The following is a 144,179-nucleotide window of genomic DNA, read 5'->3' as shown; positions in this document are numbered from 1 at the left end:
TATTTATGAATATTTGTGATGTTGAATTGTTTAATTTAATTAATATGGCTTGAATTTAATTCGTGTTAGGTTGATTGCATTTCGTCTACTTGAGTTATTAAAATTGTGTTTATGTTGTTATAGGCCTTGGTAAGATGTTTGATTAAGTGAAACCATGACTAAGTTATTCTTGCATTACAATTGTAAAGTAACTAATGAATTAATTATTTAAACGGATTGAAATTGTAATTAACTGACACGATACATAATCAGTGTATGTTTAATCATCTAAGGTAGCTGAGGGTTGAAATAGCAACAGTATCTAACGATACATTAGCCTTGCATAACTTGCAAGTGTAACACCCCGAATTTGGGCCTAGAAGTATTGGGCCTTGAGTGCGGGTCCGTAAGGAGGTTGTATATAGGTATTTAATTGTGCAATGAAATAACACAATTAAATGTTTTCTTTAGTGGTTAATGACTTTGAGAAGTGTTGGAGAAATCTTGGGTTCAAACTTGGGCTTTAGCAAAAATTTTGGTATTAAGTGAAAAAAAACCTGGATGCTTGGATGAGGGTTTTTAAATTATTGTGTTAAATAAATGACACAAGGAAGCTTGTAGTCTAGTGGTTGTTGCGTCATTAAGGTTGTATGGGAGCCTGGGTTCAAGCCTTGGCTCTTGCAATTTATTTTGGTTTTTTTTTAAGGGAACCTGGACTTTGGCCTTTAGACCTTATAATTAATTGGGGATAAAATATGACACAAAAAGCCTTGTGGTCTAGTGGCAAAGTAGCGCCACATAAGAGGCAGGAAGGTGGCGTCATAGAGTTGCCAAGGAGGTCCAGGGCACCCCTAATAGGTAAAAAGACCGTAAAGCCCCTGTAGGGTAAAGTGACCGTAATACCCTTGTATGGTAAAATGACGAATATGCCCTTATGTTCCGTATGATTGATGTGCTTAGGATTTACATATATTGATATTGGATTAGTTAAGTTTGAGTGACAGGTGGTGGTTATTGTAGGTGATTGATTATGGAAACGTTTCAACTTCAACCCATAATAGGTGTGTACTAACCCTCGTAGTAGCTTAGATTAATATCTGCTGAGAAGCTGAAATGCTAAAATACCGGCATTTCGGGAACTTGTAATGTTGCGTGTGGGTATAGATGCGATAAATACGATAAGATCGGTGTTTGGATCGATGGAACGGGTAAGAACTCAATTTTGTGCACGATGGTAAGTTGGGCCTCAATGGGCAGGAATTGGGCCAAATGGGCTTTTGGGCCCATTTGGGTAAAATTTATAGAAAATGGAATTTGGAAAAGTTGCATGTTAACACGGTTAGTAATGTTGTAAAATTTGGGTTAAGCAGGCTTAGTGGGCTAAATCAGCATTCGTAAGGCCCATTAGGGATTTTGCGCCCAAAAGCCCGAATTTGATAAGTGGGTTAAAGTTCATTGATTAAACACTCGGAAATATTGACAATTGTAATGAACATGGAAAACCCTAATTTTTGGTAAAATTACGAAAATACCCTTGTAATATGAAAAATGACTATTTTGCCCTTGTGGGCAAGTGACTGACTTGGACAGTGTGGTTGACGGATTTGATTGTGAATATATGTTGGTGATATGAATGACTTGACTGTAATTGTTTGATTCAAATATGAGCATGACATTCTGCATACATGACATATTGCATGGGATATGGGTTATATTGATGGAGGAAGTGCTAAAAGGGCTCGCCTTGGTTTACAAAAAGGGCTTTGCCCGGTTTATCGAAAGGGCTTTGCCTAGTTATTAAAAGAGGCTAGGCCTCCAGTTATATGATAAAGCGACTATCTTGCCGGTGGAGAGTTTGGTTGGATGGGTTGAGTTATTCCCCACATGGTGTGTTGGTTGGTACGGGTGGAGAGTAGCGGATGGTGGGTTGAGTAGTCTCCCCAAATGGGCTCGCATACATTCATTGATATTACATGTGATATTGAAATGGGCCTATGGGCCATACCACTTCTGATAAAGGCTTGCCGATGATATGATTTATGAAAAGGCTTCGGCCCAGTATATGTCAAGACTGAATTAGGGCTTAGGCCCATATTGCTACTATTTAAAGGCTAAGGCCCAGACTGTACTGTTATTGAATAGGGCTTTGGCCCGATTGTCTTGACAATCGTGTTATTCTTTGTTTGTTTGTTGTTGGGGATTACACATCGAGTTTTCGTAAACTCACCCGCTTCTAACTGCAAGGTAATCCCTAAGCTTAGATGGTTTGGAGCTGCGAGGGACTCGGAGATGGCCACACTATTGTTTCTGTTTATTTTAATTGCAATAAGTAGCTGATTTATTTCTTTATAAGTTTTATCTTATTAATATTATTATTTGGTTTTGAGTTGTAATAAGGCCATTTTAATTATTTTTCTGGGATTATTTTATTTTATACCCTATATTTTACTGATAACAATCCAAAATGGGTTAGACTTAGGGCGCGTTTCCAAAATGATAATTGTTTTCAAAATAACGCAACAATACAATTAATCGGTTTATCAAAAATATCTACTTAAATGAATTCCAACTCGTTTTTTCTCAAAACCTAACCTCGCACCAAAGTGTGGCAACGGTTGTGGGCATGTCTAGGATTGGATCCAATCAAGAGCTTGGTACTTAAGCAGCCTTCATGGCTCACCTCCTCTGTTACGGATTCCTACCTGGTGCCCAGCTTCCATTCACTTTGTTAGCTTAACAAGACGGTTTATAAAACACTAAAACGAGACATGGATTTTTAACTTCAATGTGGCACGTCAGATTCGGCCATAATGTCTGGGCCGGGTTTGGGGTGTTTTAGCAAGATTATTGTGATTAAACTATTTCAAGGTAGAAATACATTGTTACCTCACGTAATCATTTATGTGCTTATGAGATTGAATTAATTGTTTGAATTGACATAGAGATATGTATAAGAGATTATTTTAATTTCATAAGTATGTATGTGCATTAACACATTTGCTTATTAAAATTTGTTTAATTGGTTGAATTGATGTAGAGATATAGTCAAGAGATAAATGGACTTTGGTAGGTAAGTATGTTCATAAGTTAGCAAATTACCGAGTTGCTGTAAATTTATTCGTAACAACATGAACATGAGTTTAATAATTCTAAGTTCAGAAATGTAATTAATCTAACACAATTATGTCATCTTTATTAAAATAATCTTTTGAAATCGTGCATTGGAACATTTATTTTATTTTTATTTATTTTACTTCATTAAAATCTTAGTTTTTAATCACTTCTTCAAATCAAATTAATTTTTCTTCACCAAAGTGTTTTTAAAATTGCATTCATAAATAGTTCTTTTCACAATCCCTGTGGGTACGATAACTCGACATTTACTTGTCACTTTATTACTTGTTGCGATTGTGTACCCTTGCACATTTTTGTCGGTCCAAGTTTTTAGCGCTATTATCGGGGACTGTTTTAAAAATTCATTATTTGTGAATTTGTTAATTTTGCATTTTGGTTTATTTTCCTATTCAATTTTAACTTAATTTTTCTATGTTTATTTCAGGTGTTTATGAGTATTGACTGAATCATCGATTTACTCCCCATAGACCTTGAGATTGAAAGAACTTTTCGATAGCAAAGAAGAAAGCAAGTCAGAGAAGGATCGAAGAGATGAACTTTGAAAATTCAAATCAAGGAAATGGAGCAAACCCTGCTCAAAATTCTATCCTCATTGCTGATGATAGGGATAGAGCTCTAAGACAGTATGCCATGCCAGTGTTTCATGACCTGAATCCTGGTATTAGGAGACCCGAAATCAAAGCATAATAGTTCGAGCTAAAGCTAGTCATGTTCCAGATGCTTCAGACAGTGGGCCAATTCAATAGAATTCCTACCAAAGATCTTCACCTGCACTTAAGACTGCTTATAGAGGTGAGCGATTCTTTCAAGTCAGCTGGAGTACCTAAAGATGCACTATGATTGAAACTGTTCCTATATTCACTAAGGGACAGAGCTCGAGCCTGGTTGAATTCATTGCCACCAAATTCAATTTTCACATGGTAAGAGTTAGCATGAGGCATGTACAAAGAATTATTACGAAAGTTCCCTCATCATAGAATCCCTCATTGCATCCAACTTGAGACGTTCTATAATGGTCTAAATGCTCACACGAGGATGTTAGTGGATGCTTCTGCTAATGTTGATCTACTTTCTAAGTCTTACAATGAGGCTTATGAAATCATCGAGAGGTTTACCAGCAATAATTATCAATGGCCAACCAATTGAGCAGCGTTAAGAAGACGAGTCACTGGAATACATGAAGTAGATACTATAACCTCACTTGCATCTTAGGTATCTTCGATTTTCTCAATGCTTAAAAATTTTACCACTAATGGGTTTAATAGTTTTGTAGCACAGCCATCGAATCAATTTGAAAATGTAGTCTATGTCTATCATGGGGTGTAACACCCCGAACCCGAGACCGTCGCCGGAGTCGAACGCGAGGTGTTAACAGACTTCAACCCACTTATTGACAATTTTCAGACAAGCTGCCAATCTGAGTACTAGTCGCTCCAAAATTCATAACTTGAGTTTTACAACTCGAAAATCAGTTCCGTAAATTTTTCCTGAAACTAGACTCATATGTCCATCTACATATTTTTTCTAGAATTTTGGTCGAGCCAATTAGTACAGTTTATTAGTTAAAGTCTCGCCTGTTGTAGGGATTGACTACACTGACCTTTGTGCGTTACGAATTGGATATCTCCTTGTACAGGGCTTCAATACTAATGCCGTTTGTTTCTGTAGAAACTAGACTCAGAGAGGAATCTACACATATATGGAATGACTCCTAATTATCTCTGGTTAATTTACAATGATTTTCCAAAGTTGGAACAGGGGATCCAGAAACCGTTCTGGCCCTATTCCACAAGAACTTTAAAATCTGTTAACTTATAACTCATATGACCATTTCGTTTCTTCCATATGAAAGTAGATTCATCAAGGTACACTTACATAATTTATTTGCTATTTAATACCATTCCTACTATTTTTAGTGATTTTTCACATCCACGTCACTGCTGCTGTCAGCATCTGCCTTTAGTAGGCTTTACCTATTTCATACTTTCCATGATTCAATTGGCCCTTTTTACATACATAGCACAAAGTGTGATCATGATTAACCATTCCAATGGCTAATCGTTTCAAAATAATTCCATACCTCATAAGGGTCAACATACAAACGATTATAGTTCTATGCTAAAACGTATATAAGCCATTTTCGCATGGCTATCCAAGTTTACACAAACCGGAAGGTACATGACCTTCAACAAAGGATGGTCCTATACATGCCATTTCAAAGTTCAACCAAAATTTGTACCAAAATGGGGCTTCAATAGTGTGGATGACTTGATCGCTTTGATCCCGAATCCGATAGCTAACGAGCGAAACCTATAAAACAGAGAGCCAAAGCAACGGGTAAGCATTTTAATGCTTAGTAAGTCTCAAGCAATGAAATCAGCTTTGACTAAGGTATTTTATTCACATGGCTAATTAAACCACTTTACTAATTCACATTCCCATACTCATACTTATTTCACATCACCGACCCTTAGGTTCATACACAAAAGAACAACTTAGCCCAAGGCCGGTAGCTCGTTTATCAACCTAGCGATACTTACTTGTAAGAATTCAATTAGTACAAGCACATACAAACATACCTCATTGCTGGAATTTTCACAAGTGTATAAGCTGAAATTTTCACAGCAAGATTGCTCACTTCCGAATCACATACTTTGGATTTAACCGGATATAGCGACTCAGACGATTGCCTTGGTCATAACCCGGATTTGGTGACTTGCACAAAGGCCTTGGTCTTAGCCCGGATATATCAACTCGCACGAATGCCTTCGGTCTTAGCCCGGATATATCAACTCGCACGAATGCCTTGGTCTTAGCCGGATATATCAACTCATACGAATGCCTTGGTCTTAGCCCGGATATATCAACTCGCACGAATGCCTTTGGTCTTAGCCCGGATATATTTCCAATGTTCACTTACACATATATCAATATTCAAGACACGTCCATAGTTCATTTTCAGTTACTAAAGCTCTAACACAAAATATTTATCAACCTTTACTATTTCGGCTCAATGGCCACACAAACAAGGAGCATAATTTTGATATAATTCAAGTAGGGTCATCACTCGAAGACTTACCTCGGATGTTGTCGAGCGATTTCGACGGCTATTCAACTACTTTTTCCTTCCCTTTATCGGATTTAGCTCCCCTTTGCTCTTGAGCTTAATCTTGATGCAAGTTTAGCCAAATCTCCTTCTAGATCTCTTCTAAACAAAGAAAATGAAGCAAAAATCTCTTCTTCCTCTTAGGAATTTCGCCAAAGGAAGGAGGGAAAAGATGAACAATTTTTTGTTTTTCTTTCTTAGTCTTTGCTCAAAGAAAGGATGAATGACAACTTTTTTTTTCTTTCTTTCTCTCTAGCTACGGCACCAAGGGGGCATCCATGCTCATTTTTTTTTTCATTTCTTAATTCTTTCTACATAATGCACTAACTAAACATGTTGGAAACATGTCCCTTGCCCATAATCTAGACATGGTAGGCCACTCATTCAAAATAAATGGAGTATTTGACATGCAACTCCATTTATTTTGCTTCATTCCTTTATTAACCTCTTGAAATTAGCTACATATTTTAAATCCTTTCACATGAGTCCTTTTCTTTCAATTCACAATCAAATTAACTAAATCAAAGAATTCAAAATTCACACACGAGCACACACATATTATAGGCATCAAAATAAATTTTAAATTATTTTTATGCCTCGGTTTTGTGGTACCGAAACCACATTCCGACTAGGGTCAATTTTGGGTGTCACAACTCTCCCTACTTAAGAAATTTTCGTCCCGAAAATCTTACCGTAAATAGGGTTGGGTATCGCTCTTTCATAGAGTTCTCGGTTTCCCAAGTAGCTTCTTCTATCCCGTGTTTGAGCCATAACACTTTCACTAGCGAACCCGCTTGTTTCGCAACTCTTTCACTTCACGTGCGTGATACGAATCGGTTCTTCCTCATAACTCATATTGGCTTGAATTTCAACCTCGATGGACTAATCACGTGCGATGGATCAGATCTATAGCGTCGAAGCATCGAAACATGAAAGACATCGTGAATCTTTTCGAGTTCGGGGCAAAATCGACGATATGCGATCGACCGACTCGCGCCGGATATCTCATATGGCCCGATGAACCTCGGCTCAACTTGCCCTTACTACCGAATCGAGTATCTTTTTCCACGCGAAACTTTAAGAAACACTTTATCTCCCACCGATACTCAATGTCCTTTCGTTTCAAATCCGCATACGATTTCGACGATCGGAGGCTATCTTGATTTTCACGGATTACTTTTACTTTCTGCTCAAGCATCTTTAATCAAATCCACTCCAAAAATTTTGTTCTCACCGAGCTCGGTCCAAAACAATGGTGTACGGCATTTACGCCCGTACAAAGCCTCGTAAAGCGCCATCTTAATACTTGATTGAAAACTATTGTTGTAAGCGAATTCAATCAAAGGTAGGTACCGCTTCCATGAACCATCGAACTCGAGGATGCAACATCTTAACATATCCTCAAGTATCCGAATTATACGCTTCGGATTGACCATCGGTTTGGGGTGAAAGGCGGTCTGAAATGCAACTTGGTGCCCAATGCTTCTTGTAATTTCTTCCAAAATCGCGAGGTAAACCTCGGATCTCTATCCCACACAATGTAAATCGGTACCCGTGTAATCTCACAACTGAGAAACGCGTACAATTCAGCTAGTTTATCCAATGAAAATCCATACGCACAGGATAAAGTGAGCCGACTTAGTCGATCTATCAATAATAACCCAAATTGCATCCTTCTTACTTGTCGACAACGGCGGTCCGGACACAAAGTCCATTGTGACTCGATCCCATTTCCACTCGGGTATTGTGATCGGTCAAGTAACCTGAAGGCACTTGATGCTCCGCTTTCACTTGTTGACATATTAAACATCTTGCAACAAAATCGGAGATGTCTCGCTTCATACCATGCCACCAAAACCGACGTTTCAACTCATTGTACATCTTCGTACTCCGGGTGGATTGCCATTCGGCTACCATGAGCTTCGCTCGAATTATCGAAATAAGTTCAATTCTTTGGAACACACAAACGACTTCGAACCTCAAACAATCGTCATCATCAATTTGAAACTCCGATTCCTTGTTCGAACACACTCAACCCGTTTTGCACGCAACTCCTCATCAACTTTTCGAGCTTCACGAATTTGATGAGTCAACAATGGTTTGGCCTTTAATTCGCTACTAACACATTGTCGGGTAGGATAGACAAGTGTACATTCATCGTCAGAAGCAAACAAGTGATTTCGGCTTAAGGCATCCGCAACCACATTAGCCTTTCCGGGTGATAGTCAATGACCAGCTCATAATCCTTTAATATTTCGAGCCAACGTCTTTGTCGCAGATTTAAGTCTCTTTGAGTCATCAAATATTTGAGACTTTTGTGATCCGAATACACATGGCACTTCTCACCAAATAAGTAATGTCGCCATATCTTTAAGGCGAATACGATGGCGACCAATTCGAGATCATGGGTCGGATAATTTTTCTCATGTGGCTTTAATTGTCTCGACGATAGGCCACAACTCGACCTTCTTGCATCAATACGCAACCTAACCCAAGTAGGGAGGCGTCACTATAGATGACAAACTCTTTGCCGATTAATTTGTACTAGTCTTGGAGCTTCCGTCAAATGAGTTTTCAATTGGTCAAAACTTTTTCGACACTTTTCCGTCCATTCAAACTTGACATCTTTACGAAGCGGCAAGCCGTCATGGGTGTGGCTATCATCGAGAATCCTTTTACAAACCGTCGGTAGTAACCGCAAGTCCCAAAAAGCTCGAACCTCAAGTAATATTTCTTGGAGGTTTCAGATTAAGTATGGCTGAAATTTTGCTTGGGTCGACTCGAATACCCGATCAGATACCACGTGACCCAAGAAGCTAACCTCTCTTAACCGAACTCACACTTGCTAAACTTAGCATATAACCGCTTATCCCGTAAAATTTGCAACATTAATCTCGTGTGCTCCGCATGTTTGGTCTCATCTCTTGAATAGACCAAGATGTCGCCGATGAACACAACTACGAACCGATCCAAATATGATCCAAGATCCGATTCATCAAATCCATAAATACCGCAGGGCATTAGTGAGCCCAACGGCATCACTAAGAACTCGTAGTGACCATATCTCGCTCAAGGCGGTTTTGGGTATGTCCGAATCTCGGATTCAAGAATCGATAATAGCCCGATCTCAAATCTATTTTGAGAACACCGAGGCTCCTTCATTGATCGAACAAATCATCGATACGTGGTAACGGATACTTGTTCTTTATTGTCACTTTATTAAGTCGACGATAGTCGATGCACAACCTCATGGTTCCGTCCTTCTTTTCACAAACAACACCGGTGCACCCAAGGTGAAAAACTCGGCGAGCAAAACCTCTATCCATCAACTCTTGCAACCGAGCTTTCAACTCCTTTAATTCCGTTGGTGCCATACGATATGGAGCTATCGAAATCGGTGTGGTCCTGTACAAGCTCAATGCCAAACTCTATCTCCGAACAGTGGCAAACCCGCAATTCTTGGGAAAACGTCCGGTATTCACAAACCACCGCACATGATTTGGGTTCTATTCCTAACTCCTTATCATCAAGTACATACGCAAGGTATGCTTCACACCCTTTTCTTACATATTTCGGGCCAACATTGATGATATTACGGTGGCAACCCTTCAAGTTCGTAGACTCAACTCGGATCATCTCGTTGTTTATGCATCTCAAATCAATAGTCTTGCTTTTGCAATTCACAACCGCATCATGCACGGTCAACCAATCCAACCCAAGAATAACATCAAATTCATCGAACGGCAAAAGCATCAAGTCCGCGGAAAAGCAGTACCTCAATTACTAGGGGCATTTCTTACACACTCGTCGACAAAGACATAACGACCCAAAGGATTTGACACCGAATTACGAACTCAAGAGACTCAATAGATAAAGTCTTCTTGGATGCTAATGTTTCAGATATATAAGAATGAGTAGAACCAGGTCAATCAAAGCAATCACATTAGTATCAAAGAGAGTGAAAGTACCAGTAATAACATCCGGCGAGGAGGCATCCTCGCTGCAGATAGCATAAGTCCTAGCTGGAGCGCGAGCCTCGGATCTGGTCGCAAGATCTCTAGATCCTCTCTGACCACCACTAGCCTTGCCCGTATTTCCAGATGGTCTACCTCGAGCAGTGGTAGTACCCGGTTTCCCACTCCGATCTACATTCTGTTCAGACAACCTCGGGCAATCTTTAATGAAGTGGTCAACTGATCCACACTTGTAACAGGAGCGGTCACGGAATCTACGACTTCAAAATGCCATTTGCCACAATACGGCACTCCGTCCTCTCTCGTCGATCATTCCCACTCATGGCGATCAAGTGATTCGTGTGGTCACAGGGGTCGATCGCGATCTCGTCTAGAAAAGCCCGAAGTGTCTCTAGATCGGCCTAAGCCATCTCTAAGTTTCTTTGATGACTGTTGGAAGGGCTTCCCCGAATACCTCTTACGAAACTCCCTTGCTCCCGCTTCCGCTTTCCTTTTCTCCATACTAAGCTCCTCGGCTTTGCACGCTCGCTCGACGAGAGTCACAAACTCTCGGATTTCCAAAATGCCAACATACAGACTTTATCTCATCATTCACCCATCTTGAGCGTTTACACATCACGACTTCGAAGAAATGCATTCTCAGCGTCTGGCTAAGCCTCACGAATTTTCGTTCATAGTCGGTAACCGACATGGAACCTTGTTTAAGTTCGAGAAATTCCTTTCGCTTTTGGTCCATAAATCTCGATCGATATACTTTTTCCAAATTCGGTTTGAAAGAACTCCCAAGTTACTTGTTCATGCGGGCACAACAAGTCGAGTACTCCACCAATAGTAGGCGTAATCACGTAGCAAGGAGATGGTACACTTTAGGCATTCATCGGTGTACAAGATAGCTCATCGAAAATGCGGATCGTGTTGTCCAACCAAAATTCGACTTGCTCGGCATCATCACTATCCGTAGCTTTAAATTCAGTAGCCCCATGTTTTTGGATTCTATCAACTGGGGCTTATTCGACCTTATTTGGTCAATTACCGGGGCATTGTAGGTGCGGGGTGTGTTTGTTGGGAATGGAGGTTGTGGAACAGTAGTATTAGTTCGAATGTATTGGTTGAACCAATCATTCATCACGCTATAAAAGGCTTGTCTAGCCTCGTCATTCGGATTGCTAGCAACAGGTTGAGAGTCCCGGCGCTGTCCCTTGTCTTGGGGCAGGCGCCACACTCTCCACATCATCACTATCGCTCGGTTGGGATCGGGATCCATTACTATAAATAAACACAAGTTCAAACGTCGTAAATCACCACACTATCATATAATCACATAAAATGGCATGTATAGCTAGACCCAAACGCATTACGGTAGTCCTAGAATCGACTAAACCGTAGCTCTGATACCAATAAAATTGTAACACCCGAACCCGAGACCGTCACGAGTCGAACGCGAGGTGTTAATGAACTTCAACCCACTTATTGACAATTTTCAGACAAGCTGCCAATCTGAGTACTAGTCGCTCCAAAATTCATAACTTGAGTTTTACAACTCGAAAATCAGTTCCGTAAATTTTTCCTGAAACTAGACTCATATGTCCATCTACATATTTTTTCTAGAATTTTGGTCGAGCCAATTAGTACAGTTTATTAGTTAAAGTCTCGCCTGTTGTAGGGATTGACTACACTGACCTTTGTGCGTTACGAATTGGATATCTCCTTGTACAGGGCTTCAATACTAATGCCGTTTGTTTCTGTAGAAACTAGACTCAGAGAGGAATCTACACATATATGGAATGACTCCTAATTATCTCTGGTTAATTTACAATGATTTTCCAAAGTTGGAACAGGGGATCCAGAAACCGTTCTGGCCCTATTCCACAAGAACTTTAAAATCTGTTAACTTATAACTCATATGACCATTTCGTTTCTTCCATATGAAAGTAGATTCATCAAGGTACACTTACATAATTTATTTGCTATTTAATACCATTCCTACTATTTTTAGTGATTTTTCACATCCACGTCACTGCTGCTGTCAGCATCTGCCTTTAGTAGGCTTTACCTATTTCATACTTTCCATGATTCAATTGGCCCTTTTTACATACATAGCACAAAGTGTGATCATGATTAACCATTCCAATGGCTAATCGTTTCAAAATAATTCCATACCTCATAAGGGTCAACATACAAACGATTATAGTTCTATGCTAAAACGATATAAGCCATTTTCGCATGGCTATCCAAGTTTACACAAACCGAAGGTACATGACCTTCAACAAAGGATGGTCCTATACATGCCATTTCAAAGTTCAACCAAAATTTGTACCAAAATGGGGCTTCAATAGTGTGGATGACTTCGATCGCTTTGATCCCGAATCCGATAGCTAACGAGCGAAACCTATAAAACAGAGAGCCAAAGCAACGGGTAAGCATTTTAATGCTTAGTAAGTCTCAAGCAATGAAATCAGCTTTGACTAAGGTATTTTATTCACATGGCTAATTAAACCACTTTACTAATTCACATTCCCATACTCATACTTATTTCACATCACCGACCCTTAGGTTCATACACAAAAGAACAACTTAGCCCAAGGCGGTAGCTCGTTTATCAACCTAGCGATACTTACTTGTAAGAATTCAATTAGTACAAGCACATACAAACATACCTCATTGCTGGAATTTTCACAAGTGTATAAGCTGAAATTTTCACAGCAAGATTGCTCACTTCGAATCACATACTTTCGGATTTAACCGGATATAGCGATCAAGACGATTGCCTTGGTCATAACCGGATTTGGTGACTTGCACAAAGGCCTTGGTCTTAGCCCGGATATATCAACTCGCATACGAATGCCTTGGTCTTAGCCGGATATATCAACTCGCACGAATGCCTTGGTCTTAGCCGGATATATCAACTCGCACGAATGCCTTGGTCTTAGCCGGATATATCAACTTCAGACGAATGCCTTGGTCTTAGCCCGGATATATTTCCAATGTTCACTTACACATATATCAATATTCAAGACACGTCCATAGTTCATTTTCGTTACTAAAGCTCTAACACAAAATATTTATCAACCTTTACTATTTCGCTCAATGGCCACACAAACAAGGAGCATAATTTTGATATAATTCAAGTAGGGTCATCACTCAAGACTTACCTCGGATGTTGTCGAGCGATTTCGACGGCTATTCAACTACTTTTTCCTTCCCTTTATCGGATTTAGCTCCCCTTTGCTCTTGAGCTTAATCTTGATGCAAGTTTAGCCAAATCTCCTTCTAGATCTCTTCTAAACAAAGAAAATGAAGCAAAAATCTCTTCTTCCTCTTAGGAATTTCGGCCAAAGGAAGGAGGGGAAAAGATGAACAATTTTTTGTTTTTCTTTCTTAGTCTTTGCTCAAAGAAAGGATGAATGACAACTTTTTTTTTCTTTCTTTCTCTCTAGCTACGGCACCAAGGGGGCATCCATGCTCATTTTTTTTTTTCATTTCTTAATTCTTTCTACATAATGCACTAACTAAACATGTTGGAAACATGTCCCCTTGCCCATAATCTAGACATGGCCGGCCACTCATTCAAAATAAATGGAGTATTTGACATGCAACTCCATTTATTTTGCTTCATTCCTTTATTAACCTCTTGAAATTAGCTACATATTTTTAAATCCTTTCACATGAGTCCTTTTTCTTTCAATTCACAATCAAATTAACTAAATCAAAGAATTCAAAATTCACACACGAGCACACACATATTATAGGCATCAAAATAAATTTTAAATTATTTTTATGCCTCGGTTTTGTGGTACCGAAACCACATTCCGACTAGGGTCAATTTTGGGCTGTCACATGGGGAAGGACATTTGTTCGAAGAATGTCCATCAAACCCAGAATCCGTTTATTACATGGGTAACCAGAACCAAAACTGAGGAAGACAAGGACTACAATCCAATTCCTATAACCCATCGTGGCGAAACCACCCTAATTTCTCCTAGAGTAGCCAAGAGGCTGGACCCAGTAACACATACGCCCAACTTAGATCGACCCAACCACCTATTTTTACCCAACAAGTTTAGAAACAACCTCAAGCTGAACCATCCAATGGCTTAGAAAACTTGTTTCAGGCATACACAACCAAGAATGATGCCTTAATCCAAAGCCAAGCAACTACATTGAAAAACCTAGAAAACCAAATGGGCTAGCTTGCAACTGAACTCAAAATCTGAGGAATCCAGGGAAAGAGCATTATAAAGCACTGGCATTGAGGAGCGGAAAGACATTAGAGCCCAACACCGTCAAAGTTGAAAAGGAGCCAGCTGATGCTTAAGACTTAAAGGAAGTTCAATCGAGTGTTGAAATTTTAGTTTCATCGGAACCTGAATCTGCAAAATCTAATAAGGTAACTTCTAAACCAGCTAATTCTGATAAACTAACAACTTCGTTAGATGAAGAATTGCCACAGAAGATGAATCAACCAGTTCCAGTAAAGAAGCCTCTACCACCCTACCCTGAAAACTTCAGAAGTAGAAGTAGGAAGTTCAATTCAAGAAGTTCCTAGACATACTCAAGCAACTTCATATCAACATCCTGTTGGTTGAAACACTTGAAAAAATGACGAACTACGTCAAATTCATGAAGGATACCTTGTCATAAAAAACAAAGACTTGGAGAATTTGATACGGTTGCCCTAACAAAGGAATGTAGCGCATATCTTCAAGACAAACTACCCCCAACGTTGAAGGATCTTGGATATTTTACCATACCTTGCAACATTGGAGAAACATATTGTGGTAAGGCACAATGCGAGTATCAACCTGATGCCTATGTCAATATTTAGGAAGTTGGGGTTAGGTAAAGTTAGACCTACTACTATTACACTTCAATTAGTAGATCGATCTTTAGCACATCCAGAAGGAAAAATCATAGATGTATTGGTACGTATAGACAAATTTATTTTTCCTGCTGAATTTGTTATTCTAGACTTTAAAGTAGACAAAGAAGTACCAATCATCTTAGGAAGGCCTTTCCTAGCAACTGAAAAAACCCTTATTGATGTGCAGAAGGGCGAGATTACTATGCGTGTTCAGTACGACCAAGTAACATTTAATGTTTTTAAGTGTATGCGATTTCTTGACACAATTGATGATTATTCTGCAGTGTCTGATTTAGAGGAATTAATCATGGAAAAGGAACTCAATTGTGTTAAGGACCCATTGGAACAAATTTTGACATCAGATCCTCTAAATGATGAAGAGGAGGATGAATACTTATCTTTGCTAGAAGCTAATCAAAGGGGATTTAATCCACAATCCCGTTTTGAATCTTTGGAATTAGAGAACAGGGATTATGCCCAACCAAAAGCATCAATCGAAGAGCCACCTAAATTAGAACTGAAGGTACTTACCTCACATTTAAAATATGTTTATTTAGGTAATGCTTCTACTTTGCCTGTGATTGTTTCAGTGAAACTAACCGTTGAGCAAGAAGAGAAACTCATCCTAGTATTGAAACAATTTAAGAAGGCTATAGGATGGACCATAGCTGATATTTGTGGCATTAGTCTATCTGTATGAATGCACAAGATCATCTTGGAAGATGGAGAGAAATAGACGATTGATGGACAACAAAGACTGAACCCCATCATGAAGGACGTGGTAAAGAAAGAAATTATCAAGTGGTTAGATGCGGGTATAATTTACTCTATCTTAGACAGTTCATGGGTAAGTCCAATCCAGTGCGTGCCAAAGAAAGGAGGTATTACTGTAGTTGAGAATGAGAATAACAAGTTGATACCGACTAGAATGATTACGAGAAGGAGAATTTGGATCGATTACCAGAAGTTGAACAAGGCGACTAGGAAAGATCAGTTTCCTTTGCTGTTTTTGGACTAAATGCTGGATAGACTCGCAGGGTGAGACTATTAACGTTTTCTTGATGGATACTCTGTAACACCCCTAACCTGTAACCGTCGTTAGAATAGGTTAAGAGGCATTATTGGACTTGTAACTCAATTCTGAATAATCATTTATCAAATGTCATCTCATTTCTCTAGGTATCGTTCATTCACATTCAATATGTACTTAAATCGGGCATACAAAGTTTAAATCATGCATTTAGGACTAAATCGGTAACATATAAAAATTTTGGAAACATAGAAAAATTTCAACATTTCAAGTGTCACATGCCTGTGTGAGCAGGTCGTGTGCCTCACACGGCTAATAGACACGCCTGTGTCTTAGACCGTGTGGAAACAGGGCATACATACTGACTTGTGTCACATGGCTGAGGACACGCCTATGTGCCACACACCGTGTGAAAATTGGAAAGGATACTGACTTGGGTCACACGGCCAACCACACGCCTGTGTGTCTAGCCCGTGTGCCCTTCGAAATGGCCACACACGCTCGTGTATCAAGCCGTGCCAAAACTGTAGGGTATACTGACTTAATTCGAAAGGGTACCTCAGGAGACACACGGCCGTACAGCATGACCGTATGTCACACACGCCTGAGACACACGCTCGTGTCTCTGCCTGTGTGGACAAAAATAGGCCATTTGTAAAGCCATTTTGGCACCCTATAAACACAAACATTCACAAGCATAAATGACCACATTTTTACAACTCAATAGGCAGCCAAGATAACCATTTCAATACACATTATTAGCCATATCAAAACCCAAAAATTACATACCCAAGTACCTATTTAATATTATACATAATCCATCTATTTAACAACTACATATCAAGTCTTCACTTGCATAATTTCATTCCATCATTACCTTGCCAAAACATACCATAACTGAACATTTAACTCAACCAAAACATAGTACCAAAATAAGCCAAATCACATGGCTTAGCATATACACAAAAAACATACCAAAATCATGATATCAAGTAATATAACTAACATCTTTTAAACTAGCCTATACATGCCATATTTACAAATTTTCACAAGATCAAAAGTACCAATGAGAAATTGGATAGTGTGATGTGCAACTCTGACTTGTTTGAAACGAGCGAGCTAATTAGCCTCTATAAAACATAGAAAAAGAAATAGAGTAAGGTTTATAGCTTAGTAAGCCTATATAATTCAGAATTAAACTTACCATTTATACAAAATCAAAGCAATACTTAAAGTCCAACCAATTCAATTAACAAACACCTAATCACAAGTATTCATCACATATTGTAAAATTACATGAAACCATCCATTAATGCAATGCTTTGAATCATTCCGAAATTCATATATCATATATAACATTAACAACATTTATAAACCGTAACTCATCCGTATAACATTATTTGTGCCGTTGAACCTATTAGAAATTCAAAGGATACTGGGGTAAATAATATCAGTAATCCGTCAATTAACTCATCCCTATAACATTATTTGTGCCCGTTGAACCTATTAGAAATTCAAAGGATACTTGGGTGAATAATATCAGTAATTCGTCAATTCATTATCGTTTATACACTTTCGAGCCATGATCGGTAAGCTCCTCTCAAGCTAATGAATAGTAAGCTCTATTGAGCTGAAGCGGTAAGCTCTATTGAGCTGAACAGTAAGCTCATACGAGTTGAAACGGTAAGCTCCAATGAGTTGATAATAGTAAGCTCTTATGAGCTGATATATCAGTAAGCTCATACGAGCTATGGTGAGTCCGTAACAAATGCAGGAGCTCGACCAAAACGGTAACCCCAGTAACATGTCACCTGTATCCTATGAATTCATACAATTCAAACAGGGCTTAGTAACAAATAAATTACATCAATAAGGCATTCATACTTCAAGTATTTCCATTATATACATTCATTTCAATAATTACAAGTATATAAAAGTTCGATTCTTATTATACGAACTTACCTCGTATCCTCAGTGTAACACCCTGAATTTGGGCCCAGAAGTTTTGGGCCTTGAGCATGGGAGCAGTTGAAGGTAGCTTATAATATTCTGTTGTTCGTGAAAATTTCGTAGTTGAAGGCTTGTTTTAGTGGTTAAGTGTGTTGAGAAGTGTTGGAGAAGTCCTGGGTTCAAACCTGGACTCTAGCAAAAATTTTGGTTTAAGGTGAATCAAACCCTGGGTGTAGTAGGTAGGCCTTAAGAATATTGTTGGAGAAATTGTGACACAAAAAGCCTTGTAGCTTAGTGGCAAGTAGCGTATGGAGCATTTAAGGGGAGGCATGGGTTTGAATCCCATGGCAAGCAAAGAGCATTTATTTTGCTAACAGGGGGCGGCAAGAGTTGGTGTTGAATTTAAACTCTGATGATGAAGGGATCCCACATCGGGAAGCTAATATAAGAGTGGATGCGAAGCTGGCTTTAAATAGAGAGAACCATGAGGAGAGTAAAGGTACCCTTCTTGGTGATCCTTTCGCTTTGTGGCGTGCTCGGTTGGGTTGGGTGCGGCTAAGAGTGCTCGAGCGTGGATTAACTCCGATCTCCAATCGTGTGTATTTCTCACTACTCTAGTTGTAGGATGGCTACTTGGGCGCGATGGGCGAAAAAGAGGTTATGTGGTCCCAATGGGCCTACGGGCCCAATTGGATAAGTTGTTTGATTGTGTAGTAAATATTGGGCTAGGCTAGGTGAATCTCATATCTGTGGCTAGATTTGGGCTAAAAAGGGCTACACAAGCGTGTGGGCCCATTTGGGCCAAGAAGGGCTTTAGGCCCATTCGTATTGTTATCCCTGTTTAGAATACTTTAGTTTACCAAATTACTGAAATACCCTCGACTTGTAAAATTACCAAAGTACCCCCGATTTATAAAATTACCCAAATATCCTCGATTTGTAAAATTACCGAAATAAGATAGAATTACCATTTTACCCTCGATTTACAGAATTACCATTTTACCATCGATTTATAAAATTACTGAAATACCCTTGGTTTACAAAATTACCAAAATACCCTCGATCAATAAAATTACCAAAATACCCCTGGTTTGTAAAATTACCAAAATACCCCTGATTTGTGAAATTATCGAAATACCCCTGTAGGGTAGAATTACCAAAATACCCTTGTAGGGTAGAGTTACTAAAATACGCCTGTAGGGTAGAATTACCGAAATACCCCTGTAGGGTAGAATTACCGAGATACCCTTGTGGGGTAAAATTACCATTTTGCCCCTAGGTGTTAATTGACTGTTTTGCCCTTGTGGGCAAGTGATTGACTTGGACTGTGTGGTTGACGGATTTGATTGCGAATAAATGTTGGTGATATGAATGACTTGACTGTGATTGTTTGATTCAAATATGAACATGATATTCTGATTCTGTATGTTGTATGCCATGACATTTATATCTGTTGCATGGGTTATGGGTTATATTGATGGAGGAAGTACTGAAAGTGGCTTGCCCACATACTGGAGGCTTTGCCTCAACTTATCGATAATCGAGCGACAATCTTTGCAAGCTGTGGAGTGTAAATTTGGGTGGGTTCAAATTATTCCCACATGGAGTGTAGGGTTGGTACAGGGGTGTATACTATTTGGATTGGGTTGGGATTGCATTCACATTTTGATTTTGATTACGTTAAGCGACATCGATTCGATTCGATTCGATTCTAGTTCGATAATGTTTCTTATTCGTAATGGGTTAAAGCCCATCTGTATCTGTTATAGTGGGCTAAGGCCCAATTGATCTAAATCGTAAGTAAGGTGGGGCGGACTTTTAATTCTTTTATATGACCGATTGTTCCTTTTTATAGTAGGGGATTTCACATCGAGTTTTCGTAAACTCACCTCGTGTATTAACCTTTCGTAATTTCCACCTTAGACGGATCGGAGCTGCGAGGGGCTCGGAGGAAGCCACACACCTTGTTTATTTTATAGTTTTGATTATTACTTTTAAATGTTTTATGTGGGTTGTAGTAAAGTTGTTGTAATTTTCTAGATTTCAAATTTGAAATTTTACTTATTGTTCTTATAATTGCTAGTCTTAGAACACGGTTTTCCAAAGCAACTACTGTTGTTCAAAACATCACGTATCCGCAATTATTTTTAAATCAAAGCCCGAATCGCCAAGATTTTCACAAAGTTGTTAAGAATGTTATTCAGCTGAGGTTTCTAACAAGGTTTAAAAAGGGTATAAGTTTTTAATTATTAAGAAGGGTTTTTAGTAGAAACATGGTTTTTGAAAAACACTTCAATGTGACATGCCAGATTCGAGCCAAACTTCCAGGTTGGGTTTGCGGTGTTACACTCAGATAAAACTATCGACTATTTGTCCCCTTTTCGTTTTCCTCAATCTAGTTCCGGTATTTGCTTATCTTGATCTATGTAATATCAAATTAACTCATTCAAACTTTCATTCAATTCAAATTAGCCTAAAATGTTCATTTTGGCTAATTTACAATATTTTCCCTAGACTTTTGACTATTTTGCAATTTAGTCCTTAACACATAAAAATGAAAAATTGCATAATTAGACCACAACCCATGATAGCCAAATTTTAATGAAACTCCTACCAGCCCATAGCTTTCATTATTTCACACTTTTAACCACAACATTTCGCATTATCTCAATTTAATCCCTAATTGACATTTTTGTCAAAAATCACTTAACAAAACTTATATATCTATCATTAAACCTTCATAATCTATTAGTAAACATTTAATTACTCAATCATTCAATGATGGAATCATTTAAAATCTATAACAGTTTCAAAAACAAGGGTACGGGCTAGCTAGATTAAGCTACAACGAGCTCAAAAACGTAGAAATCATTAAAAATGGATCAAAAACCGTACCTTAATTGCTCACTATACCTTGGCCGAATGAAGAAAGCAAAAATGGTGTTTTGTTCACCCTAATTTCGGTTGATTATGATGAATGGAGAAGGAAATATTGTTTTGTTTTATTATAATTAACCTTAATTAACCATTTACCATTTTAACCTTAAAATTAATTCAAAATTACACCAATTGCCATGCTATCATCTTCCACCATAAATGGTCTATTTATCACTTAAGGACCTTTAATTTAATGTTCTATAGCTATTTGACACTTTTAACTAATAGAACACAAGTTTTATGCTTTACGTGATTTAATCCTTTTTACCGAATTAAGCATTTAAACAGTAAAATTTCTTAACGAAACTTTCACATAATTAATCTATCATGATGTAGACCTTATTAAAATAATAAAATAAATATTTTGACTTTGGATTTGTGGTCCCAAAAGCATTTGACCTAAAAACGGGCTATTACAACTCTCCCCCCTTAGGGATTTTCGTCCCCGAAAATCTTACCGGTGAAAAAGTTTGGGTATTGTTTTCACATAGCTTCCTCAGGTTCCCACGTAGCATTCTTCAATCCCGTGTTTTTGCGAAAGAACCTTCACTAGAGTTATATGTTTATTTCTCAATTCTTCGATCTCACGGACCAAATTCTTAATTGATTATTCGCTATATGACATATCGGGTTAAATTTCAACACCTATCGAAGAGATCACATGTGACGGATCAGATCTGTAATGACGTAGCATAGAAACATGAAAAAAATTATGGATCTTTTCAAATTTTGATGGTAAAGCAAGTCGATATGCTACTGGTCCTATTCTTTCAACGATCTTATATGGCCCTATGAATCGCGAACTTAACTTTCCTTTACGTCCGAAACGGAGAATCTTTTTCCACGGTGACACTTTTAGAAACACTCTGTCTCCGACTTGAAATTCAATCTCTCTACGTTTCAAATCTGTATAGGATTTCTATAGATTTGAAGCTACTTTTAAATTGTTACGAACCGTTTTCACTTTTTCTTTAGTTTCTCTGATTAATTCAACCCATTGAATCTTTTTCTCACTCAATTCAGTCCAAGATAGAGGAGTTCAACATTTGCGACCATACAAAGCTTCATACAGTGCTATCTTTATACTCGTTTAGAAACTGTTATTGTATGTGAATTCAATCAATGGTAAGTATTTTTCCCAACTGCCCTCAAACTTTAAAATACAACATCTCAACATGTCTTCGAGAATCTGAATAACTCTCTCAGCCTAACCGTCTGTCTGAGAATGAAAAGCAGTACTGAAATTCAACTTTCTTTCTAGATCCTCTTGTAGTTTCTTCCAAAACCGTGACGTAAATCTCGGATCTCTATCAGAAATAATAGATAACGGCACCTGTGTAACCAAACAACTTCAGAAATGTACAATTCAACTAATCTGCCAAGTGAGTAATCTGTACATATCGGTATGAAATGAGTAGACTTAGTTAGTTGATCAATAACAACCCAGATAGCGTCTCTATTTTTTAGAGTTAGAGGCAATCTCGATACAAAATCCATTGAAATTTTGTCCCATTTCAACTGAGGAATCATTACAGGCTGTAGTAAACCCGATGGTATTTGATGTTCAGCTTTGACTTGCTGACATATTAAACATTTTGATACAAACTTTGAGATATCCCATGTAATACCTGACTACCAATACATTTTTTTCAAATCATTATACATCTTGGTACTACCCGGATGAACAGAAAAATGACTACTGTGTGCTTCATGCAGGATTTTCTGAATAAGCTTTGTATTTTTCAGTATACAAATTCTATCTCGGAACATTAAACAGTCATCAGTTCCAACATGAAATTTTGAATCAGAAATAGACTCACATTGGATTCGTTTAGCTTGTAAATCACTGTCATCTTTCTGAGCTTCACAGATTTGCTGAAGAAATATCGGTTTAGCTTTTAATTCGGCTAAAATAGACCTGTCATCACAAATCATCAACTGGGTGTTCATTGCTCGTAATGCAAATAAAGATTTTCGACTTAGAGCATCAGCAACAACATTAGCTTTTCTCGGATGATAATCAATCACAAAGTCATAATCTTTCAATAACTCGAGCCATCTTTGTTGTCACAAATTCAAATCTTTCTGTGTCATCAGATATTTCAAGCTCGTGTGATCTGTATAAATGTTGCATTTTTCATCGTATAAATAGTGTTGCCAAATCTTCAATGCAAATACTATTGCAGCCAACTCTAAATCATACGTCGGATAGTTCTTTTCGTGCGGTTTCAACTATCAAGAAGCATAAGCTATAACTTTTCCATTTTGCATCAAAACACATCCTAGACCATTTAATTACGCGTAGCTATAAATCACAAATTCTTTCCCCGATTCCGGTTGAACCAATACTGGTGCTTCAGTTAATAGTACTTTCAATTATTTAAAACTCTGTTGACATTTTTCTAACCAATCAAACTTCATGTCTTTTTGTAACAGTCATGTCATCGGTGTCGCAATCATCGAGAATCCTTTCACAAATCTTCAACAATAGCCCACTAAGCCCAGGAAACTACAGACTTCAGATACACTTCTCGGAGGTTTCCAATCAACAATAGCAAAAATCTTGCTCGGATCAACTCTAATACCGTCAGCTGAAACAATGTGCCCCAGAAATCCAACCTCTTTGAGGCAAAACTCACATTTACTGAACTTTGCAAATAACTATTTATCACATAGAGTTTGTAACACAATGCTCAAGTGCTTAGCATGTTCAGATTCATTTAGTGAATAGATCAGAATGTTGTCTATGAATACAACAACAAATCTACCTAAATACGGTCTGAATATCCGGTTCATCAAGTCCATAAAAATGGCAGGAGCATTAGTTAAACTGAAGGGCATAACAAGGAATTCATAATGTCCATACCTTGTTCTGAATACGGTTTTCAACACATCTGACTCTTTGACTCGCAACTGATAGTAACCTAATCTCAAATCAATCTTTGAAAACGCTGTAGCCCCTTTCAACTAATCAAATAAATCATTAATCCACTATAGAAGGTATTTGTTCTTTATAGTCACTTTATTCAATTGTCTTTAGTCGATACACATTCTCATCGTTCCATCTTTCTTTTTCACAAACAATACCGGTGCACCCCAGGGAGAATAACTCAGTTGTACAAAACCTCTATCTGACAACTCTTGTAGTTGACCTTTCAACTCTTTTAATTTCGTTGGAGCCGTTCTGTATAGAACTATGATATCGGCATTGTTTCGGTACTAATTCAATACCAAATTCAACTTCTCTAATTGGAGGCAAACTTGGTAATTCTTTTGGAAATACATCCGAAAACTCACAAACAATAGATACTGATTCAATCTTTGATTCAGACACTTTTGTATCCAATACATATGCAAGATATGCATTATAACCCTTTTTCAAATATTTCTGAGCTAACACTGATGATATCACGATAGGTAATTCATTCGAATCATCAGACTTAATCCAAAGAATCTCACCATTTTGACATTTCAATTCGATAGTCTTCTATCTACAATTCACAACTGCATCATGCATAGCCAGCCATTCCATACCCAAACTCACATCAAACTTATCAAATGGTAAAAGCATCAAGTCAGCCCAAAAATAGTAACCTCGAGTCATCAGAGGACAATTCTTACAAATTTTATAAAAAAAAACAAATTTGCCAAAGGGGTTCGATACTTTAATTACAAATTCTGTAGACTCATGTAAACTCTTTGTAAACACTAAATTCATACAGATATAAGGTGGGTTGATCTAGGATCTATCAATGCAACTATATCAGTATCAAAAAGAGTAAAAGTACCAGTAATAATGTCTAGCGATGATGCCTCCTCTCGTGCATGTATAACATAAGCTCTGGCAGGTGCTCGTGCCTCAGATCTCACAGTCGAATCTCTTGTAGCACCTCGGTTACCACTCATATTTACAGTATTTCAGGGTGGTCTCCCTCTAGAAGCCGTGTTACTCACTTTCACTGGTTGATCTCTATCAACTGTAAACTTTTTTGGACAGTCTCGGAGATAATGATCAAGCTATCCACATGTAAAGTAAGCTCTGCTCACTAATCTACATTCACCATAATGTTTCTTATTACAGTGTTTACATTCAGGCCCAACTTTTCTAACACTTCCTACACTAGTAACAGATGTCACCTGAGGTTTAGAACTAAAATGTCTTGCATTTCTATCTCTGATCGAAATTCCTGTAGAAGCAGTAGAACGAGGATGATAGTCTCTAAATTTCTTTAATGCCGACTGATGTGATTTGTCTGCAAATCTCTTTCTAGAATCTCTAGCCACAACATCAACTTTTCTTTTCTCTTTGCAAAGCTCTTCGGCTTTACAAACTCATCAAACAAAACAACAAACTCTTTCAGCTCAAGAATTCCAACTAACACTCTGATTTCTTCATTCAATCCATCCTCGTATCTTTTACACATTATAGCTTCAAAAGAGACGCATTCATGGGCATATTTGTTGAGTCGTACAAACTCTCTTTCATATTCTGTAACTGACATACAACCCTACATCAATTCAATGAATTCTTTTCTTTTTTGATCGATGAATCTTTGGCTGATGTATTTCTTTCTAAATTCAACTTGAAAGAAATCCTAAGTGACTCTTTCTTGTGGAACTACAGATATCAATGCATTCCACCATTGATACACAGTGTCTCTAAACAGTGATACTATACATTTTAGACATTCTTTAGGTGTACAGGATAATTCGTCGAATACCCAAATCGTGTTCTCAAGCCAAAACTCAGCCCTCTCAGGATCCTCACTAACAATATCTCTGAATTCCTCAGTTATTTGTTTCTGTATCTTATCAATAGGTGGTTTATTTAATCGTAGAATATCAATACCTTGAGGAACTATAGAGATTGGTTGGGGAACAGGCGGGGGTGGAGGTTGCTGAACATTTGGGTTTGTACGAATGTACTGTGTGAACACTCGTTCAATATCTAAAAGAAGGATTCTTTAGCCTCACCCCCATGATTACTTGTCACGGGTCTAGATTCAGTAGGCGCTGTCCTTTGAGCGAGAGCTAGTGCGTTACTTTCTACATCATCCGCTACAGCTCGTTCGGGATCTATTACTATATAAAAACACATTCGAAAACGTCAAGAGCCATCACACTATCACAGTTTTATATATGGCATGTATAGCTAGACTCACAAACGCTACGTTAGTCCTAGAATTGACTAAACCGTAGCTCTAATACTAACAAATGTAACAGCCCTAACTCATAACCGTCACCGGAATAGGTTAAGAGGCATTACCAGACTTGTAACTCAATTCAGAATAATCATTTATCAAATGTCATCTCATTTCAGTAAATATCATTCATTCACATTCAATATATACTTAAATCGGGCATACAAAGTTTAAATCATGCATTCGAGACTAAATCGGTAAAATATAAAAATTTTGGAAACTTAAAAAAATTTCAACATTTCAAGTGTCACATGCCTGTGTGAATAAGCCGTGTGCCTCACACGGCTAATAGACACATCCGTGTCTTAGACCGTGTGGAAATAAGGCATACATACTGACTTGTGTCACACGGCCGAGGACACGCCTGTGTGCTAGACCGTGTGAAAACTAGAGAGGTACTGACTTGGGTCACACGACCAACCACATGCCCGTGTGTCTAGCCCGTGTGCCCTTTGAAATGGCCACACACGCCTATGCATCAGGCCTTGCCAAACTGTAGGGTATACTGACTTAATTTGAAAGGGTACCTCAAGGGACACACGGCTGTGCAGCATGACTATGCGTCACACATGGCTGAGACACATGCCTGTGTTTCTACTCGTGTGGACAAAAATAGGCCATTTGTAAAGCCATTTTTCCACCCTATATACACAAACATTCACAAGCATAAATGACCACATTTTTACAACTCAATAGGTAGCTAAGATAACCATTTCAATACACATTATTAGCCATATCAAAACCTAACAATTACATACCCAAATACCTCTTTAACATCATACATAATCCATCTATTTAACAACTACATTTCAAGTCTTCACTTGCATAATTTCATTCCATCATTACCTTGCCAAAAGATACCATAATTGAACATTTAATTCAACCAAAACATAGTACCAAAATAAGCCAAATCACATGGTTTAACTATACACAAAAACATACCAAAATCATGATATCAAGGAACATAACATCTTTTAAACTAGCCTATACATGCCATATTTACAAATTTTCTCAAGATCAAAAGTACCAATCAAAAATTGGATAGTGTGATGTGCAACTCCGACTTGTCTGAAACGAGCAAGCTAACGAGCCTTTATAAAGCATAGAAAAAGAAACAGAGTAAGGTTTATAGCTTAGTAAGCCCGTATAATTTAGAATTAAACTTACCATTTATACAAAATCAAAGAAATACTTAAAGTGCAACCAATTCAATTAACAAACACCTAATCACAAGTATTCATCACATGTTAGTAATTGTAAAATTACATGAAACCATCCATTAATACAATGCTTTGTATCATTCCAAAATTCATATATCATATATAACATTAACAACATTTATAAACCGTAACTCATCCGTATAACATTATTTGTGCCTGTTGAACCTATTAGAAATTCAAAGGATACTGGGGTGAATAATATCAGTAATCTGTCAATTAACTCATCTGTATAACATTATTTGTACTCGTTGTACCTATTTGAAATTCAAAGGATACTCGAGTGAATAATAATCGTAATCCGTCAATTCATTATCGTTTATGTAACACCCCAAACTCGACCTAGACGTTATGACTGAATCTGGTGAAGTCACATGAGAATGTATTTAAAACTGTGTTTACCCAAAAACTGTTCCAGTTACCACCTTTTACTAAACATCGATAAATATTTCTTAATACGCGGAAGCTAAAAACAAATAAAGTTATCGCGATACGTTGTAGTTTCGAAATTCATAAACAGTAGTTAAAAATCCCAAATTTGAACTAAACAGTCTGAGTCCCAAAATTTCATTAATACTCCCAGTCATAACAGTTAAAATTATAAAAGCCAGTCATAACAGTTAAAATTATAAAAGCATCAAAACCATAAAAACCAGAGTATATGTAGCAGTGGTTACCGTTGAGCCTCCGCTGTACCAATCCACCTACTGTTGGGGATTACTAATAAACCGCAATTTATACATATTTTTATCCCATGCTTAGCACATTTATGGATGATTTCTCTTTAGATTTGGTGAATTTGATGCTCCTAATCCTTTAATTTCATGTTCTATACTTAGGTGAGCATAAGAGAGTAAAAAGAGCGAGAAACGGGCCAAAAACAGAGAAAATGGACCAACATGTGAAATCAACACGGTCTAGACTTCCGTACAAGGGCAAACCATATGCCCGTGTAGTTCTAGCAGGCTCTAACACGGCTTGGACTTTCTTTCAAGGGTAGACCACAAGCCTGTGTCTATTTAACAACTTTGAACATGGATTGAAGAAATCAAACACGGGCGTGTCCCTATCGAGCCCAAGTTTAGTCCTATTCAGAGAAGGCCACTTTTGAGGGCTTTTAGGCATTCTAAAGCCTATTTAAACACACTAGAGGAGGATTAGAGGGGACACATAGAGTAGGAGGCAAGGAATTACTTGAAGAAAGCCGATTGATCCATCTCAGAAGCCGGATTCACCTTCAAGACTGAAGATCTCCCTTCAATTCCCTTCAAGATATGTTTTGTTATCATTATTATTTTGAGATGTTTTCTTTCATAAATATGAACTAAACCCCCTAAATACCTAGGGAATGAAACCTAAGATGGATCTTGTTATTATTATCTGAATTATATGATAAATATTTGACTTGTTCTTAATTATAAGTTCTTAATTCTTGCTTTAATATTCCAGGATATTGATTCAAGTATTGATGTGCTTATTCAGAGGAGCAAAAGTCCTTGTCTAAGAGTAGATCTAACATAATTAAGCGGAGTTGATTGCACGCCTAGAGATAGGGTGACATAATTTTGTCGAATTAGGGTGAAACCTAATAAGGGAATCCATAGATCGAGTTAATGCAACACTAGGGGTTTTAATTAGAAAGAGATTTCAATTAATCAACCTAGGGTTAGATGTTGTTAGTCTCGAGAGAGATAATAATATAACTTAGGGATTTCTACGGATCAAGTTAAGTGAATAAATCTTCTAATTTAGAGTCAATAACAAGTGAAGTCTAGGTGGATTTTTCCCTTAGGTAGTGTCCAAATCATTCAGTTTTCCCAAAAGTTATTTCCCCAATTTACTTTCTGTGCATTCTTAGTTTAGTAATTAGTTTAGATAAAACAAACCTCTTTAATTTTAGGCTAGATAATAAAAACAAAGTTAATACTAGTACTTTTAGTTCCTTTGGGTTCGACAATCCGGTCTTGCTAAAGCTATACTACTGTTCGACAGGTGCGCTTGCCTTCGTCGTGATAGTTAGTTAGTTTTCAAGGAGCGATCCATTATAAAAATTATAAAACTTATTGCACGTATCATATCATATGATCAAGTTTTTGGCGCCGTTGCCGGGAAACTAATATATTAGGAACACTCGATTTTTATTACTTTAGCCAACACTCAATTTTTATTACTTTAGCCATTTTACTTTTGTTGCAATTTAAATTTTTATTTTCTTTTCTAATTTTTCATTTATTCACTTCTGACAGGTTTTTATAGTGTATGACTAGAAGAAACGCGTCGGGACTATTACTTTTTGATAGTGAGATCGATCGCACAGCTCGCAGAAACTGAAGAGAAATAAGACGAAGCCTAAGATACACAGAGGAAGAGCAGGAGGACGATATCCACACCTCAACCGAGTAGATGGCTAAAAATCAGGAAAACCTGTTACCTCCTGCGATTGCTACTGATCCAGTAAATCAGAATCCTGCTCTACGCACTATGTATGATTATGCTAAATCGAATTTAACAGGAACTGAGTCAAGTATAGTTAAACCTGCTATTGCTGCAAATAATTTTGAACTAAAACCTAACACGATTCAAATGATACAGCAATTTGTTCAGTTTGATGGTTTGCAGGATGAGGATCCAAACAATCACTTGGCGAATTTTCTGGAGTTTTGTGACACTTTTAAAATCAATGGCATTTCTGATGATGCCATTCGCCTTCGGTTATTCCCTTTTTCATTGAGGAACAAAGCTAAATAGTGGTTGAACTCATTACCACGAGGGTCAATCACTACTTGGCAACAAATGACCGAAAAGTTTTTATATAAATATTTTTCGTCTGCTAAAACGACCAAATTAAGGAATGATATCTCTTCTTTTGTGCAGATGGATCTAGAAACACTCTATGATGCATGGGAGAGATACAAGGACCTCTTGAGAAGGTGACCTCACCATGGGCTGCCCTTATGGTTGTAGGTTCAAACATTTCACAATGGCCTGAATCTTTCTGTGAAAGCCCTAAATTGACCCTAGACGGAAAGTGGTTTCGGGACCACAAAATCGAGTCATAAAAATAATTAACCGTTATATTTGATGCTTATTATATGTATATAGGCATGTGTGAAAATTTCATGTTTGAATTTTGTTAATTGTAAGTGAATTTTGCTAAATAGGACTTGTGTGAGAAAATTTAGAAATGTGCTAGGCAAATGTTAAAGTGGCCTATTGATGCATGTTAGAAAATGTTTGTCCTTGCATGTCAAATTACCCAAAACTTAGGATGGTGGCAGGCCATGCTATGGGTTAAAATGTATTATAAACATTTTATGTTAGTGTTTTATGTTAGGAATAATAAAATAAAGAACATGGGTAATAAAATAATAGTGGTTAGTAGGAGGAGAAACAAAAAAATTTGCTAGGTTGCTCCCCATTGCCGTGAATTGAAGGAAGAAAACAAAGAAAAAAATGTTCATCTTTTAACATCCTTGGCGAAAATGCTAAGAAGAAGGGGAAGGGAAGTAAAATATTCGCCACTCCTTCTAGTCTTGAATAAGGTATGTAATTCATGGTAGCTTTTGGAATTGTTGAATGTATTAAGCTAGTTACTAAGTCCCTTAGTTAGCCCATGTTCAAATTTTGAATCTTGTTGGTAACATGAGCAATCGGTCATGAGAAAATGTTCAAGAAATGGTTGTTGTTCATGTTATTTGGATGAGAATTGGTGAGTTTTGTTGTTTCATGTTAAAGTTAGGTGAATGATGATAGATGAGTGTTTGAACTATAAAAGAATCATAGGTGAGCATTAGATACTAAGGAAAAGAATCGGCTACCTTGTTATGAGCTAGGGCCGAATGTGAGTTTGGTTGTGTTTGAATATTACATGCTTGGTAGAATGGTGGATGAAAGTGCAGAATGTGGTCTTTGGTTTGGGCATAAGGAATAATAGTATGCATAGGTTTTGGCTTTGGTAGTACCTATGTAATTATAATTAGTTCATTTGATGGTTTGGCATGAGGTGATAAGTAAAAGTTTAAAGGTAGCTTAAGTTAATTGATTATATGTGTGTATGCTATTAGAAATTCAAGGAATTCTCGGCAAAAATGTGGTTAGGGGTCAAGTCATGGGAACTTGGGGGTATTCATATGTGGACCTTAAGATTTTGTACACTATGACTATGTGAGTTAGGTGTTAAATAACTTAATCATGTGTATGCATGACCAAGTATAATCGGCCACATAAGTAAAGAAATAGGTTAATTGATATGTGGTAAATGTTAAGTGTTAAACGAAATGGAAATGATATCATATTGGAATATGTATACTCGACCACATGAATGCATACATAGATTGGTGTTGCATGTATTCGGCTATAGGTAAGCATATTGATGATTCTATCTTGACTTAGATAATCGGCTAAAGGAGAATATTAGCTAATATGTTGAATTTGATTCATGATTTCATGCATATGACTCTAATGTCCAATATATATATGGACTAAGTACCTTGAATTTCTCTCGATGTTCAAGATGATTAAATCAATTTATTTGTTAAATTAAGCTCAAGAGCAAAGGGGAACTAAATCCGATAAAGGGAAGGAAAAAGTAATTGAATAGTCGTTTAAGTCGTTCGACAGCATCCGAGGTAAGTTTTCGAGTAATGGAACTTAGTTTATGATTTGATTAAGTCATGACATATAGCATAACAAATAAACGGAGATATAATGATTCAACTTGAATTATATATTGAGGTGACTAGTTTATACGTGTGACGGGTAGCCGAAAATGGTAATGCTTGATAAGTGACTTGTGTTTGAATTCTAATTATGAAAATGAAATATAGATGCGTCATGATTTATTGATATGTGCATGAATATCCGGATGATAACCGGCTAAGTCCCAAGGCATTTGTGCTAGTGACTACTTAGGGCTAAGTCCCAAGGCATTTGTGCGAGTTACTATATCCGGCTAAGTCCCAAGGCATTTGTGTGAGTTACTATATCCGGGCTAGGTCCCGAAGGCATTTGTGCGAGTTACTATAACGGGCTAAGTCCCAAGGCATTTGAGCGAGTAGCTATATCCGCTAAACCCGAAGGTACTTGGTTTGGGAATGAGCGATCTTGCTGTAAAAATTTCAATTAATACGCTCGTAAAATCCCAACGATGAGGTATGTTTTGTATATGCATTGGAATAATTGATTCCTTTTAAATAGTATTCGCTCAATCGATTAACAAGCTTCCGGCCTTTAGTCAAGTTAATACCTTATGTATGAATATAAGGGTTGGAAACGTGAAGTAGGTATGATTTTGAGAATATGTGTATATGAAACTATTTGTTTAGCCATATGAATGCTATACTTCAGTTGTGCATGATTTCATTACTCAAAACTTACTAAGCATTAAATGCTTATTCCGTTTCTTTGATTCTCTGTTTTATAGATTTTGGTTCGTCAGCTATCGGACTCGGGAGTGTCAAAGTCAAAGTCATCCACACTATCAAAGCCCTTTTGGTACTCTTTTAGTTGAACTCTGAAAATGGCATGTATAGGACTGCCCTTTTGTTGTTAGTCAAGTACCTTCGGTAATGTATATATTTGGATAGCCATGCGAAAATGGCTTATATATGTTTTGACCATAGCATTATAATCATTTTGTATGTTATTCATTGAGTGGTATGGAAATGTTGGTAACGATTAGCCATTGGAATAGTTAATCACGATCATTTTGGTGCTATGTATGACAAAACTCTAGTTGATCCATGGAAAATCATGAAATAGGTATAGTCTACCTTAAAAACAGATGCTGACAGCAGCAGTGATGTGAATTTGAAAAATCACTAAAAATAGTAGGAATGGAATTAAATAAAAAATAAATTTTTTAATCGAACCTTGATAAGTCTATTTTCATATGAAAGAAACGAAACGGTCATATGAGCCGTATTTTAAGGGATGTTTAAGTTTTCGTGAAACAGGGCCAGAGCGATTTCTGGATCCCCTGTTCTGACTTTGGAAATTCAATATAAATTAACCAAAGATAATTAGAAGTAATGCCCTATATTTTCAGATTCCTTTTCGAGTCTAGTTTCTTTAGAAATAAACGGCATAAGTATTGAAGCCCTGTACAGGAAGATATCTAAGTCGTAATATATGAAGGTCAGAGTAGTCGAACCCTGTAATAGGGGAGATTTTAACTAATAAACTGTACTAATTGGCTTGACTAAAAATTCTAGAAAACAATTTGTAGATGGACATATGAGTCTAGTTTCAGGAAAAATTTACGGAACCGGTTTTCGAGTTTTGGAACTTAAGATATGATTTTTAAGGTGACAGTGACGCAGTTAGCCAGCTTGTCTGGAAATTTTTAAAATGGACTGTGCAAATAAGTGAATTAAGTCCGTTAACACCTCGTGTCCGACTCCGGCAACGATCTCGGGTACGGGGTGTTACAATTTTATTGGTATCAGAGCTACGGTTTAGTCGATTCTAGGACTACCGTAATACGTTTGGGTCTAGCTATACATGCCATTATGTGTTTATTTGATAGTGTGGTGATTTCGGCGGTTAAAATGTGTTTCCTTATTGAAATGGATCTCGATCCCAACCGAACAGTAGTGATGATCTTGAGAGTGTAGCGCTGCTCAAGACAAGGGACAGCCGGCGCGGACTCTCAACCTATTGCTAGTAATCGAATGATGAAGCTAGATAAGCTTTTATAGCGTGATGAATGATTGGTTCAACCAATACATTCGAACTAATATCATTGCTCCACAACCTCCATTCCCAACTAATACAACCCCGCACCTACAATACCTCGTAACCGACCAAATAAGGTCAAATAAGCCCCAGTTGATGTAATCCGAAAACACGGGCTATGAATTTAAAGCTACGGATAGCGATGATGCCGAGCAAGTGAATTTTGGTTGGACAACACTATTCGGTACTCGATGAGCTATCTTGCACACCTGATGAGTGCCTAAAGTGTACTATCTCCTTGCTACGGATTCTGTCTACTATTGGTGGAATACGTTGATTTCTGTTGTACCCAGAGAGCAAGTAACTTGGGAGTTTTTCCAAACCGAGTTTCGGAAAAAGTATATCAGTCAGAGATTCATTTATCAAAAACAGAAGGAATTTCTTGAACTTAAACAAGGTTCCATGTCGGTTACTGATTATGAACGAAAGTTTGTAAGGCTTAGCCGGTATGCTCGAGAATGCATTTCTTCAGAAGTTGTGATGTGTAAACGTTTCGAGGATGGACTGAACGATGATATAAAGCTGTATGTTGGCATTTTAGAAATTCGAGAATTTGTGGTACTTGTCGAGCGAGCTTGCAAAGCCGAGGAGCTCAGTAAGGAGAAAAGAAAAGCTGATATGGGAGCAAAGGAGTTTCGTAAGAGATCTTCAGGAAAGCCCTTTCAACAGTCATCGAAGAAATTTAGAGATGGTTTAGGCCGATCTAGAGACACTTCGGGCTTTTCTAGACAAGATTGTGATCGACCCCCTGTGGGTACACGAGTCACTTCGGTCGCCAGTGTTGGAAATGAACGTCGAGACAGAACAGAGTGCCAGTATTGTGGTCAATGGCATTCGGGGAGTTGTAGATTCCATGACCGCTCCTGTTACAAGTGCGGATCAGCTGACCACTTTATTAAAGATTGCCCGAGATTGTCTGAACAGAATGTAAATCAAAGTGGGAAACCGGGTGCTACCACTACTCGAGGTAGACCATCTAGAAACACAGGAAATCCTAGTGGTGGTCAGAGAGGATCTAGAGACGCTACAACCAGATCTGAGGCTTGTGCTCCTGCTAGGGCTTATGCTATACGCGCACGCGAGGATGCTTCCTCGCCAGATGTTATTACCGGTACTTTTACTCTCTTTGATACTAATGTGATTGCTTTGATTGACCCTGGTTCTACTCATTCTTATATATGTGAAACCTTAGCATCCAGTAAGACTTTACTTGTTGAGTCTACTGAGTTCGTAATTCGAGTGTCGAATCCCTTGGGTCGTTATGTACTTGTTGACAAAGTGTGTAAGAAATGTCCCCTAGTAATCCGAGGTTCCTATTTTCCGGCCAATTTGATGCTTTTACCGTTTGATGAATTTGATGTTATCCTCGGTATGGATTGGTTGGCCGTACATGATGCAATTGTAAATTGCAAAAGAAAAACCATTGATTTGAGGTGTGTAAATAACGAGATAATCCGAGTTGAGTCTACGGACTTGAATGGGTTGCCACCGTAATATCATCAATGTTGGCTCGTAAATATGTAAGAAAGGGTGTGAAGCATACCTTGCGTATGTACTTGATGACAAAGAGTTAGAAAAGAAAACTGAATCTGCTTTTTGGTTTGTGAATACCGGATGTTTTTCCTGAAGAATTACCGGGTTTACCACCTATTCGGAGGTAGAGTTTGGTATTGAGCTTGTACCGGACTACACCGATTTCGATAGCTCGTGATCGTATGGCACCAACCGAGTTAAAAGAGTTGAAAGCTCGGTTGCAAGAGTTGACGGATAGAGGTTTCGCTCGACCAAGTTTCTCACCTTGGGGTGCACCAGTATTGTTTGTGAAAAAGAAGGACGGAACCATGAGGTTGTGCATCGACTATCGTTAGCTGAATAAAGTGAAAATAAAGAATAAATATCCGTTACCGCGTATTGATGCTTTGTTTGATCAACTAAAAGGAGCCTCGGTGTTTTCAAAGATAGATTTGAGATCGGGTTATTATCGATTCATGAATTCGAGATTTGGACATACCCAAAAGCGCTTTCGAGCGAGATACGGTCACTACGAATTCTTAGTGATGCCGTTTGGGCTCACTAATGCCCCATGTATTTATGGATCGATGAATCGGATCTTCGAATCGTATTTAGATCGGTTTGTAGTTGTGATTATCGATGATATTTTGGTCTATTCGAGAAATGAAACCGATCATGCTTGAACACCGGGATTAGTGTTGCAAATTTTACGGATAAGCGGTTGTATGCTAAGTTCAAGAAGTGTGAGTTCGGTTAAGAGAGGTTAGCTTCTTGGGACATGTGGTATCTCGATCGGTATTCGAGTTGATCCGAGCAAAATTTCAGCCATACTTAACTGGAAGCCTCCGAGAAATATTACTAAAGTTCGGAGCTTTTTGGGGCTTGCCGGTTACTACAGGCGCTTTGTAAAGGGTTTCTCGATGATAGCCACACTAATAACGAAACTACTTCAGAAAGATGTTAAGTTTGAATGGACAGAAAAGTGTCAGAAAAGTTTCGATCAACTGAAAACTTATTTGACTGAAGCTCCAGTACTAGTGCAGCCCGAATCAGGCAAAGAGTTTGTTATTTATAGTGATGCATCCCTACTTGGGTTGGGTTGCGTATTGATATAAGAGGGTCGAGTTGTAGCTTATGCGTCGAGACAACTGAAGCCACATGAGAAAAATTATCCGACCCATGATCTCGAACTAGCTGCCATCGTGTTCGCTTTGAAAATATGGCGACATTACTTATTTGGTGAGAAGTGCCATGTATATTCGGATCACAAAAGTCTCAAATATTTGATGACTCAAAGAGACTTGAATCTGCGACAAAGACGTTGGCTCGAGTTGTTAAAAGATTATGAGCTTGTCATTGACTATCACCCGGGAAAGGCTAATGTGGTTGCGGATGCTTTAAGTCGTAAATCACTATTTACTTTACGAGCAATGAATGTACACTTGTCTGTTCTATCCGACAATGTGTTAGTAGCAGAATTAAAGGCCAAACCATTGTTGATTCATCAAATTCGTGAAGCTCAGAAAGTCGATGATGAATTGGTTGCAAGACGGGCTGAATGTGTTTCGAATATGGAATCAGAGTTTCAAATTGATGATGACGATTGTTTGAGGTTCAGAAGTCGTTTGTGTGTTCCAAGAAATTCAGAACTTATTTCGATGATTCTGAACGAAGCTCATTGTAGCCGAATGTCAATTCACCCGGGGAGTACGAAAATGTACAATGATCTGAGACGTCAGTTTTGGTGGCATGGTATGAAACGAGACATTTCGATTTTGTTTGAAGTGTTTAATATGTCGCAAGTAAAGGCGAACATCAAGTGCCTACGGGTTTACTTTAGCCGATCATGATACCTGAATGGAAATGGGATCGAGTCACGATGGATTTTGTATCTGGGTTGCCAGTATCGGCAAGTAAGAAAGATGCGATTTGGGTTGTTGTTGATAGACTGACTAAGTCTGCTCACTTTATCCCCGTACGTACGGATTTTTCATTGGATAAACTAGCTGAATTGTATGTTTCTCAGATTGTGAGATTACACGGGGCACCTATTTCTATTGTGTCGGACAGAGATCCGAGATTCACCTCGCGATTTTGGAAGAAATTGCAAGAAGCTTTGGGTACCAAGCTGCATTTTAGCATTGCTTTTCATCCCCAAACCGATGGTCAATTCGAGCGGATAATCCAGATACTCGAGGATATGTTGAGATGTTGCATCCTTGAGTTTAGTGGTTCATGGGAACGATATTTACCTTTGATTGAATTCGCTTACAACAATAGTTTTCAATCAAGTATTAAGATGGCACCTTACGAGGCTTTGTACGATCGTAAATGCCGTACACCATTGTTTTGGACCGAGCTCGTGAAAGTAAAATTTTCGGAGTTGATTTGATTAAAGATCGAGCGAAAGTAAAAATAATTCGTGAAAGTCTAAAGGCGAGATCCGATCATCGAAGTCGTGACGCGGATTTAAAACGAAGAGATATTGAGTATCAGGTGGGAGACAAAGTGTTTCTTAAGGTTTCACCTTGGAAAAAGATACTCAGATTTGGCCGTAAGGGCAAACTGAGTCCGAGATTCATTGGGCCGTATGAAATCTTCGAACGAGTTGGTCCAGTTGCATATAGGTTGCTTTTACCCCCTGAACTTGAAAGGAGTCACAACGTTTTCATGTTTCGATGCTTGACGTTCTGATCCGATCCTTCGCACATAATTAGTCCGCCGAGGTTGAAATTCAATCTGACTTGAGTTATGAAGAAGAACCGATTCGTATCCTAGCTCGTGAAGTGAAAGAGTTGCGAAACAGAAGGGTTCCGTTAGTAAAGGTGTTATGGCTCAAACACCGAATCGAAGAAGCTACTTGGGAAACCAAGAACTCTATGAAAGAACGATACCCAAACCTATTTACCGGTAAGATTTTCGGGGACAAAAATTTCTTAAGTGGGGGAGAGTTGTGACAGTCCTAAATTGACCCTATTTGGAAAGTGGTTTCGGGACCACAAAACCGAGTCATAAAAATAATTAACCGTTATATTTGATGCTTATTATATGTATATAGGCATGTGTGAAAATTTCATGTTTGAATTTTGTTAATTGTAAGTGAATTTTGCTAAATAGGACTTGTGTGAGAAAATTTAGAAATGTGCTAGGCAAATGTTAAAGTGGCCTATTGATGCATGTTAGAAAATGTTTGTCCTTGCATGTCAAATTACCCAAAACTTAGGATGGTGGCCGGCCAAGCTATGGGTTAAAATGTATTATAAATATTTTATGTTAGTGTTTTATGTTAGGAATAATAAAATAAAGAACATGGGTAATAAAATAATAGTGGTTAGTAGGAGGAGAAACAAAAAAAAATTTGCTAGGTTGCTCCCCCATTGCCGTGAATTGAAGGAAGAAAACAAAGAAAAAAAAATGTTCATCTTTTAACATCCTTGGCCGAAAATGCTAAGAAGAAGGGGGAAGGGGAAGTAAAATATTCAGCCACTCCTTCTAGTCTTGAATAAGGTATGTAATTCATGGTAGCTTTTGGAATTGTTGAATGTATTAAGCTAGTTACTAAGTCCCTTAGTTAGCCCATGTTCAAATTTTGAATCTTGTTGGTAACATGAGCAATCGGTCATGAGAAAATGTTCAAGAAATGGTTGTTGTTCATGTTATTTGGATAAGAAATGGTGAGTTTTGTTGTTTCATGTTAAAGTTAGGTGAATGATGATAGATGAGTGTTTGAACTATAAAAAGAATCATAGGTGAGCATTAGATACTAAGGGAAAAGAATCGGCTACCTTGTTATGAGCTAGGGCGAATGTGAGTTTGGTTGTGTTTGAATATTACATGCTTGGTAGAATGGTGGATGAAAGTGCGAATGTGGTCTTTGGTTTGGGCATAAGGAATAATAGTATGCATAGGTTTTGGCTTTGGTAGTACCTATGTAATTATAATTAGTTCATTTGATGGTTTGGCATGAGGTGATAAGTAAAAGTTTAAAGGTAGCTTAAGTTAATTGATTATATGTGTGTATGCTATTAGAAATTCAAGGAATTCTCGGCAAAAATGTGGTTAGGGGTTAAGTCATGGGAACTTGGGGTATTCATATGTGGACCTTAAGATTTTGTACACTATGACTATGTGAGTTAGGTGTTAAATAACTTAATCATGTGTATGCATGACCAAGTATAATCGGCCACATGAGTAAAGAAATGGGTTAATTGATATGTGGTAAATGTTAAGTGTTAAACGAAATGGAAATGATATCATATTGGAATATGTATACTCGACCACATGAATGCATACATAGATTGGTGTTGCATGTATTCGGCTATAGGTAAGCATATTGATGATTCTATCTTGACTTAGATAATCGGCTAAAGGAGAATATTAGCTAATATGTTGAATTTGATTCATGATTTCATGCATATGTCTCTAATGTCCAATATATATATGGACTAAGTACCTTGAATTTCTCTTGATGTTCAAGATGATTAAATCAATTTATTTGTTAAATTAAGCTCAAGAGCAAAGGGGAACTAAATCCGATAAAGGGAAGGAAAAAGTAATTGAATAGCTGTTGAAGTCGTTCGACAGCATCCGAGGTAAGTTTTCAAGTAATGGAACTTAGTTTATGATTTGATTAAGTCATGACATATAACATAACAAATAAACGGAGATATAATGATTCAACTTGAATTATATATTGAGGTGACTAGTTTATACTTGTGACGGGTAGCCGAAAATGGTAATGCTTGATAAGTGACTTGTGTTTGAATTCTAATTATGAAAATGAAATATAGATGCGTCATGATTTATTGATATGTGCATGAATATCCGGATGATAACCGGGCTAAGTCCCGAAGGCATTTGTGCTAGTGACTAATTCCGGGCTAAGTCCCGAAGGCTTTTGTGCGAGTTACTATATCCGGGCTAAGTCCCGAAGGCATTTGTGCGAGTTACTATATCGGGCTAGGTCCCGAAGGCATTTGTGTGAGTTACTATAACCGAGCTAAGTCCCGAAGGCATTTGAGCGAGTAGCTATATCCGGCTAAATCCCGAAGGTACTTGGTTTGGGAATGAGCAATCTTGCTGTAAAAATTTCAATTAATACGCTCGTAAAATCCCAACGATGAGGTATGTTTTGTATATGCATTGGAATAATTGATTCTTTTTAAATAGTATTCGCTCAATCGATTAACAAGCTTCCGGCCTTTAGTCAAGTTAATACCTTATGTATGAATATAAGGGTTGGAAATGTGAAGTAGGTATGATTTTGAGAATATGTGTATATGAAACTATTTGTTTAGCCATATGAATGCTATACTTCAGTTGTGCATGATTTCATTACTCAAAACTTACTAAGCATTAAATGCTTATTCCGTTTCTTTGATTCTCTGTTTTATAGATTTTGGTTCGTCAGCTATCGGACTCGGGAGTGTCAAAGTTGAAGTCATCCACACTATCAAAGCCCTTTTGGTACTCTTTTAGTTGAACTCTGAAAATGGCATGTATAAGACTGCCCTTTTGTTGTTAGTCAAGTACCTTCGGTAATGTATATATTTGGATAGCCATGCGAAAATGGCTTATATATGTTTTGACCATAGCGTTATAATCATTTTGTATGTTGTTCATTGAGTGGTATGGAAATGTTGGTAACGATTAGCCATTGGAATGGTTAATCACGATCATTTTGGTGCTATGTATGACAAAACTCTAGTTGATCCATGGAAAATCATGAAATAGGTATAGTCTACCTTAAAAACAGATGCTGATGGCAGCAGTGATGTGAATTTGAAAAATCACTAAAAATAGTAGGAATAGAATTAAATAGCGAATAAATTATGTAATCAAACCTTGATGAGTCTATTTTCATATGGAAGAAATGAAACGATCATATGAGCCGTATTTTAAGGGATGTTTAAGTTTTCGTGAAATAGGGGCAGAGCAATTTCTGGATCCCCTGTTCTGACTTTGGAAATTCACTATAAATTAACCAGAGATAATTAGAAGTCATTCCCTATATTTACAGATTCCTTTTCTAGTCTAGTTTCTTTAGAAACAAACTGCATAAGTATTGAAGCCCTGTACAGGAAGATATCTAAGTCGTAATACATGAAGGTCAGAGTAGTCGAACCCTGTAACAGGGGAGACTTTAACTAATAAACTGTACTAATTGGCTTGACCAAAAATTCTAGAAAAAAATTTGTAGATGGACATATGAGTCTAGTTTCAGGAAAAATTTACAGAACTGGTTTTCAAGTTTTAGAACTTGAGATATTATTTTTAAGGTGACAGTGACGCAGTTAGCCAGCTTGTCTGGAAATTTTTAAAATGGACTGTGCAAATAAGTGAATTAAGTCCGTTAACACCTCGTGTCCGACTCCGGCAATGGTCTCGGGTACGGGGTGTTACACTTTCGACTAGACAGATGATTGACGCAGCTGCTGATAGGACTATCAATAATAAGACACCTGAGGACGCTTATGAATTTATAGAGGATATGTTACTAAATAATTATTAGTGGCAAGTCATGAGGACAAAGCCAACAAAAGCAGCCGGTGTTTTTAACGCCGATTCGGTCACTATACTCTCTAATCAGGTAGAACTTTTGAATAAAAAATTGATGGTTTACTTAGCTCTTCACAGGTTCACCCAGTAATGCAATGCAATACAAATGGAGGTGGAATGAGCAATTCAAAATACCTACCTTATGGCTACAACATGGAACATGAGCAACTAAATTTTATGGGTAATAATCTTCGACCTCAAAATAATCCTTATAATAGCACTTACAATGCAGGTTGGAGGAACCACCCAAATTTCTCATGGGGAGGCCAAGGAAATCAGAGACTACAATATCCTCCAGGCTTCCAACAATAACTTTACCAGCAAGAGAAAAAGCCGAACCTTGAGGAGATGATGTCAAAATTTATTTCAATAGAGGAAACCCATTTTTAGAACACTGGAATTGCACTTAAAAATCAGCAAGCGTCGATTCAAGGACTCGAGAATCAAATTGGGTAGCTGGCTAAGATGATTTTAGAAAGACCACCAGGAAGTTTACGCTAAGATAATTTCAGAAAGACCACCAGGAAGTTTACCTAGTAACACTGAACCCAATCTAAAAGAGCATGTGAAAGCAGTTACATTAAGGAGTGGGAAAGTGTTAGCTGAATCCGAAAACAAGCCACCACAAGAAGCTGAAACAAACAAAGGAGAGAAGGAAAAACCCGAAAACAATGACAATCCAATGCCAAAGGAATATAAACCACCAATCCTATATCCAGCAAAGTTGAAGACAGACCGCATGGATGCACAATTCAGTAAATTTCTTGAACTTTTCAAACAACTACATATTAACTTACCTTTTGTTGAAGCTATATTGTAGATGCCTACATATGCAAAATTTTTAAAGGAGCTTCCAACAAACAAAAGGAAGTTTGAAGACTTATCTACAGTGGAACTTAATAAGGAGTGCTCGGCCATACTCTAAAATAAACTGCCAACCAAACTGAAAGACCCAGGAAGTTTTACTATTCCCTGCTTAATTGGTAGTTTGAATGTTGATAAAGCACTAGCTGATTTAGGCGCTAGCATTAATTTGATGCCATATAAAATGTTTAAACAACTTGGTCTTGGGGTACCTAAACCCACTAGGATGAGTATTCAATTAGCTGATAGATCTGTTAAATATCCTAGGGGAATTATAGAGGATGTACTTGTAAAAGTAGATAAATTTATATTCCCTATTGATTTCGTTGTGCTTGACATGGATGAGGATGTTGAAGTGCCTTTAATCTTAGGTAGTCCATTTTTAGCCACTGCTAGGGCTATTATTGATGTGGATGATGGTAAATTGGTACTTAGAGTAGGTGACGAAGAGATTATCTTTAAAATTTATGATGCCATGAGATTTTTTAGGGAATAGGATGACTCATGTTATTTTATTGACTCTATTGATCATGCTACTCAAGATTCTTTTCAGGAAATCATACATAAGGACACGTTAGAACTGTGTCTTGCCCAAGAAGAGGAGGGGGATGATAATTCTGAGATAGAACCTGAACTGAATTCCAATGAACCCTCCCAAAGACCATCAGAATATGAGGGTATTAAGGTAAACGATGAACTTAAGCAAAAACCCTCTATTGAAAAACCTCCCAAACTAGAACTTAAATAATTGCCAAATCACTTGGAATATGCATTCCTTGGAAATAACTCTACATTACCGGTAATTATTGCGTCTAACTTGCAACCCAAAGAGGAAGAGGAATTACTCCAAGTCTTAATAGATCATAAAAGGGCTATAGCTTGGAAAATTTCTGACATTAAAGGGATCAGCCCTTCTTTTTGCACCCACAAAATTTTAATGGAAGATGAATATAAGCCATGCATGCAAGCCCAAAGACGACTGAACCCCAACATGAAGGAAGTTGTTAAAGCTGAGGTAATTAAACTCCTAGATGCTAGAATTATTTATCCTATTTCAGCGGTTCTTGGGTAAGCCCGGTCTGAGTTGTTCCTAAGAAAGGAGGCATGATTGTTGTAGCCAATGAGAAGAATGAATTAATCCCAACAAGGACAGTCACAGGTTGGAGAGTTTGCATTGATTATAGGAAGATGAATGATGCCACGAGAGAAGATCATGTCCCCCTTCCATTCATTAACCAAATGTTGGAAAGATTGTCAGGACACATGTACTACTACTTTTTAGACAGACTCTCTGGCTATTTTCAAATCCCAATAGCTCCTGAAGATCAAGAAAAGACGACATTTACATGTCTAGACGGTATGTTTGCTTATCGTAGAATGCCTTTTGGATTATGTAATGCCTTAAAAATTTAAAATGAGTGTTAATAAGATGTGAGGAAACAAACCTTGTGCTTAATTGGGAAAAATGTCACTTTATGGTTCAATAAGGTATTGTGTTAGGACATAAAATTTCTAGTAAATGGATTGAGGTTGATAAATCTAAAATTGAAACCATTGAAAAACTACCTCCCCCTAATTCGGTTAAGGCTATTAGAAGTTTTTTTAGGACATTCTGGGTTTTATAGAAGATTTATTAAAGACTTTTCTAAAATAGCTAAGCCTTTGACCAAATTACTAGAAAAAGATGTGCCTTTTAATTTCGATTAGGAATGTTTAAAAGCATTTAATACTTTAAAGGATAAACTGACTAAAGCTCCAATTATAATTGCACCTGATTTGAATTCACCTTTTGAACTAATGTGCGATGCAAGTGATTTTACAGTAGGTGCAGTTTTGGTACAGCGAAGAGATAAACATTTTCAACCTATCTATTATGCTAGAAAAACTTTGACAGCTACACAAGAAAACTACACCACCACGGAGAAAAACCTGCTAGCTGTGGTTTTTGCATTCGATAAATTTAGGCCATATCTAATATTGTCTAAAGTTGTCGTTTATACTGACCATTCTGCTCTTCGCTACCTTTTGACTAAAACTGATGCAAAACCTCGACTCATTCGATGGATTTTATTATTACAGGAATTTGACTTGGAGATTAAGGGTAAGAAATGAGCTTAGAATCTCGCGGCTGACCATTTCTCCAGGCTTGAAAGTTCATGTACCAAAGAGCTAGATGACGTTGAAATAAATGATTCATTCCTCGAAGAATAATTTTTTGCTATACCTGATTCTGAGGTACTTTGGTTTGCAGACATTGCAAATCTTTTAGCCACTAACATTATCCCAAAAAGGGTTGACATATCAGCAAAAGAAGCGATTCTTTACTGATGTGAAAAACTACTTTTGGAAAGACCCTTTTCTTTTCCGTATATGTGCAGATCAAGTTATTAGGAGATGCGTTACAAGGACAGAAGCATTGAAGATCTTGGAACATTTCCATTCAGGACCGACTGGAGGATATTACAGTGGAAATAAGACTACACATAAAATCATTAAATCAGGTTTTTATTGGCCCACTCTATTCAAAGACGCCAACAGGTATGTTACTTCTTCTGAAAAATGCCAACGGGCAGGTAATATCTCCTAACATGATGAAATGCCTCAGACATATATGCTCTCATGTGAAATATTTGATGTTTGGGGTATCGACTTCATGGGTCCATTCCCTAGTTCATTTGAGAATAAGTACATCTTAGTAGCTGTTGATTACATGTCCAAATGGGTTAAAGCCCAAGCTTTACCTACTAATGATGCTAGAGTAGTACTATGATTCCTTAAGAAACTTTTCTCTCGATTTGGAACACCTAGAGCAATTATCAGTGATAGGGGTACTCATTTTTGTAACGCCCAATTTGATAAAACCCTTAAGAAATATGGTGTTCACCATAGAATATCCACCCCTTACCACCCTCAAACTAGTGGCCAAGTCGAAGTAGCAAATCGAGAGCTTAAACGTATCCTAGAAAACACAGTAGAGTTAAACAGGAAGGATTGGCCGATGAAAGTAGATAATGCTTTATGGGCTTATAGAATCACTTTTAAAACCCCCATAGGAACATCACTTTACAGACTTGTTTATGGAAAAAGTTGTCATCTACCATTTGAGTTAGAACACAAGGCATTCTGGGTTATAAAATTTTCGAACTTCGATCCCAAACTTGCAGGTGAAAATAGGTTGATGCAGTTGAACAAGTTAGATAAATGGCGAACCAATGCATATGAGAATTCACGCCTATACAAGGAAGCAACAAAGTGCTGCCACGACGCTCGTTTAAAACAACGTAAGCAATTTGAAGTGGGAGATCTTGTCCTGTTGTATAACTCGAGGCTCAAATTGTTCCCGGGGAAGCTTAAATCACGATGGTCAGGTCCTTTCGTAATCCAAAATGTCTTTCCATATGGCACAATAGAGGTAAGTGGACATCGCCTAAAATTTTACAACTGTGAGAATTTCAAAGATGATAGGGAGGAGCTACGACTCCACAAACTCCCCTAAATATACCTACAAGGTAGAGTCGAGCTTAGACTATTCATAGGGTTTAATTTTTCTTGGGAAGCAACCCAAGGACTAACCTCACTAAATAGGGTTTAATTTTTCTTTAACTATTCATAGTCTAACTGCAGGAAATGTTGACATTTGATAAGGGCAAACACGGCCTAACCCACGGGTGTGCCTTAAGCCGTGCTCATACCACGGGCAGAGACACAGCTATGTGATACGACTGTGTGAAAGCAGAGCAAAATTTTTCCCAAAACACGGGATTCTATACATTGCCACAACCGTGCAACATGGCCGTGGGCAATCCTGCCAAATCAACACAAGCGTACAACACATCCGTGTCTATAAACCGCGGTCGAAATTGAGAAAATAGCACGGGTGTGGGCACATAAACACGGGCGTGAAGAAGTAAATGAATTAACACGAGTAGTCGGCACACCCGTGCCCACTTCTCATGGATAAAACTGAGAAATTATCACGGGCGTGCTACACGCCCGTGCCCACCACCTGTGGTTAAAACTGTCAAAATGACACGGCCATGTGCACCAACACACACCGAGGAACACAGGCGTGCATGTTTTACTATTATTTTTATTTTTATCTTTATTTCTATTTTTATTCCATTGTCTCTTATTTACTTTTGAAAGCCTCCGTCTTATATTCTACCTACCTTTATGGTTATCATCGAATTATTCCCTTAATTCTCCTTTAAAGTGGTGTCTTCTCATTTATCCCTCAGAATCATGCCTTCCTTTCAGCTTTTTCTTCAATTCTCACTCTCGCTAATCCAAGGATATCGTCCACAATTTTAGGGCAGTTTCACTTCTCTCCCTCTCTTTTGATATTATCTTTATATTACTATTATACATCTTTGTACATTGAGGATAATGTACATCTTAAGTATAGGGGGTCATTTATATCGTTATCAGAAAAATGTCTGAATTTTGTCTTGTTCTCATGTGATCTTCTCATATCATTATTAGAATGAATTTTGATTAATTTATGATTTTTATTGATATGTCTTGGATTAAAACATAGGCATTTATGCATTGATTGTTTAAACTTTAAGGAATTAGAGAATCAAAGCATGATAAGTTGATTTTTGAGAATTATAAAAATTTCTAGGTTGTTTCCCCAAGTTTAGGTATTATCTTAAGTTGAAATTCACAGGGTTGACATAAAAAAGCCATAATTTTTGTGAGATCTTGAGCCTTTAGAGCATATATTATTTCTTTCATGCTCACTTTTATTGTTGCTTTGAGTGCGTCAATATTGATCTGTTATTCTAGAACTTGCTTGATTATACATGTTAAGACCACACCTTTGATTTGATATGTCAAGATGATAAAGGCACTTAGGTTTAACCCACTCACTCCATAAAAACCTACCTTCATAATTATCCCTTAGTAAACCCCCTTGAGCCTAATAAGCCATCCATTGATTTACCCTCAATATTAACCCATAACCCATTATTGTTGAAATCCCCTAAATTAATTTGATCCCTATTTTTGTCGAGATTTGATTTGAATAAATTGCTTAGCTATGTTTTATTTTTGATAGTTAGCCTATGTTATTTGATTTGTTCTTAAAAATAATAATAATACATACATATATATTAGTAGTAATTCTTTGTTTTTGAGCTTAAGTGTTTAATTTCATATTCTGAGAAGAAGCTTACATGTATTCCACTGATGATTAATTATTTTTATAGTTGGGTATTTTTTTTCAATTCAATCTCAATTCTAACCTTCTTTTTTAGCTTGTGACCACACCCCTAACCAAAGCCACGTTACAATCCTCTAAAGACCTTTTGATTGATGTTTCATCTTAATTTATAGTGGTGGAGATTTGATTTTCATGCAAGCCTATGGTAATAAATTTTCATGTTGACTATTGAGTGCTTAAATTGTTGTCCTTAAACATCTCGAGTGATTTGAATGAATCCTTAGTGAGGATGTTAAACTCTGTGATATTTTGAATCAAAGGTAATCACTTAGATGAGGGGAGACACCTATGTCTTCGTAATAAAATGCTCAACTGGGAATGTTTGAAACTTTGATGTTCTTTCAGTTGAATTCTGAATGTATGATTACTTATGGTTTATTTTTAGATATTATTGATAGGAATTATAAGTTAAGAAAAATGAATTCTTAATTGTGAGTTGAGGATTTTGCTTGAGGACAAGCAAACGATTAAGTGTGGGGGTATTTGATAACCTGCAATTTATACATATTTTTATCCCATGCTTAGCACATTTATGGATGATTTCTCCTTAGATTTGGTGAATTCGATGCTCCTAATCCTTTAATTTCATGTTCTATACTTAGGTGAGCACAAAAGAGTAAAAAGAGCGAGAAACGGGCCGAAAATAGAGAAAATGGACCAACATGTGAAATCAACACGGCCTGGACTTCCATACATGGGCAAACCACATGCCTGTGTAGTTCTAGCAGGCTTTAACACGACTTGGACTTCCTTACATGGGTAGACCACATGCCCATATCCTTTTAGTAGAATCGAGCATAACTTACACGGGTAGATCACACGCCTGTGTCTATTTAACAGCCTTGAACACAGATTGAAGAAATCGAACACGGGCGTGTCCCTGTTAAGCCCAAGTTTAGTCCTATTCGGAAAAGGCCACTCTTGAGGGCTTTTAGGCATTCTAAAGCCTATTTAAACACACTAGAGGAGGATTAGAGGGGACACACAGAGTAGGAGGCAAGGAATTACTCGAAGAAAGCCGATTGATCCATCTCAAAAGCCGGATTCACCTTCAAGATTGAAGATCTCCCTTCAATTCCCTTCAAAAGTTCTTGGGTTTTCTTTATGTTTTGTTATCATTATTCTTTTGAGATGTTTTCTTTCATAAATATGAACTAAACCCCCTAAATACCTAAGGGGAATGAAACCTAAGACGAATCTTGTTATTATTATCTGAATTATATGATAAATATTTGACTTGTTCTTAATTATGAGTTCTTAATTCTTGCTTTAATATTCCAGGATATTGATTCAAGTATTGATGTGGTTATTCAGAGGAGCAAAAGTCCCTGTTTAAAAGTAGATCTAACATAATTAAGCGGAGTTGATTGCACGCCTAGGGATAGGGTGACATAATTTTGCCGGATTAGGGTGGAACCTAATAAGGGAATCCATAGATCGAGTTAATGCAACACTAGGGGTTTTAATTAGAAAGAGATTTCAATTAATCAACCTAGGGTTAGATGTTGTTAGTCTCGAGAGAGATAATAATATAACTTAGGGATTTCTACAGATCACGTTAAGTGAATAAATCGTCTGATTTAGAGTCAATAACAAGTGAAGTCTAGGTGGATTTTTCCCTTAGGTATTGTCCAAATCATTCAATTTTCCCAAAAGTTATTTCTCCAATTTACTTTCTGTGCATTCTTAGTTTAGTAATTAGTTTAGATAAAACAAACCATTTTATTTTTAGGCTAGATAATAAAAAGAGAGTTAATGCTAGTACTTTTAGTTCCTTTGGGCTCGACAATCTGGTCTTGCTAAAGCTATTCTACAGTTCGACAGGTGCGCTTACCTTCGTCGTGATAATTAGTTGATTTTCAAGAAGTGATCCATTATAAAAATTATAAAACTTATTACACTTATCACATCATACGATCAATTACTTGACAGACAAGTAAAATAAAGGGCGAGTTTTTGCAAACTTAGTGTGTACATCCCCACAGAGAAACATGCATGTAAACTGATAGCAGTCAAACAATCATAATCGAGCCTGAGCTCTTAACAGAATCTGTGTAGCCTTAGCCCACTCAGAATAGTATCAGATACATTCGAGCCTTAGTCCATACAGACAGACATGCATATCAATCAGAACAGTAATGCCCACCAACCCTGCACACCATCTCCGTCCAACCCAACACACCATGTGGGGATAAGATCGACTCACCCAGCGCTACACACCAACTATGGGGATAAAATCAACCCATCCAACCCTATACACCAAGAGATACCATAAAATGACACATATCAATAATTGCAGCGAAGTTGCCAGATAAGCGGCTAAAGACCCTTTCAGTCTTCCTTCTCTTCAATACAAACCCAACCCAATGCAATGCAACATAAATAATATGTCATGCTCACGTGCAGATATCAAATCATAGCATCGTCATCAAATCAGAGCAGATACACATGCTTAAATTATCATGCTTTTACATACATCTTAATATCATATCAGAGTATAGGGGTCTAAGTAACGCTTACTGACCCTACAAACAGGTCACAGTAGACTTGGGCGACCCGTGAAACTTTGCAGAACATTTCAAATAAATCGGGCCTACACGCCTGTGTGCCTTACATGTGTGGGCCTACATGCCTGTATGGCCCACATGCTCGTGTGGCTCTCACGGCCTAGATTGGCCTTGCCCATGTGGATCACATGGCCTGGCCCAAGATCTTACACGCCCGTGTGGACCCACACGGCCCAATTGGTCTAGCTCGTACCTTGCACACGACCTAGCCAGCCTCACACTCCCGTGTCCGTCCCGTGTGGCACGTACACGGCTTGGCTCATCGATCACATGGCCGTGTATCGCCACACGGCCTTCATACGGGCAGTCCACACGCCCTTGTGGCATTGACAGCAGCATTTTCGGCTTTCGCCAAAACATGATTTCAAATCAATTGAAGTATACACCTGATTCCGATTGAAGCCTAACGCAATCTCGAACACTCCAGAACCTATTATTGTCAGTCGTAAGCCAAAATTTTAGTCTCTTGATTCAAATAATTCAGAATAGCCAAATCCCGAAATGAGAGATCTACTTATCTTCAACGAATAACGGCAATTTCTTGCTGTTTAGAACTCCGATTAGTGATCCATAGAACCTTAATTATCCCCTAAACAGAAAATTAAATCCTTCTTAAATGATCTCCAAAAAGAAACCTTACAATTGATCAAAACCATACTTACTGAGCTGACAGAACCGCTAGCAGAACGCCAAAACTAATAAAAAGGAAGAAAATAAAAGAGAGGGGTAAAACAATAAATTTCGCCATGAAGGGGTTTGAGAAAAAAATAAAACGGCAGGGAGAGCAAAGAGAAAAAGGAAAAGGTTAGGCAACATCTAATAAACCCTACCCCCTTTAGTGTTTTAGTCCAGCCCAAACGTCCGCATGATTTAGTAGTAAAATTAATGCCACACTCACAACTCAAACTTGGGATCTTAGGCATAACCCCTTGCCACTTAACCACTAGACCAACAGACCCATTCTGTTAAGTTCCTACCAATAAATTATTATAAGCCCATTAACCAAAGGTCAGACTTTATTCAAATAAAAACCAAAATTTAGCCCAAGTTAAGGCTCAAACTTGGGACTTCCAAAACACACCCCAGAGCACATAACCTTATGCCAAAATGAATCAAAGCAAAAGTTTCGATATTTCCATGCTCAACAATCACAAAAGTCGTAATTACAAAAATTTGGGGTGTTCCAACTCTACCCCCTTAAAGAAAATTTGTCCTGGAATTTTTACCTGATCGAAAAAGGTGAGGATACTGCTATTGCATCGAATCCTCTAGCTCCTAAGTAGCCTCCTCAGTGCTATGATTCTGCCACAGCACCTTCACTAAAGGAATAGATTTCCTACACGGAATCTTGATGTCGCGATCCAAAATCTGAATTGGCTCCTCCTCGAATGTCAGATCTGGTCCAACCTCAATCTCCTCCACAGGCACAATGTGCATGGGATCAGAGCGGTAACGTCTCAACATCTAGACATGGAATACATCATGTATACGATCCAACTCTAGAGGAAGCTCCAACTGATACGTGACCGGCCCAACTCGCTTCAGAATCCGGTATGGTCCAATGAACCTAGGGCTTAACTTACCCTTGCGACCGAACCTCAGAACCTTCTTCCATGGAGAGACCTTAAGGAAAACCAAGTCTCCCACAGAATACTCGATATCTTTCCTCTTCAAATCAGCACAGGACTTCTATCTATCAGAAGCTGCTTTCAGTCGATCCGAATCAACTGGATCTTATCTTCAGTCTCTAAAATCAACTCCGGACCCAGAATACGTGCTCACCCAACTTAGTCCAGCATAAAGGAGTGCGACACTTATGACTATAAAGTGCCTCATACAGTGCCATCTGAATACTAGACAGATAGCTGTTATTGTAAGCGAACTCTGCCAATGGAAAGTACTCCTCCCAACTACCTCGGAAATCTAAAACACAACCCCTTAACATGTCCTCCAGTATCTGAATCACTCTTTCTGACTGACTATCTATCTGAGGATGAAAAGCAGTACTGAAGTCAAGACGAGAACCCAAAGCCTCATGAAGTTTCTGCTAAAATTTAGACATAAAACGAGCATCCCTATTGGAGATGATTGAAACGGGAACCCCATGCAGTCTTACTATCTCAGAGATGTAAAGTTTAGCCAACTTCTGTAAAGAGAAGTTTGTCCTAATAGGAATGAAATGTGCTGACTTGGTCAATTGATCCACAACGACCCAAAAAAAATCCTTCTTAGTGGGTGTTAAAGGCAACCCACTAACGAAGTCTATTGTTACTTGTTCCCATTTCCACATCGGTATCTTCATTGGCTGTAGCAAACCCGAAGGTAACTGATGCTTAGCCTTAACCTGCTGACAAGTCAAACAACAAGCAACAAAGTCGGTCACCTCCCGTTTCAACCCTGGCCACCAGTACAACTCTTGAAGATCTTTATACATTTTGTCTCCACTAGGATGCATAGCGAAAGGACTACTATGCCCTCCCTCAGAATCGACAGTCTCAAATCCTCATCATTAGGTACACAAATCCTACCTCGGTAGTGCAATACCCCATCACTGTCAATCCCAAAATCAGTAGCAGTTCCAGCCTCAACCTGACAGAATTGAAACTCAAGGGACTTATATCCTAACTGCTTATCCTTAATCTGATCCAGCCATGTCGGCCTAACCTGCAACTCAGCCAGGAGACTCCTATCGTCATAAAGACTTAGTCAAGCGAACATCGCCCTCAAATCGGTCATAGCCCTATGGCTTAATGCATCGGCCACCACATTGGCCTTACCTGGATGGTACTCGATATTGCAGTCATAATCCTTAAGTAGCTCAACCCATCGACGCTGCCTAAGATTTAACTCTTTCTGAGTGAGGAGATACTTGAGGCTCTTGTGATCAGTGTAGATGGTACATTTTTCACCGTACAGATAGTGCCTCCAAATCTTTAATGGAAAGACAACTGCATCCAACTCCAAATCATGCGTCGGATAATTTGCCTCGTGAGTCTTAAGCTGTCGAGACGCATAGGCAACTACCTTACCATCTTGCATCAAGACCCAACCCAAACCCACATGTGACGCATCACTATACACTACGAAGTCCATTCCGGGCTCTGGTTGTATCAAAACCGAAGCCTGAGTCAAAGCTGTCTTGAGCTTCTCAAATTACTCCTGCTGTGTGCCTGTCCAAACAAAAGGAACTCCCTTACGCAGTAACTTAGTCAACAGCACTGCGATCACCGGGAACCTTTCTACGAAATGTCGGTAATATCCTGCTAGTCCCAGAAAGCTTTGGACTTCTGACACATTCTTCGGCTGTTTCCAATCCAACACAGCCTCAATCTTACGACGAACAACACGAATTCCCCCAACAGACACCACATGTCCCAAAAAGATTACTTTCTGAAGCCAAAACTCACACCTAGAGAACTTCGCATATAGTTGTTTCTCACGAAGGATTTGTAGAACAACCTTGAGATGCTCATCGTGCTCGTCCTCAGACTTAGAGTAAATCAGGATGTCGTCGATAAACACCACCACGAACTGGTTTAAGTAAGGCTGAAACATACGGTTCATCAAGTCCATGAATGCCGCTGGTGCATTAGTCAACCCAAAAGGCATAACCAAGAACTCATAATGTCCATAACGAGTCCTAAATGTTGTCTTATGCACATTGTCCCCCTTAACCCTTAGCTGATGATAACCTGATCGCAAATTGATATTGGAGAACACATAAGCCCCCCTAAACTGATTGAATAAATCATCTATCCTCGGAAGTGGGTATTTATTCTTAATCGTAACTTATTCAACTGACAATAATCGATACACATCCTCATCGTACTATCCTTCTTCTTTACGAACAAAATAGGTGCTTCCCACGAAAACACACTGGGACGAATAAACCCACGATCCAACAGCTCCTGAATTTGAGCCTTTGGTTCTGCCAACTCCTTTCCATTCGATAAGGGACGATAAACACCAGAGCTGTACTAGGAATCAACTCGATCCCAAATTTTATCTCACGACTCAGAGGCAAACTCGGTAATTCTTTTAGAAAGACATCTGGAAAGTCCCTCACAGTACGGATGTCCTTATCTGAAGATTCCATAGAATTAGAAACACTGATGTAGGCCATAAACGCCTCACATCCCTTCCTAACCAGCTTCTCTGCCACTAACGTTGATCACGACAGAATTATTATCCTCCTCGGTCCTTAGAACAACCCTCTTTCTAGCACAATCTAGACTTACACATGCTTCACCAACCAGTCCATGCCCAGAATTAAGTCGAACTCCACAAACGAAAGTTCCATCAAATCTGCCAAGAATACCGTTCCTTGGACCTCCAACGAAACATCTCAAAATAATTTATTAACCCTAATGGACTGCCCCAACGGGCTCACCACTGAAATCTCACTAGAAGTGCTCATGCGGAATTTCCAAAGTCTCAGACACAGAACATGCAACATAGGAATGTGTAGAGCCTATGTCTATCAGTGCAACATAAGGTACATCAAGAATTAAAAACGTACCCCTGATGACGTCCGGAGCATCTCCATCCTTACGATGATGTGCAGCATAGACAAGTGCAGGCTGCCTCGCCTCAGTCGGCCAAACACCTTAGCTTGGTGCTCTCTGACCTAGAACCCATTCCGTTACCCTAGCCTATCCTCGGCCACTAGGTGGCTGTTGTACCCCTCTCGGTGGCTATGCAATCTCAGCAACTAGAGCTTGCATCTGATTACCCCTCAGTGGAAAATCCTTAACTCGATGCTCAGTCGACCCACACCTCAAACAAGCTCCAGTAGCTCTCCAGCACTCGCTTAGATGGCATCTATTACAAAGTTGGCACATCGCCACCCCAACAAGAACAGCAATAGTAGGCCTAACTCTCACGGGCACATCAGTCCTAGCCTTTTTCTTAGGCCTCATCCCCATATTCGTAGGCTCAGAATCCCTCTTAGCCTTCCCTTTTTCACAGTTTTGGCGCTCAGAGTGCTTCAACTCTGCGGATATCTTGGCCTTCTCGACCAAGGCGAAGAAATCTTACTCCCTTTGTGGAGTTATCAGAACCCGCAGACTATCACGGAGACTATCCTCAAATTGAACATAGTGCTCGTACTCGGTCGCCACCATGCCCCTCACATAATGGCTCAATCTAAGGAACTCAGCCTTGTACTCAGCCACTAAACGATCACCCTGAGTGAGATTTAGGAACTCACGTCGCCTAGCATCAGTGTAGCTACCTCCCACATACTTACTCTAATAAATGGTCTTAAACAAATCCCAAGTCAGTCATTTGGACTGAGTTCCCTCCTTAACGGTCAGCCACCACTGATATACCTCATCGCGAAGCAAAGACACAGCCCCCTTGAGCTTCTGCTCATCAGAAGAGTCCAGATCGTCTATGATACGCTCCGTGGCCACCATCTAGTAGTCGGCCACACTCGGAGAAACTCCAGCAATGCCCCTGAATATCTTAGCCCCATTCGACCAGAGTTGTTTCGTAACCGACCCACGGCCTCTAGACCCAATATTAGCCCTAGCGACCCTCTCTAGAATTCGCAGTATGGCCTGGGACAATGCGTCATCCCCAGCTGCATGGCCTTGAGACTCAACACCAGTCTCAGTAACAGGTGACACTGGCGTCTCGCTAGTGTCCAGATTAGGGATCATATCAGATACGAAGGATTCAGCTCGAATCCCTCTACGGCCTCTACCTCAGCCTCTAGTACCCGTCCACGAGTACATGTGTGCTCATCGTAACTACTGAATTAATCTGTATTTAGAAGTTTTATGCACATCAGTTTACAGTTTCGATAATTATTAGTAGATATTTTATGCAATATAGTAATAAAGTTTCAGAGTCAGTTATCACGAGAAACAGTCTCACTACAATTTTAGTCCACACTACCTATAGTGTTTTAGTAAAGTACTACCTACAATAGTCTCATAACACACACAGTATTTTCAGACAGATACAGACAAAATTTTAGTATAAGCATGCTTTTAGACAACACATATCAGAGTTTTAAACAACTTACCGAATCAGTACCGAAGGCTCGGTGTACCACATATTCGTTGTTAAAAAATATTTCAAATCGCTTTACAAATCATTTCTTAAAACCAAATTTTGAAACCCAAATCCAAAGCCGAGTTTTGCAACTTGACTCTGATACCACTAAATGTGACACCCCAAACCCGGCTTAAACGTTATGATCGAATCTGGCAAAATCACATGAAAATATATTTAAAACTGTGTTTACCCAAAAATCGTTCCAATTACCACTTTTTACTAAACATCGATAAACATATATTGGTTAATTTATTTGAAAACATTTCTTAATACGCGGAAGCTAAAAACAAATAAAGTTATCCCAATACGTTGTAGTTTTGGAATTCATAAACAGTAGTTCAAAATCCCAAATTTAAACCAAAGAGTCTGAGTCCAAAAATTTCATTAATACTCCCAATCATATCAGTTAAAATTATAAAAGCATCAAAACCATAAAAACCAGAGTATATGTAGCAGTGGTCACCGTCGAGCCCTTCGTTGCACCAATCCACCTACTACTGGGGATTACCTAATAGACAAATAAAATAAAGGGTGAGTTTTCGCAACCTCAGTGTGTACATCCTCACAGAAAAACATGCATGTAAATGGATAGCAATCAAACAGTCATAATCGAGCCTGAGCACTTAACAAAATCTGTGTAGCCTTAACCCACTCAGAATAGTATCAGATACATTAGGGCCTTAGCCCATACAGACATACATACATATCAATCAGAACAGTAATGCCCACCAACCCTGCACACCATCTCCGTCCAACCCAACACACCATGTAGGGATAAGTTCAACCCACCCAGCCCTACACATCAAGTATGGGGATAAAATCAACCCATCCAACCCTACACACCAAGAGATACCGTAAAATGACACATATCAATAATTACAACAAAGTTGTCAGATAAGTGGCTAAAGAGCCTTTCAATCTTCCTTCTCTTCAATACAAACCCAACCCAATGCAATGCAACATAAATAATATGGCATGCTCATGTGCAGATATCAAATCATAGCATCGTCATCAAATCAGAGTAGATACACATGCTTAAATTATCATGCTTTTACATACATCTTAATATCGAATTAGAGTATAAAGGTCTAAGTAACGCTTACTGACCCTACAAATAGGTCACAGTAGACTTGGGCGAGCCATGCAACCTTGCAGAACATTTCAAACAAATCGGGCCCACACGCTCATGTGCCTTACCCGTGTGGGGCCACACGCCCGTGTGGCTCACATGGCCTAGATTAGCCTTGCTCGTGTGGATCAGACAGCCTGGCCTAAGATCCCACACGCCCGTGTGGGCTCACACGACCCAATTGGTCTAGTCCATGCCTCGTACACGGCCTAGCCAGCCTCACACGCTGGTGTTCGTCGTACTCGTGTGACACGCGCACAGCCTGGCTCGTTGATTACACGGCCGTGTATCGCCATACGGCCTCCACACGGGCAGTCTACATTCTCGTGTAGGGTCGACAATAGTGTTTTCGGCTTTCGTTGAAACGTGATTTCAAATTGATTGGAGTACACACCTGGTTCTGATTGAAGCCTAACGTAATCCCGAACACTCCAGAATCTATTATTTTCAGATGTAAGCCAAAATTTTAGTCTCTTGATTCGAATAATTTAGAATAGCCAAATCCTGAAAAAAGATATCTACTTACCTTCAACGAATAACTACGATGTCTCACTGTTTAGAACTCCGATTAGTGATCCATAAGACCTTAATTATCCCTTAAACAGAAAATTAAATCCTTCTTAAATGATCTCCAAAAAGAAACCCTACAATTGATCAAAACCATACTTACTGAGCCCACAGAATCACTAGCAGAATGCCAATACTAATCGAAAGAAAGAAAACGGAGGAGAGGGGTAAAAGAAATAAATTTCGGCAGCAAGGGGTTTGGGAAGAAAAAGAAAACGGCAGGGAGAGCAAAGAGAAAAAGGAAAACAGGTTAGGCAACGTCTGATAAACCCTACCCCCTGTAGTGTTTTAGTCCAGCCCGAATGTCCGCATGATTTAGCAGTAAAATTAATGCCACACTCACGACTCGAACTCGGGATATCAGGTATAACCTCTTGCCACTTTACCACTAGACCAGCAGGCACATTCTGTTAAGTTCCTATCAATAAATTCTTATAAGCCCATTAACCAAAGGTCTGGCTTTATTCAAATAAAAACCAAAATTTAGCCCAAGTTAAGGCTCGAACTTGGGACCTCCCAAACACACCCCAGAGCTAGAGCTGATCATGGGCTAGGTGGCCCGGCCCGGCCCGAAGGCTCGCTCGAAAAATGGGAGGGTTTGGGTAAAAATATAGACACGAAAAATGGGCTTGGGAAAAAAAATGAGGCCCGTTTAGAAAAAGGGCCGGGCCTCAGGTAAGAGTTTTTTTGGCCCGGGCCCGGCCGAATTATATATTAATATATTTTTATTTTATTTTTAATCATTTTAAAATTTTAATATAACCATTTTTATTATATTGTCAATTTGTGTATTGTTTTAAGAATTGTTTTAGTATCATTTTTATTTGTTTTAATATTTGTTTTTATGTTTTTAAATATATTTGATTTATTATATTTTTAAAATTTTTTATTTAATGAAATAAGCAAAAAAAAATTAATATGGGTCGGGCCGGGCCGAGCTCGGGCTTAGCAATTTTATTTTAGGCCGGGCTTGGACAAATTTTTAGGCCCATATTTCAGGCCAGGCCGGGCCCGAGCCTAGTAGACGGGCCTAAAATTTTGTCTAGGCCAGACCCAAACCCGACCCATCCCGGCCCATGATCACCTCTACCCAGAGCACATAACCTCTTAAACCACATATATTTTATGCCAAAATGAATCAAAACAAAAGTTTTGATATTTCCATGCTCAACAATCACATAAGCCGAAATTACAAAAACTTGGGGCATTACAGTTTATGCTCTTTCGAGCCATGATCAGTAAGCTCCTCCCGAGCTAATGAACAGTAAGCTCTATTGAGCTGAAATGGTAAGCTCTATCGAGTTGAACAATAAGCCCATACGAGCTGAAATGGTAAGCTCCAATAAGCTAATAACAGTAAGCTCTAACGAGCTAATAACAGTAAGCTCTTTTGAGCTGATATATCGGTCAGCTCATACGAGCTGTGGTGAGTGCACAAAAAATGCGGGAGCTCGACCAGAACGGTAACCCCAGTAACATGTCACCCATATCCTATGAATTTATACAGTTCAAACAGGGCTCAGTAACAAATAAATTACATTAATAAGGCATTCATACTTCAAGTATTTCCATTATATACATTTATTTCAATAATTACAAGTATATAAAAGTTTGATTCTAATTATACAAACTTACCTCGTATCCTCGGATGAAACTATCGGTGATTCGTCCACTTTTCGTTTTCCCCGATCTAGTTCTGGTATTTGCTTATCTTGATCTATATAATATCAAATTAACTCATTCAAACTTTCATTCAAATCATTTAGCCTAAAACATTCATTTTGGCTAATTTACAATTTTACCCATAGACTTTTGACTACTTTGCAATTTAGTCCTTAACACATAAAAAATGCAAAATTATAGAATTGCAGAATTAGACCATATCCCATGATAGCCAAATTTTAATGAAACTCCTAGCAGCCCATATCTTTTATTATTTCACACTTTTAACCACAACATTTCGCATTATCTTAATTTAATCCCTAATTGACATTTTTGTCAAAAATCACTTAACAAAACTTATATATCTATCATTAAACCTTCATAATCTATTAGTAAACATTTAATTACTCAATTATTCAATGATGGAATCATTTAAAATCTATAACAGTTTCAAAAACAAGGGTACGGGCTAGCTAGATTAAGCTACAACGAGCTCAAAAATGTAGAAATCATTAAAAATGGATCAAAAACCGTACCTTAATTGCTCACTATACCTTGGCCGAATGAAGAAATAAAAATGGTTTTTTATTCACCCTAATTTAAATTGATGATGATGAATGGAGAAGGAAATTTTGTTTTGTTTTATTATAATTAACCTTAATTAACCATTTACCATTTTAGCCTTAAAATTAATTCAAAATTACACCAATTGCCATGATATCATCCTCCATTAACCATAAATGGTCTATTTATAACTTAAGGACCTTTAATTTAATGTTCTATAGCTATTTGACACTTTTAGCTAATAGAACACAAGTTTTATGCTTTACGCGATTTAGTTCTTTTTACCGAATTAAGCATTTAAACAGTGAAATTTCTTAACGAAACTTTCACATAATTAATCTATCATGCTGTAGACCTTATTAAAATAATAAAATAAATATTTTTACTTTAGATTTGTGGTCCCGAAATCATTGTTCTGATTTGACCTAAAAACGGGCTATTACATACTCAGGATATAATCAGATTACAATAGCACCAAAAGATCAACACAAGACAACATTCACCAGTCCGTACGGTACATTTGCATTTAGATGCATGCCATTTGGTTTATGTAATGCACCTGATACATTTCAAATATGTATAATGTTTATTTTTTCTGATATGGTTGAGAAATACTTGGAAGTATTTATGGATGATTTTTCAGTATTCAAATATACATATTATGATTGTCTAGCCAATCTAGCTAAGTTACTCAGGCGATACAAAGAAAGAAACCTCATACTCAACTGGGAAAAGTGTCACTTCATAGTACGAGAAGGTATTGTTCTAGGGCATCAAATAATGAGACATGGAATTGAGGTAGATAAATCAAATGTAGATGTTATTAAGAAACTCCCACCTCCAACATCTATAAAGAGTGTTAGGAGCTTTTTGGGCCACGCCAGTTTCTATCGAAGATTTATCAAGGACTTCTCCAAAATTGCTAAACCCTTATGCAAATTATTGGAGAAGGATACGACGTTCAAATTTGATGAGGAATGCTTTAGAGCTTTCAAAGATCTGAAGAGTCAGCTAGTTTCAGCACCCATAATCGTCACACCAGATTGGGGTTTCCATTTGAATTGATGTGTGATGCAAGTGACTTCGCGATAGGAGCTGTCATGGGCCAGCGAGGGAACAAAATTTTTCATCCCATCTTCTATGCAAGTCGGACTCTGAAAGGAGCTTAAGTGAATTATACGATAACAGAGAAATAGTTACTTGCTATTGTATTTGCTTTTGACAAGTTTTGATTTTACCTTGTAAGTACCAAAGTGACTGTCTATACGGACTACTCGACAATTAAGTATTTACTTGCCAAGAAAGACGCTAAGCTGAGACTGATCTGATGGGTACTTCTACTTCAAGAGTTCGATCTAGAAATTCAAGATCGAAAGTGAGTAAAAAACCAAGTAGCAAACCGCTTGTCTAGATTGGAGCCGTAAGAAAGGAATTCTCTATTTATACCCATTCAGAAGACATTTTCAGATGAACACATACTGAAGGTAAATCATGTCCATAATACCCCTTGGTTTGCTGATATAGCTAACTATTTAGCTTATGGTTTGATGCCGATTGATAAGACGTATCATCAAAAGAAAAAAAAAATTTCAATATGTGAAGTACGATTTCTAAGAAGAACTATACTTGTTTAAAAACTTTGCAGATCAAATGATCAGGAGATGTGTGGAAAAAGATGAAGTACATAAGATTCTATATCATTGCCACTTAGCTCCGAGTGGGGGACACTTCGGAGGTACACGTACAGCGGCCAAAGTATTGCAAGCAAGATTCTTTTGGCCAACACTATTTAAAGATGCGTATGCTTATGTAAGGAGTTGTGATCGATGTCAAAAGGTTGGAAACATCACAAACAGAAATGAGATGCCTCGAACAAATATCATTGAGGTAGAATTATTTGATGTTTGGGGTATTGACTTTCTTATCCTTTACCTCCATCTGTTGGTCATAAGTACATATTGGTAGCAGTAGACTACATGTCTAAGTGGGTTAAGGCTGAGGCATATCCAGCGAAGGATGTTAAGGTTGTGATGAAGTTTTTGTAGAAGCATGTGTTCACAAGGTTTGGAGCCCCAAGAGCCATCATCAATGATGAAAGGTCCCATTTTGTGAACAAGTGGTTGAAATGGTTACTCGACAATTATGGAGTGAAGCACATGGTTGCCACAGCTTCCACTCGCAGACAAATAGGCAAGTTGAACTTGCAAACAAAGAGATTAAAGGCATACTCGAGAAGGTAGTTTTCCCAAATCGACGAGATTGGTCCAAAAGATTGGACGATGCTTTATAGGCCTACAAGACATCATACAAGACACCTTTAGGGATGTCACCCTATAGGTTGGTCTTTGGTAAAGCTTGTCATCTACCCTTGGAGTTAGAACACAAAGCTTACTGGGCTCTCCAACAAATCAACTTGGATCTTAAGCTTGCTAAAGAGAAACGAATGCTCCAATTCAATGAGTTAGAAGAGTTTTGAATGTTCTTATACGAGAATGCTAGATTACTCAAGGAAAGATTTAAGAGATGGCATGTTCGAGAATTTGAAGTAGGTAAGAAAGTCTTGTTATTCAATTTTAGATTAAGTGTAACACCCCTTACCCGTATCCAAGGCCAAAATAGGGTACGAGGCATTACCGGACATAATTTTTAACACACATGCAAATCCAAGCCATAAAATTTTATTCTTTTTAAAAACATTCATACATAAGAAAGATGTCCCTTAAATGGGCCTACGAGGCCCTAAACATACTTTGAGAGTGGTTAGGGACTAGACCGGGTACTTTAGAAGGATTCAGGAAAACTTAGGAAAATTTGCCAAGAAACAGGGCCATACGCCCGTGTGGGCACAGGGACACGCCCGTGTGCCCAGAACAAACTTGTGTCCTCAGGCCGTGTAACTCTCTGACTATGACGTCAGCAAACAAAATTTAACCACATGGCCAAGCCACACACCCGTGTGCTAGGCCATGTCATCCACACGAATGAGACACATGGCCGTGTCTCTGCCCGTGTGGCTAACACTTAGGCTATTTTCCAAGCCTTTTTATACCATTAATCCCTCACATCTTTACACACATCAAATTTGTACATCATGGCATCATTTTAATTATTTAAATACTTCACTAAGGTGTACTCTTAACTTTAACATGCTATCGTTCACAAGTTTCACATACTCATATAATATCAAGTTTAGACACAATAATCCATATTCATTGACCTTGTCAAGTGACCTTATTTAAACATTAAGCATTCATGTTCAATCATCATCGTCTTATTTCTATACCATACAATTACTTCATGGATATAACCATTTTGATTGGTCATGAAGCATTTATCATACACACATGTCTTAACACCGATCATGCATGTCCCACAAGCATAAAAACATTATCGTATCACAAGCATTAGAACTTATCATGGATAACTAGGCTTACAAGCTACAATCATTATAAGCCATATCTCATGCCTATATACAATGAATCAATATAAGCCAATACGTTTTTCTAATCATAACAACATCTATCATAAAAACTAAGTCCCTATACATGCCACTTACTTGAAGGTGCTTAATACACATATGTCAATACTCCAAAGGTGATGGCTTGATAGTGTAATGCTGCCTTCGACGATCTCCAACCCCGAGCTAACCTGACAACACTAAAGAAATGAAAATGAGGGAGTAAGCTTTACACTTAGTAAGTCCATATGAAAATAATAAGCAATATGCCAACATGCTTCTCAAGGTAGTACAACCATAATTACACTTTTACTTATATTTTGATCATGTTGTTTTCTCAAGTCATAGTTACTAAATTATTTATATTTAGAGCTACAGAACTCCAAATTAAGATCCACTAATGTTCCCTAAAACTAGACTCATATATCGTCTTACCATAAAATTTTTATAATTTTTTTTCCAGCCAATAATTACATTTTATTCCTTAAATTTACCCCTTTTTGCTGTCTGACAGTTCTAACCCCTCTTCACTAAAAATTAATTATATCATAATACGTGACTCAAATGATGTTCCCGTCTATTTCTCTTGAAAATAGACTGATTAAAAATTCTAATCATATAAATTATAACCTATAAATATTTTTGTATAATTTTCAATGATTTTCTCAAATCAGAACAAGGGATTTCAAAATCATTTTGACTCTGTTTCACACAAATTCAAATATCTCATAATATGAAATTCCTTTGCTTACACCGTTTCCTTTATAAGAAACTAGACTCGATTAGATTTAATTCCATATTTCATTCAATCTTTAACCCTATTTCGACTATTTTTGGTGTATTTTCCAAGTTGGACTACTGCAGTTGTCCTAAAACTATTTAGTGTAAAATAATGGTAACTAAGCTTATAACACCTTTACAAACCATTTTAAACATCATGGTAAACATACATATTGGTACATCAAAAGCATAGAACTATAATCATAAGGTCATCAATATTTCATTCTCATAGGCATAGCTTACTTATCTGTATCCTTACCAAAGATGCATCATTTCATGATCATAATAGTATTTGAGCTTCGAGTACATACCTCTACCTTTTCAACATGCTCATATACTTACCTTCTCGCTTTCATCACAAGCTTTGAACTGCCCGTTGAACCACTTTGAATACTACAGGATATTCAATAGGATTCAAACATAGGGTAAGATGGCAATGCCATGTCCCGGACATGGTCTTACACTAGCTCACACATCAAGGTCGATTGCATGTCCTTGACTTGGTCTTACACTGACTCTCATATATCGAGGCCAATGCCATGTCCCAGACATGGTCTTACACTAGCTTTCATATCTCGAGGCTGATGCCATGTCCCAGACATGGTCTTACACTAGCTCTCATAATGTGGCCGATGCATGTCCCAGACATGTCTTACACTAGCACACATGTCACCCAAATGTCATGGCATGAATATCCAATCTATTCTCAAAGTTCAGCCGGGAGTTTATCATGTTAAGTCTTATCATACATTTCTCATAGCCACATCCAAACATTTCACGCAAAATTAACCATTCAGTACATAATAACGATAAAACTGTAATATTTACGCACAAATTACTCGTTTCAAGGGAATATCATATTCCATCAAATTTCCAATGCATTCAATCATCACATAAATGTTATTAACATTTGGCATCACTTTCTCATATACAATATCATCAACATAAAATTCAATACAATTGTAGCAAGATAGATTTCAAGTATATTAACAATAACATGGATATCATGCTTATTTAATCACACGGAGTTACCTCGAATGCAATTTCGGCTAATTATGCTATTTTAGTCCATAACCTCGTACTTTTTGATTTAAGCCCGAATCTTGGTTCCTTGATCTAAAATGATAAAATTCACTACTTTAATCATCACATTAACCAATATATTCCATAATTTATACTTTGGCAAAATGACCATTTTGTCCCTAGACTTTCACAAAAATTACGATTTTACCCCAGGCTCGTAAATCAATTTTTATCGAATTTCTTCATTAATCAAGCCTAGGTGAATTTATTTTAGGCTTATAGCAGCCCACAATTTCATTCATTTCACACACTTATCACTTTTTTATCAACCTTTACAAAAAGGTCTATTTAGGTGTTTTTCATGAAAATCCTTTCACAAAAGTTGTTTATTATATAACCATGTCTTATTTTATTCCATAAAAATTCAGAAAACAACATAAATATTCACATGAAAAAACCCTATACTTTCAACCATTTTGCAAAATAATCCCCCCATTAGCTAGATTAAGCTACAAGGGTTCTAAAAATACAAAAATCATCAAAAATGACCATCAAAATCACTTACTTGCAAGGGAACTAAGTGGCTGAAAATTTAAGCTCTCAAAACCCCCATGTTTGCTTCCATTTTCAGTGGAAGAGGAAGAAGAAATGAAAAAGATGACAACTTTTTCTTTATTTTATTTTATTACCAAAACAAGTCACCTAATGCCACCAAATGTTGACTTTTTAAATTTTCTTGTCCCTATGGCCGACCATCACTCCCCAAATGGCCTATTTGCACTTTAAAGACCTCCAATTTTGGTTCTCTAGCTATTTAACATATTTGGGTGTATAACAAAACTTTTACCCTTTATGCGATTTAGTCCTTTTTTGCAATTAAGCTCACAAACGCTAAAATTAATTCACCAAAATTTTCATGCACTCATATAATCATGCTATAACACAAAAAATAATATTAAAATAATTTCTTGACCTCAGATTTGTGGTTTATAAACTACATTTCGACTAAGCCCTATTTCGGGATGTTACATTAAGGTTCTTTCCAGGTAAGTTAAAATCACGTTGGTCCAGTCCATTTACGATTTACTAAGTTTATTCATATGGAATTGTCGAACTTCAAAGTAAGGGAGGAAATTTTCGAGTCAATGCTCAGCGCTTAAAACATTACTAGGGAGATAAAATTTAATGGGATCAAATCTCGTTCATTTTATCAGATATTTAAATTTTTTTGTTTTTCTTTTTTTAATAAATGATTTAGGGTATATTTTTGGGATTAGCATATTTAAATAAATTCTGTCTAAGAGATTGGAACTTAAGTGGGATAGTTTGTGACCCCTCCAATCTTTCTTGGGAATTTATTTTAACATAATCTTCTGAGAAATTATTTCCTAAATGACAAAATAATTTTTGGTTTTCAAATAAAAGTGTCAATTTTGATCCAAGTTTTAATTGCAACTCAATTTCAAATTTTCTTTAATTCTAGGTACTTAATTAAACTATTTTCAAAATTTGGTGCTCTTTTTGTAAATACTAAAAATTAGATGTCACCTTTTGTAAATATTTTCAAAAGGCATCTAGAATAAATGTTTTAATTTAATTTAATAAATAAGATGATAATAATTAATATATAATTATATCTATTATAATATATATTAATTATTATCAACTTTCTATAGAATTAGAATTAGTTTAAATTTGATCATATTTTATTTAATAAGTATTTATTTTCAATAAATTAATAGCAAATAATAATTTAATATGCATTATATTAATTATTAATTGTTGTTAATCTATGTAGAATTAGAACTTGGAATATCTTAATTATTAATTTATTCTAGGAATTCTAATTAAACTCCTACTCCTTTCACTATAAATTTCACCCACCCTTGCCATTTTTTCACTCATCCCTCCATCAATCCTAGCCTCTAAAATCCACCAGGTACCAACTCACCTAGTGCCGAACTCTCTAGCCATAACACCGCCCAGCTCCGCACGTCACCTTCATGCCTAAAAGCAGCCCCATTCGCCAACACCTACGACACACCCAAAGAGCCCCATGGACACTGTGGCGCCAACAATGACCTACTCCTTGTCTTGACACTGCTGACGTCCAGCTCTAGTAACTCGTCAGGCCTGCTTGACACACCTACTCGCTGCCCAGATCTTAAAGATGAGCTATCAGAATTGATGGACATCATGCAACATATGCAGTGGTAGCAACAAGCTTACTGGAGATATTCAAAAATACGGGATGACTCAATGAGAAGCCTCTTAGAAAAATATACAATGACCCGTTTATTTTTGTGCCTGAGTTTCCAGATTTCATATTTGAACCATGGAGTCCACTATTAAAGAGGGAGCAAAGAGATTCATGCAAAAACAAAGACGATAGAGCAAAAGATGAGTCGAAATCAGAGGGATTTACAAATAAGTAAAACGGAAGGATCTTGACTTTATTTTATTTTCGTTCTTAGGTTATTTAATAGGATTAGGTTTTATTAGGAATTTTTATTTTCACAAAATAAAACAAGAGGTGGAAATCATAAATAAAAATGAGCAAGTTACAAAGTAAAAAGTGTGACAATAGATATATATATGTCTAGGATTGGATCTAGAGAGAGCTTGGTACTTAATGTAACACCCCTATCCCGTATCCGTCGCCGGAATAGGTAAAGGGGCATTACCGGACTTGAAACTCATATCAGAACAGTAAATTTTTTTTTCATTTTCTTGAAGTAAAGATCATTCAATTGGATAATTGCTAGACACAACCAGGGATAAAATTAAAAAAAAAACTTATAAAAGTAAACATTCAAAAGATGTCATATTCGCATAGCTTATATACATTAACCAAAATATCCTCCCACTACTAGTCTATTCTATACATGCCATAAGATAATCCAAAACATAGCAGTACCAAACAGTGGATAGTGATAGTGTGACTAGTTGCTGACGATCCCCGAGCCTGTAGCTTCCAAATGAGATCTATAAAACAGAGGAAACAAAGTAAACGGAGTAAGCATTACAATGCTTAGTAAGTTTTAAGCAGTGTCAACAGATAACAATCAAATTATAACATAGTTGTTCGTATTTTTATTTCACTCTTCCTTCGGGCATACCATCCCTTTACCGAATATGCACATCTCATCATATATAATAGGCAGATAAATTCTCACTTGATAGTGATCTCTTATAAACATCGGTACATTACATATTTTCACCTAACTTTCCACATTGACCAAATGCACAATAATCATAGAACAGTCTTATTGCTTTACTCACATATGCATCACATAACGACCTTGTGATTTAGTCCAAATCAAGCTTAAATATAATCTCAAAATACATACCTGACCAACTTAACGCATTGAACATATTTATTACCAATTGTTACTGTGAAGTCGTATAATCTTATGCTTTACTCGAATCTTCAGTGAAAGCTTTAGCTCGAATAGTCCCCACACGTAGTTATCGGGTCTTACCCGGACAAAATCTCCACACCTAGTCATTGGGTCTTACCCGGACAAAATCTCCACACGTAGTCATCGGGTCTTACCCGGAATATATTTCCAAGTTTCATGTACATTTAATCACATGTTACAACATTCACATCGACTATCATATTTGTAATTCATTTGCCTCATCAAATATCTAATAATACACACCTTTCACATTTGGTCATTCGGCCACAATATACACACATCTCCTACATATTTCACATTAGCCATTCAGCTTTACCAAATATACATATCTCATACATATTTCACACTAGCCATTCGGCTTTACCACATATACATATCTCATACATATTTCACACTAGCCATTCGGCTTTACCACATATACAAAGCTCATATATATTTCACATTAGCCATTCGGCTTTACCACATATATATATCTCATACATATTTCATATTAGCCATTCGGCTTTACCACATATACATATCTCATACATATTTCACACTAGCCATTCAGCTTTACCACATATACATATCTCATACATATTTCACACTAGCCATTCGGCTTTACCACACATATATATATTTATCTTGTACATCAATTTCAGCAATAGCTTATAAGCAACTCAAATAGTTTCATCAATGTTTACAACAAAATCACGTATTCACTACAAGCTGTTTTCCTGAGCAATAGTTACTAAATTATTTATAACTGGAGCTACAAAACTCAAAATCAATTTCCGTTAATTTTACCTGAATATAGATTCATATATCTTCCATCCATAAAATTTTCAGAATTTTATGTTTGGCCAATCAATACCAGATTTTTCTTAAAGTTTCCCCTGTTTCACTGTTTGACTAATCTGACCAGTCTTCACTACGAATCAAATTTCTCATTGTACAGAATTCAAAATATGTTCTATTTGATTTCATTTGAAACTAGACTCATTAAGGAGTCTAAGCATATAAATTTTATCTTATAAACATTTTTGTACAAATTATAATGATTTTCTAAAAACAGAACAGGGGATTTCGGAGTCATTCTGACACAGTCTCACACAACTTTAAATATCTCTTTATAGGAAATTTCTTTGCTTACATGGTCTCTTTTATAAGAAACTAGACTAATTAAGCTTTGATTACATATTTTATTCAGCCTATAATTTCACACCAACAATTTATAGTGATTTTCTAAAATCACGTTACTGCTGCTGTCCTAAGCAAATTATTACAATTTGCTCTTAAATTTCCAAGTCTAAACACTTATGAACTTACCATTTGAGTTTAAGACATATCATGGCCACATCATATCTTATTAAATCAAATCATTATGTCCTATTATGATTGAATTTACTTAACATTTAATCACTTAAAACTTACCTCGGAAGTGGTCGACGACTAGATATCCACGGCTATTCGTTTACTTTCTCTTTTCCCCTATCCGACTTTGATCCTCTTTGCTCTTAAGCTTAACTAAAACAATAGATTTGCTTAAGTACTTAACTAATATTATTAACTTAACAATCACATTAGGCAATCACATATCATTTAATCTATATCTAAAACAATAGATTTCAATATGTATCATATTTAATAAAACATGCCATGACTCGATTTCATGCTTATTTAATTTATATCTAATTCACATTCACAAGCAACGAGTCACTTAATTTATCATGCTTCCTTATACATGAATTTAATCATATTGCCGAATGTCCTTATGTGTACATGGTACATACATAAGGCATATATATATATACCTATATATGACCATTACAATTTAAACATTTAATCATAATCGGCAAGCTTTATTTCAACTATTTAAGGTGCAAACATCAATTAACAAACAAACATTATCAACCCATTTTTATTACACGTTTTCCCCAACTTAACACCCCCAAATTATCAAACTTTAACAAGTTTAAAACTAATCTAATGACCATTTATAAACTAAGGCATCAACCATTCAAATTCAACTCATCACAACATGGCCGAATACATATTTCTCCTACTTCCATTCTAAATAAAAGTTTATCAAGCTTCCATCTTCATTTAACTATGTACCATTTAGAACTATCAATACTTTACACCCTTTAACAAATTATAATCAATTGCCAAATGCATCTTTGACAATTTAAACCACGCAACTCAAATTCTTACAATTTAAGCTTAGAAATTTCTATTCATGTAAATTTTAGCAACATGGAGTCCATTAAACACTCCAAAATTCCATTTGAACAACAATTGTTCAACCTTCTAGCATAATTTCAATCTGACAGCAAGCATTATTTAACATTCAGTTGTTTTATTAGACCATCCGAATAGCTTAATTAACACCAATTTATAGCCCTTGAACAATGAATTAAACCCATTCGATTAGCAACAAAACTAATATTTAACAACCATTGTTTTCTTTTATTTCAAACATGCAGCAGACCAATTCCTCCACATATTACAGACATTCAAATCAGCATTTACATGCTGGAACAATTTGTTTTCAAGTGCAGTTTCAGCGATCATTTATGCATTTAATTGTCAAATTGTTACGTCACTACTAACAACTGAAACTTAGTAAGAATAACATAATATTTTAGCTATTAGACTCAATTTATCAACCCCTAATCGGCATGAAAATAGAACCATTAATTTGTTCAAATTTTGGACAGCATAACGAAGGCACAAAATTGGACAAGAGTAATTTTACAACTAATCAAAGAGCTTTTCTTTTCTACAACCCGCATTCATGCCTTCCAACCACAATCCATCATCATTTTCTTTACAACAAAGTTAAAGATAGAGGGAGCTTAGAAAGCTTACCAACTTAGGATACAACTCTTAAACAAGCTAAATCCTTAGTTTTCTTCAACATGCAAACTGTCTCCATTTTTCTTTTGTTGCACCCTCTTCTTCTTCTTCGATGGATTACCGAGTTACTTGAAATTTCAGCTACCTAACTAGCTAAAATCATAGTTTTTCCTCCTTCTAGCCATCTTCTAAGCCAAAAATTAAAGCAACCCAACTTTCTTCTTCCTCCTCAAGTCACGGCAATGGAGGAGCAAGGGTGAGACAACTTTGGTTTCTCCTCCCATTAACTAGTATTTTATTATTTCTCACACAACATTTTAACACAAAATGTTTATAATATGTTTTAACCCATAGCATGGCCGGCCACTACCTAACATTTTGGGTAATTTGAAATGCAAGTACAAGCATTTCCTAACATGCATTAATAGATCCTTATAGATTAACCTATCACATTTTAAAAGTGTCACACATAAGTCCTATTTAATAAAATTCACTTTCAATTAACAAAATTCAAACATGCAATTTTCACACATGCATATATACATATAATAAGCCTTAAGTATGACGGTTAATTATTTTTATGACTCGGTTTTATGGTCCCGAAACCATTTTTCGACTAGGGTCACATTAGGGGTGTCACACTTAAGCAGTCAAATTGACTCACCTCCTCTTTTCTAGAATCCTACCTGGTGTATAGTATCTATTCACTTTTAACAATGAGTACATTGTTCATCTTAAGTAGGGGGATCGAAAAATTAAAACTATTTCCTTTTAGAATAAAATTTTCTTTTAGTTATGATTAGGTTATATTTTGTTCAAAAATTTGAAATTTTGTTAAGTATGCTAAAACTTCAGTATGAATAAAGTTTGATTATTTCAACAATTGTTATGTTAACTGAAATATGACATAAATGTATTTTTAATAAAGCATGCAAATCATACCATAAAATTTTAGTTCCTTAGGAAAGTTAGGTATGCATGAAAGTTTAAGTCTCTAGAATTGACTTAGTAGTTTCTTGAGGCAAAATCCTAGGAAGCATGGAATGTTGAAAATGATTTAGGCAACTTTTGTTTGGACCATTTGAGCCTTTCAAGCCAATCATGATGAATTTTTATCCTTTGAAACCCAACTTTGAGACTATATGACCTAATTTTATTTGAACCTTTTGCAATATTTAGCAATCACTTTTCTCTTAATTATCTTTAAATTGTCCTAAACACTAGACTTAGTACTATTCAGAATATTCTTTGAAACAAGTTTGGGGGAGTTGAAAGGAAGTTCAAATGCTCAAAAAAATTGTAGTACATACAACAAAATGCCCATGAAAAAAACAAGAGAAAAAAAGGAAAGCATATGTACTCGAAAGAAGTAGATGTATAAAAAAACATGTGAAAGCAAAATAAGTTGGTGTATTAAAGGTAATTATTTTGAAGGTTCAATTCAAGCTAAGTCTAGAGTTTTTAGCCTAAATTTATCTATTTTTTACCTACCCCTAGCCTAGCCACGTTACAACCTTTTTAAAAACCTATTGATTCAAGTTTCTATGCTACCTACATCAGTGGAGAGAAATTGCTATGTTCAACATATGAAGGCATAAGTTAAACTTAATGATTGCGGCTTAATCTTGAATAAGGAAATAAAATCAAATTGTAGGGATTTAACATGTCTTTATTTGGAATAATTTAGTCTATTTTTTTTTATCATAAGGATGATTGAGATTAATTTGAATGATATGTATACTTAAGTAGCGTAAACCTCAAAATTCTTGTTTTTGAGCATAAGCATACTAAAATCATAATTTTGGGAAGAATGTTGTTCTGAAAGAATTTTTCAAAGGTTTTTTCGAGAAATTCTTTTCAAATTTGTGCATTACTTGAGACGAGCAATGAATTAAGTTTGGGGGTGTGGAAACATGAAAATATACACACATTTTTATGCTTTTTTTTTTAAACTCAAATTCATGCAGTTTCGATAAAATTCATATCGAAAAATAAAAAATAAATATAAAATAATTAAATTGCACTCAAATTATGAAAATTTTGAATTTTAATTAATTTTATATCAAATTTTGATTATTTTTTATTATTTTTGACAGATTTGCACAAAGGGCGAAAAATAGCTCAGCAAACACTGCTAGAAGTGCAAAATCGAGAAGCAATTTTGAAGCATCAAGGCAAATTGATTTTTCAACCTAAGACCGTCCAAATTATGTGTATTAATTCATAATATAATTAATTTTAATTTTAATCCAATTTAATTTGGGTTAAATAAATTATTGTTAATTAATTATGAAAAGGGGCGTAGTTGAGCTGAACCGAGAAAACAGATCCAACCAAGCACTAGGCAACCCAAAACTGTCCCATATGCTGATCCAATCAGCTTGCTTGGCTAATTATTTTTCTTGCAAAATGACCCTTGAAGACTCCTTCAAATTGCATTTAAACCCCTTCAATATTTATGCCTTTCTAGATTTTCCCCTACCTTAAAATAACATGTTTGAAATCTTCAAAACATGCCACGTGTGTGGCCAACCATGGGGGGAGTCTTTGGCTGCTGATTTTGGCTATTTTTACCAGCCTTCTCAACCTATAAATACCCAATTGGCTGCTCACTTCAAACCCATCTCTTCACTTTTCTCTCTTCATTACCTTCTATTGTTCTTCATTTTATGTGCTTATGAGACTGAAATAATTGTTTGAATTGACATAGAGATATGTACAAGAGATTATTTTAATTTTATAAGTATGTATGTGCATTAACACATTTTCTTATTAAAATTTGTTTAATCAGTTGAATTGATGCAGAGATATAGTTAAGATATAAATGGATTTTGGTAGGTAAGTATGTTCATAAGTAAGCAAATTACCTAGTTCCCGTAAATTTATTCGTATCAACATGAACATGAGTTTAATAATTCTAAGTTAAGAAATGTAATTAATTTAACACAATTATGCCATCTTGATTAAAATCATCTTTTGAAATCGTGCATTGGAAAATTTATTTTATTTTTATTTATTTTAATTTGTTAAAATCATAGTTTTTAATCACTTCTTCAAATCAAAATGTTTTTTCTTCACCAAAGTGTTTTTAAAATTGCATTCATAAATAGTTCTTTTCGTAGACCCTGTGGGTACGACAGCTTGACATTTACTTGTCACTTTATTACTTGTTGCGATTGTGTACACTTGCATATTTCTATTGTTCCAGACACGGGCTGTCACACAGTCGTGTGCCACACACATTCACACCACACAGGTATGTGTCAATTTGATTTTAAGTGTAGGTTTCACACGGCCTGCGACACGGCCGTGTGACTGTATTTTGAATATACACATGTTCTATCACAGGCCTGTGACACAATCGTGTGAGGGTATTTCGATTTTTTCATGACTAGGGACACGACCTATGACACGATCATGTGAAATTATTTCAAAAGTTACACGGTTTGTCACACGGTTGGCCATACGGACATGTCCCTGAGCCACACCGCTGTGTGACTCCTATTTTGCAAAAATTTATAAATTTTTCTATTTTGTTTTAGAATTTGTCAAACTAATTTTAGAGTCCTGTAGGCTCGATTTAAAGCTTGTAAGTTCATAATAATCTATAATTGAAATGTGTAAATGAACATTATAATTTAAATTAAATAATTGTTTGAGATTAAATGTTTTGAATTGTACTGTAATGCTCTATAACCCTAATTCAGCAACAGAGATATGTTAGGGGTGTTATAGATCTGCCACCTATTAGTCCATGGCATGGTCCGCCATGTATATTAAGTATGTGGATGTTTTGTGAGTTTTGTGTTGTATAGGTCCGGCAACCAGACTGGACTAACGGTGTTACAACATTATTGATAAATTTGTTTTATGTGACATAGGTGCATTTCCTTTCAACCGTTACTTGGAAGATTAATGTTGGAATTTAATTTTAACTTGTGGCTGATTAAAATTAGCCTCATATTTTGGCTTTTGGCAATATTTTTAGAGGATGGGATCTTTAGTAAAATAAGGTAATTATTATTTTGAAGAAAGAAGCAGTGTTCAATTAGAACACTATCATTACTTTGGCTGGAGTTATTACAAAGCATTGGTGTAATTGTCCGATTTTGGGGCTGATCGGAACAATGGTTTTCGAACCACTAATACGAGGTTAGAGAATTATTTTTAATATTATTTTATGTGTTATAGTATGATTATATAAGTGCATGAAAATTTGGATGAGCTAATTTTAGTGATTGTGAGCTTAATTGTGAAAAAAGGACTAAATCGCATAAAGTGAAAAAGTCTTATTTTGATAGCTAAAGGTGTCAAATAGCTGGAGAACCAAAATTGAGGTTCTTTAAAGGGAAAATAAACCCTTTATTAGCTGATGGCCGGCTATAGGGGATAAGAAATTAAAATGGTCAATGGTTAGGTGACTTATTACATAGTAAAATATTACCCTAGTATCTAGCCATCATCTTTTTTCATTTTTCCCTTCTTCTCCACCGATTTTTCAGCAAAAATGGGGCTTTTGGAAGCTTGAAATTTCAGCAACTTGTAGCCTTCACAAGTAAGTGATTTTGATGGTCTTTCTTGATGATTTTTTGCTTTTTTAGAACCCTTGTAACATCAGCTTTCAAATGAGGGAACTATTTTGCAAAATGGTTGAAAGTCTAGGATTTTACCATGAGAGCATTTATGTTGTTTTTTTAAAATTTTATGGAAGGAAATGAATCATAGTGGTGAAATGAACAACTTTGGTGAAAGGATTTCTCATGAAAACCCTAATAGGACCATTTTTAAAAGTTTGTAAAATAGATGGTAATGTTGTGAAATATTTGAAATTTGGGGTTGTCATAAGAGAGATAAATGGTCAGTTAGGCTTGGCTAATAAGGAAATTCGATAAAAATCAAATTTTGGACCTAGGAGTAAAATGGTCATTTTGTGAAAGTCTAGGGGCAAAATGGTCAATTTTTCAAGAATGTGAATTGTTGATTATGTGAACTTATCTAGTGAATTCTTATCCTTTTAGATCAAGAAAAAAGAGGAATGGACCTTGACCAGAGGAAAAACAATGTGTACGAAGGCTAGACTCGTCTATTTTTTTTTTTAAATTTTGTACCGAGGTAAGTTCACATGTAAATAATGCAATGTGAATCATGTATAAATGCTTAATTGATGCATGAATTGTAATTTCTACACTTGAAGGTAAGTTACATTACTCTTTTTATTATTATGCGGGATTATGTGGTAACCCTTTTATCATGAAAATATGTAACTGCTTATGTGACCAAATTTGTTGAAGGTAAGTCTACAAGAAAAATCCCGTTTGAACTTTAGGAATAAAAATAGGATACAATGTGACATGTCACTAGGAATTATGTGGTTATGATGTAACAACTCGATTTAGACCCTAGTCGGAACGATGGTTTTGGGACCACAAATCTGAGTCAAAAAAATATTTAAAAATTATTTCTGTGTTTATTATGTGTGAATTAATATGTGTGAAATTTTTGTGATTTAATTTTTTCATTTAGGTGCCCGATTAAATAAAAGGACTTAATCGCATAAAAGGAAAACTTGATAGTTTAATGTGTGAGGACCGAATTGTTAATGTCTTTTTAATATGAAGCCTTTATGTTGTAATTGGGCCACTATTAAATTAGGTGGACGGTAATGGACATAAAACATGTGAAAGAATAATATTATAACAAAGGTTAAATATGTAATTAAGTTAAATGCTAATATATGTTATAATAAAACATAAAATAAAGCCATGTTCATCATTTTCTTCTTATTTCCGAATATCATAAACAAGAAAGAATAGAATAAAGAAGCTAGGGTTCGGCACTTGCTTAAGCTCAATCAAGGTAAGTTCTAGCTTGGTTTTTGATAATTTTTACGTTTTTGAAATCGTTGCTAAGTAATCTACAAGACCAATGCTTGAATTTTTCATTTTGATTAATATTTTGAGTTATGTCATTGATAATATCTTGTTATTTTTTTTGTTTGATGATGAAATATGAAAGATATGTTTTAGATTAACATGTTTTGTATTGGAGTTTTTGATGATTTTGAGTAATTAGGACTAAATTACAAAAATAAAAATTTGAGGGACTAAAATATAAAATAAATGAAATATATGGACTTGTATAATTATGGGTAAGATTCTGTCTAACATGGGTATAAAGAAATTTTGCATATTTTGTGTTTTGTGCAATAGGGACAAAATTGTAAAAAGTGTAAATGTCAGGGGTAAAATAGTAATTTGACCATTTATGTGATTTTGGACTAAATTGAATGAAAATATGTTTGGATGAGCTTAATTTGAATATGTTTAGATCAAGAACCAAAGAAATCAAATTTGGATCGGGGGAAAACGAAAATTGTCGACTAGCTATCCTGTTCCTTTTTACATTGTCCGAGGTAAGTTTTTAAGCAAATAGCCGTATTTAATTTTAATTAAATGCTAAGTATATATGCTGAAATGAAACATAAGAATTTTATATATGCTATTACCGAATGTGTATAAGCTTGATAACCATGTTCATGCATTTGTTTTGACCCAGTTACGATGTCTGAAAGCCCCGTGTGAACCTTAGGAATAGTTAGGATACATATGTCATGACATAGGATTTCGATATGTGATGTGCAAGTAAGACCATGACATTGATATGTGATTTTGATATATGTGTGCGAGTAAGACCCTGTCTGAGATAGTGGCATCGGTATGTGATTACATGTAAGACTATGTCTGGGACATTAGCATTGTACGGTATGTGTGATTATTCGAGTGTCCTATCCAATTACGGATGGTTCATCGGGCAAAGATAAGTTGTGTACAAATGTGTAAATCGAGCTAAATGGCTAGGTATGAATTAGCTTGTTGTTACTTGAAACAAGGTAAGTATGTGACTTGGTCTTGTTACAAATTATGTGTGATACAAATGAGAATTTCGTGTGAACTTAGTAAGAATATTCGGCCTTATGAATATACTGTATAAATTTTATGGAATTGATACTTGATATATGTAGATTTGACCGTGCATATTCGGCCAAATATAAAGTTTATGTACCTAATGTTTTATTATGATTTTCGAGCTTGTTTATATGAGTATATGTATAATTGATTAAATAATGACATTATGGCTTTTAAAGTTGAATGACATTTGGTCAATTTACTTAGGTGAGTATTCGGCCAAGGTAAAGAATGTGTATGAAAATGTATTAATTATGGAATGAATAAATTTGAGATTAAGCATGTAAAGTTAATGTAATTAGGTTTAGTTCAAAAATAAATTGATTATATCATTGGATTGTTTATTTGCTTATGACTTACTAAGCTATGATAGCTTACTCTATGTGTACATGTTTACTGTATTTTATAGATTTTGGATTCCAATTACAAGCTCAAGCTCGGGGGTCATCAGCAAAGTTCATCGCACTATCCACTATTTTGGTACTTAATAGTTGAACTCGAATTATGGCATGTATAGGCTAGATTATGTTTTGAAATGTTGGATTTTGGTTATGTATAATCAAGCCATGCAAAACTGGCTTAACTTTTATGTTTAAATTTGGTTATGTTGCTTATGGTTTACGTACACCTTGGTTATAATGTTATGTGCCTTGATTGTGGTAGGTATTATATGCTTGAAAAATATGATGAATTTGGATATTCATGAGTATGCTTTGGTTATGGTTATGTTTGGACGGAAGTACATGTGAATTTGGTTATCATGTTAACTTGATTGACTTGTGAATTGGTTTATAGACAACAATTGGGGTGTTTTTATAATCGGCCAGAGATGGGTAAAATAAATACATAAGTATATGACATGATAATGGAGTGACCGATTGAGGTTATATTTAATAATCGAATTATGGATTAGTTAATAGGGTGGAATAAATTTGCATTTCATATGTGTTGGATTGTTTATTAAATCGTAAATGTGACTTGTTATAAAGCTTTTTTGAGTGTGTTTGGGGTGTCTTTATATATATAACCGAATGAATTATAGTTATTATGTTACCTTGGTTAAAATGATTATGTATGTTTTATATGTGATGGTAATGATTTAAAATAAGTTGATATGTACATTTGAATAAAAGTTGGTATGAAATGCTCAATATATTTGATTATTAATTTGGTGATATATTTATAATTATGTGAACTATGGGTGATTATAATATTAATGATTATATATATGTACATGTAGTCTTGGTCTGAGTTTATATTGAAAGTAAATTCTAGACTTATGATGATTGTTAATTGAGCTTAGGTATATCCTGTATTAGTTAGGTAAAAATCAAGATATATGTATGGGGTAAATTCAGTGTTCATTTGTGGACTATATAAATGATATGTATGATACTTGGTTTGTTTTAGTAAGTTAGACATATTGGGACTTAGATATATGTATGAGAAGATTGGATTAATGATAAAGGATATGTGTGCTTTGGTATTCGGTCATGATATGTTAATTGTGCTCTTATATATTTTACATGTATGTGTATGTGTTTTTATTGTGGTTGATATGCATATGTGAAGGGCTATATAAATTCATTAGTTATTTGTAAATTTACGAATATGTACTAGTGATTTATGCTAGTTGAATAGGTAAGGAAATGATATGGGTTTTATACATAACTTTTGGTAATGTTGGTTTTGCTTATGAAATTGGGTTAATAATTTGTACAGATATGACGTGAATTATTTGAGTGTAAAAAAAAATGTTCAGAATTGTATTATGATTAGTAATGTCTGATAACCCCATACTGGCGATGGAAACGGATTAGGGGTATTACATTTAATTGGTATCAGAGCTACAGTTTAGTCGGTTCTAGGACTAACGTAGCGTGTGTGAATCTAGCTATACATGCCATATTATATACTGCGATAGTGTGATGACTTCTGACATTTGAAAATGTGTTTTCATATAGTAAATGGATCCCGACATAGTTGTAGCTGATGATGTCGAGAGTGTAGCGTCTGCTCCCCCGCAAAGGACAGCGCTGGTTGATTCTTAACCGATTTCGAGTAACTAGGATAGAGAGGCTAGACAAGCCTTTTACCAAATGATGAATGACTATTTTACTCAGTATATCTGGACTAACCCGGCTGTACAACAACCTCCTCCCCTGACTAATCCATCTTCGATGTCTGCTATACCTCAAGTAAGTGATCCGCTGAGATTATATAAGCCACCTACTGATAAAATTAGAAAACACGGGGCTGAAGAGTTTAAAGCTACTGATGATGATGATGCTGAACTGGCTTAGTTCTGGCTTGATAATACTATCTATATGTTCGATGAGCTGTCCTGTATCCCGGATGAATGTTTGAAATATGCCATATCTTTACTTCGAAACACAGTATATTGCTAGTGGAATACTCTAGTATCAGTGGTTCCGAAAGAGTGGGTGACCTGGGAATTCTTTCAGACTGAGTTCCGTAAGAAATATATCAGCCAGAGATTTATTGACTAGAAGCACAAATAGTTTCTGGAGCTGAAATAGGGTCGAATGACCGTGATAGAGTATGAGCGAAAATTTGTAAGACTCAGTCGGTATGCCCGAGAGTGTGTTTCTACCGAAGCCATAATGTGTAAAAGATTTGAAGATGGGTTGAACGAAGACATTAAACTGTTAGTTGGCATACTTGAGATAAAAGAGTTCGTAGTATTGGTTGAGCGAGCCTGCAAAGCTGAAGAACTCGAGAAAGAGAAAAGAAAAGCTGACTTTGAAGCTAGAGATGCACGTAAAAAAACATCCAGTAAGTCATTCTAGTGGGAACCAAAGAAGTTCTGAGACGATTTTAGTCGTTCTAAAGCCACTTCGGATTATTCTAGATGGGATCAGAGTAGACCACCTATGAGCTCGAGAGCTACCTCAGTAGCTAGTGTGGGTAATGTGAGATCAAATCAACCATAGTGTAAATATTATGGCAAACGACATCCCGACAGTTGTAGATTGCATGATCGAGCTTGTTTTAAATGTGGACCGATGGATCATTATATTCGTGAATGCCCAGTGTTAGCTGAAGAAAATCCAGTGCAAAATACGAGATCAGGTAATACTGTAGCTCGGGGTAGACCACCCAGAAATGCGGGAAATGCAAGTGGCAGTCAAAGAGGGAATAAAGATACAGTAGTCAGATCTAAGGCTCGTGCACCTACCAGAGCCTATGCTATATGCGCACGAGAGGAGGCTTCATCCCCAGATGTTATTACTGGTACATTCACTCTTTATGATACTAATGTAATTGCATTGATTGATCCTGGTTTGACTTATTCTTATGTGTGTGAGGCTTTAGTATTTAGTAAGACTCTGCGTGTTGAGTCTACTAAGTTTGTGATTAGAGTGTCAAACCCCTTGGGCCGGTGTGTTATGGTTGACAAAGTGTGTAAGAATTGTCCCTTGATGGTTCGATATTCGTGCTTTCCGGCTGACTTGATGTTGTTGCCATTTGATGAGTTCGACATAATTCTGGGTATGGACTGGTTGGCTTTGCATGATTCTGCTATAAACTGCAAAAGAAAGACTATTGATTTACGGTTCTAGAATGATGAGATTATTTGGATTGAATCTAATGATCTGAATGGGTTACCAACAGTGATTTCTTCGATGTTAGCTCAGAAATATTTGAGAAAAGGCTGCGAAGCTTACTTTGCATATGTGCTTGACAGTAAAGTGGCCGAAAGAAATATTGAATTAGTACCTGTTGTGTGCGAGTATCCGAATGTGTTTCCGGAAGAATTTGGTAGAGTTTGGTATTGAGTTAATGCCTAGGACAACTCCGATATCCATAGCTCCGTACAGAATGGTACCTACTGAATTAAAAGAATTGAAAGCTCAGTTGCAAGAGTTGACAGATAGAGACTTCGCGCGACTGAGTTGTTTTCTTGGGGTGCACCTGTGTTATTTGTGAAAAAGAAAGACGGAACTATAAAAATGTGCATTGATTATAGATAGCTCAATAAGGTGACTATAAAGAATATACCTGTTGCCACGGATTGATGATTTGTTTGATCAACTAAAAAGAGCCACAGTGTTTTTGAAGATAGATTTGAGATCAGGCTATTATCAGTTGTGAGTTAAAGACTCCAATGTGCCGAAGACAACTTTCTGAATGAGATACAGGCACTATGAGTTTTTGGTCAATCCTTTTGGGCTTACTAATGCATCTGCTGTTTTCATGGATTTGACGAATCGAATCTTCAAAACGTATCTGGATCAGTTTGTGGTTGTGTTCATAGATGACATTTTGATCTACTCTCATGATGAAATTGAACATGCTGAATATCTGAAACTTGTGCTACAGACTGTGCGAGATAAACAGTTGTATGCCAAGTTCAGTAAATGTGAGTTCTAGTTAAGCGAAGTCAATTTTCTGGTCCATGTTGTATCAGCATCAGGTATTTGGGTTAATTTGAGTAAAATTTCAGCTATACTTGATTGGAAACCTCCGAGAAATGTTTCTGAAGTCTGAAGTTTTCTGGGACTTGCTGGTTACTATAGACGGTTCATGAAAGGCTTCTCTATGACTGCAGCCTTGATGACGAAGCTATTGCAGAAGGATGTTAAGTTCAAGTGGTCAAAAAGTACCAGAAAAGCTTTGATCAGTTGAAAGCTTTTTTGACCAAAGCTCAAGTGCTGGTTCAGCCAGAATCGGGTAATGAATTTGTTATTTATAGTGATGCATCTTTAAATGGTTTGTGCTGTGTTCTGATGCAAGAAGACAAGGTTATAGCTTATGCCTCGAGACAGTTAAAGCCGCACGAAAAGAACTATCCGGCACATGACCTAGAATTGATAGCTATTGTGTTTGCATTAAAGATATGGTGTCACCATCTGTATGGTGAGAAAAGTCATCTTTATTTTGATCACAAAATCCTAAAATACTTTATGACTCAGAAAGATCTGAATTTGAGACAACGTCGATGGGTAGAATTGCTAAAAGACTACGAGCTTGTGATTGGCTATCACCCAGGAAAGGCTAATGTCGTTGCTAATGCTCTAAGCCAAAAATCACTGTTTACTTTGCGTGCAATGAATACGCATATGGCTATCTCTGATAATGGTTCAATAATAGCTGAATTAAAAGCAAGACCATTATTTGTTCAGCAAATTTATGATGCCCAGAAGGTTGATGATGATTTGTTAGCAAAACGAGCTCAATGTGACTCCAATGCTGATTCAGAGTTTCGAGTTGATGCTGATGGTTGTTTGAGATTTAGAAACCAAATGTGTGTACCAAGAAATTCAAAATTGATTTAGATGATTTTGAATGAAGTTCACAGCAATCGGTTATCTGTTCACCCAGGTAGTACGAAGATGTATAATGATCTGAAACAACATTACTGGTGGCATGGTATGAAATGAGACATTTCTAACTTTGTTTCGAATGTTTGGTCTGTCAGCAAGTGAAAGCCAAACATCAAGTGCCTTCTGGATTGCTTCAGCTGATTATGATATCTGAGTGGAAGTAGGACAGAGTCACGATGGATTTTGTATTTGGTTTACAGTTGATGCCGAGCAAGAAGGATGCAATATGAGTTATTATGGATAGATTGACTAAATCAGCTCATTTTGTTCCGATTCATAAAGATTATTCACTCGATAAGCTTGCTGAGTTATATGTTTCTTAAATTGTGAGATTCCATGGTGTACCTATTTCTATTGTTTCAGACAAGGATCCGAGGTTTACATCACGGTTTTGGAAGAAACTGTAGGATGCTCTAGGTACGAAATTACATTTCAGCACTGTTTTTCATCCCCAAACGGATGGTCAGTCTGAAGGAATCATTCAGATACTTGAGGATATATTAAGATCTTGCATTCTCGAGTTCGATGGTACGTGGGAACTATACTTACCCCTGATTGAATTTGCGTACAATAATAGCTTTCAATCGAGTATTAAAATGGCACCTTATGAGGCTTTGTACGATCGTAAATGTCGTACACCGTCGTATTGGACCGAGCACAGTGAAAATAAGATACACGGGGTCGATTTGATTAGAGAGACTAAACAAAAAGTAAAAGTGATCTGTGAAAGTCTAAAAACATCATCAGATCATCAGAAATCGTATGTAGACTTGAAACGAAAAGATATAGAATTTTAGGTCGGAGATAAAGAATTTCTGAAAGTTTCACCGTGGAAAAAAGTACTCAGATTCAGTTTTAAAGGCAAGTTGAGTCCAAGATTTAGTGGGCTGTATAAGATTATCGAGCGTATCGGGCTGGTTACTTACAGACTATTGCTGCCACCTGACCTAGAAAAGATCCACAATGTATTCCATGTTTCAATGCTTCAAAGATATTGATCGGATCCCTCACATGTGATTAGTCTGTCTGAGATTAAGATTAAGTTTGATATGACATATAAAGAAGAACTGATTCGTATTCTGGCTCGTGAGATCAAAGAGTTACGAAATAAGAAAATTTTGTTTGTTAAAGTACTGTGGCATAACTTCGATATGACTGTTCAAAACTATATTATGATTAGTAATGCCTCGTAACCCCAAATCGGTGACAGAAACGGGTTAGGGGTGTTACATATGAGCTCATTTGTATATGTGATGTGTGATTTTATAAATTCAGGCGCTAGTCAGGTATGTTCTACCGGTGGTTGGGTAACCCGGCGTGTGTTTTGGGTACCTGTTAGCTTGTGTGAGCAGCCCATGTAGTTACATCTTGACTGTCAGCTTGTGTGAGCAGGCCTGTGATTAGCTTGAGAATGAGCAACATATGGTGTATTAAATAAGGTAGCATGTGGCTACATGTAACGCGTTATGTGTAAGATTTCTGAGTATCTAATAATATTCCTAGTGTTCAACGGATAAGTTAGTAGTTATTCGGCGACTAAGTTAATATTGGGAATTATGCAATTGTATTACAAGTTGGTACAGGTATGTACGTAAAACTCTTGAGTAGAGAATTCGATATGTTAAATACTTGTGGTAAGAGTGTGTATAAGAAAATTAAGCTTATGAAACTTTGCTTATTTTAATTTATGAGTTATGTTGTTTATTATTTGCACGTGAGCTTACTAAGCTTTATGCTTACCCCCTTCTTTTCCATTTTCTTATAGTGTCGTCAAGATAGTATCGGGGATCAAGAGGCGTCGGAGGCAGTGATCACACTATCACCTGAAGCTTTTGGTGTAGCTAGTTCAAATGTTTTAATTTTTGGCATGTATAGGGACTCGAATATTTAGATAATGCCACATATGTTGGCTCATGAGATGGATGTGATATTCATTTTGTATAGGCCATTAGTGTTGGCTAATATTAATTACTATTATTATATGAATTTAAAGCAAATTTCAAATTATTGTGGTTGAATTCGTTATACATACTATGCTTGTATTAGTTTGGTTGATATTGTATAGGTTTGTGCTAGTAAGGGTGACAAAGAGGCTTTGTAAATTGCCTTATTTTGTCCACATGGGTAGATATACAGGCGTGTGTCTAGGCCATGTGTGACACATGGCAACCTCCTTGGGCGTGTTGTCCGACTGTGTGTCCCCTGCACGTAAAAATTCCAAGTCAGAATGCATGGTAGTAAACGCACAAGCAGAGACATGGCCGTATGTCTCATCCGTGTGGAGGACACGGCCTCTGGCCACGGACGTGTGCCTTGGCCATGTGCCCCTTGTTGGATGCTAACGTTAGAAATAAAATGTCAAGGTTTTTAAACATGGGCTAGGACACGGGCATGTCATGGCCGTGTGAGAGACACGGGTCATAGACACGAGCATATATCAGGCCATGGGAAAACCCCTGTAGGTTCAAATTTAGAATTTAATTCACACGGGCGTGTCCCTAGAGGCTTAGGCCGTGTGTGTCATACGGGCCCTCAACACAGCCGTGTCATAATGAACACATGGGTGTGTGCCCTATTTCAAAGGTTAATTTTTTTAAGTCGGTCAAAGACCTGAGCCAGTCCCGAGTGGTTTCCAATAGATGTTTGAGGCCTCGTAGGCTTTTGTTAAGGAGTTTAGTTAAAGTTTAAATTTGATTAAATCTTGATGATTCGAAAACGTTGGAATGAATGTGTTTAAGTATGGTAACGCCTTGTATCTCGTCCCTGTGTAGGACTCGAATGTGGGTGTTACATTTAGTGGTATCAGAGCTACAGTTTAGTCTATTCTCAGACTAACATGGCATGTATTCGAGTCTAGCTATACATGCTATACATATATTGTGATAGTGTAATCACTCCTGACAAGTTTAAATTGTGTTTTTCATATAATAATGGATCCCGATCGAACAATGGAAGACGATGTTGAGAGTAACGCACTGGCTCTCACTGAAGGTGTGGTGCCGACTGGTAATCAACCTCTCACGGTTAGTCAGGGAGGAGGAGAAGGGGCTCGGGAATACTTTCTCCATATGATGAATAACTGGTACATAAAGTTCGTTCGAGCGAACCCAAATGCTTAACCCCCTCCATCGCCACCTGTTCCTCAACCTGTCCCAGTAGCACCCCAGGGTATGGATTTCGTGAGGTTGAATAGACCCCCAGTGGACAAGATCCGGAAGCATGAAGCTAAGGAGTTCCGTGCTAATAAAGATGATGATCCTGAAAGGGCCGAGTTTTGGCTTGAAAATACCATCAGGGTATTTGACGAATTATCATGTACACTGGGTGAGTGCATGAAGTATGTCGTATCACTTCTAAGAGACTCAACATACTAGTGGTGGAACAACCTTGTGTCGATTTTACCAAGGGAGAGAGTCACTTGGGAATTCTTCCAAGAGGAGTTTCGGAAAAAGTATATTAGCCAATGGTTCATCGACTAAAAATGAAAGGAATTTCTCGAGTTAAAATAGGGCCCGATGACGGTGACAGATTATTAGTGTGAGTTCGTGAGACTTAGTAAGTATGCTTGAGAATGTGTATCGACCGAGGCCATCATGTGTAAGAGATTCAAGGACGGATTAAATGAAGACATCCTATTGATTGTGGGTGTCCTTGAACTGAAAGAATTTGTGGTACTGGTAGAGAGAGCTTGTAAGGCCGAAGAATTGGCCAAGGAAAAAAGGAAGGCTGAAATGGAGCTTCGCGACTTGAAGAAGAGACAAATGGGTAAATCATTTTAGTCTTTATATAAGAAACAGAAGGAATTTAACACTCGATCGAGTGCTTCAGCTGGATTCTCAACTAGAAACCAAGGGAAACAGTCTTCAAGACATAAGGCTCAGACTACTTTGGTAGCAAGTGTGGGCAATGCTCGACCTAATAGGCCTGAGTGTCAACACTGTGGCCGATGCCACTCCAGTGAGTGCTGGATGAATAGTTAGGCATGTTTCAAATATGGATCCCATGATCATTTTATTAAAGATTGTCCTGATAAGGTTGAGAATGAGAAATCCCAGAGTGCGAAGTTCGGCAACACTGCTCATAGAGGAAGGTCGTAGAAGAATTAAGGAAGTGGAGTAAATAGTAAGAATGCCCCAACTGGGAGGCCTGAAAATAGACCACCGGTAAGGACGTATACCATTCGCGCTCATGATGAGGCTTCATCTCCCGATGTGATTACGGGTACCTTTTTTATCCATGATGTACTTGTTGTTGCTTTAATTGATTCGGGGTCCACCCATTCATATATTTGCATGAAATTGGTACCTAGTATGAACATGCTAGTTGAGTCTACTGAATTTGTGGTAAAAGTATCTAACTCGTTAGGCAAACATGTGTTAGTTGATCGAGTATGTAGAAAGTGTCCCCTGACAATTAAGGACTATTGCTTTCCGGCTGATCTCATGTTATTTTCGTTTGATGAGTTTGATGTAATCCTTGGTATGGATTGGCCAACCTCTCATGGTGTTATAGTGGATTGTGGAAGAAAATCTATTAAGTTGAAATATGAAGACAGGGATACTCTTCGGGTTGATCCGAGTGGACCGAATAACTTGCCAGTAGTGATATCGTCGATGACTGCAAAGAGATATTTGAGAAAAGGGTGTGAAGCTTATCTCACTTTTGTGTTGAATACCTAAGTATCTGAATCAAATATTGAGTCAGTGCCAGTGGTATGTGAGTACCCAGACGTGTTTCAAGAATAATTGCCCGGATTACCCCCAACTAGGAAAGTTGAGTTTGGTTATGAGTTAGTCCCTGGCACGACGCCTATTTCGATTGCTCCATATAGGATGGCTCCAATAGAGTTAAAGGAATTGAAAGTACAGTTGCAAGAATTAACCGACAAGGGTTTTGCGAGACCGAGTTATTCTCCATGGGGTGCTCCAGTGTTGTTTGTGAAGAAAAATGATTGATCGATGAGACTATGTATAGACTACTGACAACTCAACAATGTTATAGTTAAGAACAAGTATCCTTTACCAAGAATTGACAATTTGTTTAACCAAGTAAAGGGAGCTACTGTGTTTTCCAAGATAGATTTGAGGTCTGGTTACTATCAGTTGAGAGTTAAGGACTCAGACGTACCGAAGGCTGCATTTTGAACGAGGTATGGCCACCACGAATTTTTTTAGTGATGCCTTTTGGATTAACGAATGCCCCTGCGGTTTTCATGGATTTAATGAATCGCACCTTCTGACCCTATTTGGATAAATTTGTTATAGTGTTTATCGATGATATTTTAATTTATGCTCGTAATGGGTCTGAACATGCCAATCACTTGAGGACAGTGTTATAGATTCTGAGAGACAAACAATTGTATGCTAAGTTTAGTAAGAGCGAGTTTTGGCTCAAAGAAGTCAGATTTCTGGGGCATATATTGTCCGGTGATGGGATCCGAGTTGATTCCAGTAAGATCTCAGCCATTGTCAATTGGAAACCTCCGAGGAATGTATTAGAGGTCAAAAGCTTTTTGGGCTTAGCCGGCTATTACTGAAGATTTTTTAAAGAATTTTGCATGATAGCTACTCCAATGACAATACTATTACAGAAGGATGTCAAATTCGAATGGTCAGAAAAATGCCAACAAAGTTTTGAAATGTTAAAGACATTCTTGATCGAGGCCCCAGTTTTAGTTCAACCTGAACTGGGCAAAGAATTTGTAGTTTATAGTGACGCATTGTTAAATTGATTCCGGATGTGTAATAATGCAAGAAGGCAAGGTGATAGCTTATGCCTCAAGGCAGATTAAACCACATGAGAAAAATTGTCCGACCCATGATTTGGAGCTAGCCGCCATTGTGTTTGCATTAAAGATTTAGAGACACCATTTGTATGGCGAGAAATGTTGGGTATTGACCGATCATAAAAGCCTAAAGTACTTGATGACTCAAAAGGAGTTAAACTTGCGGCAATGAAGGTGGCTAGAGCTGATAAAGGATTATGAGTTAGTAATTGACTATTATCCAGGAAAGGAGAATATGGTCGTCGATGCCTTAAGTAGGAAATCCTTGTTTGCATTAAAGGCTATGAACACTCAATTAGCTTTATCAGATGATAGCTCTATTTTACCTGAATTGAAAGCTAGACTGATGTTCTTCCAAGAAACATATGAAGCTCAAAGGTGTGACAATAAATTACAGGCCAAAAGAGTCCAATGTGAATCGGGTGTAGAAACAGAGTTTCGGATTAATTCTGACAGATACTTGATGTTCAAAATAGGATCTGTGTTCCTAAAAGTACTAAACTAATTCATAAGATATTAGGTGAAGCACATAGTAGCAGTTTGTCAATTCATCTGGGAAGTACCCATGATGATTCTCGAGTGGAAATGGGATCAGATTACTATAGATTTCGTGACGGGACTACCATTGTCACCAAGAAAGAAAGATGTTGTTTGGATTGTGGTGGATTAGTTAACAAAGTCAACTCACTTTATTTCGGTATGCACTGACTAATCACTCGATAAGTTAGCCGAGTTTTATGTTTTTAAAATTGTGAGACTTCATGGAGTACCTTTGTCGATCATATCGGATAGAGATACGAGATTCACATCACGGTTATGGAAGAAGCTCCAAGAGGCTTTAGGTACAAGATTGAGTTTTAGTACTACTTTCTATCTGCAAACCATGATCAGTCAGAGAGAGTAATTCAGGTATTGAAAGATAAGCTCCGATGTTGTGTATTGGAATTCCAAGGCAGCTGGGAAAAGTATTTACCGTTAGTGGAATTTGCCTATAATAATAGTTTTCAAGCGAATTTGAAAATGGTGCCTTATGAGGCTTCATATCGGCGTAAGTGTCGAACTCCTTTGTATTGGACTGAACTCAAAGAGAGCCAGACCCATGGAGTCGACCTAGTCAAAGAAATCGAAGAAAAAGTAAGAGTAATCCGTGATTACCTGAAAGCCACTTTGGATAGGCAGAAATCCTACGCCAATTTGAAATAGAAAGAGATCGAGTTTCAGGTTGGTGATAAGGTATTTTTGAAAGTGTCCCTGTAGAAGAAAGTTTTGAGGTTTGGTTGGACGAGCAAATTGAGTCTGCATTTTATTGAACCATATGAGGTTACCGAAAGGATAAGGCTAGTGGCATATCGGTTAGCCTTACCATCTGAGTTAGAAAAGATTCACGATGTGTTCCATGTGTCAATGTTACGTCGATATCGATTAGATCTAGCGCAAGTAGTTTCACCATCTGAAGTTGAAATTCTACCGGACATGACTCATGGTAAGGAACCGGTCAAGATTCTAGCTCGAGAAGTCAAACAATTAAAAAAAAAAAGTGTAGCACTCGTGAAAGTGCTATGGCATAGACATGGGGTTGAAGAGGCCACATGGGAACCTGAAGAGACTATGAAAGATCAATATCCAAACCTTTTCACTAGTAAGATTTTCGGGGACGAAAATCCCTAAGGGGGAGAAATGTAACAGTCCGATTTTGGGGAGAATTATTTTTAATATTATTTTATGTGTTATAGTATGATTATATAAGTGCATGAAAATTTGGATGAGCTAATTTTAGCGATTGTGAGCTTAATTGCGAAAAAAAGACTAAATTACATAAAGTGCAAAAGTCTTATTTTGATAGCTAAAGGTGTTAAATAGCTGGAGAACCAAAATTGAGGGTCTTTAAAGGGCAAATAGACCCTTTAGTAGCTGATGGCCAGCCATAGGGGACAAGAAATTAAAATGGTCAATGGTTAGGTCACTTATTACATAGTAAAATATTACCCTAGTGTCTAGCCATCATCTTTTTTCATTTTTCCCTTCTTCTCCATCGAATTTTTCAGTAAAAATGGGGTTTTTGGAAGCTTGAAATTTCAACAGCTTGTAGCCCTCGCAAGTAAGTGATTTTGATGGTCTTTCTTAATGATTTTTTTTTTTGCATTTTTAGAACCATTGTAACATCAGCTTTCAAATGAAGGAACTATTTTGCAAAAATGGTTGAAAGTCTAGGATTTTACCATGAGAGCATTTATGTTGTTTTCTGAAATTTTATGAAAGGAAATGAATCATAGTGGTGAAATAAACAACTTTGGTGAAAAGGATTTCTCATGAAAACGCTAATAGGACCATTGCGCAAAGTTTGTAAAATAGATAGTAATGTTGTGAAATATTTGAAATTTGGGGTTTTTATAAGAGAGATAAATGGTCGGTTAGGCTTGGCTAATAAGGAAATTCGATAAAAATCAAATTTTGAACCTAGGGGTAAAATGGTCTTTTTGTGAAAGTCTAGGGGCAAAATGGTCAATTTGCCAAGAATGTGAATTGTTGACTATGTGAACTTATCTAGTGAATTCTTATCCTTTTAGATCAAGAAAAACCAGGAACGGACCTTGACCGGGGGAAAAACAAGGTGTACGAAGGCTAGACTCGTCTTTTTTTTACAAATTTTGTATCGAGGTAAGTTCACACGTAAATAATGCAATGTGAATCATGTATAAATGCTTAATTGATGCATGAATTTTAATTTCTATGCTTGAAGTTAATTTACATTACTCTTTTTATTATTATGTGGGATTATGTGGTAACCCTTTTATCATGAAAATATGTAACTACTTATGTGACCAAATTTGTTGAAGGTAAGTCTAATAGCAAAATCCCGTTTGAACTTTAGGAATAAAATTAGGATACAATGTGACATGTCCCTAGGAACTATGTGGTTATGAGCTCATTTGTATATGTGATGTGTGATTTTATAAATCTAGGCGCTAGTCATGTACGTTCTACCGGTGGCTGGGTAACCCGACATGTGTTGCGGGTACCTGTCAACTTGTGTGAGTAGCCTATGTAGTTACGCCTTGACTGTCAGTTTGTGTGAGCAAACCTGTGATTAGCTTGAGAACGAGCAACATGTGGTGTATTGAATAAGGTAGCATGTGGCTACCTATAATGCATTATGTGTAAGATTTTCGAGTATCCAATAACATTCCTAGTGTTCAATGAGTAAGTTAGTTGTTATTCAGTGACTAAGTTAATATTGGGAATTATGCAATTCTATTACGAGTTGGTACAAGTATGTACGTAAAACTCTTGAGTAGAGAATTCGATATGTTAAATACTTGTGCTAAAAGTGTGTATAAGAAATTTAAGCTTATGAAACTTTTCCTTATTTTAATTTATGAGTTATGTTGTTTATTATTTGCATGTGAGCTTACTAAGCTTTAAGCTTACCCCCTTCTTTTCCATTTTCTTATAGTGCCATCAAGCTAGTATCAGAGATCAAGAGGCATCGAAGGTAGTGATCACACTATCTCCTGAAGCTTTTGGTATAGCTAGTTCAAATGTTTTGATTTTTCTCATGTATAGGGACTCGAATCTTTAGATAATGTCTTGCTAGATTAGCCAAATGTGTTGGCTCATAAGATGGATGTGATATTCATTTTGTATAGGCCATTAGTGTTGGCTAATATTAATTACTATTATTATATGTATTTGAAGCAAAATTCAAATAATTGTGGTTGAATTCGTTATATATATTATGCTTGTATTGGTTTGGTTGTTCTTGTGTAGGTTTGTGCTAGTAAGGGCGACAAAGAGGCTTGGTAAATAGCCTTATTTTGTCCACACGGGAGAATACATGGGCGTGTGTCTAGGCCTTGTGTGACACATGGCCAGCCCCATGGGCGTGTTGTTCGGCCATGTGTCCCATGCACGTAAAAATTCCAAGTCATAATTTATGGTAGTAAACACACGAGTAGAGACACGGTAGCCGTGTGAAGGAAATGGCCTCTAGCCATGGGCGTGTGCCCTTTGTTGGATGCTGACGTTAGAAACATAATGTCAAGGTTTTTAGCCACGGGCTAGGACATGGGTGTGTCATGGCCATGTGAAAACCCCTGTAGGTTCAAATTTAGAATTTAATTCATATGGGCATAGAACACGGGCGTGTCCCTAGAGGCTTAGGCCGTGTGTGTCACACGGGCCCTTATCTCGACCGTGTAATAATGAACACACAGGCATGTTGCTCTTCCACACGGGCGTGTGCCCTGTTTTTAAGGTTAATTTTTGTCAAAGACCCGAGCCGATCCCTAGTGGTTTCCAATGGACGTTTGAGGCCTCGTAGGCCTTTGTTAAGGATTTTAGTTAAAGTTTAAATTTGATTAAGTCTTGATGATTCGAAAACGTTGGAATGCATGTGTTTAAGTGTGGTAACGCCTCGTATCCCATCCTGGCGTAAGACTCAGATGTAGGTGTCACAATTGGTGAGATTGAAAAGTGTAGATCGGAAGTAGTTGAAGAAAAATTTGAATCGACAATCCCAAATCTTGTTATAACAAGAAGTGGAATAGAGAAAGGTGAAATAGAGAAGCAGTCTTCGATGGAAAGTTTTGACTCAGCCAATGAAGGTATTTATAAAACTACTTTTGCATCAAATACTAATGGGGAAAGTTTTCATATTGATGAAGTAAGAGAGACTATTGTTGATGTTCTTAAAGTTGTAAAAGATAAAGAGAGTGTAACATTCTATTTTCAGTAAAATCGAAACATTGGTTTCGGGACCACAAATCCGAACCAAAAAGAAAATTATTTTTATATTTTTGCATGATTTGCATTTAGATAGGAATATCAAGTGAAAATTCAGAAGAGAAAATTTTATCGATTTAGTGCTTAATTACGGGAAGGACCAAATTGCATAAAATGCAAAACTTAAATTCTAGTAGCTAGAAGGATCAAATAGCTACGGAATGCAAAACTTGAGGTCCTTATATGGTAATTAGACCATTAATCAAAAGTTAGTAGATATTTTTGATGATTCATCCATGAAAAAATTAGAAAATGCTAAGGACTAAATTGGAGAGTGATAAAATTAAAGATGATAAATAAATTAAATAGAAATATCATCTTATTTTATATCATCTTCCCCAAAATTTACATGGAAACAATAGGAGAGAGAGAAGAAATAATCAATCTTAATTGGGTAAGTTTTCTTGTCCCGTTTTTAGTAATTTTTATATTTTTGAAACCGGAATAGTTTACTCTATCTATTTGGGGAATTAATTTGAAAAGTTATCAAAGTATAGAAATTATGCCATGGATGAATATGCTGAAAATTTAAAATTTATGGTAGAAAATTAAAGGTTGTTGATAGATAACATCTTTTACAAAGTGATTTTTTATGAAAACATGATTTAGGGACTAATTTGTAAAGTTGTAAAAATTGAAGGAAAATTATGAAATTTATGGAATATATGTGCTATAAATTGTATATTGAAACTTTGGTTAAGGTTGGAATAATGAGTAAATTGAATGAATTTCATTTTCCGAGCCTAGGGACAAAATTGGAATTTATGGAAAGTTTAGGGGTAAATGGTAATTTTGCCTAGGATGTAAATTGAGTCCAATTGAATATTAAAAATGATAAATTGATGATTAAATTAATTTATATAGATCCGGATAACTCAAATTCAAAGTTAGATCAAGGATAGGAGAAAGTTTTAGATTAGTAGATCTATATATGCAAACAAGTGTTGAGGTAAGTTCGTGTAATTTAATTAAGCATGAAAATATGTTGAATTGAATGTTGTATTTGTATACAATATTATTTATATCTATGTGAATTAGTTGGATGTTATAATATAAGAATTGAATATATGCTTGATATTGTTTGAAAAGGGTTAAATTTCGTTTGAATATTGGATTTCAATGGACAAATGTGATTTCCCCTATTGAATGAGGTCTTGCATTTGTTGTTGATGGGATTTAGCTTAGATAAGTAATCTTATTGATCTAATTACATAAAAGATTTAGCCTGGACTGGTAATTTGGATATAAGCCCTCTTGAGCATATGTTATAGAAAGGATTTAGCCCGGACGGGTAATCCTGATTAAGCTCTTATGAGCATATGTTCGAAGCATGATTTAGCTTGAATAAGTAATCCTGTTATATGATATATGGCTCAAAAGTGTGGTTTCTGATTAAGTGTCTGAATATGAATTGACAGGGTATTGAATTGTACACCTTGAGTGTGCTATTTGTGCATCCATCGGAATTTCAATGATTCAACGGAAAAAAATACTTCACATGATATAAGAATTATGAGATGAAATAAATAATGTCTTGAAAGAATATAGCATGATAAGCTTATCTATGTTTACTTGATGTATATGATAATTTTGTGACTAACATGTTTGATTGAATGTATGTGTTTAGGCAATTTTGCCAAGTTGATGGAAACATGTTATTATAAGCTTAATTTTAATAAATGAGATTGGTAAGTTTAATTCTAGTTATACGAACTTACTAAGCATAATATGCTTACTAGGTTTACTTTTCACTGTTTTATAGTGCTCGGAAGCTTGCGAAGGTTGGTGAATGGTTGGAGCATCATCACACTATCCATAAGATTATTTTGGTATAAATAAAAATATCATCTTATTTTATATCATCTTCCCCAAAATTTACATGGAAACCATAGGAATTAATTTGAAAAGTTATCAAAGTATAGAAATTATGCCATGGATGAATATGCTGAAAATTTAAAATTTATGGTAGAAAATGAAAGGTTGTTGATAGATAACATCTTGTACAAAGTGATTTTTTATGAAAACATGATTTAGGGACAAATTTGTAAAGTTGTAAAAATTGAAGGAAAATTATGAAATTTATGGAATATATGTGCTATAAATTGTATATTTAAACTTTGGTTAAGGTTGGAATAATAAGTAAATTGAATGAATTTCATTTTCCGAGCCTAGGGATGAAATTGGATTTTATGAAAAGTTTAGGGGTAAAATGGTAATTTTGCCTAGGATGTAAATTGAGTCCAATTGAATATTAAAAATGATAAATTGATGATTAAATTAATTTATATAGATCCGGATAACTCAAATTCAAAGCTAGATCAAGGATAGGAGAAAGTTTCAGATTAGTAGATCTATATATGCAAACAAATGTTGAGGTAAGTTCATGTAATTTAATTAAGCATGAAAATATGTTGAATTGAATGTTGTATTTGTATACAATATTATTTATATCTATGTGAATTAGTTGGATGTTATAATATAAGAATTGAATATATGCTTGATATTGTTTGAAAAGGGTTAAATTTCGTTTGAATATTGGATTTCAATGGACAAATGTGATTTCCCCTATTGAATGAGGTCTTGCATTTGTTGTTGATAGGATTTATCTCAGATAAGTAATCTTATTGATCTCATTACATAAAGGATTTAGCCTGGACTGGTAATTCGGATATAAGCCCTCTTGAGCATATGTTATAGATAGGATTTAGCCCGGACGGGTAATCCTGATTAAGCTCTTATGAGCATATGTTCGAAGCAGGATTTAGCTTGGATAAGTAATCCTTTTATATGATATAGGGCTCGAAAGTGTGCTTTCTGATTAAGTACCTTAATGGGTACTCCTGAATATGAATTGACGGGTTATTGAATTGTACAACTTGAGTGTACTATTTGTGTATCCATCGAAATTTCAATGATTCAATGGAAAAAATACTTCACATGATATAAGAATTATGAGATGAAATAAATAATGTCTTGAAAGAATATAGCATGATAAGCTTATCTATGTTTACTTGATGTATATGAGAATTTTGTGACTAACATGTTTGATTGAATGCATGTGTTTAGGCAATTTTGCCAAGTTGATGGAAACATGTTATTATATGCTTAATTTTAATAAATGAGATTGGTAAGTTTAATTCCAGTTATAGGAACTTACTAAGCATAATATGCTTACTATGTTTACTTTTCACTGTTTTATAGTGCTCGGAAGCTTGCAAAGGTTGGTGAATGGTTGGAGCATCATCACACTATCCATAAGATTATTTTGGTATAAATAGTAAATTTATTTTGGTATAATGGCATGTATAGGTTAACTGTACCATAGATGACTTGAATATGTTAGTTGTAATTTGGCCATTGGAATGGCTAGTAATGGTTTGTTTTGGTACTTATAAAGCATTATGTCATGATAAATACATATATGTTAAGTATGTATGATCAAGTGATGTTTAATGTTTAGGTTAAACTAAGGTAAGATTATAAACATAATTATATATGCAATGATATATCATATTAGATATTAGAATTTGCTTGAAATCAATACTAGAATTGGTTGGTATTTGGATGTAAGTTTTGGTGCAGGATATTTGTAAAATTTTGGGTGAGAAATGAAGCTAGAAATGGCTTAATTTTGTCAACATAGGTAGACACACGGGCGTATGTCTAGACCGTGTGTGACACACAGCCTAGTACATGGGCATGTGTCTTGGTCGTGTGAACCCTGCACCTAATTTTTGAAAATTAAATTGATCACACGGCTTACTCACATGGGCATGTGGCTGGCCGTGTGGTACAAGTCAGAGAATTACAAGGGGTTGAACACGGCCTATAGCACGGGTTTGTCCCTAGACCACACGAGCATGTGTGCCCTATATCTAGGAAAATTTTAAAAATTTTGCAAAAAATTCTGAGTTCCTGATTTAGTCTTGACTCGATTCTACTACTCATATTAGGCCTCGAGGGTCCATTTAAGGGATGTTTTGAATAATCTTGGAAAATGAATAGTAATTGTCATGAATTATCCGTAAATGTTATGAATTATACAGTAATGCTCCTGTGACAGCCCAAAATTGACCCTAGTCGGGAAGTGGTTTCGGGACCGCTAAACCGAGTCACTGAAATGTTTGAATGTAATATTTATTGTCTAGAATATGTAATTATGAATGTGTGAAAATCTCAAGCTTCGATTTAGTCGATTGCATGTGAATTTAGTCAATAGGACTTAGGTGTGACACGTTTGAAATGTGATAGGTTAATCTATGAGGACCTATTATTGCATGTAATCAAAGGGGTGGACTTGCATGTCAATTTCCCCATTTAAGAACTAGTGGCCGGCCATGACAAAGGGGGATGGGCAAAACATGTCATGAAACATGTTGTGTAAGTGTTTTATGTTGGAATAAATAAAATAAGGTGTATGGGTAATAAAAAAATGAAAAAATGTGTGTGAAGGCTTCTCCCCCTCCCCATTGCCGTGAAGGTAAGAAAGAAAACAAAAAAAAAAGTGTTCATCTTTGAACATCTTTGGCTGAAAAATTGAAGGGAAAAGGGAAGAAGGGAGTGAAGCATTCGGCTACCCTAGGTCACTATTAAGGTAAGTTTGATGTTGTGCCATGAGATTCAAGCATGTCTTAGTAGTTAGCTTGAGTTCTAACTAGCTCATGGTTCAAATCTTTACTATGTCATGGTGATAATGTTTGGCTAAGGTGGAGTTGTGGATGTCATTTGCATGCTAAAAGTAAAGCTTGTAATGATGCATGGGATGGTGGATTGATGACTCTTAAATCTTCTTTTTAGCATTTTTGAGTGAGGCATTATGTTCCTTGTTCAACCATGACCAAAATTGAAATGGTATGGTGTTGTAAGGCATTCGGCCATGGTAGGAAGTAAAAGAAAACTATGGTCGTTGTTCATATTATTTGGATGAGAAATGGTAGTAAGGTGAAGTACAAATGTTAGTGTTTGATTTACTAGTGTACATGTGTGTATTAGCCTAGTTTTGAACTTGAAACAAAATGGTGTTTAGTCGATACAAGTGACCATACTTGTAGAATGTATCAAGTGTTGCAATCGGCCTCAACATAGACATGTATGTTTGGCCACATGAATGAGTACATATGTTGATGTGTATGTTCGGCCTTAGGTAGCCTATTGATGGCTTTAGCTTGACTTAAAAAAATTCGGCTAAGGGGAAATATTAGCTAGTATGTTGAATTCGATTCGTGATTTCGTACACATGTGACTCTAATGTCTAATGTATATATAGGCTAAGTACCTTGAGCTTCTCTTTGATGCTTGAATGAATTGTGTTGAATTGCTTGATGTAATTAAAAATGTGCATGACCATTGTGTATTTGAGCTAAAGGGTGGCCATATGACCATTTAAACTCCTTGTCATATTCGGCCATAAGCTAGCATAATGAGATTTTAATAAGTTAAATTTGTGTGAATTAGCTCAAGAGCTTAGAGGACCACAGTTGGATAAGGGGAAGGAAAAAGTGATCGAATAGCCGTCGAAATCGCTCGACCACATCCGAGGTAAGTCTTCGAGTAATGACCCTACTTGAATTATATTGAAATGATTTGTCATATTATGGCGGATAGCCGAATGTGCGTAGGGACTACGTTGTAAAGTCAATTGAAATCATGCTCTTTGTGTGTGGCTATTGAGCCGAAATTGGAAAGGTTGATAAATGTTTTGTGTTTGAGCCTTAGTAACGAAAATGAAATATGGATGTGTCGTGATTATTGATATATGTGTGCATGAGCATTTGAATGATACCCGGGCTAAGCCTCGAAGGCATTTATGCTAGTGATTATATCCGGGCTAAGACCCGAAGGCATTTGTGCGAGTTGTTATATCCGGGCTAAGACCCAAAGGCATTTGTGCGAGTTGTTATATCCGGGCTAAGACCCGAAGGCAATTGTGCTTGTGGTTGTATCCGGCTAAATTCCGAAGAAACTTGGTTTGAAGGTGGGCGTTTTGTGCTGTAATAAATTCAATTAATACGCTCGAAAAACCCAAACGATAAGGTATGTTTGCATGTGCATCGGAAAAGTCGATTCGTTTGGAATAGTATTCGTTCAATCGACTAACGAACTTTTGGCTCTTAGATAGGTTGATACCTTGTGTGTGTATATGTTGATGAAGTGTGAAGTAAGTATGATTATGATAATGTGTATTAATAAAGTGATTCATTTAGCTATGTGAATGTAATACTTTAGTCAAAGCTGATTTCATTACTTGAAACTTACTAAGCATTAAAATGCTTACCCCGTTTGCTTTGGCTCTTTGTTTTCTAGATTTTGTTCGTTAGATATCGGATTCGGGATCATCGAAGTCGAAGTCATCCACACTATCAAAGCCCTTTTGGTACTCTTTTAGTTGAACTCTGGATATGGCATGTATAGGACTACCCTTTGTTGTTTTTCAAGTACGTTTTGTGATGTATGTGTGTACAGCCATGCGAAAATGGCTCGTAGAAGTGGAGTATGGCATTGGAATGGCAAATGATCAGCCATTGGAATGGCTAAATATGATTATATGTGGACCTATGTATGACAAAACTCTAGTTGGTCCATGGAAACCACGAAATAGGTAAAGTTTACCTTGAAAACAGATACTGACAGCAGCAGTAGTGTGGATTTTAAAAATCACTAAAATTTTTAGGAATGGAATTAAATGGTGAATAAATTATGTAAATGAACCTTGATGAATCTACTTTCATATGGAAGAAACGAAACTGTCATATGAGTTATATGTTAAGAGATATTAAAGTTCTCGTGAAATAGGGCCAGAACGGTTTCTGGATCCCCTGTTCCGACTTTGGAAATTCACTATAAATTAACCAGAGATAATTAGAAGTCATGCCATATATGTATAGATTCCTATTTGAGTCTAGTTTCTATAGAAACAAACGACATCAGTATTGAAGCCCTGTACAGGGAGATATCCAAGTCGTAATGCACAAAGGTCAGTGTAGTCAATCCCTGTAACAGGGGAGACTTTAACTAATAAACTGTACTAATTGGCCTGACCAAAAATTCTAGAAAAAAAATATGTAGATGGAAATATGAGTCTAGTTTCAGGGAAAAATTACAAAACTGATTTTCGAGCTTTGAAACTCACGATATGATTTTTAAGGCGACAGTGATGCAGTAACCAGCTTGTCTGGAAATTTTTAAATGGACTGTGAAAATAATTAAGTTAAGTCTGTGTGCACCTTGTGTTCGACTCCGGTAACGGACTCGAGTACGGGGTGTTACAGCTCCCCTGTTCCAGCAACGGGCATATGTTAGGGGTGTTACAGAGAGACTCATTCGAAAAGGGACCAAGACTATGTTAAGAATTGACGGGGGAGAATATGGTTGCAACAAATGTATTGTTCATTGGGTTGAGTTAGCTGATGCTCGTGCTAATTTTCTATAGAGGTACATTTGTTTTATGCACATTTTATTTTCAAATTTGAAGTTGGTTATGGTTCTGCTTGATTTTTTACCCTTAAATACTGTTACTTCATTGGATGCTTATGTTCTTTGCTGAGATTATTTAGAAAAGACCATGTGGTGAACAAAAGCCTTTTTGCCTAAGAGAGGGAGATAACATTAGGAGCAAATATATTTTGTTCGTGATTTATGGTGTTTCTTACTCCCTTATTTAGCGATGATTTAATAACTCAATGTGATAGAGGGAGTTTTACCATGATACTTAATGATGCATACTCTGAGGGTATAATCTAGTTCCCTCATTTATTGACCTTGTTTATATATCTTAATCATTTTTGGATGCTTTTGTCAAAATGTCAAAGAAGAGATTGTTGAAAACTTTGATTGTTTCTTTCTATTATTTCATGTCTTGTTAAATAATAGGTTTGGAAGAGTCAAAATATACCTTGTGTGTTTTTCTTTAAACAATTTTGTCTTGTACAAAAATAACATTATTGAAACATTCCCAATTATCAGCATTTTAGTACTAAGATATCAAATATGCAATTTGTTGATTCAAAATTTCTCACCTCTTAATTAGAGCTATTCGACTAACTACCCGAATCACCAACTATTTAAATTTGAACTTTTCTTTATGGGTATAAACCTAGCTAATGGAAAAGGAGGTGAGAGATAGGGGTGTGCATTTGGTTCGGTTAGATTCAGTTTTTAGATTTTTCTTAGAGTTGGAATCTTTTTTCCAATTTAGGTACTTATAATTTTATTTCCTTTAATATTTTCACATAACCGGCTTTTTTCTTCAATTTAGTATATCATATTATTTTTATTTTTATATCAAATCCATTATAAAAATACTAAAGATTAAATCAAACAATTTTAATAAACTCAAAAATATTTACTTTCTTACATGACCAACATAAAATTTCCAAGCCTTTTACTATTCTTAGTAGGTATATATCAATTTGGGTTTTTATATATTAAATAATAAAAATTAAAATGAATGTAAAAAAATTAAACTATCAATTTGGATTTTAAATATTAATGAGTATTGGGTTTAAATTTAATGGGTTTAGGTTTTTAAGGGTATTCAGTTTTAATGGTATTTGGGTTTAATGTTTAAATTTAGGTTTGGGTATGTAAATGGGTTATAGGCTTTTGGCCTTATGGGTTATGGCTTATTCGGTTTAAAATGTTAAAACCAAAAATCGATCGATTAAATTAATTAAATCGAACATGAAAACCAATTGAATTGGAAAACCAAATAAACTGAAAATTTTGATTTTTTGGTTCGATTCACTTCGATTTTTTAGATTTAGAATGTAGCACCCCTAACCCGGATCTATCGCCAAAACAGGGTTACAGAGCATTTCCAGAGATTATAGATCAGATAACAAATATTTCACATTTATACAGTATTTATATCAGAAATCAACCATTAAGTCCCTTATAAGAGCCCTCAAGGCTCAAAATATGCATTAGAAATGAGTCGAGACTAAACTTGGTACTCAGAGGATTTTTCGCAAAATCTCAAAATTTTTCTTTGTTACAAGGTACACATACCTGTGTAGTCAGGCCGTGTGGCTCACACGGCCATGTCGCGACTGTGTCCCAACCCTTGTTCTTACCCGTGTAACTATCTGACTTGGGTCACATGGCCAAGTCACACGCTCGTGTGCTAGGCCGTGTGTAGGTACAGGGGTCATACGGCCAAGTCACACGCCCATGTGCTAGGCCGTGTGTAGGTACAGGGGTCATACGGCCAAGTCACACGCCCATGTGCTAGGCCGTGTGTAGGTATAGGGGTCACACAGCCAAACCACACGCCCGTGTGCCAGGCCGTGTGAAAAATCTTAAATGTTCTGTTTTAAAATTTTAAGATGCAAGGGACACACGGCCGAACCACATGTCCATGCACATGGCCGTGTTTCACACACGGTTGTGTCTCTGCCCGTATGGACAAAACAAAGCCATTTCTAAGCCTTATTTCTCACCCAAATATGCCTTCCACTTACATTGACATTTTAACACATTCCCAAGTTAAGACAAAACGTTCAAATCAAGCCAAAACCAAGTCTTATGCAAGACTTATCATCACATATGTTTAAGTGTTTAAACTTCCCAAATACACACACATATATATATATATATATATATATATATATATATATGAATATAAGTATATTTTCTCATTTATGCTTACTTAAAACCATTTATCATTAGGTTTATATGCTTTCATCACACAACCATTTCAAACACATCAAACATAATAAGGCCTTATACAATTACATCAAAATATGCTTAATACTAGTCATTCCAATGACTAGTTACAACCAAAGCATTAGCATGCCAACATTTACCAAATTAAACTATACATGCTGTCGAAACCACCCCTTTATCTTTAAAATTTTATTATTTAAATGAAAAAAGTGGGGGAATCGACTTTTTGAAAATGGAAATATGGAGTCGCCACCGATCTCTTTGTTTTGGTGTGATCAGATCACCTAAGAATTTGGTTATTTTAATAAAACATTTTCGGTTTACTAAAACACCAATTATGGTCTACGAAAATTTTAGAAAATGGGCTCGGGAGCCGGTTACGTATGAGGAAGGGTAAGCACCCTCACTACGCCCAAAATTGGTACCAAAGCGATTAAATACTGTCCTTATGTCTAAAAAAATGTTTTTGAAATGTGGTTCCTTTTTTAATAACATTTGAATAACCCGAATTAATTGTCAAAAATCTTCTTGTTTCGATGACCGAAAATCTATAATTTGAAAATCACAAAAGGATGCTCAACTATTTAGTCCAATGAAAAATCAAAACCCAGCACAGTAGGGTACGATTCCTCGAATTTCCAAACAATGACCATTGCCATACCTTATAAAATACGTGTGAAATTTCGAGGAGATATTCGATTATTTTGGACAAATGAAAAAGCGCAGCCCAGCACGATAGGGTACGATTCTCAAATCACCAAACATCGAACATCGTCTTCATTTTTAAGTATTTTTTATAAACATGAGTGAGAATGTAAAGGAATGTTCGATCATTTTGAGCGAACGAGAAATCACAACCCAGCACGATAGGGCATGATTCTCTAATTGTCAAATGTCGAATATTGCCTTCGTTTTAAATAATTTTTAGAAGATATGAATGAAGTCTTGAATGGATATTTGATTATTTTAAACAATCGAAATTGCAACCCAACACGTTAGGGCAGGATTCCACAAATTGCCAAATATCGCGTATCACCTTCGTTCAAGGGATTTTAAAAGACATGAGTGAAATTTTGAAGTGATATTTGATTATTTTGAGCAAACGCGAATGCAACCCAACACGTAAGGTCAAGATTCCGCGAATTGTCAAATATCAAATCTCGTCTTCATTTTAAAGAATTTTTGAATGAATGATTATAAAGCTAGCTTAAGACGTATTAATTCGACTAGAAATAAGACGAAATTAATCGTAAAAGTTTGGATTTTATAGAACCGCATCTCAAAAACCAAGTGGAAAACGATGATATGAGGTAATAGGTGTACGCATAGAATACAACAATAGAAGAGTGGAAGCAATACGATTTATTTGACCAACTAACAAACACTTACAACTAAGCACAATTAGCTTGGAAATATAGCTCGATCTCAATCATGCATGGAGAATAATTAACATGGCAATATAAAATAATGAACAAATAAATAATGCAACGATAACATGCATGGGAAATAATTTATATACAATACAATAAAGAAAATAATACTACAACAATACAACACCACAAAACAATACATAAAAATGTGCCAAAATGACGTACATAGCATGACATAAAATAATTAACGCAAGATGTAAAAAGAGGAACAACATAGCAATTAGAAGCCAATGTGGTATAAAATGATTTTAAAATAGTGACGAATAAATGAACACATAATATATAGGTTGACCAATTTGCATAAAAAGTAAGGATATATAATTATTGAAATAGATATTATAGAGTGGAAATTTGAATCAAATTGCATGTAAAATGTTTTAGACACAAATGCATTTAAAATCGACAATGTACATGATAATAATGTATATAATATGAAAGAATAATAAAGATATGTGACAAGTTATAATACACTAAATAGATTTATAAAACGTATATACATAAGTTTATTATAAAAGGAACATGAGATTAATAATAAGATACATATAAATTTTTAAAATAGTCTAAAAAAATTATACACATGCCCTTATATCGAAATGTTTAAGTAAGAGGCTATATAAAACACAAAAGCAATATAATATCAAGAATCATTCAAAATAATAATTTTATAATCACAAAGAGGAAGTTTCCAAAATAATTTCATATATATGTATAAAGAAAATACTTGGTAAATCATAAAGCAAAAAGTGTTTTGGAATAGAAACATCTATTAAAGTAGTAAGTGTATTAATATATATATAAATTTAAAAGTGGGTGCATGTAAATTCATATAAAAAATGCTAATATTTATAGGTCTAATAATGTAAGTAAATCAAATATATACTATTATAGGTAAGTATAAAAATAATTTATATGGATCATATATACAAAACACGTTATGTAACGCCCCAACTTTCGAGAATTCTGTGAATGTTGGCATAGGTTTAATTATGTTAGTGGGCCTCTAAAAGGCCCAAGCTTAAGATAGACCCCGGCAATTTTAGTTAATTTTTGTTCCATAAGAAAAAGGGGGTGAAATTATGCAATAGAACCTATGTGAAAATGTTTGAAAATGCTATAGACTAAATTGAAGTGGCCAAATAAATAGGAGTGCAAAATAGGAGGATTTGCATGACAAACCTCCCATTTTACATGAAGTGGCCAGCCATCATGTTGTTGTAGACAAAATGTGCACTTGATATCCTTAATTTATGGTACAAATTGATACAAATTGATAATGGGTTAGGTAAATGTTCCATGATAATGGGTTAGGTAAATGTTCCATGATGGGAATTTCATGTCTTTTGTATTAAAGAATTAAATGGATGAAATATGAAATTTTATTAAAAGAAAAAGGGGTGAAAAGAACAAGTTTTGTCCATCTTTTTTTATCATAGCCGAAAGTTAGAGAAGAGAAAGGAGAGGAGAAAGCTCTTGAATGTTCGGTCACTTGGGGAAGAAAATTGAAGGTAAGTTCATGGTAGTTTGCTTCTATCTTGATGTTCATGAGTTCTTCTTGATTCTACCTTAACTCTTGAAGCATATTTTGGTTTTTAGTTGTGTTGTGAGCATTTAGTCATGAATTAAAATGAAGGAAATGGTTGTTGTTTCATGTTCTTTTGATGAAAAAATGGAAGATAGGTGAAGTTGAGCCAAACAAATGAGCATGCATGTGCCTTAGATGTTAAAGGGAAAAATCAGCTAACATGTTGTGCTTTAAAATGATGAAATGGAGATTATACTTAAGTAAAATCATAGATATGTGATGATTGATTGGTGATATACATGTTTAAATAACAAGCATGCAAGTTAGGTGTGAAAGAGTGATTTGGTAATAAATCTGCTTGGGACAGCAGCAGTAACGTGACTTTGGAAAATCACCATAAATTGTGGGAGATGAGTTAGAAGCTGCATAAATTATGTAATTAAATCTTAATGAGTCTATTTTCAAATGGAATAAACTAGAACATATTTTGAATTCTGTACAATGAGAAATTTGATTCGTAATGAAGAGTGGTCAGATTAGTCAAACAGTGAAACATGGGAAACTTTGAGAAAAATCTGGTATTGATGGGATAAACCAAAAATTCTGAAAATTTTATGGATAGAAGATATATGAGTGTATTTTCAGGGAAAATTAACGGAACTTGATTTGGAGTTTCGTAGCTCCAGTTATAAATGATTTAGTGACTGTTGCTCAGGAAGACAGCTTGCAGTGAAATTATGATTATGTGGTAAACATTGACAAAAATTTATTAATGAGTTGCTTATTGTTTTCTTATAAGCTGACTATGATCTGTAGGTGTGGTTGGCCGAATATTGTAAGGGGTTAATACGTAGTTTGTATTTGAATAGTTAGATTAACGTGTTAGTAATCCAATTGTAGGCGGTTCGTGTGTGGATCTCGTCAGCATATCGTCCCAAACAGGTGTGTAACTAACACCCTCTTTCTTAGTCTGGATCGACAAAAGTCGAAAAGCTGAAATGCCGAAAACCGGTATTTTGTAGATTTGCGAGTGTGCGAATGCTCGTGAGGTAAATCGATTAATGTTTTGGTAAGCTGCAAAATTTGGACTGCAAAGTGCATGATTTACGTGCCCTCGATATTTTTGGGCTTAATGGGCCAAAATTGGAATGATGGGCCAACGGCCCAATTCGGTAAGAACCCTCGATGCGTGATTCGTTAGTACGTGAAAAGTAGGAATATGCATGAAAACCCTAAAATAGATAAATTCTGAAATACCTTTAAAAGTGGAAAATTTTGACTTTACCCCTAGTAGATAAATTACGAAATACCCCTAGGGTTAAATTGACCTAAATCTGAGTTTGATGTTGTTATTTCTTGCATGCCATGTTGTTATTATTTGATGCATGGGATTGGGATATTGACGGAGGAAGTACTGAAAGTGGCTTGTCCACGTCTTGGAGGCTTTGCCTCAATTCTATTGTTAAGCGAGTAGCAAGACCGCATGGCTGTGGAGTGTTAAATTTGGGTGGGTTGAGCTATTCCCACATGGAGTGTAGGGCTAGTACGGTGGAGTGTAGTGGTTGGTGGGTTGAGTAGTCTCCTAAATGGGCTTGCATATGTTATTGATGTTGCATGTATTTTGAAATGGGCCTATGGGCCATCTTGTTATCTGAATAAGGGCTAAGGCCCGGTTTATTGTAATCTGAAAAGGGCTCGCCCAAGATATCCTTATTACTGAATGGGCTTAGGCCCAATGGGCTTGAGTGACTTGGGCTTTGAATGGGGTTTCTTTACACTGAGTTTCCCCAAACTCACCCTTCTTTAACCTTGCAGGTGAGCCTTGATGTGGGTGACTTGGAGCCGGAGGGATTCAGAGTGGCCATGGTGAATACTTTTGGGTTTGAAAAGAGACCTGGTTTTCTTAAGTTATTTTTAATTACTATTTAATTTTTGGGTTGTAATAAGGCCATTTTAACTTTATTTTCTTCTTTGATTTTCTGGGATTATATTATTTTAAACAACTTTAAATTGATGGATAATAATTTCAAATGGGCTAGACTTAAGGCGTGATTTCAAAACGATACTTGTTTTTTTTTAAATAACACGACGTCATGAATACTCGATTTACCAAAGATAACCACTCAAAGAAATTTCAACTTGTTATAACCAAGTGTGGTAATGGATGTGGACATGTCTAAGATTGGATCCAATCGGAGAGCTTGGTACTTAAGCAGCCTTCATGGCTCACCTCCTCTGTTATGGATACCTACCTAGTGCCCAGCTTCCATTCACTTTAACCTATAATGAAATTATCTTTTAAAACACTAAGTAGGTTTTTCTGGATCAACAATATAAAATGTTTTGAACGCTTCGATGCGGCATGTCAGATCAGGCCATAACGTCTGGGCCGGGTTTGGGGTGTTACAGTTAGTGGTATCAGAGCCTAGGTTGCAACAACTCGACTGTGGAATGGGTTTACAAAAATAAAGATTTTCGATAAACGAAAATTTTATAAAGAATGCGAAAAACTCGATTTTCAAAATTTAGATCTTTAGAAGGTGGTATTCCGAATCTCCGGCTCAAGTCTGTAAGTATTCTGAATTTTTCTGAATATTTTTCTAAATTATCTGTCTGTACTAAAATCTTGCTAGGATACTCTAGATAGGATGATACTGAAACCATAGAAAAATTTGATAAGAGACTGAAACTGTAGCTAGACTTCAATTCTGCGAAAACAAACTCTGAATTACTGTCTGATTCATAAAACATCCGTAATAAACACTGGAATATTGAATTAATGCATAAAAATTTGTAATCGGATAATACGATATGAGTACAAGAGCCACTCGTGGAAGAGACCGTGGACGGGGCCGAGGAAGTGCTCAAGCGAGATCTTCGTCTTTGGGACATATGCCGGTGGTGGATGCACCGGTACCACTGGAAACAGAGGTAGAGTCTCATGACCGTGGTGCCGGGGATGATGCCTTGTCACAGGCAATGCTTCGTGTTCTGGAAAGGGTTGCCGGGGCAAATACGGGCAATGGAGTTCGAGGATCTATTTCGAACGACTTTGGCTAACGGAGCGAGAGATCTTTAGGGCGTGTCGGTATAGCCCGAATGTGGCGAATATTGGTTGGAGGCCACAGAACGGATTATGGACAACTTGGACTGCTCTGAGGAGATTGTGAGTGGGGTATCTGTACTAAGTCCTTTGGGTCACTCGGTTAGGGTAGACAAACTGTATAGGGATGTACCATTAGAAACTCAAGGTAGGATTTTCCCTGGAGATCTGATGGAGTTACCATTCGGAGAGTTTGATCTCATTTTGGGAATGGACTGGCTTGTTAGTATAAGGCGACCCCGGATTGTGCTGCTAAATGAATGGTGTTAAGGACCACAAAGGATAAGGAGGTTATGGTGATAGGTGAGCAAAGGGATTATTTGTCCAATGTGGTGTCAGCATTAAGAGCCGAGAAATGGATTCAGAAAGGTTGTGAGGCCTATTTGGCATTTGTAAGTCAGTCGGAAGAGGAGGGACTGACAGTGGATAAGGTTAGGACCGTAAAGGAGTTCCAAGATGTTTTTCCGGAGGAGCTTTCAGGATTGCCTCTGAACCGAGAAGTGGAGTTTGGAATCGACTTATTGCCTAGAACGGCACCAGTGTCTATCGCACCGTATAAAATGGCACCGAAAGAGTTGGTGGAGCTAAAGGCTCAAATTCAAGAGTTGTTGGATAGGGGCTTCATTAGGCCAAGCGTGTCTCCGTGGGGAGCACCGGTGCTATTCGTGAAAAAGAAGGATGGTACGATGCGGATGTGCATTGATTATCGCTAGTTGAACAAATTGACGATTAAGAATAAGTATCCACTGCCAAGGATTGATGATCTGTTCGACCAGCTTAGAGGAGCTTCTGTATTTTCCAAGATCGACCTTCGATCTGGATATCATCAGTTAAGGGTCAAGGAGGCAGATATCCATAAGACAGCATTCAGGACTCGGTATGGTCATTACGAGCTTCTGGTTATGCCATTTGGACTAACGAACGTTCCTGCAGCGTTTATGGATTTGATGAATCGTGTGTTCCAACCATTTTTAGATCAGTTCGTAGTCATCTTTATTGACAATATCCTGGTATATTCTAAAACTGAAGCGAAACATGATGAGCATCTCTGTATAGTGCTGCGAGTGTTAAGGGAGAAGGAACTCTTTGTGAAGTTCAGCAAGTGTGAATTTTGGTTGAGGGAGGTAATCTTCTTAGGACATGTGGTCTCTGCCAAAGGGATTAAGGTGGACCCTCGAAAGATTGAAGCAATTTTGGAGTGGAAGCCACCTAGGACGGTGTCTGAAATTCGAAGTTTTCTAGGGTTGGCAGGATACTACAGAAGGTTTGTGGAAGGTTTTTCTGTGATGGCAGCACCTTTGACAAAACTAATAAGGAAAGGAGTACCATTTGTATGGACTAAGAAGCAGCAAGAAGCTTTTGAGAAGTTGAAGAAAGTTCTGACTGAAGCACCTGTGTTGATTCAGCCGGAGTCTGGGAAGGATTTTAGTGTGTATAGTGATGCATCACATGTAGGCTTGGGCTGCGTGTTAATGTAGGAGAGTAAGGTGGTTGCATATGCATCACGACAACTTAAACCTCACGAAGGGAACTATCTTACTCATGATTTGGAGTTGGCGGCAGTGATATTTGCACTTAAGATTTAGAGACATTACTTGTACGGGGAGAGGTGTATTATATACACAGACCACAAGGGTCTTAAGTATTTGTTGACTCAGAAGGAGCTGAACCTTAGGCAAAGGAGATGGATTGAGTTGCTTAAGGATTATGACTATTCGATCGAGTATCACTAGGCAAGGCTAATGTGGTAGCCGATGCTCTAAGTCGTAGAACTGTATCTGATCTAAGAGCAATGTCTGCTCGTCTGAATCTGTATGATGATAGAAGTCTGTTGGCTGAGTTGCAAGTGAGGCCAACCTGGGTGGATCAGATTAAGGAAAAAAAATTGAACGATGAGTCTTTGGTCGCTCGTTTTCAACAAGTTAAGGAATGGGAAACTTCTAAGTTTGGGTTAAATGGCGAAGGAGTTCTGTGTTTCCGAGGAAGAATTTGTGTTCCGAAGGACTCTGATTTGAGGCAGACAATATTGAAGGAAGCTCATGGAGGACTTTGTGCCATGCATCCTAGAGGGAACAAGTTGTATCATGACTTACGAGAATTGTACTGGTGGCCTGGACTTAAGCGAGAAGTAACGGAATTTGTAGGAAAATGTCTGACATGCCAACAAGTGAAAGCTGAGCATCAATTACCCTCTGGACTGTTACAGTCAGTGAAGTTACCACTTTGGAAGTGGAAGAGGGTAACCATGGACTTTGTGAGTGGGCTGCCCTTGACACCATCAAAGAAAGACTCGATGTGGGTGATCGTGGATAGGTTGACCAAATTGGCCCATTTCATACCTGTTCGTACTGACTTTTCACTTCAAAAGTTAGCCAAGCTGTATGTGGCGAAGATTGTATGACTTCATGGAGTCCCAGTTTCAATTATTTCTGATCGGGATCCCAGATTTACATCTCGGTTTTGGCAAAGGTTGCATGAGGCATTGGGGACGCGATTGAATTTTAGTACGGCTTTCCATCCCTAGACTGATGGTCAATCGGAAAGGGTTATTCAGATTCTAGAGGACATGTTGAGGGGATGCGTTATTGACTTTCGAGGTAATTGGGAGAATTACTTGCCGTTGGCAGAATTTGCATACAATAACAGTTACCAGGCGAGTATTCGAATGGCACCGTATGAAGCACTGTATGGACAAAGGTGTCGTACACCTAGTTGTTAGACCGAACTAGGAGAGCGACAATTTCTTGGACCAGAGTTGGTAGCTGATACTGAGGATAAGGTCAGAATAATTAGGGCCCGGTTAAAAGAAGCATCTGATAGGCAAAAGTCGTATGTAGATTTGAAGCGTAAGGAGATTGAGTACTCAGTAGGTGATATGGTCTTCTTAAAGGTTTCTCCTTGGAAGAAGATATTAAGGTTCGGTAAGAAGGGCAAGTTGAGTCTGCGGTTTATTGGGCCTTATCGGGTTTTGAAGCGAGTAGGCCCAGTGACTTATCAATTGGAATTGCCTCCAGAGTTAGACAGGATTCACGATGTTTTTCATGTCTCCATGTTAAGGCGTTATCGTGCTGACCCTGCTCATGTCCTGCCAGTTGCAGAAATTGAAGTTCAGACTGATTTGACCTTTGAGGAGGAGCCTGTGCAAATATTGGCTCGAGATGTTAAGGTTCTCAGAAGGAAATCTGTCTCGTTAGTGAAAGTACTTTGGCGTAATCATGGAAGGGAAGAAGCTACTTGGGAATCAGAAGAGACTATGCGTCAACAATACCCTCAACTAGTTGGATCAGGAAAATTTCGAGGACGAAATTTCTTTAAGGAGGGTAGAGTTGTAACGCCCCAACTTTCGAGAATTCTGTGAATGTTGGCATAGGTTTAATTATGTTAAGCTTAAGATAGAACCCGACAATTTTAGTTAATTTTTGTTCCATAAGAAAAAGGGGGTGAAATTATGAAATAGAACCTATGTGAAAATGTTTGAAAATGCTATAGGCTAAATTGAAGTGGCCAAATAAATAGAAGGATTTGCATGACAAACCTCCCATTTTACATGAAGTGGCCAGCCATCATGTTGTTGTAGACAAAATGTGCACTTGACGTCCATAATTTATGGTACAAATTGATACAAATTGATAATGGGTTAGGTAAATGTTTCATGATAATGGGTTAGGTAAATGTTTCATGATAATGGGTTAGGTAAATGTTCCATGATGGGAATTTCATGTCTTTTGTATTAAAGAATTAAATGGATGAAATATGAAATTTTATTAAAAGAAAAAGGGGTGAAAAGAACAAGTTTTATCCATCTTTGTTCATCATAGCCGAAAGTTAGAGAAGAGAAAGGAGAGGAGAAAGCTCTTGAATGTTCGGTCACTTGGGGAAGAAAATTGAAGGTAAGTTCATGGTAGTTTGCTTCTATCTTGATGTTCATGAGTTCTTCTTGATTCTACCTTAACTCTTGAAGCATATTTTGGTTTTAGTTGTGTTGTGAGCATTTAGTCATGAATTAAAATGAAGGAAATGGTTGTTGTTTCATGTTCTTTTGATGAAAAAATGGAAGATAGGTGAAGTTGAGCCAAACAAATGAGCATGCATGTGCCTTAGATGTTAAAGGGAAAAATCAGCTAACATGTTGTGCTTTAAAATGATGAAATGGAGATTATACTTAAGTAAAATCATAGATATGTGATGATTGATTGGTGATATACATGTTTAAATAACAAGCATGCAAGTTAGGTGTGAAAGAGTGATTTGGTAATAAATCTGCTTGGGACAGCAGCAGTAACGTGACTTTGGAAAATCACCATAAATTGTGGGAGATGAGTTAGAAGCTGCATAAATTATGTAATTAAAGCTTAATGAGTCTATTTTCAAATGGAATAAACTAGAACATATTTTGAATTCTGTACAATGAGAAATTTGATTCGTAATGAAGAGTGGTCAGATTAGTCAAACAGTGAAACATGGGAAACTTTGAGAAAAATCTGGTATTGATGGGCTAAACCAAAAATTCTGAAAATTTTATGGATAGAAGATATATGAGTGTATTTTCAGGGAAAATTAACGGAACTTGATTTGGAGTTTCGTAGCTCCAGTTATAAATGATTTAGTGACTGTTTCTCAGGAAGACAGCTTGCAGTGAAATTATGATTATGTGGTAAACATTGACAAAAATTTATTAATGAGTTGCTTATTGTTTTCTTATAAGCTTACTATGATCTATAGGTGTGGTTGGCCGAATATTGTAAGAGGTTAATACGTAGTTTGTATTTGAATAGTTAGATTAACGTGTTAGTAATCCAATTGTAGGCGGTTCGTGTGTGGATCTCGTCAAGATATCGTCGCAAAATGTGTGTAACTAACACCCTCTTTCTTAGTCCGGATCGGCAAAAGTCGAAAAGCGAAATGCCGAAAACGGTATTTTGTAGATTTGCGAGTGTGCGAATGCTCGTGAGGTAAATCGATTAATGTTTTTGGTAAGCTGCAAAATTTGGACGCAAAGTGCATGATTTACGTGCCCTCGATATTTTTGGGCTTAATGGGCCAAAATTGGAATGATGGGCCAACGGCCCAATTCGTAAGAACTCTCGATGCGTGATTACATTATACGTGAAAAGTAGGAATATGCATGAAAACCCTAAAATAAATAAATTACTGAAATACCTTTAAAAGTGGAAAATTTACGTTTTACCCTAGTAGATAAATTACTAAATACCCCTAGGGTTAAATTGACCTAAATGCACGTTTGACTGTTGTTATTTATTGCATGCCATGTTGTTATTATCTGATGCATGGGATTGGGATATTGACGGAGGAAGTACTAAAAGTGGCTTGTCCATGTCTTGGAGGCTTTGCCTCAATTATTGATAATCGGCAGAAGGTGCAATGTGGAGTGTTAGGTGGGTGGGTTGAGCTATTCCCCACATGGAGTGTAGGGCTGGTACGGGTGGAGTGTAGTGGTTGGTGGGTTGAGTAGTCTCCCCAAATGGGCTTGCATATGTTATTGATGTTGCATGTATTTTGAAATGGGCCTATGGCCCATACTATTATCTGAATAAGGGCCTAAGGCCCAGTTTATTATAATCTGAAAAGGGCTCTGGCCCAGTATCACTGTTACCTGAATGGGCTTAGGCCCAATGGGCTTGAGCTGACTTGGACTTTGAATGGGGTTTCCTTACACACTGACTTTCCCCAAACTCATCCCTTCTTTAACCTTGCAGGTGAGCCTTGATGTGGGTGACTTGGAGCCGGAGGGGATTCAGAGTGGCCATGGTGAATACTTTTGGGTTTGAAAAAGAGACTGGTTTTCTTAAGTTATTTTAATTACTATTTAATTTTGGGTTGTAATAAGGCCATTTTAACTTTATTTTCTTCTTTGATTTTACGGGATTATATTATTTTAAACAACTTTAAATTGATGGATAATAATTCAAATGGGCTAGACTTAGGGCGTGATTTCAAAAGCGATACTTGTTTTTTTTAAATAACACGGCGTCACGAATACTCGATTTACCAAAGATAACCACTCAAAGAAATTTCAACTTGTTATAACCAAGTGTGGAAATGGATGTGGACATGTCTAGGATTGGATCCAATCGGAGAGCTTGGTACTTAAGCAGCCTTCACGGCTCACCTCCTCTGTTATGGATACCTACCTGGTGCCCAGCTTCCATTCACTTTAACCTATAATGAAATTGTCTTTTAAAACACTAAGTAGGTTTTTCTGGATCAACAATATAAAATGTTTTGAACGCTTCGATGTGGCATGTCGGATCCGCCATAACGTCTGGGCCGGGTTTGGGGTGCTACACATTATCATAACAAAAAATACACATTAAAATACATGGGTCTAATAATATATAGATCAAATATAGATAACGATGAAAGACATATAATAATAAATTAAAAGATATGTTATATAAGATTATATATTAAAAGACGAGAATAAATTTAAAAGAAACTATATGCGTAAAATAATATAGAATTAATAATATGCATAGAATAAAATAATCTTACTATAAAGTACGTATATATATATATATATATATATATATATATACTAATAATAATAATAATTTAAAAGATGTATTATGTAGGATTATGTAATATAATATAAGAATAAATTTAAAGGAAATTACATGTATAAAATAATATAAGATTAATAATATACATGAAATAAAATTAACTTTATTATAAAGTATATGTATATATGTAATAACGCATGTAAAAAAACATTACAATAGTGATTTAAAGAAAAAACAAAATAAAATCATTAAAACAACTTATAATATAAAGAAAAAATAAGTAAACCAGATCAGAAATGTTGAATGTGTCCAAAAAAAATGATAATGAAGCATAAATTGAATAAATAAAAAGGAGACTCAATTAAAAAAAATAGAATTAAAATAAAAGGGACAAATTATAAATGAAATAAACTGTCAAAACAAAAAAGGGACTAGCTTGCAACATGTATGAATGCGCGGGGGCCAAATCTGGAAATAATCCAAACCCCAAAACGCAGCGTTGAAGCACAAACCAAATTGAGTTCGTGCATAAATCACAGAACTAATTTAAAAGAGGAAAAAACAAAATTGAATGACCTTGCGAAAAAGGAGGGATCAATCGCACAAATATTCCATTTAAACAAAATGCGCGGATCCTCCTAGGTAATCGGATCGGGTCAAAGCGGGTGGGCCTATACGGTGCCGTTTTGGAAGCCATTGAATCAAGCTTAAAACGGTGCTGTTTAATGTTGTTTATAAAGGCTCCTACTTAGTCCATTCTGCCGAACCCTAGCCTCTTCCCCTCTTTTGTTGCTCAATCGACCCCTAAGTGCTCCTTTCAGCACTAATGCGCCACCACGAGCTACGGTTTGCACATCTGAGCCTTGAAGGAGGGGTTTTTGCCTCTGAAACCCCCATTCAGACTTCGATTTCAACGAAGTAAAGGGGGAACGATGGCTAGCTTTGCAAGGTAAACTCCTCTTTCACTTTATATTCTTATACACAAGAATATGTGCGCAAAAACTAGGAAGAAAAGAACAGATTCAAAAAGAGAAGATGAATGAAGCCCTCGAAAATCACCTTTCTTTTCTTTTTCTTTTGTATTCAATCTACCAATATTGTATATGTATTTGTGTATTGCCTGTTGTGCGTTTATGTTGCGTAAAAAACTCACCTAGGCTATTACATGGCCTTTATAGCCGAAAAGAAAGAAAAATCAAAAAATGAAAATGCTATTTTCTTCTTCCCTATTCGCTGCTGCTTTGTGTGTCTTTTTCGCAGGTACGGAGTCTGCTGGCATCGTACGGAGGTGCGGGCGTGGCGTACGAGGGCTGTGTGCTGGTGTTATTGGAGGCGTTGAGGGCTGCAGCGCAAGGAGACCCTTGCCCTAGGGTTTGCCAAAATTGGGCTCAGTTTCTGAGCCGTTTGGGGTATTGGGCTATGTCATTTTGTAAATGGACTTGTAATGTGGGTCTTGAAACATTGGGGTTAATTTGGTTTGATTTTGGGTTGTAATTGGACAGATAATGGACTATCGATATCTAGATTTTTATATTATTTATTGTTTTTATTCGGGTCTGGCAAATTTGGCCCACTACACATGCCATTATTGTAACACCCCTTACCCGTTACCGTCGCCGGAACAGGATACAAGGTATTACCAGAACATAACACATATCATTAAACATAACCGAGATATAAATATGTCATCCAATTTGATAGTGCATCGTATAATATATGTCTTGAACAGGATACAAGGTATTACCAGAACATAACACATATCATCGAATGTTCAACCGGGATCTCTCTCTCTATATTTATTTCCATTCTTCCAATAGTCGATTTATATTTTAACATCAGCTAGTATATTTATATAATAGGCTGAAATATGAGAATGTACATGAAATTATTGTAATATTTACATACAAACTTACCTTGGTGCAAAATGTGGAAATTTTGCAATTTAGTCCAAAACTTTTTCCTTCCCCCGTTCGAGATCAATTCCGCGTCTTTCTCGATCTATAATAACACATTTAGCTCATTTAATACTCATACTATTTATTTCAATCCAAAATCACATCATGGAAAAATTACATTTTGCCCCTAACTTTTACAAAATTACAATTTTGCCCCTAGGCTCGGAATTTAATTTCAGCCCTTATTCTTATATTTTATGATATACTGAACATTTTCTCTTCTACAACAACATCAAATTCTCACTCTATCATATAGTTATGAACAATAGGTATTTTTACCGATTATCTTGCTTTTACTCGTTTTCACTTAAAACCGAGTAGCACAAGTTATTTAACATAATTTAAAACCTCATATTCTATCATAAAACATCAAAATACAGAAATTTCACCTATGGGTATTTTTCCAAATATGAACCCTAGGTTAAATTATTACTAGCATAAGCTTAATCGAGCTTCCGGATTCCAAAACGTAAAGAATATTAAAAGCGGGCTTGGAATCACTTACTATGGAGCTTGAAAATTGAAGAAACCCTAGCTATGGAGAGAGGGAGAATTCGGCAGCAACTAAGGAGGAGGATGATCAATTTTGTGTTATTTTTCCCATTTTATTTCATTTAATATCCAAATGACCAAAATGCCCTCCTTACTAAACTTTCAAAAATTCCTTCCATGTCCTAATTTTGTCCATGAACTTAAAATTGGTCAAATTGCTATTTAAGACCTCCTAATTAATATTCCAAAACAATTTCATACTAAAAACTTCCGGGATGCAAATTTTGCAACTTATTCGATTTAGTCCCTACTTTCAATTTAAGCACTTTAAGCATAGAATTTCATCACGAAATTTTCACACAATCATGCAATCATATCATAAACCCCAAAATAATTATAAAACAATTATTTCTATCTCAGATTTGTGGTCACAAAACCACTATTCCGATTAGGCCCTAATTAGGGTTGTCACAATTCTCCCCCTTTGAGATTTTCGTCCCGAAAATCTTACCGATAAAGAGGTTTGGGTTCTGTTTCCTCATAGCTTCCTCGGGTTCCCACGTAGCCTCTTCTATCCCATGTACGTGCCACAATACTTTCACTAAAGCTATACTTTTATTCCTTAACTGTTTAACCTCTCGAGCCAAAATCTTTATTGGTTCCTCCTCATAGGTCATATCCGATCGAATCTCAATTTCATTGGGAAATCACATGTGAAGGATCGAACGATAACGTCAACATTGATACATGAAACACGTTATAAATTCTTTCTAACTCTGCGGTAAGGATAACCGATATGCCATGGTCCAATTCTCTCGATAATCTCGTATGGCCCAATAAAACGCAAACTCAACTTGCCTTTTCGACTAAATCTCAAAATCTTTTCCATGGTGACACCTTCAAGAACACTTTATCACCTACGAAATTCAATCTCTTTTCTTTTTAAATCGCATATGACTTTTGTCGATCTGAAGCGACTTTCAAGCAATCCGAATTACTTTTATTTTCTCTTGGTTTCTTTAACTAGATCAACTCCATGAATCTTTCTCACTAAGCTCGGTCCAATATAAAGGAGTCCGACACTTACGACCATACAAGGCTTCATGACGGTGCCATTTGTATACTTGATTGATAAGCTGTTATTGTAGGCAAACTCAATCAAAGATAGATATTTCTCCCAACTACCTCCAAATTCTAAAACACAACATCTAAGCATATCTTGAGTACCGGATTACTCTTTCCGTTTGACCATCTGTTTGAGGATGAAATGCGGTACTAAAGTTCAATTTTGTACCCAAAGCTTCTTGTAACTTTTTCCAAAATCTCGAGGTAAATCTTGGATCTCTATCGATATTATAGACATAGGTACTCGTGCAACTTCACAATTTCAGCAATATATAATTCGGCTAATTTATCAAGTGAGTAATCAGTGCGTCTTGGTATAAAGTGGGCTGACTTTGTTAATCTATCAACCACTACCTAAACAAACATCCTTCTTTTAGGAGTTAAAGGCAAGCTGGTTACAAAATCCATGGTAATCTTGTCCCATTTCCACTCGAGGCACCATTACGGTTGAAGTAATCTGAAGGCACTTGATGTTCACTTTTACTTGTTGATGATCAAACACTTGGTTACAAATTGAAATGTCCTTTTCATACCGCCACCAATATGACTTCTTTAAATCATTATACATTTTGTGCTACCGGGATGAACGATAAATGACCATTGTGTGCCTCATGTAATATTTTCGAATCAATTTATCATTTTTAAGCACACATATCTGTCTCGAAACATCAAGCAGTCATCCGGTCCAACTCGAAAATCGAGTCGTAACTTCGATTCGCATTGAGTTTTCTTGATCCGCAACTCACTATCATTCTTTTGAGCATCACAAATCAATCGGAGAAATAACGGTTTAGCTCTCATCTCTGCTAAGATTGACCCATCATCGAGACAATGCTAACCCGTGTTCATGGCTCTCAAAGTAAAAGAAATTTTTCGCTTAAGGCGTCAAGAACTACATTTGCTTTTCCGGATGATAATCAATCACTAGATCATAATCCTTTAATAATTCAAGCCATCTTATTGTCAGATTCAGATCCTTTTGATTCATCAAGTACTTCAAACTTTTGTGATTAGTAAAAATTCGGCATTTTCACCGTACAAATAATGTCGCCAAATCTTCAAGGCAAAAACAACAATGACGGTTCCAAATCATGTGTAGGATAGTTCTTCTCATGCGGTTTTAACTGTCTCAAGCATAAGCTACCACTTTACCCCTTGCATCAACACACATCCAAAGCACATCAATGATGCATCACTATAAATTACGAACTCCTTTCCGACTCGGGCTGTACTAAAATTGGTGCTTCATCAATCGTGCTTTCAACTTTTCAAAACTTTGTTGACATTTATCAGTCCATTCAAACTTAACATTCTTTTGCAACAACTTAGTCATAGGAGAGGCAATCATCGAAAATCCTTCAACAAAACGTCTATAATCCGGCTAAGCCTAAAAAGCTTCTAACCTCGGATACATTCTTGGCGGTTTCAATCAACGATTTCGAAATCTTGCTTGGATCCACCGAATACCATCACCGAGACTATATGCCCCAAAATCCAACTTCACAAAGCCGAACTCACTTTTACTAAACTTGGCAAACAGTTTCTTTTCTCTCAAGATCGCAATATAGTTCTCAAGTGTTCGCATGTTCGACTCATCTTGAGAATAAATTAAAATGTCATCTATAAACACTACTACAAACTTATCCAAATATGGCCGGAAGATCCGATTCATTAAGTCCATAAATATAGTGGAGCATTTGTTAAGCGAAAGGCATCACAAGAAACTCATAATGTCCATACCTTGTCCTAAAGGCGGTTTTCGCACATCGACTCCTTAACTCTCATTGGTAATAACTAGACCTCAAATCAATCTTTGAAAACACTGTGGCCCCTTTAACCGATCGAATAAATCATCAATCCTCAAAGAATGGGTACTTGTTCTTTATAGTCACCTTATTGTCGACGGTAATCAATGCAAAGTCTCATTGAACCATCCTTCTTCTTACGAATAATACAGAGCACCCAGGAGAGAAACTCGGTCTCACAAATCCCTTGTCCGTTAACTCCTGCAATCGAGCCTTCAATTCTTTTAATTCAATGAGCCATTCTATATGGAGCAATCGAGATCGGTGCGATGCCGCAACAAATCAATGGCAAAATCTATCTCTCTGTTCGGAGGCAACCTGCAATTCCTCCGAAATACATCCGAAACTCACAGACTATCGTCAGATCGATTCAAATTTCGGTTGAGGCAACTCAATATTCATTACATAAGCCGGATAAGCTTTACACCCTTTTCTCATGTATTTCTGTGCAGACATGTGGGAAATCACCATAGGCAATTTATTTGATTCATCTGTTTCAACCCACGAAATTTCTCCATTTTCACATTTCAACTCTAGTGTCTTTTGTTTACAATCTACCTTAGCATCATACAATGTTAACGGTCCATTCCCAAGATAACGTCAAACTCACCAAATGGTATGACATCAAGTTGGCGGAAAAGCAGTGACCTTGAATCATTAATGGGCAATTCTTGCAAACCTTGTCAACTAGCACATATTGGCCTAAGGGGTTCGACACTTTAATCGTAAACTCAATAAATTCAACAGCAACTTTTATTGGATACTAAATTCATGCAAATATAGGAATGAGTGGACCCGGATGAATCAATGCAATAACAATAGTATCATAGAGAGAAAATGTACCAAGAATGACATCGGAGATGATGCATCTTCTCTGCACGTATAGCATAAGCTCTAGCAGTGCTCTAGCTTCGATCTTGCCGTTAAATCTTTCATCACAGTTTACTACTAGTCCCACCTCCAGTATTTCTCGGTGGTCTACCTCTACTAGCGGTGGTATTCATCTAGCACTCAAATCTTTCTTCTTTAACTTTCTCTAGACAATCTCTAATAAAATGCTCGCGAGAACCGCTTTTGAAACAAGCTCGCTCGGTCCCCAACACTCACCATAATGTTGCTCGCCACATTCTTCGACACTCGGGCTTTCTAGGTCGCACATTACCCACACTTGCCACCAAGTAGCTTGAGCTTTAGACCCGAATATGCTCTACCACGATCTCTGTGTGAATTTGAAACTGTCATTCGAGGGTTTGTCTCTTTGGACCTCTTTGGTTGAGATTGAAATGGCTTGGTTATCTGTCTTTTTTCGACATCTCGGGCCTCAATAGCAGCTTTTCTTCTTTCTTTGTTCAATTCTTGACTTTAAGAGCTCGATCAACCAATACTACAAATTCTTTCAACTCCAAAATTCCTACAAGCACTTTAATGTCCTCATTCAGCCCATCTTCAAATCTTCTACACATAATGGCCTCGGTGGACACACATTCTCAGGCATACTTCTTGAGTCTTACAAATTCGCGTTCATACTCTGCTATGAGACATTTTCCCTGCTTCAATTCAAGGAACTCCTTCCGTTTTTGATCAATAAATCGCCGACTTATGTATTTCTTTCTAAATTCTTCCTGGAAGAAATCCCAAGTAACTTTTCTTTTGGCACCACTGCAACCAAAGTCTTCCACCGGTGGTAAGTCAATCTCTCAAAAGTGATACAAGACACTTTAAGCATTCCTCGGGTGTACATGAGAGCTCATCAAATACACGGGTAGAATTTTCAAGCCGAATTCCGCTTTCTCGGGATCATCATCGACCTTTGCTCTAAACTCTTCTACCCTTGTTTTGAATCTTGTCAACCGGAGGCTTGTTCATTCTTACCAAATCTATACCTTGAGCACTCTGAGAATCGTCCGAGGTATAGGAGGGGTGGAGGAGGTTGAGCATTTGGATTTGCTCGAATAAATTCAAGATACCAATTGTTCATCATTTGGAGAAAGGCATCCCGAGCCTCATCTCCTTGTCTCAATGTCTCGGTCTACTTTCCACAGATCACGGTCCCTTGTGCGGAGCCGGCGCATTAGCAAAGATCATCACCGCAGTTCCTTCAGGATCCATTACTATATTAAAACAAAACACGCTTTAGAATAATCGAGTCACCACACTATCACAATATTTTTATGGCATGTATAGCTAGACTTTTACACACACTTTATTAGTCCGAGAACCGACTAAACCATAGCTCGATACCACTAAATGTAACACCCTTACCCGTTATCGTCGTAGGAACAGATACAAGGTATTACCGAACATAACACATACCATTAAACATAACCGAGATATAAATATGTCATCCAATTTGATAGTGCATCGTATAATATATGTCTTGAACAATATTAGCCAACTTTAATGGCTTGTACAAAGTAGCTGGTCGAAATCAGTAACTAATATTTTAAACCTAGACAAATATGACACGTAACAAAATAATTAAGCCTACTATACATGTCATAATTCAAAACGTTTAGTTCAAATACCCTAAAGTATGATAGTGCGGGTAGATCTTCACGATCCTTAACTCCCGAGTAGGCAAGGACACTATAAGACAAAAGAGAGAAACAAAGTAAGCTTATAGCTTAGTAAGTAAGTATGTAAATACTAATTAAAGAATCTAACATGTTTACACAACAATTCAAGTATATCTACTTTAACTTCACTATTCATTCCACTTTGATTAAGTTGTCTCTGCGTCATATTCACTAAATAAATCATAACTCGAGATACAAAACTCAAATTCAAATCCGTAAAATTTCCTGAATCTAGACTCATAAATATTTTTGCTAATTTTTTCTATAATTTTGGTTCAGCCGATTAGTACAGTTTATTAGTTAAAGTTTCCCTGTTACACAGCTCGACTAATCGACCTCATTCACTATGAATTGAATTTCTCTCAGTACACAATTCAAACAACCCTGAAGTCTATTTCATTTAAAACTAGTCTCAATAAGGAATTTAGGCATGTAAACTATATTTCTTAATTTGCTTTGTACAATTTTTAATGATTTTTCAAAGTTGGAACAGAGGATCACGTATTCATCCTAAGCAAGTCACATACAATTGTAAATATCTCAAAATATAGAATTCCTTTGCTTGCTCTGTTTCTTTTATATGAAAGTAGACTCATTAAACTTTAATTTCAGATCTCATTCAACCTCTAATTACATTCCTCCTATTTTTGGTGATTTTTCAAAATCACGTCACTGCTATCATCTAAAAACAATTTTAATGCTAATTTCACTCTTTCACACATTCTTTATGCTAACCTCATTTTATCTTATATATGTATATACCACAAATCATTTTCACCACATTTCATTCACCATAAGTGTAGGTCCAAACCACAATATCACCACAAAACCATCCCGTTGAACAATTCGGATCAATCCTCGATATTTAATGGTTTCAAAGACACCCCACCATCATACTTCGTTTAGTTCGGCTCTCTTGTACACATGGTGAACACTTAGTACCACTCATGCGACCTAACCGATTTGTCTCGTAGCTCTCTTGTCTACATGGTGTCCTTCACTTGGAATCACGCATGCGACCTAGCTACATTTATCTTTCACGTAGCTCTCTTGTCTACATGGTGTCCTTCACTTGGAATCACGCATGCGACCTAGCTACATTTATCTTTCACGTAGCTCTCTTGTCTACATGGGATACATCTCGTATCACACATGTGACCTAGCTACTCTGAGGTGTCTCGTAGCTTTCTTGTACACATGATGTGCACTCAGCATCATACATGTGACCTAGCTACGCTCCTCTATTTCATTCGATCTCTAGAATGTTCAACCGGATCTCTCTCTATATTTATTTCCATTCTTCCAATAGTCGATTTATATTTTAACATCAGCTAGTATATTTATATAATAGGCTAAAATATGAGAATGTACATGAAATTATTGTAATATTTACATACAAACTTACCTTGGTGCAAAATGTGGAAATTTTGCAATTTAGTCCAAAACTTTTCCTTCCCTGCTCGAGATCAATTCGCGTCTTTCTCGATCTATAATAACACATTTAGCTCATTTAATACTCATACTATTTATTTCAATCCAAAATCACATCATGGAAAAATTACATTTTGCCCCTAACTTTACAAAATTACAATTTTGCCCCTAGGCTCGGAATTTAATTTCAGCCCTTATTCTTATATTTTATGATATACTGAACATTTTCTCTTCTACAACAACATCAAATTCTCACTCTATCATATAGTTATGAACAATAGGTATTTTTACCGATTATGCTGCTTTTACTCGTTTTCACTTAAAACCGAGTAGCACAAGTTATTTAACATAATTTAAAACCTCATATTCTATCATAAAACATCAAAATACACAAATTTCACCTATGGGTATTTTTCCAAATATGAACCCTAGGTTAAATTATTACTAGCATAAGCTTAATCGAGCTTCCTAATTCCAAAAACGTAAAGAATATTAAAAACGGGCTTGGAATCACTTACTATGGAGCTTGAAAATTGAAGAAACCCTAGCTATGGAGAGAGGAGAATTCGGCAGCAACTAAGGAGGATGATGATCAATTTTGTGTTATTTTTCCCATTTTATTTCATTTAATATCCAAATGACCAAAATGCCCTCCTTACTAAACTTTCAAAAATTCCTTCCATGTCCTAATTTTGTCCATGAACTTAAAATTGGTCAAATTGCTATTTAAGACCTCCTAATTAATATTCCAAAACAATTTCATACTAAAACTTCCGGGATGCAAATTTTGCAACTTATTCGATTTAGTCCCTACTTTCAATTTAAGCACTTTAGGCATAGAATTTCATCACGAAATTTTCACACAATCATGCAATCATATCATAAACCCCAAAATAATTATAAAACAATTATTTCTATCTCGGATTTGTGGTCACGAAACCACTATTCCGATTAGGCCCTAATTCGGGTTGTCACAATTATAACCATAATTGATTTACCCCATATATATTTATATATATATACTGAAATGGGTCGATGGATAATGATTTATCTCCGCCAAGCTTTCAATCCAACAAGTCTCTAAATTACTATAGAACAGGGGAAGATAAAATAGACTAAGCATGTAATGCTTAGTAAGTTCGTATAACATGGTAATTAACTTACCAGTCATTCAAGTTCAAGAAAAACATACAAGGCACATTCAAGCAATTTGATCATGAGCCTTAACACATATCCTCATCACCCTTGTTAGTCATATATTTTATATAAATATCAAGAAACATGTATGGGCTCAATAATAATTAGATTTCCAAGTACATATACTTTCCACATCATGTATTCATATTCATATACAAATCATATTCCAGTATTTCAAGCACATTTTCATAATAATTTGTCTCGAGTTCAAATTGTTTCATGTCGGAACTTTTCCCATTAAATCATTCGGAATATCATGGATGATTGTAAACTGAAAAATATATAGGATTTTTCCTATATAAATTATTACCTTTTTCTTAAATTTGTTGTTAAAACCAAGTAATTGTTTAATAAATTAATGAAATATATGAAAAATATGAAAATAGGACATAGAAATTATTAAAATGTGATTTTATGCTTTATTATATAGTTTTAATACATAAAATGGCTTATTTTATATTAAATTGAGCATATTATATTTTTATGACATAAAGTAGGCCATGCATGATTAAATTAAATAATAAAATATAAAATTATATTTAATAATTCAATTTAAAATATTTCATTAATAATTTGGGTTTTAATTAGTTTAATTAAGTTGGTAAAATTTAATTCTTTGGTCCTCTAACTTATTGATTTATTTTTGGATAGGTCTGAGAGCTTTAATTTGATTACAAAACCGTCCAAATGGAGGACGAAGTCAACCCAAAATTCGACTGAATATGGAGGTTCATATACCATCTTTTGGTTTAATTACACAAGGTCCTTGAAGAGTTGAAGAAATCAGAGATTTGCCCAACGATTTGCTGGTGACCGAGTCTTAGTCCTGAGCTGTTGTGGCACTCAAATTGACCAAGAATCAAGCAAAATCAGCCACATTCCCTCAACTCATGGCCAACCACCCTTGGAAGGAGTTTTGAAAGATGGACACTCATATTTTTAACAAACTAGCTCCCATGCCTAACCTATAAGTAAGAGCCCCTTTCTCACTTTTTCAATCATCCCTCATCCCTCATCCCTCATCCCTCATTCATTCATCATTCTCTCCTCTCTCAATTCTTTTAGTTTTCTTAGCCCTCACGCCTATCATCATCTTTGTATAAATATTTTGAGCAAATTAGCCTCTTAAAGAACCCTTGGTCAGCCACCTTGGAGAGCCATCAAAAAGGAGCAAAGTGAAGGAACGAAGGAGCCCTCATCAGTCAGAGTCTTGGGTGGCAGCCACTCTGAATTGGGTTTAACCTTTCTTACTTTAATTTAATTCAAGAATGTTTGCTATATGTTCTTTGTTCTTGTTTACAACAATGATAGCTTAATTTTATTTAACCTAGGATAATTGCTTTGATTTAATAATAATTATTTGATTCATGCTTATAATATTTGTGCCTCAATCGATCATGTTTTCAATTAAAATCAAGTCTGTATTTCGTTTATACGTGATTGAAATGCACCTGAATTAGCTGTGCGATCCTAACCAGATGATGGCTAATGGACGCATAATTGAAATGTGCATGCTCAATTAGATCCTAACCTAATTAAATTACAAGTTGCATAACATCCCTAACAAGGCTCTGTTATCTGCATAGTTTTTAGATTTGTATGATTAAACTATTTCAAACCTAACACGTCCCTATTACTCAGCACGAATACTAAGAAACCCTTAGTAAATAAGGATCAGTAAAATGCGTATTTACTAAGTAAAAGATTTCGAAAGGACCTAACGTGGTTTCCAAACTCATGAAAGATCGAGTTGCCATGGAATGTTTTTCGAATATTGATAAGCATGTTGATAATAATTTGACTTTAATTAAAGTAATCATCCTAGCTTATTTATGTTATAATTGTTGCTTATTGTGTTAATTTTGCTAAAATCTATATCATTCATATAGTTTGCATACTTAGGATAAATTGCATTAGGGATCATTACATTTAGTTTCATATACTTAATTTTTTATTACTTCTCAATTATATTGTTTTTATTTATCACATTGTTAATACACTTTTACAAATTAAGTGACTTAGCACAAATACAATCCCTGTGGAGACGATAACTCGATACTTACTTATTACTTGATAATGACTGTGTACACTTGCACAAACCCGAATGTTACAAGTTTTTGGCGCCGTTGCCGGGCATTGTCAACTGTTGCCATAGTCATTTTTTGTGAAATTATTTATTTTCAATTTGGTTATTTCTAACAGTACTAACTTATTCTTTTTAATTTTGTAATTTTCTTTCCAGGTGTTTATGAGCATAGATTGGATTATCAATTTACTCCCAGTAGACCCTGAAATTGAGCGAACTTTTAGACAAAGAAGACGTGAATGGATAGCTCAGAGATAGAATGAGATGGACCTTGGAAATCAAAATCAAGACCAAGGTAATGAAGCCGAACATGCATGAAATCCTATCCTCATTACTGATGATAGGGATCGATGCATCAGACAATATGATGTGCCACTTTTCAATGAGTTAAATCCAGGAATTAGAAGGCCAAATATTGAGGCAACCCAATTCGAATTGAAACCAGTGATGTTTCAAATGCCACAAACGGTGGGCCAATTTAGTGGTATGCCCACAGAAGATCCACATCTCCACATTCGATTGTTTATGGAGGTGAGTGACTCATTCAAGATAGGCGGTGTGACTGAAGACGCACTGAGGTTGAAGTTGTTTTCGTACTCGTTGCGAGATCAAGCATGAGCATGGCTCAATTCATTGCCACCAAGTTCTATATCTACATAGCAACAATTAGCATAGAGAGATTTTTTGTTAAGTATTTCCCGCCTAGTAAAAATGCTAAGTTGAGGAACGAGATCACAACTTTCCAACAATTGGATAACGAGTCTTTGTATAAGGCTTAGGAGCGATTCAAGGAGTTACTTCGTAAGTGTCCTCATCATGGGATTCCTTATTGTATCCAGTTGGAGATATTCTATAATGGTCCCAATGCACATATAAGATTGATGGTAGATGCTTCTGCGAATGGTGGAGCTTTGTCTAAGTCTTATAATAAGGCTTATGAGATCATCGAGAGGATTGCGAGCAACAATTATCAATGGCCAACAAATTGAATAGCTTCAGGAAGACGTGTAGCCAGAATTCATGAAGTTGATGCTCTCACTTCGTTATCAGCTCAGGTGTAATCTATTTCCTCTATGTAAAGCAGTTTACCGCTAATGGTGCCAATAATTTTACAGCTCAGCCACCAAGTCCGTTTGAAGTATTTTCCTGTGTGTACTGTGGGGAAGGTCATTCTTTCTAGAATTGCCTATTGAATCCCGAGTCAGTATACTATATGGGGAATCAATATCAAAATAGGAGTGGACAAGGACCCCAGTCCAACTTCTATAATCTTTCATGGCATAATCACCCCAAATTTTCTTGGAGAAACTAAGGAAATGGACCAAACAACAACTTTATGTAGCATAAACCCAACCAATCTCAGGGGTTTAATCAGCAAGGTCCAAAACCACCTCAAGCTGAATCATCAAATAGTTTGGAGAACTTGTTGAAAGCATACATGGCGAAAAATGACGCTTTGATCTAGAGTCAAGCAGCAACACTGAAAAATTTGGAAAACCTAATGGGTCAGTTAGCTACGGAGCTTCGTAATAGACCATAAGGAACTCTGCCAAGTGATACTGAGAATCGAAGAAATTTGGGTAAAGAACATATCAAGGCAGTGGCATTGCGAAGCGGTAAAATTCTGGAACCCCGATTGATTAATGTTGAGGATGAGCCTGTTGAAAAGGGGGAAAGTCAACCAACTGTTGAAGTACCTATACTAAAAGAGTCAAAATCTGCAAAGACTGACAAGGTAAATCATAACTTAATGAATTCAAATACTTTAACATCTTCTTTGGATGCAGATTTACCTATTCAGAAGAGTTTTTCGGTTCAACCAAAAGTTCCATCACCTCTATATCCACAAAGATTGTAGCAACACAAGTAGAAATAGGAGGTGCAATTCAAGAAGTTTTTGGATGTTATGAAGCAATTACACATTAAAATTCCATTTGTAGAGGATTTAGAACAAATGCCGAATTATGTGAAGTTTATGAAAGATGTACTATCCAATAAGAAATGACTAAGTGAGTATGAGACTGTCGCTCTGACAAAGGAGTGCAGTGCTTTCCTGCAGAACAAGCTGCCACTGAAATTGAAGGATCCAGGAAGCTTTACGATACCCTGTAACATTGGTGAATCTTATTGTGGTAAAGCTTTGTATGACTTAAAAGCAAGTATAAACTTGATGCCTAAGTCTATTTTCAATATGCTACGGATAGGAGAAGTAAGACCTACAACTGTGACGCTCCAACTAACGGATCGATCTTTAGCATACCCCGAAGGAAAGATCGAGGATGTTTTGGTAAGAGTCGATAAATTTATTTTTCATGTTGATTTCATTATTCTAGATTTTGAAGCAGATAAGGAAGTGCCAATTATCCTTGGGAGACCTTTCCTAGCCACGGGAAGAACGTTAATTGATGTATAGAAAGACGAACTCACCATGCGAGTTCAAGACAATCAAGTAACTTTTAAAATTCTTAAGCGATGAAATTTCCCGATCCGAGAAAAGAGTTCTCAGTTATGGAAGAAATAGAAAACTTTATTTCTATAGAAAGCCATCTTGAAGAAAATCCATTGGAGAAAGCCTTAGGGTTTGACCCTTTGGAGGATGAAGAAGGTGAAGAAAACATGGCTGTGATAGAAGCCAACCTAAGGAATTTTATAACATGGCTTTGATAGAAGCCAACCCGAGGAAATTTATTCAATCCACACGATTTGAACCGTTGGAGTTGGAAGTTAGAGAATTTGTGCAACCCAAATTGTCAATCGAAGAACCACCTACACTCGAACTAAAGGTACTTCCTTCCCATTTGAAATATGTTTATTTAGGTAATTGTTCTACTTTACCTGTGATTATTTCAGTCGAACTAACAAAAGATCAAGAGGAGCAATTAATTTCTGTTCTAAAGAAATTTAAAAAAGCAATTGGTTGGACTATAGCTGATATTCGAGGTATAAGCCATTCATTTTGCATGCGCAAAATTATTCTAGAGGAAGGTGAAAAAGCTCAAATTGATGGGAAAAAGAGGCTTAATCCTATTATGAAGGAAGTTGTGAGAAAGGAAGTGATCAAATGGCTAGATGCAGGAATCATCTATCCTATTTCAGATAGTTTGTGGGTAAGTCCGGTATAGTGTGTGTCGAAGAAAGGTGGAATTACGATTGTTGAGAATGAGCGTAAAGAATTGATCGGAATAAGAACTGTTTTTGGTTGGAGAATTTGTGTTGACTACAGAAAGTTGAATAAATCCACTCGGAAGGACCATTTTTCGTTGCCTTTTATGGATCAGATGCTAGATCGACTGGCAGACAATGAATTCTATTATTTTTCAGATGGTTATTCGGGATATAACCAAATAGTTTTCGCTCCGGAAGACCAACATAAAACAACCTTTACTCATACGTACGGTATGTTTGCTTTTAGGCGAATGCCTTTTGGTTTATACAATGCACCTGCAGCATTCCAACGATGCATGATGGCAATATTCACTGATATGATTGAAAATTTTGTTAAGATTTTCATGGATGATTTTTCTATTTTTGGTAACACTTATGATATTTGTTTGAGTAATTTAGCTAAGGTACTGAAGAGATGCGAAGTGACGAATCTAGTCCTTAACTGGGAGAAATGCCATTTTATGGTTAAGGAAGGGATTGTCTTAGGGCATAGAATTTCAAAGAAAGGATTTGAAGTCGACAAAGCAAAGGCGGACGTAATTGAAAGATTACCAGACCCAATGAATGTGAAAAGATTTAGAAGTTTCTTAGGCCATGTCGGTTTTTACCGAAGGTTTATCAAAGATTTTTCAAAAATGTCTAAACCACTATGTTCATCGTTAGAGAAAGATAAAGTGTTCGATTTCAACAAAACATGTTTAGAAGCTTTTGAAGAGTTGAAAAAACGGTTAATCTCAGCCCTAATAATCATTACACCCAATTGGAGCACACATTTTGAGTTGATGTACGATGCAAGTGATTATGTTGTTAGAGCTGTGATAGGTCAAAAAAGGAATAAAGTGTTCCACCTCATTTACTATGCAAGTAGAACCTTGACGGGAGCCCGACTCAATTATACAGTAACTGAAAAATAACTATTTTCTATAGTTTTTGCTTTTAACAAATTCTGCACATATCTTATAGGTACCAAAGTTACAGTATTTACTGACCATGCGGTCATTAAATACTTGCTCATGAAGAAACATGGAAAACCGAGGCTAATTCGTTGGATACTTTTACTCCAAGAATTTGACCTTGAGATCCAAGACAAAAAAGGTGTTGAAAATCAAGTAGCTGATCATCTGTCGAGGTTGAAGCAAGATGAGGTAACTCGATCACATGTGCCTATCAATGAGAATTTCCCAGAGGAGCATTTATTTAAGGTGAGTCGAATTCATGAAACACCTTGGTTTGCTGATTTTGCTAATTATCTTGCATGTAGAATAATTCTTTGAGAATTGACATACCAACAAAGGAAGAAATTCCTTCATGATAGTCGGTATTATTTCTAGGAGGACCCGTTCTTGTTTAAACAGTGTGTAGATAATATAATCTGAAAGTGTGTAGCTGAAAGTGAGATTGTTGAGATCTTACATCATTGCCATTCATCTCCAAGTGGGGGACACTTTGGTGGTACACGTACCGCAACAAAGATTTTGCAAGTAGGTTTCATTTGGCCTACACTATTTAAAGATGCTTATGCTTATGTGAAGAACTGTGATAGATGGAAAAAGAGTGGAAACATATCATGGAGGAATGAGATGCCCTTAACAAACATTTTGGAAATTGAATTATTCGACGTATGGGGCATTGACTTCTTAGGACCGTTTCCTTCTTTATATGGGAACAAATACATCTTAGTTGCTGTGGATTATGTGTCCAAGTGGGTTGAAGTTGAAGCATACCCTACAAATGATGCTAAGGTAGTCATGCGATTCCTACATAAGCATGTGTTTACACGATTTGGGACACCAAGAGCTATTTTTAGTGATGAAGGTTCTCACTTTGTGAACAAATGGCTTAATTGGTTGCTTGACAAATATGATGTGAAACACAAGATTGCTACTGCTTATCACCCTCAGTCTAATGGGCAAGTTGAAAAAGTGAGCCGTGAGATGAAAGGTATCCTTGAAAAGGTAGTATGCCCTAGCAGAAAAGATTAGTTTCGAAGGCTAGATGATGCATTATGGGCCTATCAAACAGCATTTAAGACATCTTACCGGTTGGCTTTTGGGAAGAAGCCATTAGAGTTGGAGAATAGAGCTCACTGGACTTTGAAGAAATTGAACTTCGATCTTAAGCAAGCCGGTGAGAGAAGGATGTTACAACTGGATGAGATGGAAGAGTTGAGGTTGTTTTCCTATGAGAATGCCAAAATGTGTAAAGAAAGATAAAAAAAACATGGCATGATAGTCATATATGACCTTGTGAGTTTAAAGAAGGTCAAAAGGTTTTATTGTTCAATTCAAGGCTGAAGTTATTTCTTGGGAAGCTGAAATCCCGATGGAAAGGACCTGATACCATCTATCGAGTTTATTCTTATGGAGCTGTTGAATTATACGAAAATCACGGAGGTACATTTAAAGTTAATGGTCAACATCTCAAACATTATTGGGATGGTGAAGTTGGGCGAGTTGAATCCTCGCTCAAATTAACAGACCTTTGATTTTTGGAACGACGGAAATGTGCAAGTGTACATAATTGCAACAAGTTATAAAGTGACAAGTAAATGTCGAGTTATCGTACCCACAGGGACTGTGAAAAGGATTATTTATGAATGCAATTTAAAACACTATGATGAATAAAAATATTTTGTTTAAAGAGGGTGATTAAAAACTTAAGAAAATTAAAATAAATAAATAAATGAAGTAAAAGAAAGTTCCAATGCATGATTTCAAAATAAGATTTAATCAAGATGATATAATTGTGTTGGATTAATTACACTTCTCATCTTAGAATTATTAAGCTTATGTTTATATTGTTACGAATAAAATCACGGCAACCCGGTAATTTGCTAACTTATGAACATACTTACATACCAAAATTCATTCATCTCTTGACATATCCCTATGTCAATTCAACCGACTAAACAGATTCTAGTAAGCAAACATGTTATTGCACATACATACTCATTAAACTAAACTAACTTCTTGCATATCCCTATGTCAATTCAAACGATTAATTAAATCTAACAAGCATAAAAAAGACTATGTGAGGTAACAGGGTATCCCTACCTTGAAACAGTTTAATCACAATAATCTTGCAAGTTATGCAAGGCAATAATATCGCCAGATACATTGCTAATTTAACCTTCAGCTATCTTAGAAGAATAAACATGCACTGATCAAGTACTGTGTCAATTAATTACAATTTCAATTTGTTTAAATAATTAATTCATTAGTTACCTCACAGTCGTAACGCAAGAATAACTTAGGCATGATTTTACTTAATCAAGTATTTTACCGAGGCCTATAACAACATAAACACAATTTTAACAATTTAAGAAGACAAAATGCAATCAACCCAACACGAACTAAATTCAAGCTAAGCAGATTAAATTAACCATTCCAACAACATGAATACTCATAGATATGTTCATCATAACAACAACAAAAATTAAAGAGATAGGGAACAAGAATCAAATCCGGTGGTTTTTCGAGGCTTGACTTGGTTGCTCTATTCTTCCTTCTTATTGTCCTTGCCGATCAAGGCTTCGATGAACACTCAATTTCTGCTCCAAAATGGTTGAAGAAAACCCCTTTTCCAAGGTAAGAAATCCACACAAGAGCAAGGGAATTGAAATGGAAAAATGAGAGAAAAAGAATGAAAGAGGAGAGAAGTGTTGTAAAATGAATGAGGAATGAATGAGATGCTTTGAATGATCAGCCAAGGGGGGCTTTTATAGCTGAGTGTGACAGCTAAAATTTGCTAAAAAAGGCAGCCAAAGAGCCACCCCTTGGCCGGCCACCTATGTGGCAAAGTTAATGCTTTCAACTTTGCTAAAAATAGCTTGGGGCAAATCCAAAAATCCACCAATTATGGAGGGGTTAGAATGCAACTTTGACAAGACTTCAAAGGCTTCTTTGCAAGATTAATTAATCAGCTAATAAGCTGATTTGAGTCAGCATATGGCCGGTTTTGGGCTGCCCAATCTTTGGACGGTTCACTTCAATTGGTTCGGTTCAACTAGACCACTTTTTCCATAATTAATTAATATTAATTTATTTAGCCCAAATTAAATTGGGTATAAATTAAAATTAATTATATTATGAATTAATACACATAATTGGACCGTCTTAAGATGGAAATTAATTTGCCTTGATACTTCAAATTGCTTCTCGGTTTTGTGCTTCAAGCAGTGTCTGCCGAGCCATTTTTCGCCTTTTGCACAATTCTGTCGAAAATAACCAAAATTGCTAAAAATTAATTATAAAATTAACTAAAATTCATCATGTTCATATTTTAAGTATAATTTAATTATTTTATAAAAATTCATTATTTTTCGACAAGAATTTAATCGAAACGGTATGATTTAAAGCTAAAAAGGGTATGTAAAAATGCGTAAATTTTCATGTTTCCACACCCCCAAACTTAATGCATTACTCATCCTGAGTAATGCACAAATTTTGAAAAGAATTTCTCAGAAACACCTTTGGAAAACTCCTTCAGAGCAACATTTTTCCCAAAATTATGAATTTAATATACTTAAGCTCAAAAACAAGAAATTTGATAGTTATGCTACTTAAGTATACATATTGTTCAAACTAATCTCAACAACTATTATGATAGCAGAAATTAAACTAAATGCTTCCTAATAAAGTCATTTTAAACCTTACCAATGTGATTTTATTCCCTTTATTCAAGATTAAGTTACAATCATTAAGTTTAACTTATGTCTTCATATGTTGTATGTAGTAAGTTCTTTCCACTAATGTAGGTAGCATTGGAACTTTTGAATTAATAGGTCTTTAACAAGGTTGTAACGTGGTTGGACTTAAGGGTAGGTAAAAGATAGATAATTTTAGGCTTTTAAACCCTAGACTCAGCTTGTATCAGACCTTCAAAATAATCACCTTCAATACACCAACTTTCTTTGCTTTCATATGCTCTTTTGTACATTCATTTTTAGGTACATATGTTTTTTTTTTCAATCTACACAACATTTTCCTGAATGTACTACAATTTTAACAGCATTTTATACTTCTTTTCAACTCCCCCATACTTATTTTCAATGAATACTTGGAATAGTACCGAGTCTAGTGTTTGGGACAATTTTGAGACAGTTAAGAGAGAAGTGATGGCTAAATTTGCAAGGGTTCAAATAAAATTAGGCCATATAGTCTCGAAGTTGGGTTTCAAAAGATAAAAATTTCATCATGGTTGGCTTGAAAGGCTCAAACGGTCCAAAAAAAAGTTGCCTAAATCATTTCCAACATTCCATGCTTCCTAGGATTTCGCCTCAAGAAACTACTAAGTCAATTCTAAAGACTTAAACTTTCATGCATGCCTAACTTTCGTAAGGAACTAAAATTTTATGGTGTGATTTGCATGCTTTATTAAAAATACATTTATATCATTATTAGCTAACATAATAATTCATTGAAATAATAGAACTTTATTCATACTAAAGTTTAGCATACTTAACAAAATTTCAAATTATTGAACAAAAGATATCATAATCATAATTAACAGAAAAATTTATTCTGAGTGGAAATAATTCAAATTTTCGGTCCCCCAAACTTAAGATGAACAATGTCCTCATTGTTTAAAGTGAATAGATACTATATACCAGGTAGGATTCTAGAAAATAGGAGGAGAGTCAATTTGACTGCTTAAGTACCAAGCTCTTTTCTAAATCCAATCCTAGACATGTATATACCTATTGCCACACTTTATACTTCGTGACTTGCTCAAATTTTATTAGTGATTTTCCTCTCTTAATTTAAAATAAAAAAATTCCTAATTAACTTAATCCTAAAATGACCTAAGAACAGAAATAAAATAAAGTCAAGATTCTTCCTTTATTTATTTGCAGACCCTTTCGAATTTGACTCATCTTTTGCTCTATCACTATCGCCTTTGCATGAATTGCTTCGCTCCTTCTTTGGTAATGGACTCCATGGTTCAAATATAAAATCTGGAAATTCAGGCACAAAAATAAATAGGTCATTGTAGATTTTCTTAAGAGCACTTCTCATCAAGTCATCCCTTATTTTTGAGTATCTCCAGTAAGCTTGTTGCTGTCATTGCATATGCTGCATTATGTCCATCAAATTTGATAGTTCATCTCAAAGACCTGGGCTAGGTGGTTGAGCTTTAAATATTGAAGTTTCATCATCGGGCTCAATTTCTGGTTCTATTGGTTCCACCTTATCAGGGGCTTCAGCCGATTGTATTGGCTCGATCTCTGTGGGATCTTCTTCTTCTTCATCGGGATCCTCACTTTCTTCAACTCGCTGCTGTAGAACAGAATGTGATTGTGCCCTGGCTATACCCTGCCTTCTTTACGTTTGAAAGAATCTCAGCTTTTAAGCACAAAATTGTTATCATAAAAAGGAACTAAGTGGAACCAGAACGTCTACTGGCACAATTCCTTATCTCTCGTAGGATGATTTTTCCCACATCAATGGTCTTTCCAGTTAAAATTGAATATAATAAGACCATTCAGTCTAACGAGAACAGATGAGATAGAACCATACCTTTGTAAGTGGTGTTAAAGATTCTCTTCGACAAGTGTGGATTCCTTGCTTTGACACAGTTCACTTAGAACCTGGAACTATAAGTTCCTCAAGAATTTCTTGCAAATTTTCAGGCTTGATGTTGCTCATCAAAGAAGAATATTCATTGTTTTCGAAATCAAGTAATTCAAAGAACTCGTTAATAGCATTTGAACTTATTGGTACCTTGATTCTGAGAACTGGAACTTCTATCAAACTGCTTGAGGTTAAATTCGCGTAGAATTCTCGAATTAGTTCCTCATCCACACTAGGCCTCTTTTCACAAAACAATTCCCAGTTGAGGGCTTCAACAGCTTGACGAATACGTGCCATAAAGTCTTTGTAGTTGCTCTCTTTCAAAGTGAAGCCTTTCTCTGGATGCATCTGTTGATTTTTGAAGATACTCTCGTATCTTGCTTTGGCTTCTTCACAATGAAATTTGTTTTGTATTTCATTAATTTGGGCACAAGCACGAGTTCTCTTGCGAGGCATTATTAACCTGAACAAAAGATGGGAAATTTTTTTCTCAAAAATTTAATTCAAAAAATTTATTAATAATTCAGTAAATTGAAAAATTAAATAATTGAATCAAATTAAAATTTGGGAGAAAACAAATTGTCTTACCACCTTTTTTTTATAAAACTCAAAACTCCTAAAAATTATTAATAAACAAAAGAGGTCAATTTAAGGTGGGTTGGAAGATTTCGGCTAAGGGGCTTGGTGTAGGTGTGTGCCGCACAAGTGCCGAATAGCAAGCATGCTAGTCGAGCAGGGGCAAGAAGCGGCACAGGCTTGGCACGATGAGTTGCATGGGCAGCAGGGCGCAAAGCTGAGTGGGCAACAGCTTAGGCACACGCACGCTAGAGATGGAGCAAATGCAGCGCCAATGTGCGGGCCAAGTGAGTGCTGGAGTTGGACGTGCACAGGTGCTGGAGCAGGACAGGGAGCGTAATGCAGCACGCAATGGGGGCAAGTGTGCTCGGCGTGTGCGATGGAGCTAGGCTGCTTGGTGCTTGCTGGCCGAATATTTGCTAGGTTAGGGGCTTGTGGCACTTTAAGGGTTTTGGTGTTTGGGATTTTTAGTGATGAATGAATGGAAAAGGTAGTATTTATAATGAAAGGAATAGGACTTAAAGTAGAATTCTTAGAGAAATTTAATAATTAAAAACTCTAAGTTCTAATTTTAATCCAAGTTAACAACAATTAATAATAAAATATATGCATATTAAATTATTAATGCTATTAATTTATTTAAACAAAATGAGATATGATTAAAACTAACCCTAATTCTATGCTAAATTGATAAAATTAATATATAAATTATAATAGATATAATTATATATTAAAGATTATCATCTTATTATTATTAAAACTTATCAAATAAAATATGATGAAATTAACACTAATCCCAACTCTATATAAAGTTGATAATAATTAATATATATTATAATGGATATAATTATATATTAATAATTATCATCTTTTTTTGAATTAAAACGACTTACATGCATGCAAGTCGCTTTCAAGCAATCTCTGATGACTTTTACTTTCTCTTCTGTTTCTTTAACTTGATCAACCCCGTAAATTTGATTTTCCTTAAGCTTTGTCCAATACAAAGGTGTGCAACATTTACGTCAACACAAAGCTTCATAAGGTGCCATATTCAAACTCAACTGATAACTATTATTGTAGGCAAACTCTACTAATGGTAAGTACTTTTCCCAACTGCCTTGAAATTTCAGTACACAGCATCTAAGCATATCTTCAAGTACCTGAATAACTCTCTCTGACTGACCGTTTGTCTGAGGATGGAAAGCTGTACTAAAACTCAACTTTGTGCCCAAAGCTTCCTGTAACTTCTTCCAAAACTGTGAAGTAAATCTCAGATCTCTGTCTGAAATGATCGATAATGATACCCCGTGTAGCTTGACTATCTCTGAAATATACAACTTGGCCAACTTTTCAAGTGAATAATCCATACGAACTGGGATAAAATGAGCTGACTTCGTTAACTTATCAATCACAACCCATACTGCATCTTTCTTTCTCAATGTCAACGGTAATCCTATCACAAAATCCATAGTAACTCGGTCCCATTTCCACTCAGGGATTAGCACAGGCTGCAATAAACCTGAAGGTACCTGATGTTCAGCCCTTACCTACTCGTAAATCAAGCATCTAGAAACAAACTCTGAAATGTCCCTTTTCATTCCTACCCACTAGTATATTTTCTTCTAATCATTATACATCTTTGTACTTCCTAGATAAATAGACAAAGAACTACTATGTGCTTCCTATAAGAGCTTTCGAATAAGCTCATCATTCTTCGGTACACATACCCTATCTCTGAACATCAAACACCCGTCAGAACTGATCTAAAAATATGACTCGATATCCGACTTACACTGAGCTCTTTTGGCTAACAACTCACTGTCATTTTTCTGAGCTTCACAAATTTCTTCAAGAAACATCGGTTTAGCTTTCAACTCAGCTAAGATAAATCCATCATCTGATAAGGCTAAGATAAATCCATCATTTGATAAGGCTAAACTAGTGTTCAAAGCTCTTAATGCAAACAAAGGTTTCCTACTCAAAGCATCAGCAACAATGTTTGCCTTACCTGGGTGATAATCGATCACTAGCTCATAATCATTAATCAACTCTAGCCATATTTTTTGCCTCAAATTCAAATCTTTTTGAGTCATAAAATATTTCAAACTTTTGTGATCAGTGAATATTCAGCACTTCTTGCTGTACAAATGATGTCTCCAGATCTTCAGCGCAAAAACAATGGCAGTTAGCTCTAAATCATGTGCCAGATAGTTCTTCTCATGTGGCTTTAGCTGTCTAGAGGCATAAGCAATTACCTTTCTTTCCTGCATAAGTACACAATCAAGTCCATTCAAGGACACATCACTGTAAATCACAAACTCCTTACCTGGTTCTGGTTGTACTAAAATAGGAGCTTCAGTCAATAATGCCTTTAACTTGTCAAAACTCTATTGACACTTCTCAGTCCAGTCAAACTTGATATCCTTTCATAGTAATCTTGTCAGCGGGGTAGCTATCATGGAAAATCCCTCTACAAATCGTCTATAATATCTGGAAAGACCAAGAAAACTTCTAACCTCTGATACATTTCTAGGAGGCTTCCAATCAACAATAGCTAAAATCTTGCTCGGATCAACCCTGATACCTTCACCTGAGACAATATGTCGAAGAAAACCAACTTCTCGTAACCAGAACTCACTTTTTCTGAACTTGGTATACAACTGATTATCTCTCAGGATCTGTAAAACTGTCCTCAAATGCTCTGCATGCTCAGTCTCATCATGAGAATAAATCAAGATATCATCAATGAACACAACTACAAACTTATCCAAGTACGGTTTGAAAATTCGATTCATTAAGTCCATGAAAATGGCAGGAGCATTAGTTAAGCCAAATGGCATCACAAGAAACTCATAATGACCATACCTAGTCTAGAAAGCAGTTTTCGAGACATTTGACTCTTTAACTCGCAACTGATAATATCCAGATCTCAAATCTGTCTTGGAGAACACAGTGGCCCCCTTCAATTGATCAAACAAATCATTAATTCTAGACAGTGGATACTTATTCTTTACTGTTACTTTGTTAAGCTGCCAATAATCTATGCACAATCTTATTGATCCGTCTTTCTTTTTCACAAATAGCACGGTGCACCACATCGGAAACAACCTTCTCAGTTGCTCGACACTTACCTGGGTGATGTCGACCACTTCCGGGACACTCTGGTCTATCAGGCTGAACACTTCCAACACCTGTAATCGATGTGGTCTAAGCTTTTGGACTCATAAATCTTCTGCCTCTGTTTCGACTAGAATATCCAACTGAAAAATTAGATCTGGTAGAGAACTATCTAGGCCTCTTGGATGTAGATTGAAATGACTTGATCATTAGTCTTTTCTTCGTGTCTTGCGCCTCAATTTCAACTTTGCCTTTTCTTTTTAACAGCTCCTCTACCTTACAGGCTCTCTCAACTAGGACAACAAACTCTTTTATTTCTAGGACACCAACCGACAATCGGATATCATCATTAAGCCCATCCTTAAATCTTTTGCACATAATAGCCTCTGTAGAAACACACTCTCGAGCATAATTGCTGAGTCTAACAAACTCGCGCTCATATTCAGTCACTATCATATTGCCCTGTTTCAACTCTAGAAACTCTTTTCTTTTCTGGTCAACAAACCTCTGACTGATGTACTTTTTACGGAATTCCTCCTGAAAGAAATCCCAAGTGACTCTCTCTTTCGGTACAACTGATACAAGTGTCTTCCACCAATGGTAGGCCG

The 144,179-nt window shown here is 36.5% G+C and overlaps 2 non-coding genes and 1 pseudogene across 2 annotated transcripts; 1 reads left to right on the top strand and 2 right to left on the bottom strand.

The window, feature by feature from the left end:
* Positions 1 to 30,231: 30,231 nt before the first annotated feature.
* Positions 30,232 to 30,338, bottom strand: LOC128281899 (small nucleolar RNA R71). Its single transcript, XR_008272181.1, has one exon. It is a non-coding gene; the product is annotated as a small nucleolar RNA R71 (small nucleolar RNA).
* A 14,764-nt stretch (positions 30,339 to 45,102) lies between these two features.
* Positions 45,103 to 134,572, top strand: LOC128280564 (uncharacterized; annotated as a pseudogene).
* LOC128282112 (small nucleolar RNA R71) lies at positions 130,858 to 130,964 on the bottom strand. Its single transcript, XR_008272379.1, has one exon. It is a non-coding gene; the product is annotated as a small nucleolar RNA R71 (small nucleolar RNA).
* Positions 134,573 to 144,179: the final 9,607 nt, after the last annotated feature.

The sequence above is a fragment of the Gossypium arboreum genome, chromosome 1, assembly GCF_025698485.1.
Source record: "Gossypium arboreum isolate Shixiya-1 chromosome 1, ASM2569848v2, whole genome shotgun sequence".
Taxonomy (NCBI): Eukaryota; Viridiplantae; Streptophyta; class Magnoliopsida; order Malvales; family Malvaceae; genus Gossypium; species Gossypium arboreum.
Note: the sequence above shows the minus strand (reverse complement) of the source record. Positions and strands in the feature narration are given on the sequence as shown.